Source organism: Choloepus didactylus, chromosome 5, assembly GCF_015220235.1.
Source record: "Choloepus didactylus isolate mChoDid1 chromosome 5, mChoDid1.pri, whole genome shotgun sequence".
Classification (NCBI taxonomy): domain Eukaryota; kingdom Metazoa; phylum Chordata; class Mammalia; order Pilosa; family Megalonychidae; genus Choloepus; species Choloepus didactylus.
In genome coordinates this window covers 37,842,140-37,986,318 of record NC_051311.1, presented here as the reverse complement: position 1 = coordinate 37,986,318, position 144,179 = coordinate 37,842,140, and the positions used below count along the sequence as shown (strand labels likewise).

General features: G+C 42.7%; 2 protein-coding genes across 8 annotated transcripts; one reads left to right on the top strand and one right to left on the bottom strand.

The window, feature by feature from the left end:
- The first annotated feature begins 61,283 nt into the window (after positions 1-61,283).
- NUB1 (negative regulator of ubiquitin like proteins 1) lies at positions 61,284-99,787 on the top strand. Its single transcript, XM_037835779.1, is given in 16 exon segments — positions 61,284-61,473; positions 63,827-63,944; positions 65,797-65,964; positions 68,206-68,264; positions 69,232-69,302; positions 77,139-77,230; positions 77,232-77,322; positions 77,499-77,590; positions 78,871-78,977; positions 87,275-87,461; positions 88,197-88,304; positions 89,043-89,195; positions 93,353-93,499; positions 95,710-95,805; positions 96,564-96,741; positions 97,011-99,787. Coding segments are annotated over 15 exon segments (1,845 nt in total). The 5' UTR covers positions 61,284-61,473; position 63,827; the 3' UTR covers positions 97,190-99,787.
- On the bottom strand, positions 68,197-133,106 carry WDR86 (WD repeat domain 86). Of its 7 annotated transcripts, none has more exons than XM_037835787.1 (7): positions 132,882-133,105; positions 132,235-132,528; positions 123,439-123,580; positions 118,753-119,176; positions 107,957-108,113; positions 102,810-102,913; positions 68,197-68,341 (listed from the first exon to the last, which is right to left on the bottom strand). In XM_037835787.1, the coding sequence occupies exons 2-7, from the start codon at positions 132,395-132,397 to the stop codon at positions 68,300-68,302; spliced, it is 1,032 nt and encodes a 343-aa protein (XP_037691715.1). In that variant the 5' UTR covers positions 132,398-132,528; positions 132,882-133,105; the 3' UTR covers positions 68,197-68,299. The 7 variants fall into 7 exon arrangements, with proteins under 7 accessions (XP_037691715.1, XP_037691710.1, XP_037691711.1 ...); XM_037835782.1 differs by lacking the exon at positions 68,197-68,341 and adding an exon at positions 101,551-102,449 and having other exon boundaries at positions 132,882-133,106; XM_037835783.1 differs by lacking the exon at positions 68,197-68,341 and adding an exon at positions 101,551-102,449 and having other exon boundaries at positions 132,916-133,106.
- Between the last annotated feature and the right edge of the window lie 11,073 nt (positions 133,107-144,179).

The following is a 144,179-nucleotide window of genomic DNA, read 5'->3' as shown; positions in this document are numbered from 1 at the left end:
TAATTAATATCACTGAATTTTATACTTTAAAGTCATTTAAATGGGAAATTTTATTTTGGATATATGTTACCACAATAAAAATTATTTTTAAAAATCCATAAAACTAAAAAAAAAAAAGAGAATGCAGGAATAGCAGATATAGGGAGAGGCTGTCACCCTTAGGGCTGAGATAGAGCAAGAAGGAAGAGAACCTCAGCCATAGGTGAGGTCCAGGCAGAGAAGTCACTGAGGGGCCAGGTCGGCAGAACTTGCTGAAATCTGCCCCCTGGGGTGCTGGAGGAAGCCATGGATGGAGGCGGTGGGGGAGTTATGCCTCCAAAGGTGCCCCAAAGCTGCATGAGAAAACTAGGGAAGCTGTTCACACAGCAGTGCCTTAGTTGCCACAGTCCACCACGAAGCTGCCGGAGGTCTCAAGGGAAGTGACTGGCTGCTGGGAATTGTTGGAGCTAAGTGCTGCAGAAGCCACACCTGCTACTGGAACTACCTGGTACCGCAGACCCTGAGTGCCTGGAGGAGCTGGTGCTGGGGAAGCCTCACGTGCTACAGGAGACTGCCCAAGGGAGCACTCCAGAACCAGAACCAGGCAGAGAAACCTCTTTCTCCTCTTGTGTTCCCCCTGCAGCACTCTGCTAGCAACACTTATCATCATGGCAGTTGGCAAAGTAGAAGTATTTACAGGGCTCATCTCCAGTACAGCAAAGCAGGCAAGGAAGGGTGTATTTGGAGCTGAGATGCAATAAATTGAGAACTGGCACAGAATCTGAAAGAAACTTTTCTAAAATATCCATAAATTTCTTTTTTTTCAATGCAATTTTACTGAGATATATTCACATGACATACAGTCCTCCAAAGCATACAATCAGTTGTTCATAGTATCGTCATATATATCCATAAATTTCTATTCACTGCGCTAGAGGAAAGACTATCTTTCTAATTTCTCTGATAAAATTGTTGTCTTTTGAAGAGTCAATCAAAGAGCCTGCAGCCATAAGAAGAAAGGATGACAGAGGTATATCAGACAATTAATAAAAATACTTTGTCTTTTTCCTGGATTTTATAATGTTTTGTGTTATTTTCAACTTTTAAAAATTTGTAAGTAGTATTTTTTTCCCATTCAAAGGAAATATTTACTTTCATTCCTATTATTGTATTTGTAATTACTGTTACTATCATAAAGAGGATGCCCAAATTATATCAGCTTCTGGCCCCCAAACCTGGACCTGCTCCTCCTCCTGGAAAATCTTCCTTCCCAACCTTTTTATGAAGGTTCCTGATCAGACCCACATCGACTCTCAGCTCCTGCATGAAACTATCTTTGATGACTTTAGGTTAAACTGAAATTTCCCCCCTTCTGGGACCCCCTATGGTGCTTTTAAATCTGTATGCTCTTTTGGCACTTAGCCCGTGCCACTGTCTATTTTTATTTACCTTAAACTTTTTTCTAGCTTCACATAAATGTCTCTCTCTCTTTCCTTGAATGTCCAGAGAACTCTCCATCCCTTTTATAGTAGCAGTCACTCCCTACTTCGTACTATCCTTCGCATTACAAACTCCTAAAGGGAAGAGGCCATGTGTTATACATCTATTTAATTTGAATGCCCAGCAGCACTCAATAATTGTTTGCTGAATGAATCAGAATATGTCTCTTGCCTCCTCTATTAGGCTAGAAGCTCCTTGAGGGCAGAGATAGTATTTCGTGTTTCTTTTTTAAACACAGAGACTTGCACATAGTTTGTTGTTGAAGAAGATGGAATGAAATTTGCTTATGTCCCAGGAAAAGCAAACTCGTTCCTAGTTACTCAGGGATCCCCTAGACACAGATGCAAGAGCTTCTAGTCTCCTCAGGCAATAAGAGGTTTGCCCCACGCTGTCTTAGTCATTGTAAGAAACGCAAAAGAAGTAGCAGCGAAAGACAAGGCCCTGACCATAAGAAGCTTATAGATATCATAGACACACACAAAGTAATCACAGAACTACGGAAACAGAATGTTATCCAATGCACAATTGTGTGGTGTGATCAGTCTCCCCTTCCCTGAACGCAGGGAAAGCGTCTTCTCCCAGGAATGCTGCTCTGCCAGCTTCTTTTTTTCTGAGAGGAAAATGTTTTATTGTGTTTTCTGATTGTGTAAGTAATATCCACTTACCTGTAAAGATCAGCAAATATAAATAAGCCATAGAAAGAAAGACCCACAATTATGCTACTCTGAGATAGTGTTTACATTTTGATAGAGATCCATACTTTTTACTAAGCATACACACATATTTTATATATATATATATATATATACCCATTTAAAAATTAATTTATATTGCATATACTTTTAAATAACTTCATTAGTTTTCTGTTTATTAAAATAATACATACCTGTAAAAATAAGGGGGAAGTTTCCAGTAATCTCAAACCTGAATGAAAACCAATGCCAGTACTTTAACATCACCTATCAGATATTTTTCTCTATCTATAAAATTATTTACACAGAAGCAAAGTCCAGGAGGCTATTCTTAAAAATGGGAGTGGTTGGGGAGATGAAACCAAAGTCTGAAGAACCTGCTACTTTTCACCAGATAAGAGAGAGAATCTAAAGCACAGACATCACGCCAAGAATGTCTTGGCCAGGGTCCTGACAAGAGATTCTTAAAAGGGGAATTAATAGGCCAAAAGAGATGAATTCTAAAAATGTTTAGTATTATTAATTTCTCTTCCAATCGTTGTACCAATTTATACCTTCACCAACAAAAGAGAAGGAAATTCGTTTCCCAGCTCCTCCATTCCTACCACCTTGTTATTCAACATGGGCATTATCAAATGTTCAAACCTATGCCAGTCTAATAGCAGGCAAATGATTTCTTGTTATTGCTAATTTGTGTTTCTTTTTAACTGGAGAGGTGAAATTACTTGAGAGGTTGAATATCTTTTCAAAAGTTTGCAGGCCATTTAAAATTTTTTCATGACTTTCTATAGTTACTTATCTTTGTGTTCCTCTTTTAAGAACTTTCTATAAAAGAGAGGGCTTCTACTAGTAGATAGCAGTCTACCAATAGATCATACCTGGTGCGGAGTAGGTACCTAGGAAACATTTGTCAAATTAATGAATGATCAAAAGGATGGCAGTGCTTGACCTGCATGACAAGGGACTTTTAGTTCTTGCTAGGAGATACTTCTCTTGGGCTGTGATCCCACACAAATTCTTAATCTCACCACCAGAGGGAGGCCTAAACTCAGGATGGTTCTAAAGTTTGGAGAGGCACAGTCTCAAGTTTTGAAAAACTCGAAATTTTCCATCTGAAATTTTTCCTCACAAGTTTAAATGGCTGCAAAGAATAATTTTCGAGTCATTGTAAATATTAATATTTCAAACAAAACTATTATGCCTCTCTTTGGATATGTATTCAATGATATCTAAATACTCTAGCAATTTGATACCCACTTAAAAATAACCATCAGGAATTTTGTATTGTTCCTTTTTCTTCATAAACTTGTCTTTCCATTCTACTTCCCTCATATATTTTTATTCTGATGTAATATATATTATGTTTTATGGACTGAAACCTTTTTCCCCCTCTATTAGAGAAGTTGTGGGTTTACACAACAAACATACATAAAATACAGGATTCCCATATACCACCTAACCAACAGCAACTTCCATTGGTGTGGAACATTTGTTACAATTTATGATAGCACATATTTATAATTGTATTATTAATTAAAGTCCATAGTTTAACTAAGGGTTCACTGTGTAGTGTAGTTCCATGAATTCTTTTTTTAAGGGTTTTTTAAAATGCAATTTTGTTGAGATATATTCATACACCATACAATCATCCAAAGTGTACAATCAGTTCTTCACAGTATCATCATATCATTGTGCATTCATCACCACAATCAATTTTTGAACATTTTCATTACTCCAAAAATAAAAATAAGAATAAAAATTAAAATAAAAGTAAAAAAGACCACCCAAAACATCCCCTACCCTCATCCCTCCTGTTCTAGTTTGCTGATGCTGCCGGAATGCAAAATATCAGAGATGGCTTGGCTTTTATAAAAGGGGTCTATTTGGTTACACAGTTACAGTCTTAAGGCCATAAAGTGTCCAAGTTAACACATCAGCAATCAGGTACCTTCACTGGAGGATGGCCAGTGGTGTCCGGAAAACCTCTGTTAGCTGGGAAGGCACGTGGCTGGCATCTGCTCTAAAGTTCTGGTTTCAAAATGGCTTTCGGTGACCGTCGTCAAACTCTCTCATCTGCAACTCCTGTACTTTCTTCAAAGTGTCCCTCTTGGCTGTAGCTCCTCTTCAAAATGTCACTCTCAGCTGCACTGAGTTCCCTCTGCCCATCAGCTCATTTATATGGTTCCACTGATCAAAGCCCACCCTGAATGGGTGGGGGCCACACCTCCATGGAAATATCTCATCAGAGTTATCACCTACAGTTGGGTGGGTCACATCTCCATGGAAATCTAATCAGCACCAAAACGTCTGCTCCACAAGACTGCATCAAAGAATATGGTTTTTTCTGGGGGACATAATACCTTCAAACCGGCACATTCCACCCCCTAGACCCCAGAAAAACATATTTTTTCCAAATACAAAATACATTCATCCCATCACAATATCACAAAAACTTAAATCATTTCAGTAACAATAGTTAAGTACAAGATCCCATCAAAATCAATTATAGGCATGGTCAGTCCTAAGGCAAAAATTTCCTTTAGCTGTGGTTCTGTGAGCTTAGAACAAGTTATGTGCTTCCAATATACAAAGGAGGGACAGTCATAGAATAAACATTCCCATTGCCATAATGAGAAACAGTAAGGAAAACAGGGTTAACAGGACCAAAACAGTTCCTAAAACCTGCAGGACAAACTCCATTAGATTTCAAAGTCTGAGAGTCATTTACAGAACGCCGTTGCATCCTCGAGGCTTGAGAGAGCGGGAGTCTAACCCTTCCTAAGGGCGTTTGTGGCAGCCCTTTCCTCTCCAAATGCTTGGGTGAGTGCTCCAACATATCCACACATTAGGGAGACCACCTTCTCGGCCCCACCCTCCTTAAACATTGGGGCAGCACCCGGATTCCCTTCCATCTCCGGGGCATACACTCAACCCCTTCAGAACAGTGGGGTGGCAGCCAGGCTCTCCCCAATTCCCTGGGAATATGCTCCACCCTCTTTGGGACCTGGGGTAGCAAAACTCTTCCAGAGCATTGAGGCGGAAGGCCCACCCTTGACCTCCAGGGCAAACTCACCCTTTCCATGCATGTGGGCCACTCCGTTCTCCCAGCCCAAGGCCTCTTAACTCCAGACCTCAACCTCCATGGCTCTGTCTTTGAAGAAATTTTCCCTTCAATTTGATCCTTGTCTGTCTTCTCCAGTCCAGACCAGCAGCGGCCATGTCTATAAAGATCTCACAAAAATTCTGTTGGCTTCCCATGAAGCACATGGGGGTCAAAGCCATCAGACAATAGGACTTTCCACAAATCCTTTCTGCTTAACTCCTTCTCCAATCTTGGCTTGTACTGAAATGGCAGCTGGGTTCCATGTTTGGTTACATCCTCACTTTGGGCTGCAGCTTCTGAGATTCCACCTCCTGGAAGCCTGTAATTTTCCAAGCCATCAGCTTCTGGTTTCTGTGAATCCAAGAGTTCAGTTCTAAGTTTATCTCTCTCCACTCACATTTTACTATAAGCTGCAAGAAGAAGCCAGGGTACGTCCTCCACATGTAGTCTGGAGATCTCCACAGCTAAGTATTCCAGGTTGTCATTTTCAAATTCTTCCTTCCATCTGACACCAGGACTCAATTTTGCCAGATTCTCTGCCACTTTAAAACAAGGATCACCTTTCTTCCAGTTTGCAACAACACATTCATCATTTCTGCTCAAGTTTTCATCAGAAGTATCTTTAGAGTCCATATTTCCATAAACAGTCTCTTTAAAGCAGTTTTGGCCTTTTCTATCAAGCTCCTCACAATTCTTCCAGAATCTTCCCCTTATCCATTTGAAAAGCCGTTCCAACATGTTTGGTATTTGCAGACTCAGCAGCAAAAGCACCCCACTCCTGGTACCAAAATCTGTTCTAATTTGCTAATGCTGCAGAATGCAAAACACCAGAGATGGATTGGCTTTTATAAAAAGGTGGTTTATTTGGCTACACAGTTACAGTCTAAAGACCATAAAGTGTCCAAGTTAACACATCAGCATTCAGGTACCTTCACTGGAGGATGGCCAATGGTGTCCGGAAAACCTCTGTCAGCTGGGAAGGCATGTGGCTGGCGTCTGCTCCAAGGTTCTGGTTTCAAAATGGCTTTCTCCCAGGACAGTCCCCTCTAGGCTGCAGTTCCTCAAAAATGTCACTCTTAGTTGCACTTGGGGTATTTGCCCTCTCTTAGCTTCTCTGGAGCAAGAGTCTGCTTTCAATGGCCATCTTCAAACTCTCTCATCTGCAACTCCTGTACTTTCTTCAAAGTGTCCCTCTTGGCTGTAGCTCCTCTTCAAAATGTCACTCTCAGCTGCACTGAGTTCCCTCTGCCCATCAGCTCATTTATATGGCTCCACTGATCAAGGCCCACCCTGAATGGGTGGGGCCATGCCTCCATGGAAATACCTCATCAGAGTTATCACTTACAGTTAGGTGGGTCACATCTCCATGGAAATCTAATCAGCACCAAAATGTGTGCTCCACAAAACTGCATCAAAGAATATGGTTTTTTCTGGGGGACATAATACCTTCAAACTGGCACACCCCCTATTTTTCATTTACCTCCTCCCTATTATTCATTTACCTTTTGTCCCCATTTTTCTACTCATCTGTCCATATGCTAGATAAAGGGAGTGTGAGTCACAAGGTTTTCACAATCACATGTTAACACCATATAAGCTATTAAGTTAAACAATCATCTTCAAGAATCCAGGCTACTGGATTATTGTTCAAGTGTTTCAGGTATTTCCTTCTAGCTATTCGACTACACTAAAAACTGAAAAGGGATATCTATATAATGCATAAGAATAACCTCCAGAATGACTTCTCGACCCCATTTGAAATCTCTCAGCCACTGAAACTTTATTTTGTCTCATTTCTCTTCCCTGTTTTGGTCAAGAAGGCTTTCTTAATCCCACGATGCCTGGTCCAGGCTCATCCCCAGGAGTCATGTCCCATGTTGCCAGGGAGATTTACACCCCTGAGAGTCATGTCCCATTTAGAGGGGAGGGCGGCGAGTCCACCTGCCATTCCATGGATTCTTAAAAATTTTTTATTCTGTTACCATATATACAACCTACCATTTCCCCTTTTAATCACATTCAGAGATATATTTCAGTGTGGTTAATTGCATTCACAATGTTCTGCTACCATCACCATCATCCATTACCAAACCATTTCCATCATTCCAAATAGGAACCCTGTAGACTTTAAGACTTAACTTCCCATTCCTATCCCACCCACACCCCCAACCCCATCCCCTGGTAGCCTATATTCTAGATTCTGTCTCTATGAGTTTGCTTATTCTGATTGTTTCAAATCAGTGAGATCATACAATATTTCTTTTGTATCTGGCTTATTTCACTCAACATGATGGCTTCCAGATTCATCCATGTTGTCGCATGTGTTAGGACTTCTTTCATTTTTTATGGCTGAATAATATTCCATTGTGTGTATATACCATGTTTTATTTATTCATTCATTGGTTGGTGGACACTTGGGTTGCGTCCATCTTTTGGCCATTGTCAATAATGCTGCTATGAACATCAATATGCAAATATCTGTTTGAGCCCCTGGTTTCAATTCTTTGGGGTTTAAACCCAGCAGTGGGATTGCTTGGTCATATGGTAGTTCTATACTTAGCTTTCTGAGGAGCCACCAAACTGTCTTCCATAGAGGCTGCACCATTTTACATTGCTGCCAGCAATGAACAAGTGTTACTATTTCTCCACATCTTCTCCACATCTTGTTAGTCACTGTTTTTTATATAGTAGCCATTCTAACAGGTGTGTAAATGGTATCTCATTATGATTTTTTAATTCAATTTTATTGAGATATATTCACACACCATACAATCATCCATGGTGTACAATCAAATGTTCACAGTACCATTATATAGTTGTGCATTCATCACCACAATGAATTTTTGAACATTTTCATTACACACACACAAAAGAATAAGAATAAAAGTTAAAGTAAAAAAGAACACCCAAAACATCCCATACCCCCCATCCCTCCCTATTATTCATTTACTTTTTGTCCTGATTTTTCTATTCATCTGCCCATACACTTGATAAAGGGAGTGGGAGCCACAAAGTTTTCACAATTGCACAGTCACACAGTGTAAGCTATATAGTTATACAATCATCTTCAAGAATAAAGGCTACTGGGTTTCAGTTCAACAGTTTCAGGTATTTCCTTCTAGCTATTCCAATACACTAAAAATGAAAGAGGAATATCTATATAATGCTTAAGAATAACCTCCAGAATGACCTCTCGACTCTATCTGAGATCTCTTAGCCACTGAAAATTTATTTTGTTTCATTTCTCTTACCCTTTTTGTTCCAGAAGGCTTTCTCAATCCCATGATGCTGGGTCCAGGCTCTTCCCTGGGAGTCATGTCCCTTGTTGCCAGGGAGATTTACATGTCCCACATAGGTGAGAGGGCAATGAGTTTACCTGCAGAGTTGGTTTATAGAGAGAGGCCACATCTGAGCAACAAAAGAGGTTCTCTGGGGGTGACTCTTAGGCACAATTTTAAATAGGCTTAGCCTCTCCTTTGCAGTAACAAACTCCATAAGGGCAAGCCCCAAGATCAAGGGCTCAGTCTTCTAAATTAGTAGCCCCCAACACTTGTGAGAATATCATTAATTCCCCAGGTGGGGAAATTCAATATTTCCACATTTTCCCCCCAAAAGAATGAAGTCCTGATGCAATTGTTTCTTAGACTGTAAGAGCTTACAATCTAGGGACCATTACAATAAATGTTCCCCTGATAAGCTGTGCTCTAAGATTCAATTCTCAGAGTTTACACATTATAGTTAGTCCATATTGGTGATGCATTATAATGCCTTGAAGACATCATGTGGAAAGAAATAAGCCAGGCACAAAAGGACAAATATTGTATGGTCTCAATAATATGAACTAAATATAATGAGCAAACTCATGGAGTTAATATCTGAATATAGGTTACCAGAAGATAGAATGCGGTTAGAGAATGAGGAGCTGGTGTTTTATTTGCACAGAATTTTTTATAAGGTTGATTGTTAATGTTTAGGAGTGGATACAAGTGATGATAGCACATTATGGTGGTTGTAATTATCAGCGCTGAATTGTGTGTGTGACTGTGGTTGAAAGGGTAAGTTTAGGGTCATGTATGCCAATAGACGGAAAGCTAGAGGATGAAACATGGTACTGTTTTGGATGATGAAGGTGGTTAATAGTACAAATACAAGAATGTTCTTCCATGAACTAGAGCAAATGAATGTCACTATTACAAGGTGTTAATAGCAGGATGGTATTTGGGAAAAAATACACATAATGCAAACTATGGACTATAGTTAACAGTAATATTTTAATTTTCTTTCATCAATTGTAACAAAGGTACCACACCAATGCTAAACAGGGTTTTTCTTTTTGGAGCAATGAAAATATCCTTTATCTCTTTAACCATATTTTCCTTCACCTCCTTGAATTGATTTAGGAGATTTGCTTGAACATCTTTGATTAGTTGTTCCAAATTCTGTTTCTCCTCTGAAGTTCTAATTTGTTCCTTTGACTGGGACATATATTCTTATTTCTTAGTTTGGCTTGTAATTTTTTGCTGATGTCTAGGCATCAGATTATCTTGATTAGTATTCTCTGGAGTTTCTCTCCCTTGTCTAGGGTTTTATTGTTGATTTGCTTTGTGCTAAGGCTCTTCTTTGACACTTGATCCAACTCATTCTAGACCTTTAAATAGCTCATGTTTAAGTATCAGATTTTTTCAGCTCTTACTTGTCCGGCGCCCTCTCGATCTGTCCCGCGCGTCCTGTCCTCGGCCGGCGAGGAGAACAGAGGGAGAGAGAGAGAGACACAGACAAACTAACACTCGAGGCACACAATGGCTGTGAGCGCAAGCCTTTTACTGGAGTCAGGAAGAAACTTTCTCTGTTACATTTCCCACACGAGGCCTCATACCCCGTGGGAGAACAACCTCTGTGCGGCCGTCAGGCACGGCTCCTTGTGGGCTGTCTCCCCGAGGCTAGCCCGGGTAATCTCTTATATACAATAGTCACAACCAATAAGCTGGCACTACGTAAGCGTGTACAATAGGCTAGCAGCAACCGCTGCCTCATGCGTCATATGCGGAAGCAGGATGTGAGCGCCATCTTGGCTCACTCGATGGGAGGGGTGTACTCTAGAGCAGGCTGCAGCGTGTCCACTAGGCCCTAACCCGGAAAGCGGCTCTCCACATCTCCCCCTTTTTATTTATTTCAACCCAGTGTCTCCATTGATGAGTGTACTCCCGTGGGCCTGAGTGACCCACTACATGTTTTGGTGCTTTGGGGAGTCTGGACTAGGCCCCTGCCATTTTACGGCGGAACCTCTGGCACCGACCAGAATGCTTACCTCATATAGAGACCGGAGAGCCCGTGAGCTGGAAACAACGTGACTCTCCGTGCAGTACTTTACCTCGCAACTGGGGAAAGACGGTTGGGGCAGGAGAGTGGCAATCAGCGTCAAGGACGTCACTAGGCGTCTCTGTGCAATGGCCAGAGTCCAGTCTGGCCACAACTGGAACTCCACCTAAGAGACTCGCCTGAGACAAAATTTAAGACTGCTGGAGTCATATGCTATATCCGGGATACGGCCATGGACTTTGCTGCGAACCTAGCCCCAGAGCGCCCCACCCCGAGTGGTTGGGATGGGGATTGATCAATATAGAAGCTACTGTCAGGAGTATTATGGGTTGAAGACATAGCCATCATAGCGGTAACGCGCAGTCGCTGCTGTGCTTGAAACAAACGTTCTAACAGGCATTTAACGATTACTAAACCCACCAACAATCCTATAGCGAGGAGAACCCAAGAAGTCAGATTGGGCCATGAAAACCAAGAGGTGACTTGGTCCCACAGATTTTTTACAGTCTCGCCCAGTGTGGAAAGGTCGAAACTAACAGGCTTCAATTTCCTAATGTTCTCAAGTCCCTGAAGGTCGGATTTCACTTGGTCGGAGAGATTGGTGAAGTTGGGGAGATAAGTGTCCTTGAGCCACTCGGCGACATCTTGCTGCTCCTCTGTCAAGTTCACCCTAACCGGGGTGACACAAAGCCTCCCGAATAACCATCGGGTATCACACGTCTGCTGGAGAACTCTCCAGAGTCCATCTATTTCTAGTCCAAGTTCATCTATCTCCGCTAGGAGTTTCTGAATGGCCTGGAAATTTAAGTTCAGCATCTGATTGTGGCGGCGTAGCACGTCTCGGGTAAGGTATGCCTCTTGGACGCCTAGACTTAGAGAAGGGGATATTGTTAAGTGAAACAACTTGAGAAACAGGGCCAACCCAGTCGGTTGCCTTGACGGGGAGCCAGACATAACTTGGGCGATACACTAGGATAGCGGGGTGGCGAGGCATCCGGGTCTTTGGAACGGTTGCAGACTGTAGGAGCAAACCCCGGAAGGAAAAGGCACCTTTGAGTCTCATTTTTACTCAAGATCCCTTCACAAGACTGGCGGCTCTTCCCTGTAACGTTAAGAAATTCAAGCAAGACTCCCTTACTTAACTCGCCATTACCAGTTTCACAAGTAGCATTCGCCGCAACTGTGGTGTTGACAACCTTGACAGAGAGGTTAGCAAAAGAGAGGATCAGTGTGTACTCGTTGAAGCTTGTGGAGGAAATATTTCTGTCAGAAGGCAGGTGGTGGAGACCTAGAGACAGGGTACGAGTGAAAAACACAGGAGAGGCGGGAGACCCAGCAGAGAATGGGGCCAGGGTCGGGGGATGATGCCACAGGCCCCAAAGACCACTCTCCTGCGCTACCACAGTTCCACTAAAAAAAAGAAAAAGGCAGATTAGAAGGATTGCTATAGGAGAGCAAAGAACAGAGTTACCGATCCTCTTTTTGGGCAACCGCGGGGTGGTCAGTCCTACTATTATCGTCTTGTCGGTCGTCGCCATCATCAGCAGGGTCGGAGGCTTGGTCTAATGGTTCAGGTTGTATATTCGTTGGCGTTTCTGACAGCTGTTCCTTGGCTTCTTCAGGTGATGTCACGGTTCTCACCAGTCTTTCCGGAACCCACACTGGTTGACGTCCTGGTTCCTGGGGAAAAACACAAACAGAGCCTCTGGCCCAGCTGAGCCCCGGGTCAGGGCCTTTGTGGCAACGGCCACACGGCCTGGTTACTGCACCTGGTTCGCCAAACCGTTGAGTGGCAGGGGGCTGACGTCTATTGGGACAATCTCTCTTAAAGTGCCCTGATTGGCCACAGCCATAGCACCCGTTAGACTTTGCCCCTAAGGTTCTCGGGCCTTTTGTAGCCACCTGTAGGGAGCTAGCTAGCATGGCAGCTAGACCTGCATTAGTTAAAGGGCTGCCAGTATCTCTACAGAGCCTGACCCACTCTGTCAAATTTTTTGCTCTGTTTTGTGCCAGGATAACTTTGCACTCCTTGTTGCACTGCTCAAAAATCATTTGCTTAACCACAGTCTCTGCTACTCCTGGATCTGAGAAGATTCTCTCAGCTGCGGTTTGCATCCTGGCTACAAAATCCGCAAATGGTTCTGTGGGGCCTTGGTGTATATTGCTGAGTGAGGCCTGAGCCTCTCCCTTACCTGTTAGCTTTTTCCAGGCACCCACAAAACAGCGGAAGATCTGGGCGTAGACCTCTTGTGGGAAACCCGTTTGGTTCTGGGCATGGGCGCCTCTCCCCAACAGCATGTCAGCATTCCACCCGCCACGTCTCCCCGCCGCATTCCTTGCGGCCTGCTCTTCAGCTAACTCCTCAAACCATGCTTTCCAATCTATGAATCGGCCTGACGGCAAGCAAGCACGGGCTAGCTGAAAAATATCTGCGGGTGTATGATTTAGAGCAGAGAGGTTCTCGATCATGTTCAAGGTATAAGGGGCATTGGGGCCATACTGATGGACGGCCTGCCTCAATTCCCTCAATAGTTTGTAATCATATGATTCGTGCTGATTGCCACCTTGGGGATTGATAATAACCGGGTACATTTCTGAGACTGGCTGCGGCTCAAGTGGCTGGTAGCCACCCAGCATGCCAAAAGGTGTGAAAGGGTTCCATCTCCAGAAATGTCTCCCACCACTACCTAATGGCAAAGGGTCCTGAGGGCCTGTGTACTCGGGCGGGGGGTACGGCAAAGGTTGCCCCTCCCCTGACCGGCCCATCGGGTTTTCCGGGTCTGGCAGCAAAGGATAATTACATTTACTGGGCATGGCCACTAGAGGGAGCTCTCGGCGAGGTCCTTTGGTGGGACCGCCCAAGGCGTCAGTTGGGAGCTGGGGTGTCCCTGGGGGTGCAGCGGTAGACATTGGCGGGGCGGAAGGCCGCACGGGTGTGGCGGGAGGCTCCTCCCACTCAATTAGCGGGGATGCTTCCGCCTCCTCGTCGGTATCGCTATCTGACTCTGAGTCAGAGTCACTGGACTCCGGCGGTTTGCCCTTATAGGAGCCGTCCGCTGACGAAACTGACTGGGTTTCTTGGAGCGCGCACCGTGCTTCTTGCAAGGCAGAGGACGGGCTTAGGCCGGCAGCCGATTCTAGTTCAAGGACCGCACGGACGGTCTCCCATATGGGTACTAGAATCGGGTCCATACACACGCCCGTCTGGCGCGCTCGGTCTATGTCGCGACCGAGCTTCATCCAAGAGGGTAGGCTAAGGCTGCCGGTGCAGGCAGACCAAGGGGCAAAAGTATCAACATCATCAAGAAAATGCTGAAGGGAGCTTTTCCTGACCGAGATACCCCGTTGTTTCAAAAGGTTCTTTAAGGGAGCTAAGAGAGGTGAACTTCCGGACTGCCCCATGATTGCAGTCGGCACTATACTTCAGTCACTCGGAGAGCTCTTCCGAGTCCCCCGGGGTCACCTGAAAACCCACGGGCCCTAACTATCATGTAATAAGACGCACTCACCTTCTCGCGTTGATCAGGCGCGGGAAGTCCGCCGTAAGCTCGATGCGCAGCGCTGCTCTCCTCACAGAGGGACCGTCGAGAGCGAGGCAGGAGGAGGAGCGTTCCCCGTACGGGCCACCACTTGTCCGGCGCCCTCTCGATCTGTCCCGCGCGTCCTGTCCTCGGCCGGCGAGGAGAACAGAGGGAGAGAGAGAGAGACACAGACAAACTAACACTCGAGGCACACAATGGCTGTGAGCGCAAGCCTTTTACTGGAGTCAGGAAGAAACTTTCTCTGTTACATTTCCCACACGAGGCCTCATACCCCGTGGGAGAACAACCTCTGTGCGGCCGTCAGGCACGGCTCCTTGTGGGCTGTCTCCCCGAGGCTAGCCCGGGTAATCTCTTATATACAATAGTCACAACCAATAAGCTGGCACTACGTAAGCGTGTACAATAGGCTAGCAGCAACCGCTGCCTCATGCGTCATATGCGGAAGCAGGATGTGAGCGCCATCTTGGCTCACTCGATGGGAGGGGTGTACTCTAGAGCAGGCTGCAGCGTGTCCACTAGGCCCTAACCCGGAAAGCGGCTCTCCACACTTACTCATCTGATTCTTGCCCTAGATATATGGTACAATTTTTGAGATTGCACTATTTGTGCAATTGTCTCATCCCCAGGGGAAAGGTTCCTTTCCCCTGTTCGTTCTCTGGGAATGATGATCTGTTCCATTTGTTTTATTTTCCTCCATAGTTTTGTTTTGTTTTCTAGCTGCTTTTGCCTGGAGAGCAAATTCTGGCAGGAGGGTCACCCCAGAGAGGAATTTCCCAAGTTAGTATTTCCCAGTCAAAAAAGGGCCAGAGACCCACAAAGGCAGCATAGATTGGTTTCAAATTGCTCTGTCGAGAAGACCTGGAGGGATGCCAAACTTCCCTTTGACAACTCCCCATATCTGTGCTTTCCTGGTCTTCCCAGCAGATGGTGCTATTCAGCAAACTGGTTCCCACAGTCCTAAGGTGGCACTGCACCTTTAAATCTCAACCAACTCCTCCCTGTTAGGGGCGTGTTTGAAACAGAGGCTGCCAGCCCTTTGTGTCCTGTTGGTTGAAACCATATCTCAGAGCTGGGACCAGCAATCTGAATTTGCTAATCAAAAGCTGCAATTGGTGCTCAGCTGTGTCCCCTCCACCCCCCCCTCCCCTCACCCCCATTTTTGGGGAAGAGCTCCCTTCAGCAAACTGTGTCTCACAGCCCCAGGAAGACACTGTGTCTCTAAATCACTCCCCACTTGCACCCCTGTTGGGGGCAGGATTGAAACAGAGGTTTCCAGCTACTTTTTGTCCTGAGTGGGTTGAAAGCTATAGCTGCCCTCAGAGCCAGGACTCAGCCATCTGAGTTCTCTAAACAACAACAACAAAAAATGATCAGTATTCGCCCCCCCCCCCCCCCCCACCATTCTTGGGGAAGAGGACTTTTATTTCCAGCTGGGGACTGGATCCTGAGGCAGGCTGCCATGGGAGCCAGGGATGGGCACCAGCCTCCACAGCAGGCGAGTCTCACTCACAGCTCTTCACCAGGTGATCAGTCTCTTCCTTCCTGGGTGGAGTACAGTGCTCTTCTGGTCTCTGGAGCCCCCAAACAGTTGCTTCAGACAATTCCTGGCTGTTTACTAACTGCCCTGGAGGACAAACTGAGTCCTGGAGAGCCCTACTCCATCATCTTACCCCACCCTGTATATTTAGTATTTAAAAATGTTAACTCTGGGATTTAGTCCCTGGGATGCCTGTTTCCTGGTTTTGTAACCAGCTGGTAATAAGACAGAGATTTTCTTGAGCTTCAGCCCTCCTGTCAGGAAGGTCTGCCCAAAACCAGTGCTCTGTGCAGGGTTTTCCCTGTCTTTTAGGGCTGGTGTCTTGCCCTGGGCTTCTGCTTGTTGGTTGTTTTAGAGTTCCCCTGCTCACAAGAGTTTGGTTATCTCCTCTGTTTCCCAGAAACAAATCTCCCTCTTCTGGGTATTTGAAGCCTGCAGACCTTTGTCCCAGACTGTCCACCTCTGTAGATTTTTGCACTTCTTTCATTCTTTCGGGGAGGACTTTCCCAATACAGTCTTTCCCAACCAAAACAGGGCCTGGGACCCACAAAGCGGGCACAGACTCTAAAGTTCTGTGGAGGGGGACAGGAAGCATACCAACAGCTTCTCCAACAGCTCCCCAGAACTGAGCTTTCCTGGCCTACCCACCAAATGCAGCTCTTCAGCTGACTGTCCCCTGCAGCCCCGAGGAAGTGCTGCATCTTTAAATCTCCCCTGCCTCCTTCCCTGTCTGGGGAGGGTTGAACTAAAGTCTTTTATGGATTACCCCTATCATACTTCTCAGCAACAAAAACAAGATTATAAATTGAAATTTAAGGTAAGTTTATATCCTGTGGTCATAAGCATTTAAGTACTAAAAAGTTGTCATTAGCGGCGTATATTTTAGTAAAACAACATAAATAACAAAAAAAAATTTTGATAAATAATTGTTATACATAATGTGCTGGTTTGGATGTATTATGTCCCCCAAAATGCCATCATATTTGATGCAGTCTTGTGATGGCAGGAAACGTATTGGTGTTCATTGGGTTGGAGACTTTTGATTGGATGTTTTGGTGGAGATGTGATCACTCAGCTGTGGGCGAGATCTTTCACTGGATAATTTCCATGGAGGTGTGGCCCCGCCCATTCAGCATGGGCCTTGATGAGTTTACTGGGGCACTATATAAGCTCAGACAGAAGGAGCAAACTTGCTACAGCCAAGAGGGACACTTTGAAGAATGCACAGAAGCTAAGAGACTAGCTGCAGATGAGAGACAGTTTGAACACGGCTGTTGAAACAGACTCTTGCTCCAGAGACGCTAAGAGAGCAGAAATACTCCAAGAACAACTGAGAGTGACATTTTTGAGAAACTGCATCCTAGAGAGGAACGTCCTGGGAGAAAGCCATTTTGAAACCAGAACTTTGGAGCAGACACCAGCCACGTGCCTTCCCAGCTAACAGAGGTTTTCCGGACACTATTTGCTGTCCTCCAGTGAAGGTAGCCAATTGTTGACGACTTACTGTGGACACTTTATGGCCTTAAGACTGTAAACTTCGTAACCAGATAAACCCTCTTTATAAAAGCTGATCCATTTCTGGTGTTTTGCATCCCAGCAGCATTAGCAAACTAGAACACATAAAAAATAAAATGTGGTTGGAAAATTCATCTCCTAATGAGATGAATGAGATTGTTTTTATTTTCTATTTGGTTTATGTATATATTGATGAGTATTATTAATTGCTAGAATGAGAGAGGTTTTTAGCACCAATTCTATTCCTTCTTTTTTGTTATAGATGTTGGTGCTAAGAACTTTCTTCACACAGATGAGTAGAAGGGAATGGAAAAGATTTGCTACGGCAATACCACAAAAATTTTTGAACTCTTTTGAATTAATTTTATGTCCCAAATTATAGTCATCTATCATTAACAATTATTTTTAATGATCTAGCCGCTGACAAGTCATTCTATTCCTTCTTTTTTGTCATAGATGTTGGTGCTGAGAACTTTCTTCACACAGATGAGTAGAAGGGAATGGAAAAGTTTTGCTACAGCAATAACACAAAAATTTTTGAACTCTTTTGAATTAATTATATATCCCAAATTATAGTGATCTATCATTAAAAATTATTTTTAAGGATCTACCAGCTGACAATTTGATTCTGTTCTCTAATTTTGTTGAAAGAAAAGAATTGTAAACTATCTGATTTGCAAACGAATTTTAACCCAATCAGTAGTTCAATTTAATTTCTCACAGCTGATACCAACTTTTTAAACCATCCCTTTATTTGTTGTAGTAGAGGTTTTCACACTCTGGAGCAATACATCATGGCAAAATTGAGAATGGGTGAGAGGTATGTCTTTTGTAAAGGTGAGAAGGACATTTGTGAAAGGGTGGCTGGGAAAGAAGCATCAGCATGATACCTTGACCACAGCTTTCTTGGGCAAATTAATTAAGGAAAGAGTACCCAGAGTAGACAGAAACTTTGAGAACCTTCCAAGATTCCCCCAGCTACCTCCTGGTTGCCCTCTCTTGGTCGATGCACCACCAAGTCAGGTTGCCTTTTTATTTTGGGACTTGGATGAAATCTCACACAACAGGATGTGGGAGTCAGCTTCCCGACTAGCCAAAGGGCTAATTATATGATCCAGAAGAGTGGGGAAGTTGACTCTCTGTGGGGTGAATTTTGATCTGTGGGAAACTGGAGATAAGAGAAAGTCAGATGGTTAGATTCCTCCTCCATTTCTGTCATGGACTACTTGGCTGTGCAGAGCCTCCCTGTGGCCCATCCAGAAGGGCCCCAGGCAGATGGAGGTGGAGGCGTAGCCACTGAGCACCCTGCAGTGCTTATTCTCCACTCATCTGGAGGTGTTGGCCAAGGCAGTAACACGACATATCTACATCTTTCCCTGCCGCACTTCTCATTTCCTCACCCTTGCCTCCTTTTCTCACGTTGCCCTTCCCAAGTAATTACCGCTTTAATCCTCACCTGAGCCTCTGTTTTCTAGAGGACATAGGCTAATTACATTCCTAAATCAAGGATCTGGAAATTGATGTGCTCACCACACCCCTTGGAAAGGTTTCCATGTGCCCCCGGGGTGTGAACACCACAGTCTGAAGACCATTGCTGGAGTCCCTAGAAATTTGCTGCTAGAGTTGTATTCCAGAGATTGTATTTTATTACTACTGTGTAGCCCAGAATATTTTGGAACACATCAGTCCAAGAAGAGTTGAACTGTGACCCAAACTTTTTTGTTTCATTAGAATTAGACTGCCAATATTCGAGTAAGAGATTCTTTATGTTTTAATGCTCTAGAGTTTGCAGAATGGTAAATATAGCACAGCTTGATAGTAAGACCTGATCCATCGCTACAAAGCAGAAGAGTCATTATGTCTTTATCCATCTTAGACCCAAATTCTGCCCTTACTTGGTTTTGCGTAGTCTCAGCAGCATTAATTCTGGTTTCTTGCACTTAAACTTGTCAGCCTGTGACTCTTCTCCATTTCATAGCAGCATGATCAGGGCATGCTGTAGTCTTATTAATTTCACATTATGAAAAGAAAAAAACTTCATAAAATGCTCGAATCCACTTTTTGGAGCAGTAGTTTAATTTAGTGGTCACCATAGTATCTTGCTATTGGTTCATAGAAATATTTGTGTAGGCATCTGGCTTTCACTCAAATCTCATTTCTGTTTTGGCATCATCTGCTTCCTATGCACATCCTCGCACTGTAAATTAGCCTCTTTCTCAGCTCTCACTAAAGTTTTATTTTTCGCACTTGATGAGCAAGTTCACTCAGGCTGGAACACTTGCTAGAACAGTCTCATAAAACTCATCGTCCTTATTTCCATAAAAGGTGGACCCATTTATGTCAAGTTTCTGAGCCATTGCCAAGTTCCCCACACCACTGTTTGTTTATTCATGGCTTCTGTCTTAGTCATCCACACCCCTGCCTTTAATTTTCTCTTATATATGCAGAGGAATATAATCTTTTTATATCTTTTGCAATATATTTTTTATAATCTTTTATCTATCTTTTCTTGTATTCATATTTTTCCTAGACATCCCTCTTGGATGTCTCAAAGACATCTCAAACTTAAATTTAATATCTCTAAAATTGAACTCATGAGTTCTTCCAAACCTCTCCCTCCAGAAAAAGAACAAGAACAAAAAATCCTGGTTCTCTTCCAGAGCCTCCTGTTCAGTCCACTCAGCCAGAAATGTGGGAGCAAACTTGTGCCCTCTCTTCTCATGCTCCCATTGCTCTCTCCCTTCTCTGGCCACATTGTCCTTCTATTCAATGTGCTCCCTCTTACCACATGCTAGTCCGTCTGTCTGGAATGTGCACCCAGCCCCTCTCTGCCCAGTTAACCTGCACTCATCCTTCAGACCTCCGCTTAAGCATCTCTTACTTCCCCTGAGTGCCCTCTTAGCAGGGCTGCTTATAATATAGAGGTTGGAAACTAGTGACTCTCTTGCAGCTAGGATGCTGCATGTGACCCAGGACCCACAAGCAACACGAGACTTGGAAGCAGCAGAGTGAGGTAGCAGCCGTGAAGCTTCCAGCAGACATTTTTTTAAAATTCATTTTTATTGAGATATATTCACATACCATGCAGTTATAGAAAGTGTACATTCAGTTGTTCACAGTACCATTATATAGTTGTGAGTTCATCACTAAAATTAATTTTTGAACATTTTCATTACCACACACACACAAATAATAAGAATAAGAATTAAAGTGAAAAAGAACAATTAAAGTAAAAAAGAACACTTGGGTGCCTTTGTTTTTGTTTTTGTTTTTGTTTTTGTTTTTGTTTTGCCCCCATTTTTCTACTCATTCATCCATACACTGGACAAAGGGAAGTGTGGTCCATATGGCTTTCCCAATCACATTGGTACCCCTCATAAGTTACATTTTTATACAATCATCTTCAAGATTCATGGGTTCTGGGTTGTAGTTTGATAGTTTCAGGTATTTACTGCTAACTATTTCAATTCATTAGAACCAAAAAAGGGCTGTCTATATTGTGCATAAGAGTGCCCACCAGAGTGACCTCTTGGTTCTTTTGGAATCTCTCTGCCACTGAAGCTTATTTCATTTCCTTTCACATCCCCTTTTGGTCACAAAGATGTTCTCCATCCCACAATGCCAGGTCTAGATTCCTCCCCAGGAGTCATATTCCACATTGCCAGGGAGATTTAATCCCCCGGGTGTCAGATCCCACTAAGGGTGGAGCAGTAATTTCACCTGCCAAGTTGCCTTAGCTAGAGAGAGAGGGCCACATCAGAGCAACAAAGAGGCATTTGGGAAGAGGCTCTTAGGCACAGTTATAAGCAGGCCTAGCCTCTCCTTTGCAGCAACAGTCTTCCCAAGGGCAAGTCCTGTGGTAGAGGTCTCAGTCTGGCAGACATTTTGGTTCTTCGTGGTATAGTTTCCATTGTCCAAATGCCAATGTCATAGATGCAAAGTGGCAGGTAGCAATGGCAGTGGTATTTCTAGTGGAAAAGTCCCATGGTGTGGTTGGACGTTTTCCTTGCTTGTGTCATCCCAGATGTTTTAATTCCTAAAGCTGTATAGCAACTAAGCTTTGTTCTTTGACTGTCTTCATGGTTCTTTTTTTTTTTTTTTTAACTTTTTTTTAAAAATCTTCATTTTATTGAGATATATTCACATACTACGCAGTCATACAAAACAAATCATGCATTCAATTGTTCACAATACCATTACATAGTTGTATATTCATCACCTAAATCAACCCCTGACACCTTCATTAGCACACACACAAAAATAGCAAGAATAATAATTAAAGTGAAAAAGAGCAATTGAAGCAAAAAAGAACACTGGGTACCTTTGTCTGTTTGTTTGTTTGTTTGTTTCCTTCCCCTATTTTTCTACTCATCCATCCATAAACTAGACAAAGGGGAGTGTGGTCCTTATGGCTTTCCCAATCCCACTGTCCCCCCTCATAAGCTACATTTTTATACAACTGTCTTCGAGATTCATGGGTTCTGGGTTATAGTTTGATAGTTTCAGGTATCTACCACCAGCTATCCCAATTCTTTAGAACCTAAAAGGGGTTGTCTAAATTGTGCGTAAGAGTGCCCACCAGAATGATCTCTCGGCTCCTTTTGGAATCTCTGTGCCACTGAAGCTTATTTCATTTCCTTTCACATCCCCCTTTTGGTCAAGAAGATGTTCTCCATCCCACGATGCCAGGTCTGCATTCCTCCCCAGGAGTCATATTCCACGTTGCCAGGGAGATTTACTCCCTTGGGTGTCTGATCCCATGTAGAGGGGAGGGCAGTGATTTCACCTTTCAAGTTGGCTTAGGAAGAGAGAGAGGGCCACATCTGAGCAACAAAGAGGCATTCAGGAAGAGGCTCTTAGGCACAATTATAGGGAGGCCTAGCCTCTCCTTTGCAGCAACAGTCTTCCCAAGGTAAATCCTGTGGTAGAGGGCCCAACCCATCAAACCACCAGTCCCCTATGTCTGTGGTCATGCTAGAAACCATCGAGGTGGGGTAGGCCAATACCCCTGCATTCTCCACAGGCTCCTCAAGGGGGCTCTACATATTTTTTTCCCTTTTTTTTTTTTTTTCCCTTTTTTTTAAAAATCAACTGTATGAAAAATAAAAAAAATAAGAAAAAAATAATTTAAAAAAAATACAATAAAAGAACATTTCAAAGAGACCATAATAAAGGAGTAAGAAAAAGACAACTAACCTAAGGTAACTATTTTACTTCCAACATGTTCCTACTCTACCCCAAGAAAGTTACCTAATTAGCAACATTTCTGTGAACTTGTTCCTACTATACCCATCAGAAATTAACAGACCATAGTCATTCCTGGGCATTTCCAGAACATTAAATTTACCCACGATAGCTTATCTGTTCTTCTTGGATTATTGTTCCCCCTTCCTTAATTGCTCTCTATTCCTAGTTTCCCTACATTCTACATTATAAACCATTTGTTTTACATTTTTCAAAGTTCACATTAGTGGTAGCATATCGTATTTCTCTTTTTGTGCCTGGCTTATTTCGCTCAGCATTATGTCTTCAAGGTTCATCCATGTTGTCATATGTTTCACGAGATCGTTCCTTCTTACTGCCGTGTAGTATTCCATCGTGTGTATGTACCACACTTTATTTATCCACTCATCTGTTGAAGGACATTTGGGTTGTTTCCATCTCTTGGCAATTGTGAATAATGCTGCTATGAACATTGGCATGCAGATATCTGTTCGTGTCACTGCTTTCTGACCTTCCAGGTATATACCAAGAAGTGCAATCGCTGGGTCGAATGGTAACTCTGTATCTAGTTTTCTAAGGAACTGCCAGACTGACTTCCAGAGTGGCTGAATCATTATACAGTCCCATCAGCAATGAATAAGAGTTCCAATTTCTGCACATCCCCTCCAGCATTTGTAGGTTCTTGTTTGTTTAATGGCAGCCATTCTAATCGGTGTGAGATGATATCTCATTGTGGTCTTAATTTGCATCTCTCTAATAGCTAGTGAAGCTGAACATTTTTTCATGTATTTCTTGGCCATTTGTATTTCCTCTTCAGAGAACTGTCTTTTCATATCTTTTGCCCATTTTATAATTGGGCTGTCTGTACTATTGTCATTGAGTTGTAGGATTTCTTTATATATGCAAGATATCAGTCTTTTGTCAGATACATGGTTTCCAAAATTTTTTTCCATTGAGTTGGCTGCCTCTACCTTTTTGAGAAATTCCTTTGAGGTGCAGAAACTTCTAAGCTTGAGGAGTTCCCATTTATCTATTTTTTCTTTTGTTGCTTGTGCTTTGGGTGCAAAGTCTAGGAAGTGGCCACCTAATACAAGGTCTTGAAGCTGTTTTCCTACATTATCTTCTAGAAGTTTTATGGTACTTTCTTTTTTATTGAGAACTTTGATCCAGTTTGAGTTAATTTTTGTGTAGGGTGTGAGGTAGGGGTCCTCTTTCATTCTTTTGGATATGGATATCCAACTCTGCCAGCCCCATTTGTTGAAAAGACAATTATGACCCAGTTCAGTGACTTTGGGGTCCTTATCAAAGACCAGTCGGCCATAGATCTGGGGGTCTATCTCTGAATTCTCAATTCAATTCCATTGATCCATATGTCTATCTTTGTGGCAGTATCATGCTGTTTTGACAACTGTGGCTTTATAATAAGCTTCAAAGTCAGGGAGTGTAAGTCCTCCCACTTCGTTTTTCTTTTTTAGAGTGTCTTTAGCAATTCGAGGCATCTTCCCTTTCCAAATAAATTTGATGACTAGCTTTTCCAAGTCTGCAAAGTAGATTGTTGGAATTTTGATTGGGATTGCATTGACTCTGTAGATGAGTTTGGGTAGAATTGACATCTTAATGACATTTAGCCTTCCTATCCATGAACATGGAATATTTCTCCATCTTTTAAGGTCCCCTTCTATTTCTTTTAGTAGAGTTATGTAGTTTTCTTTGTATAGGTCTTTTACGTCTTTGGTTAAGTTTATTCCTAGGTACTTGATTTTTTTAGTTGCCATTGAAAATGGTATCTTTTTCTTGAGTGTCTCTTCAGTTTGTGCATTTCTAGCATATAGAAACATTACTGACTTATGTGCATTAATCTTGTATCCCGCTACTTTGCTAAATTTGTTTATTAGCTCTAGTAGCTGTATCGTCGATTTCTCAGGGTTTTCCAGATATAAGATCATATCATCTGCAAACAATGACAGTTTTACTTCTTCCTTTCCAATTTGGATGCCTTTTATTTCTTTGTCTTGCCGGATTGCCCTGGCTAGCACTTCCAGCACAATGTTATATAACAGTGGTGATATTGGGCATCCTTATCTTGTTCCTGATCTTAGAGGGAAGGCTTTCAGTCTCTCACCATTGAGTACTATGCTGGCTGTGGGTTTTTCATATATGCTCTTTATCATATTGAGGAAGTTTCCTTCAATTCCTACCTTTTGAAGTGTTTTTATCAAAAAGGGATGTTGGATTTTGTCAAATGCTTTTTCAGCATCTATTGAGATGATCAATTGATTTTTCCCTTTTGACTTGTTAATGTGTTGTAATACATTGATTGATTTTCTTATGTTGAACCATCCTTGCATGCCTGGAATGAACCCCACTTGGTCATGGTGTATGATTTTTTTAATGTGTCTTTGGATTCGATTTGCAAGTATTTTGTTGAGGATTTTTGCATCTATATTCATTAGGGAGATTGGCTGGTAGTTTTCCCTTTTTGTAGCATCTTTGCCTGGTTTTGGTATTAGATTGATGTTAGCTTCATAAAATGAGTTAGGTAGTGTTCCATTTTCTTCAATGTTTTGAAAGAGTTTGAGTAAGATTGGTGTCAGTTCTTTTTGGAAAGTTTGGTAGAATTCCCCTGTGAAGCCATCTGGCCCTGGGCATTTATTTGTGGGAAGATTTTTGATGACTGATTGGATCTCTTTGCTTGTGATGGGTTGGTTGAGGTCTTCTATTTCTTCTCTGGTCAGTCTAGGTTGTTCATATGTTTCCAGGAAATTGTCCATTTCCTCTACGTTATCCAGTTTGTTGCCATACAGTTGTTCATAGTATCCTCTTATAATTTTTTTAATTTCTTCAGGATCTACAGTTATGTCACCTTTTTCAGTCATTATTTTGTTTATATGAATCTTCTCTTTTTGATTTTGTCAGTCTAGCCAGGGTCTTGTCAATCTTGTTGATCTTCTCAAAGAACCAACTTTTGGTGATATTTATCCTCTCTATTGTTTTTTTGTTCTCTATGTCATTTATTTCTGCTTTAATCCTTGTTATTTCTTTTCTTCTACTTGGTTTAGGATTGGTTTGCAGTTCATTTTCTAGCTTCTTCAGTTGATACATTAGTTCTTTGATTTTGGCTCTTTCTTCCTTTTTAATATAAGCGTTTAGTGCTATAAATTTCCCCCTCAGTACTGCTTTTGCTGCATCCCATAGGTTTTGGTATGTTGTGTTCTCATTTGCATTTGTCTCTATATATTTAGCAATTTCTCTTGCTATTTCTTCTTTAACCCACTGATTGTTTAGGAGTTTGTTGTTTAACCTCCAGGTATTTGTGAATTTTCTAAGTCTCTGATGGTTATTGACTTCTAATTGTATTCCATTGTGGTCAGAGCATGTGCTTTGAATAATTTCAATCTTTTTAAATTTATTGTGCCTTGTTTTATGTCCCAGCATATGATCTATTCTGGAGAAAGTTTCATGAGCACTAGAGAAGTATGTGTATCCTGGTGATTTGGGATGTAATGTTCTATACATGTCTGTTTAAATCTAATTCATTTATCAGATTGTTTAGGTTTTCAATTTCCTTATTGGTCTTCTGTCTGGTTGATCTGTCTACAGGAGAGAGTGATGTGTTGAAGTCTCCCACAATTATTGTGGAAACATCAATTGCTTCCTTTAGTTTTGCTAGTGTTTCTCTCATGTGTTTTGTGGCACCTTGATTCGGTGCATAAACATTTATGATTGTTATTTCTTCTTGTTGAATTGCCCCTTTTATTAGTATGTAGTGGCCTTCTTTGTCTCTGAAAACATCCCTGCATTTAAAGTCTATTTTATCTGAGATTAATATTGCTACACCTGCTTTCTTTTGGCTGTAGCTTGCATGAAGTATTTTTTTCCATCCTTTCACTTTCAATTTCTTTGTGTCCCTGTGTCTAAGATGAGTCTCTTGTATGCAACATAGTGATGGTTCACTTTTTTTAATCCATTCTGCAAATCTATGTCTTTTAATTGGGGAGTTTAATCCATTTACATTCAACATTATAACCATGAAGGCATTTCTTGAATCAGCCATTTTATCCTTTGGTTTATGTTTGTCATATATATTTTTCCCCTCTCTCTATTAATATCTTTTAATGTACCCATACCCAATCTCTTTAGTACTGAACCTTTCTCCAAGTCTCTCTCTCCTTTCTTTGTTTCTCTGTCTGTAGTGCTCCCTTTAGTATCTCCAGTAGGGCAGGTCTCTTGTGAGCAAATTTTCTCAGCATTTGTTTGTCTGTGAAAAATTTAAGCTCCCCCTCAAATTTGAAGGAGAGCTTTGTTGGATAAAGTATTCTTGGTTGGAAATTTTTCTCACTCAGAATTTTAAATATATCATGCCACTGCCTTCTCGCGTCCATGGTGGCTTCTGAGTAGTCACTACTTAGTCTTATGCTGTTTCCTTTGTATGTGGTGAATTGCTTTTCTCTTGCTGCTTTCAAAACTTGCTCCTTCTCTTCTGTGTTTGACAGTGTGATCAGAATACGTCTTGGAGTGAGTTTATTTGGATTTATTCTATTTGGAGTTCGCTGGGCATTTATGATTTGTGTATTTATGGTGTTTAGAAGATTTGGGAAGTTTTCCCCAACAATTTCTTCGAATACCCTTCCTTGACCATTACCCTTTTCTTCCCCTTCTGGAACACCAATGAGTCTTATATTTGGACGTTTTATATTATCTATCATATCCCTGAGGTCCATTTAGATTTTTTCAATTTTTTTCCCCATTCTTTCTTTTGTTCTTTCATTTTCCATTCTGTCATCTTCCAGGTCACTGATTCATTGTTCAACTTCCTGTAGTCTTGTACTATGAGTATCCAGAATCTTTTTAATTTGGTCAACAGTTTCTTTAATTTCTGTAAGACCATCTATTTTTTCATTTAGTCTTGCAATGTCTTCTTTATGCTCTTCTAGGGTCTTCTTGATATCCTTTGTATCCTGTACGATGGTCTCATTGTTCATCTTTAGTTCTTTGATTAGTTGCTCTAGGTACTGTGTGTCTTCTGATCTTTTGATTTGGGTGCTTGGGCTTGGTTTATCCATATCGTCTGGCTTTTTTCATATGTTTCATAATTTTCTGTTGTTTTTGGCCTCTTGGCATTTGCTTAACTTGACAGGGTTCTTTTAGGATTTGTAGACCAATTGAAGTCCTTATCTCTACTTTATTAGATCTACAGCTTCGTGGAGTACACTTTCTCTAACTAACCAGCAGGTGGCGTTCACGAGCCACCTGATCTCCACAAGCCAGTTCTCCCCACTTTGCCTTTGTGGTGAGTGGGGGAGTGAGTCTTGTGGGGACCAATTGGTGTACCAAGCTTGTGTGTGTAGTTGGTGTTGCCTGCCCTGTATATGGGGTGAGTGTCTGGGTGGTCAGGGAGGGGGGGTGGCTCTAACAATCAAATCTCCCTGGTGTTCCTGGAGTTTTAAAGGTGCTGCAATTGTCTAATCCTTCAGTTCAGTCCTACCACAGTTTGTCTCTGCCACTGACCCACAAGTCCTTGCTATTAGCATATGGTGTCTGAGACTTGCGATTGGGTCCCTCTTCTGGGCCGTGCGCCCCCTGGTCCTCTGTTGAGGGATGACTGTGCTATGTCACAGGTGAGTGCTGTCCCCCCAGGGTGGTTCTGGGCTGCTGGGCTGTGTAGGGAGGCTCCCAGTCTGCTGAGATGATGGCTGAATGGGGCTTTGTTAATTCACACTGCTCCACCTTCCCAACTCTGGGACAACCAGCTGAGGGTACAGGGAAGGCTAATGTCCAGGCCTGATTTTGTGGAGTGTGCATGTTATTGGAAGCAGTTCTGTCACACTGGATTGTCTGGGGCAGCTCTGGGCTATGGGGCTGGTGACGGGCAGGAGTGTTTCCTGTCCACCAGGATGATGGCTGTGAGAGGACACCCCCCTTTTCTTTAGTGAATTTTCTCAGTCACTGGATTATTGCCTTTGTCTCAGAGCTCTCTTATTTCTGCTCTTGTCTTGACCTGCCCAAATTGCAAGTCTTTGAGGCTTTCTGTATTGGGCTTCTAAGAGTAATTGTTTTAGAAACAGAAAAAAAAAGGTTAAAAAAAAAAAAAAGCAGCCCTCCTCACAGATCTAATGGGCTATTGAAATGCTAAGAGGCAAAGCAATTAGGGCCATTAAGGAAAGATCCAGGAGGCAGAGAGAACAGTTTTTCTTTGGGATTTGCATATGAGCCTCAAGGCCTGAGCTATGCCCTTCCCCTTTCTATGTTCACCAGAACTCCAAAAATCCTCCGCTTTTATTTTGGAGTTTTTCTTTGCTGTTTTTTGCTATGCCTGTCTCCTCTCTGCTGGGCTGGCTGCTCTCAGATTCTCTGGTGTCTGGTCTCAGTCTATCTATGGTTGGAGTTTGGATCAGTAGAATGAGTTTCTGATAAGAGCTGCCAGTGCAGTTCTCCCTTCTCCTTCCCAGCACTGATGGCCCCTCCTCCCATGGGACTGAGGCTGGCAGGGAGGGGCATGGGTCCCCTGGCTGCAAAAACTTACAGATTTTGCTGATCTCAGCAGTTCGACGTGTTGTATGAAGTATGCCCAAAGTCAAATTGCTCTGTGGTGTCCAGTCCATGCAGTTCCTGGCTTTCTACCTACTTTCCTGGAGGAGTAACTAAAACATACAGCTCACCAATTTGCTATCTTGCCCCGCCTCCTGTCTTGATGGTTCTAAGAGTTGCCCAACATAGTTTTATAAACGCCTTTCTGTTTACATTGGCTAGAGTGGATTCTGTGCTCTGTAACTAAAAACACTGATAAAGGAGTCAGCAATATTTAGATGGTATTTTCAGCCAATGGTTTAGATGAAATCCCCTGAGCCTCAGAGAAGGTGGAGCATATTCCTCAGGGATTGGGGAAAGCTTGGCCACTACCCCACTGTTCGGAGAGTGGAGACCCTTTGCCCCCGAGAGGCAGAATCTGGGTGGCACCCCAACATTTGAGGAGGGTGGGACCAAGAAAGTGGTTTCCCTAATGCTTGGATATGTTAGAGCACTCATCCCATCATTTGGAGAGGAAAGGGCTTCCACAAAAGCCTTTGGAAAGGGTTGGACTCTTGCTCTCTCAAGCCCCAAGGATACAATGTCATTCTACAAATGACTCTCAGACTTTGAAATCTAATGGAGTTTGCACTGCAGGTTTTAGGAACTGCTTTAGTCCCATAAACCCTGTTTCCCTTTCAGTTTCTCCTTATGGCAATGGGTATGTTTATCCTATGACTGTTCCTCCTTTGTATATTGGAAACAGATAACTTGTTTTTAGTTTCACATGTCCACAGCCAGAGGGGAATTTTGCTGTAGAACAAGTCCACACACGTAACTGATTTTGATGGGATCTTCTACTTACCTATTGTCATGGAAATGTAAGTTTCTGTGATGTTCTGATGGAATGAATGTATTTTGTATATGGAAAGATCATGTTTTTTGGGGGTCCAGGGGGTGGAATGTGCTGGTTTGGCTATATTATATCCCCCAGAAAAAGCCGTGTTTTTTGATGCAATCTTGTGGGGCCAGAGGCATTAGTGTTGATTAGGTTGGAATCCTTTGATTGAGTGTTTCTATGGAGATGTGACTCAATCAACTGTGAGTGAAACGTTTGATTGTATAATTTCCATGGAGATATGGACCAAGCCCATTCAGGGTGGCTCTTAATTAAATCACTGGAGTTCTATATAAGCAACTCAGACAGAAGGAGCTTGTTGCTGAAGCCTGGGAGAAAGCCCTTTTGCAATCAGAACTCTGGAGCAGATGCCAGCCACGTTCCTTCCCAGCTAACAGAGGTTTTCCGGACACCAATGGCCATCCTCCAGTGAAGGTACCTGATTGTTGATGCGTTACCTTGGACACTTTAAGGCCTTAAGACTGTAACTGTGAAATGAAATAAACCTCCTTTTATAAAAGCCAATCCATTTCTGGTATTTTGCATAGCGGCAGCATTAGCAAACTGGAACAGTAGGTAAAACTTGACCTGCTCCTTCATCCTTCATCCAGACAGGCATAAAATACTGTAGATTATTTTCCCACTCAAAGCCTTTGCATTCATTTATCTCTCTCCATTAACTCTTCTAGGCCAGCTCAATATCACTTTCTACCTGAGCCATGGCAATAATGTCCAGCCCCACCTCTTTCGGGTCCTCCCTGCACATTGTTATCAGATTAGTCTTATCTATTCCCCTTCTATCCTGCCACTCTTTTGCAAGCAAAGCAAAGAAAACAAAATAAGCAAACTTTCCTACTCATAGTATACAAAGTTTAGACGTCTATGCCTGTCATTCAGGAGTCCTTAGGATAGTCTCTCTCTGTCCTCATGAACTCATAGGACTTGTTCTCTTCCAACATCCTCTCCCAGTCTGGTGGGCCTCTCCTGCCCCACTTACCTCCCATACTGTCAATCTTTCGACTCATGTAAAGTTGCTCTTGATCAGGTCCCCCCCAGAAGAGGCAGTCCCTTTCTGTCTCCATTACGTGATAAGAGCACAGGTTTTGTTCATCACAAAAGCTACAGGTACTTCTGTGCTCATGTACCATGCCTGAAATAGATTCATCTTAAAACTTAATGAGCTCCTGGGGATGAGCCTGGACCCAGTATTGTGGGATTGAGAAAATCTTCTTGACCAAAAGGGGGACACAAAATGAAACAAAATAAAGTTTCACTGGCTGAGAGATTAAAAATGGAGTTAAGAGGTCACTCTGGAGGGCACTCTTATGCACTATATAGATAACCCTTTTTAGGTTTTAATGTATTGGAATAGCTAGAGGTAAAAACCTGAAACTATCAAACTCCAACCCTTGACTCTTGAAGATGACTGTATAACAATGTAGCTTACAAGGGGTGACAGTGTGATTTTGAAAACCTTGTGGATCACACTCCCTTTATCCAGTGTATGGATGAATGAGTAGAAAAATAGGGACAAAAACTAAATGAAAAATAGGGTGGGATGGGGGGATGATTTGGGTGTTCTTTTTTTACCTTTTTTTGTTCTTATTTTTTTTCTTTCTGGTGTAAGGAAAATGTCCAAGAATTGATTGGGGTGATGAGTATACAACTATATGATGGTGCTGTGAACAGTTAATTGTACACCATGGATGATTGTATGGTATGTGAATATATCTCAATAAAACTGAATTTTTTTTTAAAAAGAAGGAAAATAACCAATTCCTCTGGTGTTAGATAGTGAAATATAACCAAATTATGCTGACCTAATTTTTTTTCAAGACCTTGCATTATATGTTCATGTTAATTGAAAAGTCTCCAGTAAATTTTGAAAAACAAAACAAAACAAAACAAAAAAAATTTAACAAGCAATCAGAAGACAGAAACTTTTCATAAATGTTCCCGGGGAATTATTATAAATCAATCAATATTTATTAAACATCTTCTATGTCTACCACTGTACTAGGCACTATGGGAGGGAGAGAAATTTAAGATATAGTCTATCTTCCCTCAAAGAACTGGTAATTTACTTGAGGAGACAGGAATTAGACACAAAAAGTAGCAAATAAAATAGCATAGAATAAGTGCAAAATTAACCCATTATCATTTGCTGCAAATTATTTGCCTCTTTTAATTTTTAAAACTAGAAGTAATAAAATGTTTGTTGTCAAAACTGGAACAGTTTAGAAGTACCCATAGTAACAGTGAAAGTCCCTATTCCATTTCCTTCCCAACCCTTCTTGGTGAGTATCCTTCCAGACTGTTCTTTATGTTTTTACAGAAAAATACGTGTTTGTAGATGCACATACACACATACACAGGGTCTTTTAATGAGACTATATTAGACATATTTTTCTGTTTTGTAAGCTAATAAATTCTCAAAATTGTAAATTGCTTCTTACAAATTTATACCTTCCCATGTCCTATACACAAAAAAATCTACCTCTACCTCACTTTTTTTTTTTATCATTTACATTTTATACATTTGCCTTTTAGATCCTGAAGGAAGTAAAAAGTGGAGTTACAAACCCAACACACAATAGTACTGGCATTTATATATACCCCAGTTATCACCCTTACCATAGATCTTTATTTCTTCATGCAGCTTTGAAGATATTTATTTCTCCATGCAGCTTTATCTTTTGTCTATTGTCCTTTCCTTTCGACCTGCAGAACTCTCTTCAGCATCTCATGTAGAGCTGGTCTAGTGGTGATGATGTCCCTCAGCTTTTGTTTATCTGGGAATGCCTTAATCTCTCCCTCATTTTTGAAAGACAGTTTTCCCAGATATAGAATTCTTGGTTGGCAGTTTTTTCCTTTCATCACTTTAAATATGTCTTCCCACTGCCTTCTTTCCTCCATGGCTTCTGATTAGAAATCAGCACTTAATCTTGTTGAGGATCCCCTGTATATGACATATTGCTTCTCCCTTGCAGCTTTCAGAATTCTCCATCTTGGGCATTCAACAGTTTGGTTATAATATCCCGACAGCATGGATCTATCTGGGTTTATCTTGTTTGGAGTTCCTTGAGCATCTTGGATGTGAATATTCATATCTTTTGTCAAATTTGGGAAGTTATCAGCCATTATTTCTTTTTTTTAATATTCATTTTATTGAGATATATGCACATACCATGCAGTCAGACAAAACTAATCGTACATTCTATTGTTCACAGTACCATTACATAGTTGTACATTCATCACCAAAATCAATCCCTGACACCTTCATTACCACACACACAAAAATAACAGGAATAATAATTGAAGTGAAAAAGAGCAATTAAAGTAAAAAAGAACACTGGGTGCCTTTGTCTGCTTGTTTGTTTGTTTGTTTCCTTCCCCTACTTTTCTACTCATCCATCCATAGACTAGACAAAGTGGAGTGTGGCTGCCTAGTTAGGACATATTATCATTTATTTAACTTTGCTTCTGTTGAAGGATATTTAGTTTATTTTCAAATTTTTTCCTATTAAATTAGAGTCACATTGTATTCAAAGTTAACTTATGCAAATTCAACCATATGTTATCAGCAAAAAATAAAAACAAACACATGAACAATGATGTGATAAAAACAATGAGTAAGCACGAATGGTTAAGAATGTAAGCTCTGGAGCCCGACTGCTTGAGTTCAGTTCCTATCTCTACCACAGTAGCCGTGTGATCTTGTGCAAAGTATTTAATGCCTCTGTGCTTCACTTTTCTCAACTGGAGGTAATAATGGTATTTACTTCATTGTGTTCTTATGAGGATTAAATGAGTTAATCCTCAAAGTTTCTGACATATAGTGAGTTCTGAGTAAATGTTAACTGTTATTCTATTATTGTTATTATTGAGTTGAAAAGTACAATAAATGAAATTATTAATTCTGCAGATTAGGTACAGCAGAAGACAGGGTTAGCAAACTGGGAACAACTCAGTAGAAAATATCCAAACTGAATTACAGAAGGAAAGAAAGGAAAATACAGAAACAAGCATTAGCAACAGGTGGAAAAGGAAAGGTCTGACATACATGTACTTAGTTACCCAGAACAAGAGAGAAAGTGGGGCAGAAATAGTATTTTAAGAGATAATAGCCAAGGGTTTTCCAAAACTGCTGAAAGACGTCAAATCACAGATTCAGGAAGCTCTGACTCCTAAACAGAATAAATACAAAGTCAACTATACCCAGCACATTGTAGCAGTACTGCTGGGAAAAAAAAAAAAAAAAAGATAAAATCTTTAAAAAGCCAGAATAAAAGGAACATTACTGTGGTGGTTTGGAACTTACGCACCCCAGAAAATCATGTTCTTTAATCCATTCCTGTGGATGTAAACCCATTGTAAACAGGACCTTTTGATGAGATTACTTCAGCTTTAAGATATGGCCCAGTGTGGGTCTTAATTCTTCTTCTGGAATCCTTTATAAGAATGAAATTCAGACAAAGAGAGAAAGCCACAGAATCAAGAAGTTGAAAGCTGGGACATCCAGCAGAGAAGGCAGAGACAAGCAGATGCTGCCATGTGCCTTACTATTTGACAGAGGAGTCCAGGATCACTGGCAATTGGTCTTTGGGAAGAAAGCATAACCTGATGATGCCTTGATTTGGACCTTTTTCCCAGCCTCAAAACTTAAGCTAATAGATTCTCATTGTTAGGCTAACCCATTCCATGGTATTTGCTTTCAGCAGCCCAGGAAACTAAAACAATTACCTACCTTGTAAGATGGTCAGCTGACTTCAGAAAAAATGAAACCACAAGAAAATGGAAAGACTTCTGAAAGAAAATACACATATTGAATTAAACATTAACCGAAGTTTGAGGCAATAAGCTTTATGTAGAAAAGAATGATAGTGAAATCTATTAATTTTCATATTAATGTGTTGTTCTAGTTTGCTAATGCTGCCAGAATGCCAAACACCAGAAATGGATCAGCTTTTATAAAAGGGGTTTACTTGGTTACACAGTTACAGTCTTAAGGCCATAAAGTGTCCAAGGTAACACATCAGCAGTTGGGTACCTTCACTGGAGGATGGCCAGTGGTGTCCGGAAAACCTCTGTTAGCTGGGAAGGCACATGGCTGGCATCTGCTCCAAAGTTCTAGTTTCAAAATGGCTTTCTGGGGGGCATTCCTCTCTAGGCTGCAGTTCCTCAAAAATGCCACTCTCAGTTGCACTTGGGATATTTGTCCTCTTTCAGCTTCTCCGGAGCAAGAATCTGCTTTCAACGGCCGTCTTCAAACTGTCTCTCATCTGCAGCTCCTGTGCTTTCTTTGAAGTGTCTCTCTTGGCTGTAGCTCCTCTTCAAAATGTCACTCACAGCTACACTGAGTTCTTTCTGTTATGTCAGCTCATTTATATGGCTCCACTGATCAACTTAGACCCACCCCGAATGGACGGAGCAACACCTTCATGGAAATTATCCAATCAGAGTCATCACCCGCCACTGGGTGGGGCGCATTCCAAAGAGACACTCAAAGAATTACAATCTAATCAACACTGATAACATCTGCCCACCCAAGATTACATCAAAGATAATGGCGTTTGGGGGACACAATATATTCAAACTGGCATGTGTGATTTACAATTTTTTCTGAACTTAAACATTTAAATTATTCTAACATTCCATAGAGGTTTCTCAAAACTGTCAACATGTAGCAATGATTAGCTACATCCTTGCCTACATGTTCACTTCAGTTTTCATTCACCTTAATCTTAAAATCACAAGCTTTATACCATACATTAAATTCCTTTTAACACTAAAAATGGATTGAACAATAAAACAGACAGATCATCTTAATGATTCAATAGTACTAATACCATGGTTTGATTACTTCATCATCTCTGTCTTTATTTATCTTTTCAGATAACAGAACATCACCTACCCTATTACTGAGAGACAGAAAACTGAGGTACCTGGGTAAAATATTTAGGACCAGACTATATCAGAGATTCAAAATGCGGACACAGAACTTGAGGACTGTGTGCTTCCAGAATTGTTCTACCTGAGTCACAGAAGAGCACCTGAGCTCTTTCTGACAGTCACTGTGGCAGCAGGAGTTCATGCCTTTCACCTCAGATTCAGTTTTCTAGGCCATTGTTTCCCGGGAATCAGATTAACCCTCTTATCAAACCTTTTTATAAATTCTTTCAGCTTCTATCATCTGGTAGGGTGGTTGAAATTATGTATACCCACTCAGGTGGGAATAAATTTGCTCACTACATGTTTGATTTCTCTGTTCCTTCCATATTCTTCTTGTCCAGATAAGGTACTGACTAAAATGGCTTTGTCTCCAATAGGGTTATTAGTGAAACTGAAAATTGGTCAGACTGGGAGTATGAGTCATCATTCAAATTCCCCCAAAATTCCAGTTTATAACCACTTTCCCAGAAATTCCCATTTCTAAATAGGAAAGTCCAGAATGAACTTATTTTCTTTTTAAATCCATTGTCCCATCAATAAAAAATTAGTTTACCATATGACATAACCCAATTCATTTGTATTGCTCTGATCATAGTAACTATAGATAAAGCTGAACTGCCAAAACTACCAGTTACTTCTCACATTTCTACAAGAACTAATAACATGCAGCATTAAATTTCACTGTCATGCAAAGGGTATTTAAGAATCTTCTGGTTTTTCTCCAGCCATTGTTATGGGGAAGTTCCCTGATTCTTTATCACCACAAAACCCATAGCAGCAAAAACACAAATACAAATTAGGGAGAATTCTTCTTCTCAAGAAATTGGCAGATGGAAGCCACTAAATGTCAGTGTTAGGAATAACAGATGGGGGCAGTTTAATAAAATATGGTAATAATAAAATATAGCAAGAATAATAGAAGTCAGATTATTGGATCTAAGAGAAAATACATTGTGATTTTGATAGATACGGCCATGTTACTCACCTATGAATTGTACCAATGTAACCTTCCAAAAGTAATGTATGAAGAGTACCTATTTCCCCACAGTCTTGTCGCTGTCACCAGATTTTCTTTTCTGATCTGACATGTAAAAAGCGGTATGTTGGTGTAGTTTTTTTTTTTTTTTTAATTTTTAATATATATATTTTATTAAAGAAGTTGTAAGTTTATGGAAAAACCATGCAGAAAATATAGAGTTACCATATACCCCCCATTATCAACACCTTGCATTAGTGTTGTACTATCAACTATAATCCATAGTTTACACGAATGTCACTGTTTGTGTTATAAAGTTCTATGGGTTTTTTTAGTTTTTATTCTGGTAACATACATACAACCTAAAATTTCCCCCTTTAATTTTGATTTCTCTGTTCCTTCCATGTTCTTCTTGTCCAGAAAAGGTGCTAACTAAAATGGCTTTGTCTCTGATAGGGTTATTAGTGAAACTGAAAACTGGTCAGACTGGAAGTATGGGTTATCATTCAAATTCCCCCAAAATTCCAGTTTGCATGCAAATATATAATTCAGTGCTGCTAATTACATTCGTAATGTTGTGTTTCCATCATTACCATCCACTACCAAAACTTTTCCATCAACCCAAATATTAACTCTGTACAATTTAAATATTAACTCCCCATTCTCTACCCCTATCCCAGTCCCTGGTAAACTATATTTTAGTTCTGACTAGAATTATTCAAGCTTATTCTAATTATTTCATGTCAGTTAGATCACAGAATATTTGTCCTCTTGTGTCTGGCTTATTTCACTCAACATGACGTCTTCAAAGTTCATTCATGTTGTCATGTGTCAGAATTTCATTCCTTTTTTATGGCTGAATAATATTCCATTGTACGTACACACCACATTTTGTTTTCTTTGATGAACACTTGCGTTGCTTGCATCTTTTGGCAACTGTGGATAATGCTGTTAGGAACACTGGTGTAAAAATATCTGCTTGAGTCCCTGCTTTCAATTCTTTTGGGTATATACCTAGAAGTGAGATTGCAAGGCCATATGGTAATTCTATACTAAACTTTCTGAGGAACCACCAAACTGTTTTCTATAGCAGCTGCACCATTTTACATTCCTATCAATAATGTACAAGTGTCCCTATTTCTCCACATCCTCTCCAACACTTTTATTTTCCATTTTTTAAACAGTAGCCATTCTAGTGGGCGTGAAATTGTATCCCATTGTGGTTTTGATTTGCATTTTGCTAATGGCTAATGATGTTGAGCATCTTATTTTCGTGTGCTTTTTGACCATTTGTATATCTTGTTTGGAGAAATGTTTATTCAAGTCTTTTGCCTATTTTTTGTTGGGTTGTTTGTCTTTTTGTAGTTGAGTTGTAGGATTTCTTTATTCTGGATTTTAAAACTTTATTGTATATGTGGTTTCCTAATACTTTCCCCCAATCTGTAGGTTGTCTTTTTATTTTCATGATAAAGTCCTTTGATACACAAAGCTTTTTTAATTTGGATGAAGTCCCATTTATTTATTTATTTATTGCATTTATTTATTGTTGCTCATGCTTTTGGTGTAAAGTGTAAAAACCCATTGCTTAACACAGATCTTGAAGATATTTCCCATGTTTTCTTCTAGGAGTTTTATAGTTTTGATTCTTATATGTGGGTCTTTGATCTGTTTTGAGTTTATTTTTGTATATGGTATGAGGTATGGTTCCACCGTCATTTTTTTGCATGTGGATATCCAATTTTCCCAGCACCATTTGTTGAAGAAACTATTCTTTCCTCCTTGAGTTGACTTGGCACCCTTGTTAAAACCATGTTGGCTATAGACATGAGGGTTCACTTCTGAATGCTCAATTCCATTGGTTTATGTGTCTGTCTTTGTGCCAATTCCATGCTGCTTTGGTTACTATAGCTTTGTAAGAAATTTTTAAATTGGGAAATATGAGTCCTCTCACTTTGTTCTTCTTTTTCAAGATGACTTGGTATAGTTTTAATTTATATGTACCTCATTATAAATGAGTTTAAGTGATTTTTCACATGTTTCTGAACCATTTATATTTCTTTTACAGTGAACCATATTTTCATAGCCTTTGTCCATTTTTCTATTTGGGCCTTTTTTTATTATTGATTTGTAGGTACTCTTTATATATTAAAGAGATTTGTCTTTGATGTAAATTTTTTTTTTTTTTTTGTATTTTCAAAACATATATCTGTTGAAGGGTTTGAATAAAAAGTATATAAACCAAACTCCAATATGTTTAATAACAAAATGCAACCTAATACAAAAGACAATATATTTACACAGCCAGTTCAGCAGTAATGATATACAGATGGCAAATAAGCACATGAAAAGAAGCTCAACATCAGTAGTCATTAGGGAAATGGCATTTAAAGACACAATAGTATATCACTACACACCAATCAGAATGGATCAAATCAAAGGAACAACTGACTATAGCAAACATCAGAAAGGATATGTAGCAGCTACAACTTTTACACATTGTTAATTGGAATGCAAAGGATATAGATACTTTAGAAAACAGTTTGGCCATTTCTTCTTTTTTTTTTTTTTTTTTTTTTTTTTAATCATCATTTTATTGAGATATATTCACATACCACGCAGTCATACAAAACAAATTGTACTTTCGATTGTTTACAGTACCATTACATAGTTGTACATTCATCACCTAAATCAATCCCTGACACCTTCATCTTCATTAGCACACACACAAAAATAACAAGAATAATAATTAGAGTGAAAAAGAGCAATTGAAGTAAAAAAGAACACTGGGTACCTTTGTCTGTTTGTTTGCTTCCCCTACTTTTCTACACATCCATCCATAAACTAGACAAAGTGGAGTTTGGTCCTTATGGCATTCCCAATCCCACTGTCACCCCTCATAAGCTACATTTTTATACAACTGTCTTCGAGATTCATGGGTTCTGGGTTGTAGTTTAATAGTTTCAGGTATCCACCACCAGCTACCCCAATTCTTTAGAACCTAAAAAAGGTTGTCTAAAGTGTGCGTAAGAGTGCCCACCAGAGTGATCTCTCGGCTCGTTTTGGAATCTCTCTGCCACTGAAGCTTATTTCATTTCCTTTCACATCCCCCTTTTGGTCAAGAAGATGTTCTCCATCCCACGATGCCGGTTCTACATTCCTCCCCGGGAGTCATATTCCACGTTGCCAGGGAGATTCACTTCCCTGGGTGTCTGATCCCACGTAGGGGGGAGGGCAGTGATTTCACCTTTCAAGTTGGCTTAGCCAGAGAGAGAGGGCCACATCTGAGCAACAAAGAGGCATTCAGGAGGAGACTCTTAGGCACAAATACAGGGAGGCCTAGCCTCTCCTTTGCAGCAGCCGTCTTCCCAAGGGTAAAACTTATGGTAGAGGGCTCAACCCATCAAACCACCAGTCCCCTATGTCTGTGGTCATGTTAGCATCCATGGAGGTGGGGTAGGCGAATACCCCTGCATTCTCCACAGGCTCCTCAAGGGGGCACTACATCTTTATTTTTTTTTTTTTCCTTGTTTGTCTTTTTTCTTTTCTTTTTTTTTTTTTTTTTTAACTTTCCCTTCTTTTTTCAAATCAACTGTATGAAAAAAAAAGTTAAAAAGAAAACAAACATACAATAAAAAAACATTTCAAAGAGACCATAGCAAGGGAGTAAGAAAAAGACAACTAACCTAAGATAACTGCTTAACTTCCAACATGTTCCTACTTTACCCCAAGAAAGTTACATAATATAGCAACATTTCAGTGAACTTGTTCCTACTACATCCATCAGAATTTAACAGACCATAGTCATTTCTGGGCATCCCCAGAACGTTAAATAGCTTATCTGTTCTTCTTGGATTATTGTTCCCCCTTCCTTAATTGCTCTCTACTGCTAGTTCCCCTACATTCTATATTATAAACCATTTGTTTTACATTTTTCAAAGTTCACATTAGTGGTAGCATATAATATTTCTCTTTTTGTGCCTGGCTTATTTCGCTCAGCATTATGTCTTCAAGGTTCATCCATGTTGTCATATGTTTCACCAGATCGTTCCTTCTTACTGCCGCGTAGTATTCCATCGTGTGTATATACCACATTTTATTTATCCACTCATCTGTTGAAGGACATTTGGGTTGTTTCCATCTCTTGGCAATTGTGAATAATGCTGCTATGAACATTGGCGTGCAGATATCTGTTCGTGTCACTGCTTTCCGATCTTCCGGGTATATGCCGAGAAGTGCAATCGCTGGATCGAATGGTAGCTCTATATCTAGTTTTCTAAGGAACTGCCAGACTGACTTCCAGAGTGGCTGAACCATTATACAGTCCCACCAACAATGAATAAGAGTTCCAATTTCTCCACATCCCCTCCAGCATTTGTAGTTTCCTGTTTGTTTAATGGCAGCCATTCTAACCGGTGTTAGATGGTATCTCATTGTGGTCTTAATTTGCATCTCTCTAATAGCTAGTGAAGCTGAACATTTTTTCATGTGTTTCTTGGCCATTTGTATTTCCTCTTCAGAGAACTGTCTTTTCATATCTTTTGCCCATTTTATAATTGGGCTGTCTGTACTATTGTCATTGAGTTGTAGGATTTCTTTGTATATGCAAGATATCAGTCTTTTGTCAGATACATGGTTTCCAAAAATTTTTTCCCATTGAGTTGGCTGCCTCTTTACCTTTTTGAGAAATTCCTTTGAGGTGCAGAAACTTCTAAGCTTGAGGAGTTCCCATTTATCTATTTTCTCTTTTGTTGCTTGTGCTTTGGGTGTAAAGTCTAGGAAGTGGCCTCCTAATACAAGGTCTTGAAGATGTTTTCCTACATTATCTTCTAGGAGTTTTATGGTACTTTCTTTATATTGAGATCTTTGGTCCATTTTGAGTTAATTTTTGTGTAGGGGGTGAGGTAGGGGTCCTCTTTCATTCTTTTGGATATGGATATCCAACTCTCCCAGCCCCATTTGTTGAAAAGACCATTATGGCTGAGTTCGGTGACTTTGGGGGCCTTATCAAAGATCAGTCGGCCATAGATCTGAGGGTCTATCTCTGAATTCTCAATTCGATTCCATTGATCTATATGTCTATCTTTGTGCCAGTACCATGCTGTTTTGGCAACTGTGGCTTTATAATAAGCTTCAAAGTCAGGGAGTGTAAGTCCTCCCACTTCGTTTTTCTTTTTTAGAGTGTCTTTAGCAATTCGAGGCATCTTCCCTTTCCAAATAAATTTGATAACTAGCTTTTCCAAGTCTGCAAAGTAGGTTGTTGGAATTCTGATTGGGATTGCATTGAATCTGTAGATGAGTTTGGGTAGAATTGACATCTTAATGACATTTAGCCTTCCTATCCATGAACATGGAATATTTTTCCATCTTTTAAGGTCCCCTTGTATTTCTTTTAGTAGAGTTATGTAGTTTTCTTTGTATAGGTCTTTTACATCTTTGGTTAAGTTTATTCCTAGGTACTTGATTTTTTTAGTTGCTATTGAAAATGGTATCTTTTTCTTGAGTGTCTCTTCAGTTTGTTCATTTCTAGCATATAGAAAGATTACTGACTTATGTGCATTAATCTTGTATCCCGCTACTTTGCTAAATTTGTTTATTAGCTCTAGTAGGTGTATCGTTGATTTCTCAGGGTTTTCTAGATATAAGATCATATCATCTGCAAACAATGACAGTTTTACTTCTTCTTTTCCAATTTGGATGCCTTTTATTTCTTTGTCTTGCCGGATTGCCCTGGCTAGCACTTCCAGCACAATGTTGAATAACAGTGGTGACAACGGGCATCCTTGTCTTGTTCCTGATCTTAGAGGGAAGGCTTTCAGTCTCTCACCATTGAGTACTATGCTGGCTGTGGGTTTTTCATATATGCTCTTTATCATGTTGAGGAAGTTTCCTTCAATTCCTACCTTTTGAAGTGTTTTTATCAAAAAGGGATGTTGGATTTTGTCAAATGCTTTTTCAGCATCTATTGAGATGATCAATTGATTTTTCCCTTTCGAGTTTTTAATGTGTTGTAATACATTGATTGTTTTTCTTATGTTGAACCATCCTTGCATGCCTGGAATGAACCCCACTTGGTCATGGTGTATGATTTTTTTAATGTGTCTTTGGATTCGATTTGCAAGTATTTTGTTGAGGATTTTTGCATCTATATTCATTAGGGAGATTGGCCGGTAGTTTTCCTTTTTTGTAGCATCTTTGCCTGGTTTTGGTATTAGATTGATGTTAGCTTCATAAAATGAGTTAGGTAGTGTTCCATTTTTTTCAATGTTTTGAAAGAGTTTGAGTAAGATTGGTGTCAGTTCTTTCTGGAAAGTTTGGTAGAATTCCCCTGTGAAGCCATCTGGCCCTGGGCATTTATTTGTGGGAAGATTTTTGATGACTGATTGGATCTCTTTGCTTGTGATGGGTTGGTTGAGGTCTTCTGTTTCTTCTCTGGTCAGTCTAGGTTGTTCATATGTTTCCAGGAAATTGTCCATTTCTTCTACATTATCCAGTTTGTTGCCATACAGTTGTTCATAATATCCTCTTATAATTTTTTTAATTTCTTCAGGATCTGCAGTTATGTCACCTTTTTCATTCATTATTTTGTTTATATGGGTCTTCTCTCTTTTTGATTTTGTCAGTCTAGCTAGGGGCTTGTCAATCTTGTTGATCTTCTCAAAGAACCAACTTTTGGTGATATTTATCCTTTCTATTGTTTTTTTGTTCTCTATGTCATTTATTTCTGCTTTAATCCTTGTTATTTCTTTTCTTGTACTTGGTTTAGGATTGGTTTGCTGTTCATTTTCTAGCTTCTTCAGTTGATCCATTAGTTCTTTGATTTTGGCTCTTTCTTCCTTTTTAATATATGCGTTTAGTGCTATAAATTTCCCCCTTAGCACTGCTTTTGCTGCATCCCATAGGTTTTGGTATGTTGTGTTCTCATTTTCATTCGTCTCTATATATTTAGCAATTTCTCTTGCTATTTCTTCTTTAACCCACTGATTGTTTAGGAGTGTGTTGTTTAACCTCCAGGTATTTGTGAATTTTCTAAGTCTCTGATGGTTATTGACTTCTAATTGTATTCCATTGTGGTCAGAGAATGTGCTTTGAATAATTTCAATCTTTTTAAATTTATTGAGGCTTGTTTTATGTCCCAGCATATGATCTATTCTGGAGAAAGTTCCGTGAGCACTAGAAAAGTATGTGTATCCTGGTGATTTGGGATGTAATGTCCTGTAGATGTCTGTTAAATCTAATTCATTTATCAGATTGTTTAGGTTTTCAATTTCCTTATTGGTCTTCTGTCTGGTTGATCTATCTATAGGAGAGAGTGATGTGTTGAAGTCTCCCACAATTATTGTGGAAACATCAATTGCTTCCTTTAGTTTTGCCAATGTTTCTCTCATGTATTTTGTGGCACCTTGATTGGGTGCATAGACATTTACGATTGTTATTTCTTCTTGCTGAATTGCCCCTTTTATTAGTATGTAGTGGCCTTCTTTGTCTCTCAAAACATCCCTGCATTTGAAGTCTATTTTATCTGAGATTAATATTGCTACACCTGCTTTCTTTTGGCTGTAGCTTGCATGAAATATTTTTTTCCATCCTTTCACTTTCAGTTTCTTTGTGTCCCTGTGTCTAAGATGAGTCTCTTGTATGCAACATATTGATGGTTCATTTTTTTTGATCCATTCTGCGAATCTATATCTTTTAATTGGGGAGTTTAATCCATTTACATTCAACGTTAAAACCGTGAAGGCATTTCTTGAATCGGCCATCTTATCCTTTGGATTATGTTTGCCATATTTTTCCCTCTCTCTATTAATATCCTTTATTGTACCCATACCGAATCTCTTTAGTACTGAACCTTTCTCCAAGTCTCTCTGTCCTGTCTTTGTTTCTCTGTCTGTAGGGCTCCCTTTAGTATCTCCAGTAGGGCAGGTCTCTTGTTAGCAAATTCTCTCAGCATTTCTTTGTCTGTGAAAAATTTAAGCTCTCCCTCAAATTTGAAGGAGAGCTTTGCTGGATAAAGTATTCTTGGCTGGAAATTCCTCTCACTCAGAATTTTAAATATATCGTGCCACTGCCTTCTTGCCTCCATGGTGGCTGCTGAGTAGTCACTACTTAGTCTTATGCTGTTTCCTTTGTATGTGGTGAATTGCTTTTCTCTTGCTGCTTTCAGAACTTGCTCCTTCTCTTCTATGTTTGACAATGTGATCAGTATATGTCTCGGAGTGGGTTTTTTTGGATTTATTCTATTTGGAGTTCGCTGAGCATTTATGATTTGTGTATTTATGTTGTTTAGAAGATTTGGGAAGTTTTCCCCAACAATTTCTTTGAATACTCTTCCTAGACCTTTACCCTTTTCTTCCCCTTCTGGGACACCAATGAGTCTTATATTCGGACGTTTCATATTATCTATCATATCCCTGAGGTCCATTTCGAGTTTTTCAATTTTTTTCCCCATTCTTTCTTTTATGCTTTCATTTTCCATTCTGTCATCTTCCAGGTCACTGATTCGTTGTTCAACTTCCTCTAGTCTTGTACTATGAGTGTCCAGAATCTTTTTAATTTGGTCAACAGTTTCTTTAATTTCCATAAGATCATCCATTTTTTTATTTAGTCTTGCAATGTCTTCTTTATGCTCTTCTAGGGTCTTCTTGATTTCCTTCATATCCCGTACTATGGTCTCATTGTTCATCTTTAGTTCTTTGAGTAGCTGCTCTAGGTGTGTCTCTTCTGGTCTTTTGATTTGGGTGCTTGGGCTTGGGTTATCCATATCGTCTGGTTTTTTCATATGCTTTATAATTTTCTGTTGTTTTTGGCCTCGTGGCATTTGCTGAACTTGATAGGGTTCTTTTAGGGTTTGTAGACCAGTTGAAGTCCTTATCTCTAATTTATCAGATCTACAGCTTCGTGGAGTACACTTTCTCTAACTAACCAGCAGGTGGCGTCCACGAGCCACCTGTTCTCCACAAGCCAGATCTCCCCTGCTTAGCCTTTTTGGTGAGTGGGGGAGTGAGTCTTGTGGGGCCCAATTGGTGTACCAAGCTTGCGTGTGTAGTTGGTGTTGCCTGCCCTGTATGTGGGGCGTGTTTCTGGGCAGTCGGGGAGGGGGGGTGGCCCTAACAGTCAAATCTCCCTGATGATCCTAGAGTTTTAAAGCTACTGCAATAGTCTAATCCTTCAGTTCAGTCCTGCCACAGTTTGTCTCTGCCACTGACCCACAAGTCTTTGGTATTGGCGTATGGCTCCTGAGACTTGCAAGTGGGCCCCTCTTCCAGGCTGTGCACCCCGGGTCCTCTGTTGAGGGATGACTGTGCTATGTCACAGGTGAGTGCCGTCCCCCCAGGGCAGTTCTGGGCTGCTGGGCTGTGTTGGGAGGCTCCCAGTCTGCTCAAATGATGGCTGAATGGGGCTCTGTTAATTCACACTGCTCCCCCTTCCCAGCTCTGGGACATTCAGCTGAGGTTGCAGGGAAGGCTAATGTCCACGCCCAGTTTTGTGGTGTGTGCCTGGTATTTGAAGCACTTCCGTCACACTGGGTTGTCTGGGGCAGCTCTGGGCTATGGGGCTGGCGATGGGCAGGAGTGTTTCCTGTCCACCAGGATGGTGGCTGTGAGCGGACACCCCCCTTTTCTTGGGAAGTTGTGTTGTTTAGTGAATTTTCTCAGCCACTGGATTATTGCCTTTTGTCTCAGAGCTCTCTTAGTTCTGCTCTTGACTTGACGTGCCCAAATTTCAATTCTTTGAAGCTTTCTGTATTGAGCTTCTTAGAGTAATTGTTTTAGAAAAAGCAAAAAGGATTTAAAAAAAAAAAAAAAAAAAAAAAAAAAAACGGCCCTCCTCAGAGATCTAATGGGTTATTGAAATGCTAATAGACAAAGCAACCAGGGCCATTAAGGAAAGGTGCACAGGGCAGAGAGATCAGCCTTGCTTCGGGATTTGCATATGCGCCTCAAGGCCTGATCTCCGCCCTTCCCCTTTCTGTGTTCACCAGAACTCCAAAAATCCTCTGCTTTTATTTTGGAGTTTTTCGTGTTGTTTTTTTCTATGCCTGTCTCCTCTCTGCTGGGCTGGCTGCTCTCAGAGTCTCTGGTGTCTGGTCTCAGTCTATCTATGGTTGGAGTTTGAATCAGTAGAATGAGTTTCCCATAAGGGCAGCCACTGCAATTCTCCCTTCTCCTTCCTGGAGCTGACAGCCCCTCCTCCCCCGGGACTGAGCCTGGCAGGGAGGGGCACGGGTCCCCTGGCCGCAAAAACTTACAGATTTCGCTGATCTCAGCAGTTCCACGTTTTCATGAGTGTTGTATGAAGTATGCCCAAAGACAGATTGCTCTGTGGTGTCCAGTCCACGCAGTTCCTGGCTTTTTACCTACTTTCCTGGAGGAGTAACTAAAACATACAGCTCACCAGTCTGCCATCTTGCCTGGCCATCTGATGTAAATTGATAATATTTTCTCCCATTTTGCCATTCGTCTTTTGCCTTTGCTTATGAATTTCAAATACAGATTATTTAATGTAGTAAAATTTAGTTTTTTGTTTTGTTTCATTTTATGGCTTCTAGATATTGTGTCTTCATAAAAAAAGACTTTCTTCCCTTCCCTCTAGAACTTTTATAGCTTTCCCTGACTAAGGACTTCAGCATCACTTTCATTGGCATTTTCAGCTTGCATCCTACCCTATGGAGTTTGGACTGGCCAGCCCCCACATTCAAGTGAACCAACTGCTTACATAAATCTCTTTGTGTGTGTGTGCGTATATATATACACACAGTTGAGTGGTTTTTAGTATACTCATAGAATTGTGCAACCATCACCATTATTTAATTTCAGAACAATTTCATTACCCCAAAAGGAAACTCTAGCACTCCCCTTTCTCCCTTTCCCCAGACACTATAAATCACTAACCTTCTTTCTTTATCTGTGGATTTGCCTGTTCTGGACATCTCATATGAGTGGAATCATATAATAGATGGCATTTTGTGACTGGTTCCTTTCACTTAGCTTAATGCTTTTGAGGTTCATCCATGTTGTAGCATATATTGGTACTTCATTCCTTTTTATTGCTGAATATGATGCCATTGTGTGGATATCCCAGTTTTGCAAATCCATTCATCATCCTTTTGTTTTTATAGATGTAAATGTTCATTCATAAAAAGCATATCATATAATTCTGCATGTGATTTTAACTTATATAAATGGTATCATAACTGTGTCAATTTCCAATAAGCTCTTTTCACTCAATATTATGTTTTTTAACTCTAATTGATAGAAATAGATCAAGTTCATTCTTTTTAACTGACATACATCATAAAATATTTCATTCTATGAATATACCATATTTTAGTTATCCATTCTCTTATCAAGACAATTATATATTAAGAAATCTTTTAAAGTCCAAGAAACCATACTCCTCCTTCTTACATATAATGTACCCTGATTATTTTTTTATTCTATTTCATAAAAAAATGCCACTTGGTAACCATTAACCTGATGACAAAACTGTGGGTAAATGATGAACAAAACTCTTTCTCCTGCATGAGAATTTGACCTTCAGTTAATTTTCTAGCTCTTTCTAGAAACTTGATAAAAGTATTATTAAGGAATATTGCTTATGTTAAAAATGACCTCTCATTGGTAAGTCACATTTGGACTGGGAGAAACAATAAATGCATTATAAATACCTGATGGAGACGGCATACTTTGGGTTTCCCTGCATGCCTTCACTCTTATAATTAGTTATGTCCCCTCTTGGGACCTATAAAATATGGAGTTCTTACAAGAGATACTGTCTGCTGTAGGACTCGAGACTTCTAAGAACAGCTGTTGAACCTGTCTGATGTGCCATTTCCTTGTCCCTGAGTCATCACTGAGGAACGAGGAAAAGAGAATAACTCCTGGATGGCTGTGTGGACTGCTTCATAGACTGCTGTCAGGACCACTGCTAAGGAAGAGGGACACCTACTGCTGCTCTATGGGCAGATTGGATTTCCTGTCCTATACACTTCCAGATATATTTAATGCCAAGTGTGGCCTAGGATAGTCCTGTAAGTCTTACTATTTGGTTGACCCACAAGTCAACATCAGAAGGCATCTTGGTGGGTATTGCAAAGACTCACTAATGGTCATGACCCATAGTTAGAAAAACACTCTTGGGGGCATACATGTATATGCCTAGAAGGTATATTGCTGGATTATATAGGGAATGCAGTTGTAAAGTTTTCTACATGTTACCATATCATTCTTCAAAGCATGTAAATTATACTCCAACAGCAGTATATCAGAATTTCCATTTCCCCAAATCTTCACCAATACTTGGAATTATCGATTTTTAGTTTTTTCCTCCCAATCTGCTGACTCCGAAATAGATTTAATTGTTTTAAAGTTCTTTGGCCACCTCTTCCTCTGGGAATCTGATAGTCTCTTTTTATCTCTTTGCCTTTCTTCCTTTCTCTAATTTGCAATTCAAAATGACTTTCCCCGATTTGCATGGTAGGTATTGAATTAGAATATAAAACTTTATTTGGTAGAATATGAGCAAGCCAGTTTATTTAGACTGTAAAATTTTTTTGTAGAAGAGGAATGGGAGATAAAATGAATTCAGTAACAGACTTCAGGTTAAATATAGCTTTGGCTGAGGTAATAACAATGAAAATATATGCAGATTCAACACAATCTCTATCAAATTTCCAGCTACCTTTTTTTTTTCCAGAAAGTGACAAGCTGATCATGAAATTCACATGAAAATGCAAGACACCCAAAATAGCTTTAAAAAAATCTTGAGAAAGATCAAAGTTGGAGGACTCACATGTTTTGATATAAAAACTACAAAACAATAGTAATCAAGGCAGTATTTTACTGGCATAAGGATAGATATAAAGATTAATGAAGTAGAACAAAGATTCTAGAAATATAGCCTCATATTTATTAACTGAATTTTTAAAATCATATTTTTATTGCAGAATACAACATACCTACATAGAAGTGATAACTTTTCATGTGCAATTTAACAAGTAGTTAGAGAGCAAATTTCAAAGAAGTTTATGGGTTATAGTTCCACAGTTTCAGTTATTTCCTTATTGTGAAACGTAACATATATGCCAAAAGGTACTATCTTTCTAAGTATGATTTAACAAATAGTTATATAGGAAATTTCCAAAAATGTTATGAATTACAACACCATAGTTTCTGTTATTTCCTTATTGTAAAATACAACATATATACAAAAAAGGTGATAACTTTGAAATTACAATTTAACAGGTAGTTACAGAACAAATGTTAAAGGATGTTATGTGTTACAGTTCCACCATTTCATTTCTTTCCTTCTAGCTATTCTAATACCATAGCAACTAAGAAAAGGAAAATTATGTAGAGACTCAGTATTCATAATCCTTTGTTAAATTCCACCTTGTCTGTTGCTACCCCTTCCTCTAGTTTAATCACTTCCCCGAACTTCAGGGATGTCTAGGCAGCGACCACCCTAATCTGTTCATGTTGAAAGAGGTGTCAACTTTATGAGAAAAGGGGACACATCTGGTTGATTTCCTTGAAGAGACTATTGCCTCTGGGTTTTGGGACTTAGTTGGCATAGGAGTTCTCGGGAGGATTTAAGTTTCTGAAGAATAAACTTAGCAAGTGAAACTTTAATAGAGTCTCAGATAGGGATCAGGGAATTCTTTGTTTTCAGGACTACTGTTGACTTGGGCTTATCATATTATGGTCATTTGGCATATCTAGGTGAAACTTGCATAGGAGTAACCTCCAGGAAAGCCTCTTGACTCTATTTGAATTCTCTTAGCCACTGAAACCTTATTTTGTTGCCTTTCTTTTCCCCATTTTGGTCAAAAAGGTATTCTCAATTCCTCAATGCCAGGGTCAGGCTCATTTCCAGAATCTGTATCCCAAGTCGCCAGGGAGACTCACTAACCTGGGGGTCCTGTCCCATGTAAGGGGGAGGGTGATGGATTTATTTGCAGAGTTAGGCTTAGAGAAAGTCCATATTTGAGCAGCAAAAGAGGTTCTCTGGAAGTGACTCCTAGGCATAATTACAGGTGGGCTCAGCCTCCCCTTTACAACCGTAAGCTTCACCAGGGCCAGCCTCAATATCGAGGGCTTGACTTACAAAGTAGGGGGTTCTTAAGTTCACATAGCATATGTTATTTCCACGATAATCTATCCATATCTCACATTATCATCACTTGGTTGTACAATCCTCATCACTCTCCATTTTTAACAATTCTCATGACCCAAAACACCTCATAGCTCTTTTCAGCCCTTAATTATTTGTCCCTATTATTTGTGTGGTACTAGTATGGTATTCCTATTAATTATGGTCTCTAGTATGCAACAGGTAGATTTTTTTCCCATATACCGTTCTGTTGTCAACTCTCTGTACCAGTGTCATACCTTAGAAGTATATCATGGAAGCACCTATCTATATTTGTAGTGCTGATCTGTGGGATATATGTCCTTAAAAAACCCTTCCAATCCTATTGCCTTCAATACAACCCTGATACTTATAATCCCATCAAGAATCAGTCATCACCCCTATCCATTCCTACACTTTTGAACTCACCATCATTAACATATCTGAACATACTAGATTATCATTCCCCCTCACTAGCTTCTATCACTAGGTCCCCAATATTCTACATTAAAAGACATTGCTTTTACATTGTTCAGGGAGTTCATAGAAATGATAACATACAATATCTCTCCTTTTGTGTCTGACTTATTTCACTCAGCATTATATCTTCAAGGTTCATCCATGTTGCCGTATGTTTCAGGACATTGTTCCTTCTTACTTTTCACAGCCCGAAGGGGCTTTGCCCATCAAAAGACCAAAGAAGACACCAAGCATTTTCTGAAACATTTATTTGGGGCTTACTCACAGGGAGGCAGAAGTCAGCAGAAATCAAACAGTTTTTTTCTTGCTGGGCAGGGACTACTTTCACAGGGAAGTTGGCCACGTGATTGAAAGAGGACAGCAAGCCAGTTGTAAGGGTTTAAGACAAAGACATTGCTAAGGGTGGGAGAGCATCCTGTGACATGGGGGCTGGTGCAGAAAGGAAAGAATATAGGGTGGGGCTTTGTAAATAACCTCAAGAGTGCTGACACTTGGGGGCCAGGAAGCAGGCAGACTAGATTAACATTCTTGCTTGTTTGTGAGACCAGTAGTTTCTTACCTCCTGCTTACTTCCTGGTTAAAGTTACAATTTACCCTTTTTCTCTTTACTGGCTTACAAAGATGATAGGTTAAACATTAGCTGCCTAGGTTACGCAGACTGCTGTGCACCAAGGTCCGCAGGCCTGTTTTGTTTGGGTCCGGGCTGCCACATTACTGCTGCATAGTGTTCCATTGTGTGTATACCACATTTTATTTATCCACTCATCTGTTGAAGGACACTTGGATTGTTTCCATCTCTTCGCATCAATTGATTTTTTTTTCCTAAATAAAACAAAACATTTATCTTGAAACTTTTAAACATACAGGGCATTTACAAAAATAATACAGAGAACTCCAACACACCCCTACCTGCCCCCAGATATCTGGAGCCACCAATTTTAACATTTTTTCAAATTTGCTGTATCATTCCATCTGTCTATCCGTCTATCTATCTATCTGTCTGTCAATCTTTCAATTGCATGTAGGTTGTATACATCATGCTCCTTGAACAATTAATACCACCATGTACATTTCCAAGAATAATGATCTTCAATTATGTAAGTCCCCACACACATTTTTTGATTCAACCATTTTAAAGATACAGATAGAATTCTCCTTACCCCTAAATACATCAGCACACATCTAAGATGAAGACATTTCTTCTTAGGGTCACAGTACCACTGTTGTATCTAAGGAGATTAATAATTCCTTAACTAATAGCCACTTCATATTCAAATTTCCTTAGTTATCTTGAAAATATCTGTTATAACCAGGTTTTAAATTTTTTTTTAAAGCTGACATCAAACGAGTTTTGTACATTGTATTTGCTTATTATGTCTCTTCAATCTTAAACTGTTCCCTGCCTTTTACTTTTTGTCCTGTTTGTTTCTTTTAATGATGATGACTTTTTTTTGAAGAGACCTGGCCTTATAGAATGCCACACATTTTGTTTTTTTCTGATCATTTCCTCATGATAACTTTCCCTTGTTTCTCTACCCCCCACATTTCTTATAACTACATTTCTTATAAACTAGAATTAGGTCAAAGTTTGATTAGATTTGAGTTAAATATGTCTGGCAGAAATGTTTCATAGGTGATGCAGAATTCTTACAGAATTTTTACAGGAGGAACACAGGGTTTTCAAACCATAAATAAGATTATGCTTCAGCAACTTTAAATTTGGTCATTTGAATAAGGTGATGATCATTGGATCTTACCATTTTAAGGTACCTTTGAATACTCTGTTCCTCAAAATAACTTTTCACCTAAGGTTTTAACATCTGTGTTAGTTTCCTGGCTGCTAAAATAAATACCTCACAATGGATTGGATCTTACCATTTTAAGGTACTTGTGAATCCTCTGTTCCTCAAAAATAACTTCACCTAATGGTTTTAACATCTGTATTAATTTCCTGGCTGCTAAAACAAATATCTTGCAATTAATTCCTTCCTTAAGGAATTAATTGGCTCACGGTTTCAGAGGCTAGAAGACTTGCTTCCTCCTGGGGTCAAAATCCTCTGACTGGCCAGCAGTCTTTGGATTTCCTGGCACATGGTGGTGTCTTCTTTCTCTTCCAGTTTCCGTTGACTTCTAGTTTCTGCCTGCTTCCTGTAGCTTCTCCTTCTGTGTCCATTTTTTTAAACAGTTTTATTCAGACACCATACAATCCATCTTAAGTCTACAATCAATGGCTCCTTGTATAATCATATAGTTATGCATTCAACACCACAATCTAAATGAGAATATTTCCATTTCCTCCAAAAAGAAAGACAAAAAAATTCCATACCTCTTCCTAATATCCCTCTCTTATTGACATTTAGCTTTGGTATAGTGCCTTTGTTATAGTTAATGAAAGAATATTACAATGTTACTGTTAACTATGGACCTTAGTTTGCATTAATTGTGTTTTTCCCATATACCATCCCACTGTGCCCAATTTTCTTTGCTTATAAGACTTCAGCATATTGGATTAAGGCCCACCGTCATTTAATTTTGGCATGCCTTAACTAATAACATTAGTTATTTCAAAGGCCTTATTTACAAATATGTTCACACCCATGAGACCAGGGCTTGGGACCCAAACTTGCCTTTTGTGGGACATAATTCAATCCCCAACAGCATCCATTGATGATCCTTGGCTGAATCAGTTATTTCACTGGGATTGCAGAATGGTGATTTTCAAATTCCATAATTCCTTCAAGAAGAAGCCCTTTGCCCCCCATCCCCCCCTTTTAAAAAATTCTTTTGTTTCTTTCAAGTAAAGCTCCCCTGAGTACCTTCCCCTTCTACCAGCCTAATGCTGGGACATTTCACTTTTTGGGTCCTGAGCTACTTCTTGAAAGGTTGTAGAGAAGGAGAATATAATTGAGTGAAATTTGCTAAATTTTTTGAGAGCACTTCCAGAGGGATGGGGACTATTTCTTTTGATAAATAATATGACCTCTTCCAGCCTTAAGCCTCATCTACAAAACAGGCAGAAAGAGATCCTGTGATTTGTGCAAGGTCACATACTGTATCCCTTTAGACCCCCTCTCTAAATAGAATTAAATTTCTTTACCTTTGGACAGATTTTCATGACCATCCCAGTCTAGGTAAGGTGGTCCTCATTCATGCTCCTACAGCAACACCTTGCTCTTCTCTCTCATATCAATCAACTCCCAGAATCGTAATGACCTCTTTTTTTAATGCAATTTTATTGAGATATATTCACATAACATACAGTCCTTCAAAGTGTACAATCAGTTGTTTATAGTATCGTCATATAGTCGTGTTTTCATCACCAAAATCAATCTTTGAACATTTTCATTAGTCCAAAAAATAAAATAAAAATTAGAATAAAAAAATCAATTGATTTTTGATAATGGTTCCAAGACAATTCAACAGGGACTAGTCTTTTCAACAAATGATTCTGGAACAACTGGGTATCCCCACATAAGAGAATGAAATTGGACCCCTATCTCACACCATATACAAAAATTAACTTGAAATGGATTATAGATCTAAATACAAGAGCTAAAACCATAAAATTCTAAGAAACAAACAGAGGAGTAAATCTTTGTGACCATGAGTTAGGAAATGGCTTCTTAGATATGACTGCAAAAGCAACAAGCAACAAAAGAAAACTTGAATAAATTGGACTTCACTGAAATTTAAAATTTTTATGTTTCAAAGGACACTATTAAAGAAGTGAAAACCCCACATAATGGGAGAAAATATTTTCAAATCATATATCTGATAAGGGACGGTTATCCAAAATATACAAAGAACTTTTACAGTTCAACAAAAAAATGACAAATATCCCCATTTAAACATTGGGGAAAAGACTTGAATTGACATTTCTCCAAAGAAGAAACACAACTGGGCAAGCACATGAAAAGATGCCCAACATCACCAGTCATTAAGTAAATGCAAATCAAAACCACAGGTTACTACTTTATACCTAATGTGATGGCTATAATGAAAGAGACAAGTGCTGCTGAGGATGTGAAGGTACTGAAACCTTCATACATTGCTGCTGAGAATGTAAAAATGGAGCAGCTGCTTTGGAAAAATTTTGGCAGTTCTCCAAAATGTTAAACATAGAATTACCAAATGACTCAGCAAGTCCACTCCCAGGAATATACCCAAGAGAAATGAAAACATATGTCCACAAAAATATTTGTACATGAATGTTCACAGCAGAATTACTGAAATAGCTAAAATATGGAAACAACCCAAATGTCCACCAACTGATGGTAAAAAAAATGTGGTATACCCATAAAATGGAATATTATTCAGCAATAAAAAGGAAATGAAGTACTGATACATGCTACAACACGTACCAACCTCAAAAACATTATGCTAAATGAAAGAAGGTAGACACAAAAGACCACATATTGTGTGACTCCATTTATATGAAATGTCCAGAATAGACAACTCCATAGAGACAGATAGTAGACTAATGGTTGCCTAGGGATGAGGTGATTGAGGGCATATGGAAAGTGATTGCTAATGGGTATATGGTTTCTTTTGGAGATGATTAAAATGTTCTAAAACTGACTGTGGTGATGGGTGCACAATTCTGTGTATAGACTAAAAAGCACTGAACTGTACAATTTAAATTGGTGAATTGAGTGGTATGTGAATTATATTTCAATAAAGCTGTTTTTAAAAGTAAGAATGCATGCCAATATGAACTACAAAGGAAAAAATGTAAATCATATATTATTAAGATTGGTATACTGAAAAACGCAGACTTTGTGGTATGTTCAGGAAAAAGATCAACTTTTACTACACTCGGTCACAAAGAAGCGAATGGCTTTTGCCCTTGGTATTTGTATTAGTCAGGGTTCTCTAGGGAAACAGAACCAACAGGAGATATCTGTAAATAGTATGAGATTTTATAAAGGTGTCTCATGCGACTGTGGGGATGCATGAATCCAAATTCCATAGGGCAGGCTGCAAGCTGGCAACTCCAATGAAGGTCTTCAATGAATTCCCCAGGAGAAGCTGACCGGCCAAAGTAGAGATGCAAGTTCTCTCTTCTGTCCACTGAAGCTATCACCTCCCCCTTAAAAGCCTTCCTTGATTAGATTAAACGTCTCTCACTGCAGAAGACACTCCCCTTGGACAACTGCAGATGTAATTAGCCACAGATGCAATCAACATACTGATGATTTAAGTCCACAAAATGTCCTCGCAGCAACCAATAGGCCAGTGCTTGCTTGACCAGACAGCAGGGCACCATCACCTGGCCAAGTTGACATATGAACCTAACCACCACAGTCCACCACCCCTTGTCAACTTGACAGCTATATACATCACCTTAAGCCATGCTTAATCTCTAAATAAAAAACAATAACAAACATCTTTTTCGCCTAACAATACTCAACTGTCCTGTGTACAACTGGAAACGCACTAAGTCTCTCCAGAATAAGATGCAAGTCCTTGGGTAATGTTCGCTCTTAAACTTGATATCCCTTAACTTAAATATAACATGAACAATACAGCTTATGTCCTATGATAAGGGGATAAGATAGAGCAGAAAACAAAGATATTTGCCTTACAGACAAATACAAACATACTCATTAAAAAAAAAAAAAGGAGGAAATATTCATGCGATTATGGTCCTTGTTTCTGTAACTGGTCACATGGTCATAGTTCATATTTATCACTACCTTTTTCCACTACCCAGGCCATGTTCCCTTTATCCTCAGCAAGGACTTCAGCTGACCATGGTTCTTTGCCTGGTAAGGTGACTGTGCCAGTTTGAATGTATTATGTCCCCCAAAACGCCATTATCTTTGATGTAATCTTGTGTGGGCAGATGTACTGGTGTTGATTAAATTGTAATCCTTTGAGTGTTTCCGTGGAGATGTGCCCCACCCAACCGTGGGTGATGACTCTGATTGGATAGTTTCCATGGAGTTGTTACCCCACCCATTCAGGGTGCGTCTAAATTAAATCACTGAGCCATTGAAATGAGCTGACAAACAGAAGGAATTCAATGCAGCTGAGAGTGACATTTTGAAGAGGAGTTACAGCCAAAAGGGAGACTTTGAAGAATGCACTGGAACTGAGAGAGGAGCCTTCAGCTTACAGAGACATTTTGGAGACAGCCTTTGAAAGCAGACTTTTGCTCCGGAGAAGCTAAGAGAGGACAACGCCCCAAGAGAAACTAAGAGTGACATTTTTGAAGAGCTGAAGCCTGGAGAGGAACATTCTGGGAGAAAGCCATTTTGAAACCAGAACTTGGAGCAGACGCCAGCCACGTGCCTTCCCAGCTAACAGAGTTTTTCTGGACGCCATTGGCCATCTTCCAGTGAAGCTACCCAATTGTTGATGTGTTACCTTGGACACCTTATGGCCTTAATACTATTACTGTGTAACCTAATAAACCCCCTTTTATAAAAGCCAATCCATTTCTGGTGTTTTGCATTCTGGCAGCATTAGCAAACTAGAATAGTGACCCAAACTTTCATTCCTGAAGCTTCTGGGCCATTGGTAGTCCTGCCTGGATTAGATTGCTGCAGTTTTCCATTGACTTTAATCACAGGGCATGGTAGTACTAAGAGACGCCCTAGGGGATTTCCTGTATTCCAGGAAACTATTCTTTACCTCCATTGTGTAGTTGCAGTACTATTTCCCCTTGTTAGTCAGGATCAATCACCCCAGCCAGTACAGTAATTCCCTTCCTTCCTGTTGATTCAGAGGCATGAGAAGCCAAAAGTGGCCAAGTGGCAGTCTTAACTTCCAGTTCAATGGGATCATTGTTGTGTCTCTTGGTGGGAGCACTCCTTCTTTGGAACCAAGACCTGTAGATCAGCAGAACCTAAGGTTGCAGGAACAGGAAGCAAACATTTTTCTAGTGGATCACTAGGGGTGATAGTGAGTGGTGTCACTCCCATTTCCACTCCTTGATTCCTGGAGACCTGTGAATCCTGGCTTTGGGGTAACAGCACCATAGAGTGGACACTGATTCAGAGAATACGCTGCCTCCTGGAGAACACTGGCCCAGCCCTGCAAGGTGTTGCCACTTAGCTGGTGCTGTAATTAAGTCTTCAAAAAGCCATCCCAGCATTGGAGTTTCTGCTTTCTTAGGATAAATGTTTTTGTCCAATGAATAAGGCCTGTCTGGAATGTTACTTGATAATGAATGCTGTATCAGTTAGCTTTTGCTGCAGAGCAAACTATCCCCAAAGTAACACTGTTTCATTAAGCTCATGGTTCATAGAATCAGGATGGATCTTCTGGTCTGGGTTGGCTCAGGGGATCTCTGGGGGGTTTTGCCATGTGTCTGGTTAGCTGGATCTAGGATGGCTTCACTCACATGTCTGGCAGTTGGCACGTGTTAGCTGAGGGCTCCTTGGTTCTCCTCCATGTGGCCTCTCATGGTAAGCTCAGGCCTATTCACATGATGGTCACCAGCAAGAGAGAGTCAGCCCCAAAGCCCAAGCACTTCTCAAGCCTCTGCTTCCATCACAGTTGCTAATGTCCCACTGGCGAAAGCAAATCACAAGGCCAAACCAGATTCAGGGGGTGGACCTCTTGATGACATCTTCCACACATATATACATCTTTAACACTGCAACATTTCTGATTAACAATATTTTGCACACCTATTGTGTTTGTACAACCCATTTTGGAAGTAGTATTGGGTCTGCTTGAAGGATCATCTTGAGTTATTCCCTCTGGAAAGCCTCTCCCTGTCCAGTACATGAGACAGCAATTTTCAAAGAAATAAACATGTTACCCTTAATAACCCAAACTACACTGAACATACATTAATTAATATTTCTCAGAGAGCAGAAGGCAGTTCAAACCTCTATTAACATTACTTGTTGCATTGCATTGAACTAACTCTCCTCTTCATCCTCTCTTTGCAATCAGTCCTTAAATCCTATTTTCCACTGCGGAGTTTTCTTTGTTTTGCATGCCTCCCCCCCCCCCCCCGCTTTTTTTTAATTTTCTGTCTACAGTCAGATCCATGTCATCATTTCATGCCTGGATTATCTCAATAACCTTTCTACTGAACTCCCAGCATCCAGTTTCTCCTTGCTCCAGAACATTTCTTGGGATAGAGGGGTGGAAAGTGGATAATAACAGCAGCAACCATAGGCAGCAATTACTGGATGCTTTACATGAACTATTTCATGGAATCCCCACCACAATCAAAGGTAGTGCTGTTATTATCCCCATTTTACAGGTGGGGAAACTGCGGCACAGAGAGAGTTAAGTAACATGCTCCATATTACCTCTGCACACTCGCTGGAGCCAGGGTGCCTTACTGAAGGACCCATGCTTTCAAGTAGCACACCATGACAGGATTCTGGAGCAGGTCCAAGGATGGCGACAAATATAATAAAAAACATCTCCTGGATTTTTTCAGAACCAACACAAAAGTTCAATTCTCTGAATTGGCACAGAATTATATGATAAACATCCTCTACCAAAACACTGGACCCCAAAAGCCTATTAAGCCTCTAGTTAAGCATATCTGGCCCAATTAAAAATAAAGCCCTACTTTCACTTAAACCACCCCTATAAGACTAACAGGTCCCTGCTCCAATCAACAGAACCTAGTCAGCTTCCTTCTTTCTGTTTATAAAACTGCCTGCAAACTCCCCGGCCTCCAAGCTGCTTTCACTTTTGTAAGTGATTGATTTCCTTGTTGCAGCAATCCTGGAGTCCTGAATAAAATGCTGTAAACTGCAACTGGACTCCGATTTGCCTTTTGACAATGGGCTTCGGGATTTGGAAAGGATGGGGCAAACAGCCTTATCGGGGAATCTTTCGGGGACCCTCTATCTTCCATTCCTCTTGCGCCTACCAAAAGCCTAACCATCTTTAAAAGCTCTGCTCAGAACCTGTGCTCAACCATCTGGGCTCTGCTTTCTTCTCATAGCGTTTCACATATTGCCGTTTTGTGTGTGCATATATTTGTCTTATTTCCTCACCTAGATATAAGGACACGGACCATGTCCTAGGTTTATTTGTTTTCAGGACAGCGCTAAGCAGACCGCTTTGGAAGTAGTCTTGTCGGTTGATCACGGGAATGGTTATCATCACTAGTGGAGCTAACATTGGGGGCGAGATGCGCAAGGGCAAGAGGGCACGTTCGCGTGAAGCAATTTAATTTCACTGTAAGGGGAGGCTCCGGGTGGGATTATCCAGTGTAGGGTGAGAACGAGGAGTGCAGAGGGGTTAAACATCTCATTTGGTACGGCTAGACCAAGGCCGTCGGGTGGGAGTCCCGACCTGGCAATAAGAGGTCCAGACCCTCACTCCGGAGGAAACAGGTCTTCCTGTAACTTACTCTGTCCTCTTTCAAGACCTTGAGAAAGAAAGTAAGGATAATTTTCCTCTCACGGCGGGAAACCCCGGCCCAGGCGAGAGGCTCCAGACAGGAGGTCCCAGACACCAGGGCGTGGAGCATCGCCCAGGCCCCGCCCAGGCCCCGCCTCCACCCCCGCCTTCGCGGTCGGCTAGGCCCCGGCCCCGCCCCTTCCTGTCTTTCCGACAGGCCCCAGACCCACCGCCCCCCTCCCACACCACCTTCCCGTCCAGGCCCCGCTCCCACCCCGCCTTCTCCGCCGGCCAGGCCCTGGCCCGACTCCTTCCCGCCTTTCTGGTATGCCCGAGACGCACCGCCCCGCTCCCACCCCGCATTCCCGGCCCCGCCCCGCCCCCCGCATTCCCGCCTCCTTCCCCGCCCCCATGCCGCTTTCCCGGCCGGCCCCAGAGCCGACGGCCCGCCCCTACCCCTCCTCGGTGGCGCGAGGGCGGCGCGGCGGCGGTGGAGGCGGGGGCCGGTTTCACCCGGAATGAAAACAAACGGCGGCCGCCGCCGCATCCGGGCACTTGGCAGGTCGCGGCGGCGAGCGGCGCTGGCGCAGGTGAGGAGGCGTCGGACCGGCTCCGAGCTTCAGTCTAGCGGCGGCCCCCGCGGCGTTTTCCCAACGCCCGGTGGCGCCCCCCCGTGGCTCTGGCGCGACTCGGACGCCCCTCTGCGACCCAGTCGGGCTCGGCCTGGAGCTGCGGCGAGTGAGCGGCTCCTGCGAGGAGGCCCGGCCGGGCGGGGGCTTCGGGACGCGCTGGCTGTCGGGTGCGCTTTGGTCTGCTTGGGTTGCCTTGGGCTGGGCGGTGGTGGGGTGTTTTTATGAAAAGGACTTTTAGAGTCTTGTCTTTTGGGGGAACATAAATAAATATATATTTAAAATTAACCCAAGTATCCAGACCAAACGCTTGAATCGTAACACGGTTGTTACAAATATGCCTTTTTAGATTTACTTGCAGTGAAAGCCAGATTTTTTTTTCTTTGCTGTTTAATGAGTACGGTTGATTCTCTCCATCTTGACCATCTGATTCTGTATTTTTCACCTCTTTCCCTTACTCTTAAATTTTAATAGAAGAATCTGTTACTCTTCCTAAGAGAAAACTTAAGGAGTTTTGCATGGATATAATTTAAAAGCTTTCTTTGGGTAAAGGCAGCGTCGATCGATTCACCTACAGAAGTGAAAATGAAACTTTAAAGGAGTGGTTTCTAATATTTCGCTTTCAGTTTGGAGCAGTTTTGAGTTTCAGCTTTTTTGGTTGTACTGCATGGCAGGCAGGACACTAGCTTTCTCAAATATCCATTGAAATCGAAAACTGATTAAACTTTTCAGTTTACTTAAAATCTGTTAATGTTGTTTATTCTGTTATCTATCACTGAAGTTTTGTGTTTCAAGACAGTAGGAAAAAATTATATCTTATGCTGTTGATTTGCTGCATGTGTGTTGGACAGACTAGGATTGTGAAACACTTTTGGCTGTTAGTGGCTTAGGCGGGTACTCCGAGGGCGGTGCAGCATTCAGCCTTCCAAATACCTTGGCTCCAGTAGCCCGTGAAATTATTCCCCCAGTGGGTCGCTTATGAGTAAGGAGCATCGCTGTGTGAATGCGCGTGCAGGTTATTTGCGTTTAAAAAGGTAATACTTAAAAGCACCATTACGCGTTTCAGCGTGAGAAGCAGTTTTTAGTGCTTGAAAATCTCGGATTCTTTGATGGGCAGCACCCCGATGTAGGCAACACTCTCCCTGACTGTATTTGTTCCTTCCTCCCTTTTATCCCCCTCTCTTGTTTCCAAACTAAAATAAATGGATTTGGCTTTTAAATATATTTGTCTATTGAAAACACTTAAGTTACCAAAATTGATTTATAGGTCAGGTGAATTGGATTTGGAGGGTGCATGTGTGGGTGGAATAGTGGCCTTCACTAGAAAGAAGTTTTTATCTGGGTTATACCTGAAATATATATTGAGATATATTCACACACCATACAGTTCATCCAAAGTCTACAATCAGTGGTTCACAGTATCATCACATAATTGTGCATTCATCACCAGAATCAATTATAGAACATGTTCATTACTCCAAAAAAAAAAAAAAAAATTTAAAAAAGAAAACCCAAAACATCTCATGCCCCTTATTTCCCTGTATATGTATTTCTTTGCTTTGTAGATCTTGTCTCCATCATTCAGGAGCTAATAACTTTTTACTTTTCATACTAGTTGTGTGACTTTGGCAGGCCTTAAAACATTGCACTACACTTTTCAGCTGTTTCATTTCCCCTTGGAAACCTCACCCACAACACTGAATTGCTCTGTTAGTGAGTTTGTGCTATGAGTAGACAGTTTCACTGCTGGCATGTGGTTCTTTGGGAAAGAGTAGTTACATACAGAGAACAGAAAAGCAGTAAGGGATTGCATTACAGAATGCAGAGCCCAGTGTTGTAGGCAGAAGTTCCAGCCTAATTTTTGTGAGTCATTTTAGAAACCTGGGGTCTCGGTTTTCTCAGCTGAAAAATGATGCTCCAACTAATTTTAGAATTGAGTATAGTGTTTGTAGATATACTGTTGTACTGTTACCATAAAATATCATGTAAAACTTTTCTAGAATTGTAAAACTTTTTAATTTATAAATTCTGATATAGCCAATATTTATTACTGATAGTTCACAGTTAAAGCTGGATTTTCTTTGTATTTCTCTACCAGGGTGGTTGGTCTTTTGTTTTAATTAAATTAGCCAAAATACAAACGAATTTACAAGCTCTATGTTGATTTACTTATAAAAGTCACTCTCAAATTATTGCACAACACAATATTTAGAACTTAAGTTTGAGATATTTTGTTACTTTAGGGATTCATCTTTTAGTTCATCTTTTCTTAGATCAGGGAATAATAGGTTAAGAAATAGGAAAGTATAATAAATCTTGTTACATATTAGCAATTTTGAGTTTTCTGTACACACGTAATTTTTTTTTTAAGTCTGGAGTGAGTTAAAACCTTAGTAATTTAAATTAAACACACGAGAGAGGGGGTGGAGGGAGCTTACTTTACAGAATACCTCAGTGTAATAGGTAAGTTATAAAGCATTTAAAATTTACTTTTATACTGTGTAATACTGTTTTGCTTTCCAGGATGGCACAAAAGAAATATCTTCAAGCAAAATTGACCCAGTTTTTAAGGGAAGACAGAATTCAACTTTGGAAACCTCCATATACAAATGAAAATAAAGAAGTTGGTTTGGCATTGAAGGTATTTTTCTTTTAAGACAAATAATTAGCAGTGTTATAAATCTTTCTAGTAAACAAAATTCTGATGTCACCAGAAATTGCGGAGCACAACCAAATAAACTTTTGGTATAACAAAAGCATCAGTGATAAGCAGGTGCCCACTTTTTGCTAGGATTTGACAGGCTTATTTTTGTGTAATAAGATTTTATTCATGTAAGAATGTTACCAAATTTCTCAGGTATATGCTATTTTTAGTTCTTTCATATAATTACCTAAAATGACTAATCTGGCAACTAGTTTTGACCTGACAGCTCAACAGTACTAGAGCTGGTAAGTTACTGTTTTATGTTTTTTAGGGTGACAGTGGTTTGGTTGTTTATCAGTCTTCCTTGCTTATCATGGTCTTATATAAAACAATTGCCTCCCTTTCCCAGTTTTTTACACTGATGATGGCCATCAGTGTTCATTTTTCCAAAATAATTTTTTCTAATAGTTATGCTTCAATTTTTTATGGCATCATCAGAAATGAAATTTCTAGAAACTGAAGTTTACCTGCTTTTTTAAACCGAAAAATAATCAGTTTTGCTAGAAATCTATTAAGCTGGAAAATCCTATCCTGATTTCTCTGTTTTTTTAGTCTGAGTATGCTGAATATGATGTAGCATTTATTGAGGACAAAGGATTATCATGAGGGCATGAAATTGTTTTATGTTGTGACACAATGATGCACTTGAGAAGTGACCAAAACTGGATTGGGGTGTTAGTTTCCTGTCTATCTTATCCTCTGTCCCTGGCAGGTCTCACTTTTATTTTTTGTAACCCACCTTATGACTTTGTTTTTGAATTTGCTTATTATAATCTCATAGCTTGGAAACTAAGTAATTAGTTTTTTTTAAAAGTGTTATTTTAAAAAAACTGAGGTGTTTTCTGATGTTAAAAATAATACATACTCCTGGATTTAAAAATGTATGCCTATAATTAAATAAAAAAATAAAGAATACATTTTAAAAAATACATTAAATGTTATTAATAGTGCTGTATTCTTTCAATCTTTTCTTATATAAATGTTAAAATATCTATGTATTATAAGTAGGTGTATATTATTTTAAAAATAACATACTGTGCTTTCTGCTTTATAACATATTATAAATATGTACTTACACCATCATGCATAGTACTGTATTATAAATGTAATGAAACCTTGGGCTTTAGGGTTTTTCAGAGTGTTTAAGGTTTTATGAGGAGTGATGCCTCCCAGTCCTTAATGAGCTTTTAAGCCTCAAAAGCAAATATTCTTTGGTGAGGGAACATAGTGACTTCACTTTATATAACTGGTTCAGATCTCTTTCTGGGGCCCCTTAAGTCTTCTAAGTTCTCCTTACCAATTCTAAAGCTCTCCCTGGAAAATAATTTTACTAATGGTAACAATAATCCAGAATTTTCTGTTAAGAAAGTTATTTAAGTCTTACCTGACTTGTTACTTGTTCTCGCTACAATTAGAATGCTTTCTCCGTTTTTTTCCTTTTGTTTTCCTCCAGTAGAGATGAACAGTTCATTATTCCTTAGAATAACTTTTTTACATATTGTAGTTGTGCAAGTCACAGCTTACCCTTATTCACCTATAATAATGCCAATTATTTCACTTTTTCTATTGGGCCTGTTTTTCTAGCTTTTGTTTTTTATCTTTCCCTGGATCCTCTAAATTCTCTGTACCTTGTAAGATGTCAAGCTGCAAACTGGGTTTTACTGTAATAGGCATGACTGCCACTCAGCAGTTTATTGCCTTGGGGTCCTGCATGTGCTGTTCTGTCTTTTGTATTTTTTTTTCAAGTTGGTACAATATTGATTTATATTTTCTGATTTTTTCTTGATAGGACCTTGCTAAGAAGTACTCTGACAAGCTAGAATGTTGTGAAAATGAGATTGAAAAAATAATAGAAGAAATACGTTGCAAAGCAATTGAACGTGGAACAGGAAATGAAAATTATAAAACAACAGGAATTGCTACAATTGAAGTATTTTTACCTCCAAGAGTAAGAAAAGTGAGTAATTTCTCCAAATTTACATAGGTTCTAATGTTTAATTAACTTACCAATGTGATCAAATAATTGTGATATTTTTAAAACTATAATCCAAATTTCTTCTTCTTTTAAGTTACTTTGCATGTTGAACATTTATTGATTTAAACATTAATTTTAATTTTCTGACTGGTAGTTTGATTTCCGAGATCCCATTTTTGTAAGTTAAAATCCCATGCAAAAAATGATATGATTTCCTATTTATGAATGAACATTTCTGTATATAAAAACAAAAGGATGGTGAATGGATAAACAAAATGTCTTGTATCTATAAATGGAATGTTATTTGGCAGTAAAAAGGATTGAAGTTCTGATGTATGCTACAACACAGATGAACCTCAAAAACATTATGCTAAGTGAAAGAAGCCAGACACAAAAGACTACATATATTGTGATTCCTTTTATATGGAATGTCCAGAATAGGCAAATTCATAGAGACAGAAAGTAGATTCATGGTTGCCTAAGGCTAGGGGGCTGGGAAGGGTAAGGAGGGAATGGGAGGTGGGAAGAGTGGGAAGTGTGTGGGATATGATTTTTGCCAGGGGAGAGGATGATGAAAATGTTCTGAAATTGGATTATAATTATGATCGCACAACTCTGTAAATAGGCTAGAAACCATACATTTTAAACTGGTGAATTTTATGATATGTGAATTATATCTCAATTGCAAGGGTATCAGAAACTTAAGTCAGCTTGCACAACAGCTTCTGACACCAATTGCAAATACTGCAGTAACTCAATCTAGTTCAATTCTGACTCTACCCAGAATTAGGCCATTTCCACAGATTAAGGGCAATCCCCTTATAAGATCATCCTTTAGGCACCAGTTACAAGTTCAGGGGCCACCCATACTTTTGACCAAATGGCCACAGATTGGAGGGTTCTCATCACCCCCTTGGGTTTGATAATTCACTAGAATGACTCACTGAACTCACTGAAAGTGTTATACTTAGGATTATAGTTTTATTATAGTAAAAGGATATAAAAAGAAGCCAAAAGAAGAGACACAAAGGGTGAGGTCTAGGCGGTTCTCAAATGTAAGCTTCTGTGTCTTCTCACTGAGGAGTCAGAACATGTCACCCTCCCAGCACAGAGATGTATTTTCTCAATCATGGAAGCTCATCAGGGTTTCAAGTGGTCCCGAGTTTATATGGGATCTCATTATGTAGGTGTGATTGATAAAATCAATGTCCACCTGGTTGAATGCAACCAGATTGGTTGAACTCAATCTCCCAGAGGTCAGGAAGGTGGGCTGATATGATGTGGCTGAAAGCCCCACCCCTCTAGTACCTGGTTGATCTTTCTGGTGGGGCCAGCCCCTACTCTAGGGCTGCTGGCCCCACCCTGCAACCATCAGGTGTGGTCCTAGGGCCTCCATGAAGAACAAAAGACAGTACTTCAGAGTACTCAGAGGTTGCTTCCCCAGGAACTGGGGAAAAGACCAGCCAAGTTTTTCATTATAGTACATCAATAAAGCTGTTAAAAAATTCTAGGAAAAATAAAGAGCTTTATGAGAAAAATAAAAGTATACATGTATCTCTCAGAATGTCAGTTTACTAATTTAAAGGGCGATATACTTATATAGGACATCTCTTTGCTATCATGGGAACAAACGACTAGTTAGAAAGCTGATTGATGAGGGTGGAATCTGAGCAGAAGATTTGGATGGCTTCATAGGTGTTCCTAGTGGTTCTCTGTTTTCATTTTAAGCTCACCCAGTGGAGAGTGAAGACTTCCAAAAAACATGTTTATCATCACCGCCTGTCATGGCCACAGTATAAAGTGAGGAGGAAACATCTCTTGCTCATAGAGGTGGCCCCTAATGTTTTAGGTGGTGGATTAGATCCTTGTGGCGCCTAGACCACCTCCCTTGGTTGAACTTGAATAAAGATGGCCATGTGACAAACCCCTTAAGCAGCTACTTTTTCATCAGACTGAAGCCCTGCCTGGCATTGAGTGGTTTTCTTGATGCTACCACACTACTGCCCCCTTGAGGACTTTTAGGTCTCCAGTCCCATAGTCAGGTTCAGAACACGTAGGTTCAAGAGGCCGCCTCCTCTAGGCATGCATTGTTTTAGTCCTTAATCAGTGACCTAAGTATTTACATCCTCTGATATTAACCTTCTGATTTTGTAGACAGACACAGGGTAATAAAAAGTGCCCAATTCAAGTACATTTTATTTTATTTTTTAATGTTTTAAACAGGATAGGAAAAACTTGTTGGAGACCCGACTGCACATCACTGGCAGGGAACTGAGGTCCAAGTAAGTATCTGAGTGTTCTGGTGTCCATGGTGGTCTCAGCCATTTTTACATGCACTCCTTGCTCCTCTGTGACTATCCTGTGAGATAGATAGGGCTGGTATTACTATCCCCATTTAATAGAAGAAAAAAATTGAGAATTAGAGGTTGAATAACTTATTTAGGCTCACAATGGTAGTTAAGTGGTATAGAGAGAACTCAAGACTCAGAACACTCTTTTTTATTCCCTAGTATCTTTAGATCAGGTCTGAACTCAGTGTTCAAGACATAATAGGTCTTTGATACATGTTTGAATGAATGAATAAGTCATATAAAGGAGACAGCCTGGTATTTGCCAGCTCATTAGTTTTGAGTTTTATTTCTTAATAGCTTGCTGTGACCTTCAGTGAAGTGTTTTAGCCTGCACTAACTAGTGAAATCCTAATTTTGAGATCTGGTCGGTTATTTCTCATACTTGTGTATCTTTAAATGGTAAGAGTTTTGAGTACCTCCAGGGGTAGCCAGTCAGTGTTTCTTAAGCTTATTTTTTTCATTTTCTTCTTTGGTCTACATCAGGACTGTTAGGGATGGATTCAGGAAACATCATTATTCAACACTTGTGAAGAGATGATCACATAGAATAACTCCCCTGTTGTTGGCTCCTCCGAGGGACTTCAGATGGTCTGGGGAATGGATTTTCTCTTGACAGACTGATGAGGCCCTTCTGTTCAGAAGGATATAAAGTATCAGTGGTCTCCACTTCATAACGAAAAAAGTAGTAAAACAGATAGTTTAAAAAATGACATTGTCTCTTTTGCAGTTTTGAATTAACTGGTTTGCTGGCTTTATCATGAAATGATGTTTGTGGGTCATTAAGTTCAAATACTAGATGTTTTTGTGTAAAATGTTTAAAATAGTTATTAAAATCTGTTTACTGGATAATAGTTGCTACATTTGTTTTCCTACAGTTTTCAATGGTTTTATTTTACAGAATAGCTGAAACCTTTGGATTTCAAGAAAATTATATCAAAATTGTTATAAATAAGAAACAGCTTCAACTAGGTATGTTATTGGTGAAGCATGCAGAATTTTAAAATCAAACTAATATAGAAATTATAACTTTCCATCCTTTTTTCTCACTGTTCCTCTATTCAAAAATTTATAATGGTTTTATTACATGTATAACCCCAAACCAATTATTTTAGAAGTTTACTAAAATGAAAATGTAAAGTAGAAAACAACTTTCCAATAAATATTTATTGTCTCCTCTGAGCCAGAACTACCCCCAATATCTCCCTCTCTTCAATCCTCTTTACTCCCTACTCCAAACTCGTAATATCCCAGGACCCAGCTCAGCTGTCACCTCCTTTTGAGGGTAGCTTTCCTGGTGTCCTTATGAGCCCTCTTTGCCCCAGTAGCATTAATTGGATGTTTGCATTTATTGCATTGTTTTTTTTACATTTAGTCTTGTTTTACATGTCTCTTTTTCACCCTAGATGATAAACAGCTCAAAAGTATGATTATATCCTAACAGGATGAACACATTGTGAAGAAAGTTCTCAGTAAAGGCTTTAACAGTTGTTTGTGTGAATGGCTGAAATGGGAAATTGTAAAAATCCCCTTAAATCGTCACTAGATGGTTTTTGTTTTGTTTTGGTACCTTGGGAATAAAGAGTTAAGTTAATCATGCTCTTCATTTCCTAGCATACCATCATCATTTTGTTCAGTGACAGCTCCTGGTTTTTTTCTCCCTCATTCCTGATCCCTACCCACGGTCCCCTTCTTCAAATAACCAGCCACTTCGGCCTGTTTATACTTGCTTGAATATCTGTGTCTCCTTGTAAGATACATCATGTTTTGTGTGTTTTAATTTACCAAAATTGCATTGTGCTACATATCTCAATTTCATTCTTTTTTTTCCTTCAACCCTGTTTATGATCTGACCGTGTCCGCTTCTAGTTCTTGCCTCTTAACTGCTGCGTGCTTTCACCACATTTTGCATATCCCCAAGAAGAGAGGCTGCCAGTTCCCCACAGCCACAAACAGAGCCACACCAGTTGGGATCCAGCAGCATGGTCACTAGTTCATAGTTTCCATGCATCCTTCTAAATTCACCAAGGTCTGCCAGTCTGTTTTCCAGAATGGCTGTTCATGTTTATGGCCCAGAGCATGTGAGAATTCCCATTTCCCTGAAGCTGGCAAAAACTTGCTTTTATCCAGCTTTCTAAGTTTTGTCAGTTTGATGGATGTGAAGTAGTACCTTGTTGTTTTGACCACATTTTCTTGATTTTAGTGAGTTTGAGCATCTCTTCACACACTTTTCCTTGCAGTGAGTTCCCTACTCATATCCTTTTGCCTGTTTTTTCTGTAGGATTTTACACATGTGTGCACATTGGTGATTGAATGTAGGAGCTACTTTTATTTTTTCTAAATCTTGTCAGTTTTAAATGTCAGATATATTTTCACTGTCTTCTCTATGTTAATTGTGTGTGGAATCCTTCATTGTACAGAAATCCTTGATTTTGATGATATTAAATATATCAATGTTTGTATTTCAGTTCTTTCCCCAACCCCAGGGTCACAAGGAGAATCTTCAGCGTTTTCTTTTATTTGCATGATCTATAATAGGTCTTTAATCTGTCCAGAGGCTACTTTTACATATGGTCTAGGATAAGGATCCAGCTTTATTTTTCTTCTAATACCACCTACTAAATAGTCTGCCCTTTTCCCACTGATTTGTGGTACCACCTTTGTTAGGATTCTGTTTCTGCCCTTCCCATTCTTTTCTATTTATCTGTTGGTTTATTTCTTTGTCAGTATCTGTTTTTATTCTTGTGGCTTTGTTGTAGTCTTAAAATCTAGTACTGTGAGTCCTTCTCTTGCCTCTTCTTTATCAAAGTGATTTAGCCATAGGTGGATCTTTATTTTTCTATATAAATTTTATAATGGTGTTAGGTTTCTAAAAAAAAAAAATCCAGCTAGAGTTTTCATTAAGATGGCATTCACTTTATAGATTGATTTAGGGAGAATTAACATATATTAAGTCATCCCATTTGTATACAATGGCATAGCTTTCCATTTATTTGGATCCTTTTTTTTTTTTAATTAGAGCAGTTGTAGGTATCATGCAGAGCTTGGATCATCTTTAATATTCTTTAATAGAATTAAATTTTTTTTCCTGTGAAGTTCTTATACGTTCCTTGTTAGATTTTTCTTGCTACTGTGAGTGGTATTTTATTTTCCACTTGATTATTACTGATATAAAGGAATGTTATTAATTTTTTATGTTTTTCTTCTATTTAGCAGCCTTAGTGAATTCTCTTTATTAATTCTGTTGGCTGGTCTTTTGACTCTCTTGGATTATATATGTCTGTGATAACACCATCTGCAAATAATGACCGTTTTATCTCTTTCCCTTCCCATTGTTGCTCTCCTCTTTTTCTTTCATCAGTCACAACTTCCATTTTCATATAAAATAGTAGTAATAGCAGGCATCCTTGCCTTGTTCTCACGCTTTAAGGGAATGGGCTAAAGTTTATCTACTTTAAGGGAATGGGCTAAAGTTTGTCTACTGTGGTATTTGCTCTAAGTTTTTGGTATCTAGACTTTATCTAGTGAAGGACATTGACTTCTATTGTTTGTTTTCCAAGAAGGTTGTGTATGTATGTAGTTTGTTTGTTGTTGTTGTCATTTAAAATAAGAGGTGAATTTTACCAAATATTCTTTCTATATCTGTTGAGATAGTCATGTAATTTTTCTCCTTTAGTTCAGTGTTGTGGGGATTTACATTGATAGTTTTTTTATGTTAAATCATTCTTGCATTTTTAGAATAAATGCTATCTGGTCAGGTTATATCTTTTTTTAAGCATTTTGTTGGATGTAGTTAGCTTATGCTTTACATAAGATTTTCACCTCTTTATTCATAATTAAAATTGACCCATAATTTTCTCGTTCTATGCTTGTTTGGTTTTGCAGTCAAGGTTATATTAGCTTCATAAAATGAGTTAGGCAACTTTTTTGTTTTTTTATTCTTTTTTGGAAGCAATTATCAAAGTTCCTTAAAAGTTTGTTAGAACTTGTCTGTAAAAGTGTATGAGCACAGGGTCTTACTTGTTTGTTTGTTTAGCTGTGTGTGTATGTGTGAAGAAGAATTCCTTGACTACAATTTTAATTTTTGAGGGGAAGACAAATATATTTATTCCAGACCAGGTCACTGGAAGACTTTTTAAATAAATGCTGTACTGTTATCAGCAACAACAGAGGGGAAAATGTGCCTTAACAGCAGCTCTGCCCAAAGCTTTCCGAAAGGCTGCTGTAAGATTTCCCCATCAGTCTATGAAGTCTTCTTCCTTGTTGGTGCAGTTACTGAGGCTTCCTGACATCTTAGCCAAGGGCCTCTGAACTCTAAATTCATTTTGTGCAGAGAAAAGAATTTTAATTTTTATAATGTTTTTTGGCCTATTCAAATTTTCTATTTCTTCTTATGCCAATTTTGGCATTTACTATTCTTTCTAGACATGTTTTCAAATTTATGTGCTTATAGTTCATCATATTATTTTGTTTAAAAATCTGTTTGTATCTGTATTTATATTGCCTTTTTTTACTTTGTATTATTAATTTGCATCTTGTATTTAATTTTTGTTGAATTGAAAATTTGATGAATCTTTTCACAGAACCAGCTTTTGGCTTTGTTGAGACTCTCTCTTTCATTCTCCTTTGTTGATTTCTGTTTTTATTTCCATTTTATATATGGGGAAACTGAGGCCTAAAGATAAGTAATTTACTGAGGGCCACATAGTTAAAAAGGGATGGAGTTCCAGTCTTTGCTTTTAATCACTACTGTAAATTCCCTCTCACAATGCTCTGTGGCATTGTAGCTTCTCATCCGTTGCTGTGAGTTGGGTTTATTTTTTTTTCTCCAACTAAATGGTAGGAAAATTGTCATTTTTCTTTATATTGCTTAGCACAATGCTCTCCCTGTAGTAGAGTCTCAAATATTTGTGTTTAGTTTGGTCTCATGTTAAGAATAAAGAAAATTGGAAAGGGTGAATTTAGTTAGCTCTGTTTTCACTGGCTGACTTTTTTATTTTATTCTATTTTGAAATAAATTCAAACCAACAGGAACAGTTGCACAAACAATACAAAACCCATACACAGAACTCCAGCATACCCCGACCCCCCCCCGATACCCCGATCTACCAACTTAAACATCCTGTTACACCACCATTTCTTTCTTTCCCTCACTCTCTATTATCCATAGTCTGTTGCTGTGTCTTCTGAACATATGAGAGCAAGCTGCACACATCCTTGAACAAACAACATAATTCACATATACATTTCCCATGAACAAGAACATTCTTTCATGCAATCTCACTAAGCGCAGCTAAGAAGTTCAAGAAATTCAACATTGATACAAAGCTTACATTCTGTATTTCCTTTTTTTTTTTTTTTTCCTCTTATGTCCCAACTGTGTCCCTTTGAGCCTCCTCTCCTCCATCCTCAGATCCCATCCAGGATCATCCTTGGCATTTAATTGTCATTATCTATTTAGACTGTCTTTTTTTTTTTTTCCCTTCAATTGTGGAAACATATATACAGCCTAAATCTCCCCATTCCACCCCCTCCCTAGCATTCCATTAATGGGATTAATCACGTTTAGAATGTTGTAATACTGTCACCTTCCCACCATCCATTACTAGAAATTTCCCTTTACCCCAAACAGAAACCCTACACTCATTTCTTAACTCCCCATTGCCCCTTCCCCCACTTCTTGTAACCCATACTCTGCTTTTCATCTCAATGGTCATATGCTCTGATAATTTCTTTGTGTTTACCATGGGGCTTAAATTTAACCTCTTAAATCTATAACAATCTTGTTTTTCTTTGATACCAACTTAACTTCAATAGGACATGTAAACTATGTTCCTGTACTCCTCCATTCCCCCACCTTTATGTAGTTCTTGTCAAAAATTACATATTTTACATTGAGTCCAAAACCACTGATTTGTCATTAGAGTTTATGTATTTTAGATCCTGTAGGAAGTAAATAGTGGAGTTGCAAATCAAGAAATACAGTAATATTGGTATTTATATTTACCATGTGATCTTTACTGAAAATCTTTATTTCTTCATGTGGTTTCAGTCAACTGTTTAGTGTTTCTTCCTTTCAGCCTGCTCAGTTCCCTTTAGCATTTCTCATAGGACTGATCTACTGGTGATGAAGTCCCTCAGCTTTTGATTGTCCGGGAATGTTTTCATCTCCCCCTCATTTTTACCCTCCAGTTGTTTGTGAATTTTCTAACTCTCTGATGGTTATTTACTTCTATTTGTATTCCATTGTGGTCAGAGAATGTGCTTTGAATAAATTCAATTTTTTTTTTTTAATTTATTGAGGCTTGTTTTATGTCCCAGCCTATGGTCTATTCTGGAGAAAGACCCATGATCACTAGAGAAGAATGTGTGTCCTAGTGATTTGGGAAGTAATGTTCTATATTTGTTGTTAAATTTCTCTCTATCTCTCTCTCCTTTCTTTGTTTCTCTGTCAGTAGGGCTCCCTTTAGTATCTGAAGTAGGGCAGGTCTTTTATTGGCAAAATCTCTCAGCATTTGTTTATCTGTGAAAAATTTAAGCTCTCCCTCAAACTTGAAGGAGAGTTTTGCTGGATAAAGTATTCTTGGTTGGAAATTTTTCTCTCAGAATTTTAAATATGTCATGCCACTGCCTTCTTCGCCTCCATGGTGGCCGCTGAGTAGTCACTACTTAGTCTTCTGTTGTTTCCTTTGTATGTGGTAAATTGCTTTTCTCTTGCTGCTTTCAGAACTTGCTCCTTCTCTTCAGTATCTGACAGTCTGATCAGAGTGGGTTTATTTGGATTTATTCTATTAGGAGTTCGCGGGGCATTTATGCTTTGTGTATTTATATTGTGTAGAAGGTTTGGGAAGTTTTCCCCAACAATTTCTTTGAATACTCTTTCTAGACCTTTACCCTTCTCTTCCCCTTCTGTGACACTTACGAGTCTTAAATTTGGATGTTTTATTTTATCTATTGTATCCCTGAGATCCATTTCAATTTTTTTTATTTTTTCCCCATTCTTTTGTTCTTTCATTTTCTGTTCTGTGGTCCTCGAGGGCGCTGAGTCATTGTTCAACTTCCTCTAATCTTGTATTATGAGTATCCAGAGTCTTTTTAATTTGGCCAACAGTTTCTTTTATTTCCATAAGATCTTCTATTTTTTTATTTACTGTTGCAATGTCTTCTTTATGCTCTTCTAGGGTCTTTATGTCCTTTCTATCCTGTGCCATGCTCTTCTTCATGTCCTTTATATCCTGTGACATGCTCTTGTTGTTTGTCTGTAGTTCTTTGATTAATTGCGCCAAGTACTGTGTGTCTTCTGATCTTTTGATTTGGGTGTTTGGGTTTGGGTTAAGATTTTCTGTTGTTTTTGGCCTTTTGGCATTTGCTTTACTTTATAGGGTTCTTTCAGAATATAAAAAATAACTGACCTCTAATTTGTCAGATCGACAGCTTGGTGGTGTACACTTTAACTAACCAGCAGATGGCATCTGCGAGTCACCTGTTCTCCTCAAGTCAGTTCCTCCCAACTTTGTCTTTGTGGTGTGTGGGGATCTGATTCTTGTGGGGTTCAATTGGTGCACTAAGTTTGGGTGTGTTGTTGGTGCTGTCTGCCCTGAATGTGGAGCGTGTGTCTGGGTGGTTAGGGAGGCAGGGCAGCTTTAATAGTCAAACCTTCCAGGTGTTCCCGGAGATTTAAGGCTGTTGCAAAAGTCTAAGCTTTCATTTCAGTCTTGCCACAGATTGTCTCTGCCACTGACCCACAAGTCCTTGGTATTGGTGTAGGGTTCTTGGGATTTCTGAGCAGGCCCCGCTTCTCAGCCATGCTCTTCCAGGACCTCTGCTGAGGGAAGGTTGTGCCACGTCACAAGTGTGCGCTGGACCTCTAGGGAAGTCCTGGGCCGCCTGCCCTGTAGGGGCATTCCCAGCCTTCTTTAAAGATGGTTGAATGGGGCATGTTAATTTCCCCCTTTTTGCACAGCTCCACCTTCCCAGCTCCAGGACAATTAGCTGTGGGTACACTAAAGGCCACTGTCGATGGCCAATATTGTGGTGTGTGCACGGTGCTGCAGGAAGTACTCCTTGTCACACTGGGACCCTTGGCCAGGCTCTGGGCTATAGCTCTGGCCTGGGCAGGAGCATCTCCAGCTCGCCGGGGAGATGGCTGCAAGGGGCGTGGTTTCTTTCTCCTTTTGGCTTCCTTATGCCCCACCCCCCCGGCCCCTGGACAGTCAGCAGCGGGCTATCCTCTACGCCAGACACCGAGACGTTGGCCCAGCCTGCTTCTGCCATGCTTCACTGCGCGGTTCTCATCATCATAACCACAGCTTCTCCCTTTTTTTTGTTTTTTTTTTTTTTTTTTGAAAAAGAACTAGTTGGTTCCCAAATGCCAACCCATGGTTTCCCCACACTGCAGCGCGGCCGCGGGACTTTCAGCTGGCTCACTCACTCGTTTCAGAATGTATACTCCCTGTTTCACCGAATGCACAGTCCCTGTAAATTTAGCAGACCTTGTCCGGTTGGTACATAGCTGGAACTGGTGTTCTGGATCACTTTCTAGCTTTTATCTAGTATTTTTCACGGAGGTGTTTTCTTGCCCTGTCTCACCTAGCCGCTATCTTAGGTTCTCTCCTCACTGGCTGATTTTAACAGCTGCTTAACAGTAACATAGTTTACACAACCAAATTTAAACCTATGCTAACCAATTATGTGGCATAGTGGCTGCAAGTGTTAATGAAGGTTTCAGAATTCCATTTAAACATAAGGAATGGATTATTACTTAGTAAATGTAATGGCTCTTTTTATAATATGCAAATTTTTTTACAGCAAAAACCCTTGAAGAACAAGGAGTGACACACAATGTGAAAGCAATGGTACTTGAACTGAAACAGTCTGAAGAGGATGTGAAAAAAAAAAGCCTTTCAGGAAGAAGAAGAGCAAAACAAAGCTGAATTAAAAGACCAAAGAATCCAAAGGACTAAGAGAGGACTGGAAATATTGGCAGAGAGAGGTACACAGAGTTTATGCTTTTCATTTCTCTACTAGCTCAAGTATTTAAAGGTGGCAGCAAATCACATAAATGTGGGGAGTTTGCATAATTCTTACTGATTTTTCCCCAGTAGTCTGACATTTTTAATGTTATTCTGTCACCACTTTTTAACATAGAGTTCCTTTGCTTTATTGCAGCTGAGATGGTAGTGGATCCAGAAACTACACCGTACTTAGACATAACTAACCAAACAGGCAGATCAATCAGAATTCCCCCATCAGAAAGAAAAGTAAGTGCTATAAGATATTTATGACTAGTGCTTAAATTTATTGTCAGTACAGTGGTTACTTTCTAATTATTTTATCTTAAAATGTTCTAAAGGATTAAGAAACAGTTTTCTGTCTTGAGACTTATAAACAGAGAATGTAACCTTATGATGAGCAGTTGTGTACAGTGACTCTCACCCTCTGATTTTCAGTGCAGTAGTACAAAATGTCATGATCTCACTGCCCTGCACTGATTTTCAATGTGCCTGAGTGATATGACCCACTGCCTTTATTATAACCAGCCCCCTCTGGCAGTGGTTGTTTTGATTTGGTTTGGTTTGGTTTATTTTATTAGGGGCATATTCCCTGAGGGATATATCAAAATGGGGGGGTAAGGGAAACTGTGTTGTTTGGGAAAAGTCTGACAAGTGATTTTGAAATCTCTCCTATACCCCCTTTCCCTGTTTTATAATTTGTAATAGGTAGGAGGTGGTTTTACATTTGAACGTATCCAAGGGAGTCTAAGCAGAATTCTTCAACTTGGGCCCTAAGACCAGTTTCTGAGCTAGGGTCCAATAACTTCTTATATGAAGCTCTAATGACTATGGATCAGGTTAATTTTAATTTTTCTGTTCTCAGAGCACAATTTTGGGTAGACCTCCCTGTATGAATTTACTCTGTTTAAAGCTGAGATTTAGGGTTAAGTTTTAATAAGAGAACTTTGTAGCGATATGTGTGGATTGATGTTTGTTTTTTGAAAAATGTTGGTGATTATTTGCCTGTTGCTATTCTATGTTAAATGATGACTCCTAGATCTTTTTGACAAACATTTATAAGATTGAATTATATACAAATTCAAATCTAAAAAAAATTAATGAACTTAAAAACATTTTTGGATCAGCTTTAAAAAATTGTGCTGGAAATACTATAGCCGACAGTTTAAAAAAAAATTGATTAAGAATAGAAAGTGAAGTGAATGGCATCACAGCTCCTTTTTTTTTATGTTTGATTATAGGAAACTAGAAATAGGTGTAGATCTGAAGATACTAAAAAAATTGGTAAAAATGACTGGATAGGTGCTGGTTATGACCATCAACCACATTAAGTGGATTGCTTTGTTTCATTGTTTAAATGAAATAAAGCTTTAATTATATTTTTTCTTAATTTGATTTTTAGATTTAGTTGTGATCTTTATTTTTGGTCTCTACTTTATTAGATTTTTTTAGAATTAATATGCTTTTAGTATAATTTGTTTTTGTTATAATTTAAAATGATGTTTTTTTAAATCCATATTTTTTCCTAGGCCCTTATGTTAGCTATGGGATATCATGAGAAGGGCAGAGCTTTCCTGAAAAGAAAAGAATATGGAATAGCATTGCCATGTCTGTTGGACGCTGACAGATATTTCTGGTAGGAACTTTTGTACTTGGTGAATACCGGTTTTAAAGAAATGGCCCAAATTATACACAGTACCCTCCCTTCCTCTGTACACTTCAGACTTCAGATTTTCACCTAAGGCAATGGTTAATGTAAAATAGAAGGTAAGGTATACACGGATTTGTGAAGTTTTCCCCTTCCTGTTTTTAATTGATCTCTTTCCATATAAAGAAAATACTTTTATGAACATATGTACTTAGTTTTTTACAACAAGCATGTAGGATGTCATCTTTTTTTGTGATGTGTTGTCAGCCTGAACTATCTGTTACAAAGTTTCCCATTAGCTTTTATACCTAATGGTTTTGGTGTAGACAGTAATCATTCTTTCTGAAATACATTGTTTCTTTAGAGGGTGCAAAATGAGAAGAACTATTTGTCTTTATTTTGTGGGGTTAAAAGCTGCCATTCAAAACATGACTAATCTGAAATAGTAGGGTATTTTATCCTTATCTTTTTCATAATTTATACAAACTTAAGAGTTTTTCTGTGTTTGCTTGAACAATAGTGTAAATTACATAGGATTTCTTTGTCGGTTACAAATTGAAAATAACTTCCCAAAGCTTACATTATTATTGTATTCAACTTTTCTTTTACATTTTCATATAAAATAAAAGATCATTATTTTAAAAAAAATAGGACATCTACTTTTGGCTAAGAGGGAGTAATGGGGACTGGATTTACCCTTTTGCCTGAAACAACTGAGAAACTGGACAAAATATTTAAAACATTGTTTTTCAGGCAGTGCAGGACAGTGATCCTTGAGATAGGGAAAATAATTGAAGTGAACCTGTAATTGCTTCAGCTCACTGCCTGTAAAGAATTTCCAGGCCACAGTATAGAGAGGAGACTGGTAGTCTTCCCTGAGTTTAGGAGAGGAGCTAGGAATCCAGGGAGGCCCAGGTGCTGGAGAGTGCAGGGGAGAGAACCTGAGAGGAGAGACCTGCTCAGAGAGAGTACTTTCAGGATTTTCAGTGGGTCCTCTTTGGGTCTTCAGCTGAGCAGTGATCAGCACATGCAAGGGAAGAAACCTCCCAAGGCTGGGGAAAGCACTGTCTGAAAGAAGCAGAGAGAACAATCCTCACATCTTACAAAGGGCCAAGAATAGTTTGTTCCCAGTAGCTAGAGTGGAGAACTTTGTAATCATGAGGCAGAAAGGGACTGTAGTGGGGCAGAATTAGCCCTAGACTAAAGGTTCCTCTTGTTCCACCTAACAAAGCTTAAAAGCAAGTCTTGAGCCTCCTCCCTGATCAGGATGGTAGATTGAGAAGCTTTAAGGCTCCATCAATCCATTGAAGCCTTGAACAACAGCAAGAACTAGCAGAAACATCTTTCTCAAAGCTCCAGAAAACAGCTAAAGGACTGCAGTAACAGGGCAAATGCCCAATCAAGAAAAGGACTACTTAAAAGCAATAGGATCTCTTGGCACCCTGGCTTACCCCTCTCCCATCCCTCACCAGTTGGGCTTGGAGCTGGCCCACACTCCCAGTGTGGATCCCTGATCCTGGTTCCAGAGGGAGCAGAGTAATCCCTGTGCATGGGAGCATATATTTCTGACCCAGTCTGTCTGGTGGTGGCCTGAAAGATTTACTGCCCTAGAACTTGCCCTTTGTGTAGAAGGTGGCTCATCAACCTCTCTTACAGAATGCTGTGATAGAATGGTCAAGTGGATGCCTGGGGCAAGGGATTACTGGCAGAAGAGAATATTAGTAGAGAGATGGATTATTATGAAAAGGAACCAAACAAAGCTGAAGACCGCAGTAACAGAAATTAAAAATTCCTTAGAAGGGATCAGTAGCCATTGGAGCTGACAGAAGAAAGAATCAGTCTATGTGAAAATAAGACAATTGAAATCATCCAGTTTGAGGAGCTGGAAGAAGAAAGAATGAAGAAAAGTGGACAGAGCCACAGAATCTGTGGGACACCAGCAAGCATACTTAGATGTTCATTGTGGGAGTCCCAGAAGAAGAGAGAAAGGAGCAGAGAAAATATTCCAAGGAATAATGGCTGAGAATTTCCCAAGTTTAACAAAAGACATGAATATACATGTTCAGGATGCTCAACGAACTCCAAACAGGATAAACCCAAATAGACCCACACTGTGCCATGTTATAATCAAGGGAGTCTTAATAAATAAAGTGCTGATTTCTCATTGGAAGCCATGGAGGCAAGAAGGCAGTGGGAAGACATATTTAAAATGCTGAAAGCAAAAATTGCCAACCAAGAATTCTATATCCAGCAAAACTGTCTTTCAAAAATGAGGGCAGCCTACTAAGGGTACATAGACTGAGGAATAGAATGGTAAACTGTGGTGTGTGCATACAGTGGAATATTGAGCAACTATGAGAAGGAGCGAAGCTGTGAGACATGCAACAAGGTGAATGGATCCTGTACACAGCATTTTGAGTGAAGTACTATGCCAAAAATAAAGGCAAACACTATGCCTCACCAATATGGACTAACTACAATGTGTAAACTCAGAATTGAATCTTAGAACACAGTCTAAGAGGGGAGCGATTATTGTAGTGGTCCCTAGATTGTAAGCTCTTAACAGTAGTCAAATCTATTCCTGAATTGTAATGGCTATCTCCAAACTTTGAGATGCTGATCCCTTAATGTATAACCTGATTAGTCTCTGGAATAATGGGTGTGTCTGTGACACCTGAAACTCAGAGCTAGAGCTCGGCAGATATAAATGTCAGTATTAGTGCATGCAGCAACTGTTAAAAAAAAAAAAAAAAAAAGCTGAAAAAGCAGCCAGACTTCAATTAGTGATATGAATGAAGCAGATCTGGTTAACACTAGGGCAAACTAGGCTAAAAGATAAAGGTTGAAACTGACTGTTTTAAAACTTAAACTTCCATGTGAGACCAAGGGAAGAGATGTCTATTTGGTGCAGGATCTGTATTTTCTAAACAGTATAACTCGGCAGTTTGTTCAAACATCACAATTATGTGGAACTTTGAATAGGAAGTGAGATATGGTAGGTTAGTATATGTTAGAGTGAAATAGTGACACATCCCAAAGTAATTTGGGCAGAGAATAAGAATATATTTACAGGGCCTCCCTGAGGAGCTGGGGGAAAGTGCGGAAGTGTTGGACTTCCTTACCTGGACTGATGCTGATGTCACAAACCTTAGGACTGGTGGTTCAGTGTGCTGAGCCCTCTATCATGGGACTTACCCCCATGAAGCTTGTTACTGCAAAGGAGAGGCTAAATTTGCGTATAATTGTGCCTAAGAGTCTCCCCCTTAGTACCTCTTTGTTGCTTAGATGTGGCCCTCTCTCTGTCTAACTGAGCCACCTCGGCAAGTGAATTCACTGACCTCCCCCCTATGTGGGACCCGACTCCCAGGGGTATAAATCTCCCTGGCAATGCAGGATATGACTCCCGGGGATTAATCTGGATCCAGCATCGTGGGATTGAGAATATCTTCTTGACCAAAAGGGGGATGCAAAATGAAACAAAATAAAGTTGCAGTGGCTGAGAGATTTCAAATGGAGTCGAGAGGTCACTCTGGTGGACATTCTTATGCACTATATAGATAATGCCTCTTAGGTTTTAATGTATTGTAATAGCTAGAAGTAAATACCTGAAACTATCAAACTCCAATCCAGTAGTCTGGACACCTGTAGATGACTGTATAACAATGTAGATTATAAGGGGTGACTGTGTGATTGTGAAAACCTTGTTGACCACACTCCCTTTATCTAGTGTATGGATGGATGATAGAAAAATGGGGACAAAAACTAAATGAAAAATAGGGTGGGATGGGGGGGTGATTTGGGTGTTCTTTTTTATTTATTTTTATTCTTATTCTGATTCTTTCTGATGTAAGGAAAATGTTCAGAAATAGATTGTGGTGATGAATACGTTACTATATGATGGTACTGTGAACAGTTGATTGTACACCATGGATGAGTGTATGGTATGTGAATATATTTCAATAAAACTGAATTTAATTAAAAAAAAAAATGAGGGCAGCCTAAAACCCAGAGGCAATAGCCTTTTTAAGAACAACAGTGGGGGGCAGTGTGGGGGGGGGGTGCGGGGGGGGGCAGAAGAAAGGTAATAAGCTCAGGTCACAGTGGCTGAGAGATCCCAAATATAGTCGAGAGGCTATCTATCCTGGAGGATTCTCTTATGCAGCTAGACATCCCAAATGGCCACAGTATGCCATGCCCTTACCAAAAGTAGTCCCCAAATACCTAGGTCCGACCTATCTGAGATTCTATAAAATATTCACTCACTAAGTTTTATCTCCTAGAAACTTAAATCCACCAGAGTGTTCCTATGCCAGACAAGTCCTAAAACAAGAGGCAATTGCCTCTTTAAGAACAACAATCAGATGCAGCCCCCTTCCCCATACTATAAAAACACCCCCTTTCAGTATGAGCAAGTTAGGGTGCTCACTGCCTAAAAGATGGAGAAGGAGATTAGGTGAGAGGAAGGGGTAGTAACAAACAAGATAAGCTTTCACAAAAGTCTATGAATACTGAAACTTTATATAAATATATAAATATATTTTTTAGATGCTGGGGTGTTGGAATAGCTGGAAGGAGGTAAATGACATGGTGGAACTGTAACCTATAACATCCTTTGAAATTTGCTCTATAGGTATTTGTTAGAATTGTGCTTTGAAAGTCTTCACTTTTCTGTATATACCCTATATTGCATAATAAGGAAAGAACTGAAACTGTGGAACTATAACCCATAACAATTTTTGAAATTACCTATATAACTGCTTGTTGAGCTGTACATAGAAAGTTAACACCTTTCTGTATGTGTGTTATATTTTACAATAATGGAAATAGCTGAAGTTATGGAGCTCTGACCCCATGATATTCTTTGAAATGAGCTCTGTAACTGCTTGTTAAATCGTACTCTGAAAGTTATCACTGTTATGTAATATGTTAAAGTTCACAATAGAAAAGTGCATTAAAAGAAAAAAAAAGAACAACAGTCAGATGCAGCTGCCTTCTGCATAGTATCAACACTCCATTTCAATAAGAACAAGTTAGGGTGTTCACTGCTTGACACCCCTGAAGATTGAGAAAGTGATTAAATGAGAGGAACGGGTAGCAACAGACAAGATAGGATTTAATAAAGGATTACAAACACTGAAACTTTATATAAACAAATATAAATACATATATTTTTAGATGCTAGGTTTTAAGAATAGCTAGAAGGAAATAACTGAAATGGTAGAACAGTAACCTATAACATTGTTTGAAATTTGCTCTTTAGCTCTTCGTTGAATTGTGCTTTGAAAGTTAGCACCTTGCTGTATATATCCTATATTTCACAATAAAGAACTGAAACTGGAACTGTAACACACAGCATTTTTTGAAATTACCTATATAACTGTTTCTTGAGCTGTGCTTTGAAAGTTAACACCTTTCTGTATATATGTTATATTTTAAAATAATGAAAATAACTGAAATTGTGGAACTGTAACCCATAACATGCTTTGAAATTTGCTCTCTAACTACTTGTTAAATTGTACTTGGAGAGTTATTGCTGTTATATATATATGTTAAAGTTCACAATCCAAAAAATGCGTTAAAAATAAAAAATGAGGGCAGGATGAAGAGGTTGCCAGATAAACAAAAGCTGAGGAAGTTCGTCACTAGACTGGCCCTACAGGACATGCTAAAGGGAATTCTGCAGGGTGAAAGGAAAGGACACTGGGCAATTGACTGAATCTATATGAAGAAATACAGATCTATGGTAGAGATAATGGCATGGGTAAATATAACTACCAGTACTATTGTGTTTTTTATTTGTAACTCCACTTTTTACTTCCTACAGGAAATAAAAGGCAAACACATAAAATGTAATGATTAATCTATGGTTTTGAACTCATAGTATATAAATATGTAATTTATGCCAAGAATTACGTAAAGGTGGGGGGATGGAAGGGCATAGGGACATAGTTAATGTATACTATTATAGGCACCCTATAATCCAATTCCTTAAAACCAGTAATAGAATTGAAAATGACTGTTCAGCCAGCCTGTCTTGCGGGGGTGGGGGTGGGGGGCAGTGAAGATAGTTATGCTTAGCCTACCTTTCTTAAAATCAATACCCTTCTTTATTTTATGTAAAATTTTAAAACTCTAAATGCAAACTTAATAAATTTCTCTTAAATGACTGGCTTGAGCCCAAATGGGATTTAAATTTTCTACCGCTTGGTTTGGTAGAATTTATTTAAATAGAGGCTGTAAATTTATTTTTGTGGTTGTTTACAACATGAAAATTTATTGGCAGTGTTGAATATTAAAGCTACTAAAATCATAAGCCAAAAATATTAATGAAAATAGAGTCTAAGGCTCAATTTTTTACAAGGCTTTACAAAAACACTTTTTTTTTCTGAGTGACTAATCAGATTCAAATATAGACTTTCAAAATTATATGCAGTTTTCATTATTTTACATGTAAATTATATGAGCAGAGATAGTATTGTCTGTTTCCATTCATACTAGTTGATAAAACTAAATTTAAATTTTTATCTAAAATCTGGCACACTAATTCATTTTGGGTATTTACACCTGTCGATTTCTTGATCTCTTTTATAGGCCTGTATGTGCATAAGAAGTGTTATTTTTGAAACTAAAGAGTGAAATATACCTCTCTAATGTGAGACTTTACAAATAACCAGTTCTAGGTTGAAGTTCTGAAATAAGTATTCATTGATTTTATTTTCAACTGAAATGAGACATTATCTGTCCTTGCTCTTGATACTTGATAGACAGGAAAGAGCCTCCTCACACATGTAAGAAATTGAAAACTGGCAAAATGTTCATTGCTTTCCTGTTGAATGGCAGGATAGTCCTCTGTCACAGAAATCAGAACGTTTGTAGAGGCAGAGCAGTAAATCTCATCTTGAATTGTAAGATCAGACCACAGTCCGTAAAATTCTTCCTCTTCTCAAAGTCAAGTTCTCAGACTGAGCAGAAGAATCAAAGTTCCCTTCACTTGTTACACACATCTGTGTGGATGGTGTATTTATTCTAAATATATAAATATTGAAAGAAAGAGACAACAAACATAAAAGTACTGCTTAATATAATTTTCTTATACCCAATGGATTGTCTATGCATACCCTGGATTGCAGGCACTCTACTTAGGAGACCACTCCTCTAAAGGGAAAATGATAAAATCAGGTTCTTTTTGGTTTTTCTTTTCTTTTTTATTTTTCAGAGCAGATTTCAATAGTCTAGATGGGAAGCTTGAGGGCATGTAGACTACATTTTATACAAAAGCAGTCTTATTTTTAGTAGAATACCAGTAAAAAATAAACATAAAATATTTTAAGTTTGTTAATGCATGATGTGTGGTTCCAAATGTTTTCCTTTCTAATTAAGGGATGGTTCAGACTTGAGATTTAGATTTGCATTGTGAATTTTAATATAATCATAATTTGAAATCAAATTCATCTTGATGTCCATCTTTAACACTTCTTCCTGGACCAAACTGACTTCTGTTTGTTGCCTTATCTTTCTGCTCCCTTTCTCTGTACCTGGGTTTAGCCTGCTGCCCCTGCCAGAAAGTGGCATTTAGCCTACACATGGCACCTCAGAAATAAGCTAAATACTTAGAACCAGGTGGTTTCTGGATTTTTTCCCTCCTGGCTTGAATGTGATTGAACATGATAGGATTGTCAGAATCTTCGTCGGTTGAGGTATTCTTAGTGAGTAGTGATTTTGTGTATGTATGTTTTTAAAGCAGTGATTTTCAACCTTGGCTGTACATTAGAATCGCCCAGGGAGATTTTAGAAATACCGTGTTCAGGCCCCACCCCCAGAGATTTCTGTTACAAATCGATTTCTGTTATAAATCGATTTCTGTTATAAATCCTAGGTGGAGGCCCGGGATTGGTGTTTCTCAAAAACAGAATTGTTTCTCCCTCACATCCAGGTGATTCTAATTCCAAGCAGTCAGGCTTGGAAACCACTTCTTTAAGGCAAAGTTTTCTCCATGTTTACTGAGAGGTTCTGACACAGTGGCCCAAATTCCAGCTTCCTGCCAAGGCCTCTGCCAGCATAGCAAAAGGGTATTTGTATGTGTTTGTGTGCTGGGTCTTAAGCTGCTATTCCTGAGCCCTCACTTCTTTGTTTTCCCATTGGAAGGATTCATATTATAAATCTAGTTTTCTTCATAAATATTGGGATCTTTGAAAATATACAAAAACTGGAAAGGAATTCCAGTAATTCACAAAAATATTTTAAATGCTAATTTCCAATGATGTCATTTCGTTTTTCTTTCATAGTGAGTGTTGCAGAGAACTATTAGATACAGTAGATAACTATGCAGTGCTCCAGCTGGATATAGTATGGTGTTACTTCCGCTTAGAACAACTGGAATGCCTTGACGATGCAGAAAAAAAATTAAACTTGGCTCAGAAATGCTTTAAAAATTGTTATGGAGAAAATCATCAGAGACTGGTCCACATAAAAGTAAGTTATAATAATTTGTTTTGTGAATTGTTGAACCCATTTCTAGAATTTGTGTTTATTCCTCTTCAAGTATTTTAGACTACTGTCAAAAGTTGCTTTTATTTTGATAGTAGTATGCGGTGTGCTCTTTTTAAGCTATATTTTAAAGGCAATTATTAAATGTTTCACAAATTAGCTTTTTTTTTTTTTTTTGGTCTGTGCAAGCTTTAAGCCCAGCTCAACACAATTTTCTAGTCATAGAACACCACTGATAAGCTCACATTTGACCAAGAGAGCTGGTGACTTATTTATTCCTAGGAAAGTATTGGAAGATTTAAATGCTTAAAATAGACGTTTTGAACAGTAGCAGTTCACATGAGTGAATAGTGCAAGAGTTGTGATTTGAATAAGGATTTTTCTAAGGTAATAGCAACAGATCATCAGAACTCTGCTTAGAAACTGCAGGGCACCATCAGCTGTCTGTGATTTTGGTTTTTGTATACTTCCCCACTGACCAGAAGGGCCACTGTCCTGGGTGTCTGCAGACAGGAGTTCTGATGCCATTTCTTCTGTGTGGGTATGGGGAATATCACTGTACTCTGGAGATCCTCACTTTTGCCTTCAGTAATAGTGAATCTATAAAGTTTTTAGTAACACTATTTTGTCCCTGCAGATGCAAAGGTTATAATAAATGTGAGTGGCAGATACATGTAATTAGAAATGAATTTTATTCTTTTTTTTTTCCAATAATTTTAGGGAAATTGTGGGAAAGAGAAGGTATTGTTTTTAAGACTTTACTTGCTTCAAGGTATCCGCAACTATCACAGTGGAAATGGTGAAGAGGCTTGTGAGTATCTCAACAAGGTAAGAAAAGGAACACTCCAAAGTTATTACATTTTCATCTGCCCCCCCGCCCCTGATTTTCAGAACTTACATATTTTATAAACTTACAGTTTGTGACTCATGAGAAACATGGATCTCTCTCTCTCCCTCACATATGCCATAAACATATTTGTTTTGGGTAGAGGCAAGATGCTGTAATAAAGAAACTTCAAAACCCAATGAATTTAATTGGATAGAAGTTTCTCAGCTAGCAGTTTAGAGCTGAGCAGGTCAGGGCAGGTGGAGCAGCTCTGCCTGCCTCAGTATATGGTATCCAAGGTTGCTCCTGTCAGTGCCACTTCTAGCCAGTAGAGAGGAGATGAGAGTGTCCAGGGCAAGCCTTTTTAAAGAGCTGACCCAAAAATTGTGCCCATTACTTTTCACATTCCTTTGGCCAAGACTTTTGTCCACCTGGCTAAGCCTACCTGCAGAGGAGGTTAAGAAATGTACTCTAGCTGTGCCATGTGCACAACTCAAATTCAAGGGATAATGGATACCCCTCCTGTTTTCTCATATTATCTATAAGTTTATGTAAGCAGAGATAGTGTTGTCTGTTTCCATTCATACTTGTAGGCAATAGTCAGGTTTAGAGTTTTTATCTAAAATTTGACACACTGCTTCACTTTGGGTACAGTCTTAGTTTTTCTGGCTTTAGATTTGTGTTAAGCTTATTTAACTTCCCTTTAGTTATATGATTCTTAATGTTTTTCCTGTTTTTAGGCACGGCAGCTCTTTAAAGAACTATATATTGATCCATCAAAAGTTCACAATTTGTTGCAGTTGGGCTTTACTGCCCAGGAAGCCCGGCTTGGCCTAAGAGCATGTGATGGGAACGTGGATCACGCGGCCACTCATATTACCAACCGCAGAGAGGTACCTTAGCGTGATCTTGGCCTCTTAATGGAGGCCTGTGCCTTATTCTTTGAGTGGGTTGTGAAACTTGAGTTAGAAGCAGGATTTTATTTTCCAAGATGTTTTGGCTCTCTTGGATATGAAAGAACAAAAAAAGATAATTGCATAGTAGGTATTAATAACAAGAAATAACCTCTGTCACTTCAGATTGGGAAGTAAGGAGAAACTTGTCTTTTTTAATTCCATCAATTTCCTTCTGTGGTGGCAGGTAGCTCATAAATATAGTTGTGTGAGCCATCTTCACTCTCTTTTTTGTTTTTTTAACCATAGTGTAAAGGGGACTCTGTTTTTCCATAGGTCCAAATTATAATTTGGGATACCATTCTTGCCTAGAAACATGAGTCAAATCATAGGCACAATTCTACTATGAAAGCATAGGTATGAAAATATGATCATTTAAAACAATTAGCCTGGTGGGAATGTAAAATGATGTAGCCACCATTGAAGACAGTTTTGTGGTTCCTCAAAGAGTGAAGCAAAGAATTGCCATTTGACCTGGCGGTACCACTTCTAGGTGTATACCCAGAGGAACTGCATACAGATACCTGTACACTAATGTTCATAGCAGCATTATTCACAGGAGCCAAAAGGTGGAAACAACCCAAGGGTCGGTCAGATAAGTGGATAAACAAAATGTGGCATATGCGTACAATGGAGTATTATTCAGTCATAAAAAGGAATGAGGCTCTGCTATATGCTACAACATGATGAACTTTGAAAACATTATGCCAAGTGAAATAAGCCAAACACAAAGGTCAGCTGTTGTATGATTGACTTATATGAAATATCTACAATAGGCAAATTCATAGAGACAGAAAGTAGATTAGAGATTACCAGGGGTGGGGATGGGAGGGGGAAGGGGACATTGCTAAATGGGTGCGGAGTTTCTTTTTGGGGTGATAAAAAAGTTTTGGTAATGGATGGACCACCATCACCATGGTTTGCTTAGATATCTCCTTTTAAAACATGAGCTGTGTTATCTTTTTCTGGCTTTCCCCCCGTCTGCCCCTGACTGCTCTCGTAAATCATAGTCCATAGCATCTTGTGCTAGAAGTCAATGAGTAGGTAAAGGCAAAGACTTTGAAAAACTAAGTTCTGTGTGTTTGCATTTTATGGGATCTAATTCAGTACTAAAAGAAGAGTAAACATTGTCGATAGTACATTTGTTACTTAGTATTATCTTTTTATCAATAAGATTTTGTTAGCAAATGAAAAGCCAGGGCCATAAGCCCTTGGAAAAAATAGACATAAAAAACAATGTACATGGTGCAGCAACAATGTACATTCTCCTCATGATGCCACTCAGTGGATGTGTATTCATTAGGATGCTTCTGGCTGAAAACAATAAAAAAAGCCAATTCATATGCACGTAAACAAAAAAGGAAATTTATTGGCCTCTTAGGGATAGGTCTAGGGAAACATCTCATGGTTAGTTGCTTTAGTGGCTTAGTAATGTCATTGAGGACTTGGTTTATGTATTACTGCCTTCCCTGCAGTGTTATCAGCGTCCTCCAGTCACACCAGGAGGGACAGTCTATGTCCTAAAATCATCAGTGAAAGTTCTAAGCTTTTTACTGAGTGGGCCACACTTGAACCAATAACTGTGGCTGGATAGTGCCAAGATATGATTAGTTTAGAGCTGTGGCAAGAGATATTAGCTTAGCCCATTTAGGGTCACCCACTTCTGGAGCTGGATCAGCCTCTGAAACCTTGGAAGAGGGTAGAATGGATGTTGGTAGTAAAAGCACAGTGTCCCATAGATAGTAAGCTCAGATGGGAGCTTAAGGTACAAGATCTGAACATCCTGCCCTCTTAGTTCCCGAGGCTCTAGGTTTGAGCTTCTCACTAATATCAGTGAAATAAGTAATTCTTAAAAGTTTGTATCATTTGTACATGGCCCTGAGTATAGGCCAATTTCTTATCTGGTGAAAGAAACTGAGACTAAAGAAACTGAGATCTGTTATAGTATTGAAATATTAAGAGGCTGTGAAAATTAGCATGACAGAATTCCTGAAGTTTTCATAGTAATTTTGACCATACATAGTTAACATTGTAAGTCCTCACTTTAGAAACTAATTCTCACATAAGATTTGACTATATTGTATCCATAAAATATTTCAATATTAACTCATATTCATTTACTTGGTCTATTTTATTTTTCTAGTAAAAAGAGAAATATCAGAATATATCTTAATTTCCTCAGATGTTTACATGATTAAAAGAACTTAATCATTAGACAGCATTACCTTTGTAATTAAAAAAAAAAAGAGTATTCTTTGAGGCTTCAATTTTGTGTCAGGTTTATGTTAATGTCCATATCCTCTGACCACCCAGCAATGTCTTTTTCTGTGCTTGAATGTTATGCATCTTTCTTAACCTTTTAAAATATAAATGGAAGAAGCTGTAATTGAGAGCAGAGGATGGGGCAGAGTAAAGGCATTTTACATGTGTGAATAAAAGCATGAAAGTTGAAATGTGTCATAGTTAGGGTTGGGGTACAGCAAGGAGAATAATTTTGATGGCCTGCATGCCTACTGTAGTGTAGCAGGACAGCTTGGAGACCTTGGTAGGTCCCAGGGAGTTGGAGCCTTGAAGGTCAGAATAAGGAACTGGAGCTTGATTGATTATGTGGGAAGGAGCCACTGGGGGGGTTTGAGAGGCTGGGTGAGATGATGAATCCAATTGCACGGGGAAGAAGGAGAGTCAGTAGAGAGAGCCTGGCCACTGAGAAATGGAGGACCATAACGGGAGTGTGGAGACAGGGAGGGAGGGCTGGTTACAGACAGAGCAGAGGGGAAAGGAGGTGGCCAGCAGAGCTGTGAAGCCACAGTGAGTCCAGGGAGCTCATCATTAAGGTTCTCCAATGTTTTAAATCATTAATTACAATCCAAGTGTCTTAATCCCTGGAAATGTTTTCAGCAGTCACTCTGTTCCTTCTGCTGACCCTGTGGGGATTTTTGGTTCACGATGATGTTTCCTTTTTTTTCTTAAGGGATGAGGCCACATTCTTGCCATGAGGCAGAAGGTAGAGGGGGCACTTGTTACCTGGGCTCAGCCTTGGAGGCAGGAGACACATCAAAGGAGAAAAAGTTGTTTTCTCCAGTGGGCTCACTACAGTTTATAGTGGGGCTGTTCTCCCTATGAGAACTTGTCAGGGAAAAGAACTGAACGGTTTCCAATTTGTGCAGAAGCCTTTGTCCTGTCTCTCCTGTCAGCTTTGTGACCTTGGTCGGGTCATCTAACTTTCTTAAAAGATTTCTATTTCCTCATAAGTGAAATGATAAAGTTGGATTAAATTTGTGGTTTTCAAACTTTTTTTTTAAGCAGAAAAATCCCTTATAGAAAAATGACATTTTAATGTAGTGCTCCAATTTACAAAACAAACTCAGAACTCTTCTGATTGGGGTTGGGGGGTTGGAGATGGGAAGAGACGAGCATCCTCCATGTCCGTTCTCAGGCTCTTGCAGCCACACTAGGTACCTCTGAGGAACAGGGTTGAGAACCATGGGATTAGATGAATTTTGATGTCACCTAATGTTTAGACTTCTCTAGGTTTTAAACGGAATGACAGACCCTAAAAGGCACCTTAGACCCTAGAGGGCACCTGAGTCCTTGCCACTCAAAGCATAGTGGATGGATCAGCAGCACTGGCATCACCCAGAAGCCCCCTCCCCCTGCCCAATTCTCAGAATTCACATTTTAACAAGACCCTCCAGGTGATTCATCATGGGGTGAGAAATCCTCCCACCTGGTGCAGGAATCTTTTCTGCTCCATTCCTGGGGGCTGATCAGTCTACTTTTCTCTGGCTGCCTTCACTGAGGATTGCTCACTAGGCTCTGTGTGGCGTTTTCTGATGCTGAGTAGTGGTAACAGTGAGGAGCTTCCTTCCTGCCATGGACTGAAATCTCTAATTTCTGTTCTGCCCTCAGGAGAAGCACTCAGTAGGTCTCTTTCCTTCTAGCTCTCATGCTGTCCGACTGGGCAAGAACAGGTAAAGGAGGTTCGCTCTTTTCTGTTTTTGCTTTGCTTGGCAACCCTGAGAGTCCTAGAGAGCTTAGTTTTAGAAAACTTTCTATGAAATTTCAGACCCTAACTCGAGACTGCTGTTTTCCAAAAGGAATTGGCTCAGATAAGGAAAGAGGAAAAAGAGAAGAGAAGACGCCGCCTGGAGAACATAAACTCTTTGAAAGGAATGGGCTACTCCACTCATGCAGCCAAACAGGCCCTCCATCAGGCAAGCGGAAACCTGGATGAAGCCCTGAAGGTAGTGCATTCCCAGCCAGGCACCTCCCTGCCTTGTCGCTGATAGTGTCCTGTTCAGTTCTACTTCAGTGTCAGGCCCCATTTCTTTGGCTTCTTTAGAGAAGCTTCTCACCAGTATGCTTCCTTGACTTAAGGAGCTTCACTCTTGTGAGGCCATCCTTTACATTGCTCTCTGGATCTAAGGGTCAGCTCTTTTTTGTTTTCTAATCTAAATACAGAGCCAGCATGGTGGGACCCAACATGGTGTCTGGCCCAGCCCTCCCTGGATCAGGGACTTGTGTGCCGATTCACAACGTGGCAGAGCCCACAGGGCAGGACTTTTGTGAGATTTCATCTTGCAGCAGAAGGAGTTTAACAGTAAACGTAAACAGGCATAATTTTCACAGTGGAAGAAGAGGGTTATTACATTATACTTAAGTCTCCATTTCTGGGAGAGTGATCATTAAAATTTCAGTATTTTTTTAGTATAGTTTTTTTATTAAATTTTTTAATTTTAATATCTAACTTTATTTTTTTCCTTTTTAAAAAGTCTCTAGTATATGTTGGCAAAGGGGCTCCTTAAGATATCCTCAGAAGTGACAGAACAGGTTGGGAACCAGATTAGTAGTAAATACCTTGTTGAACAAAAAAATAACTTTTGTTCAACAAGCCTACTGAATATTTAAAAGGGGCAGGTGTTCAGCAACTTGAAGTGGAAGACGGTTTCTGCCCTTGGAACCCACAGATTGGTGGGGAGACAGACAGAGCACAGTGGGCTGACGGCTCCTAGAGGATGAGCATGGGGTGTGGGAGGGGTTCAGGGAAGGCTGTCTGGAGGAGGGACATGGGAGCTGAGTTGTGGAGGAGAAGGATCTCTGGGTAGATGCAGCAACCAGTGTGGAGGGTTAGAGGCATGAGGGAGCAGGAGCTGGAAGAGTTGCACAGAGTTGCTGAGGCTTAGGTTTAGGGGCTTGCCTGGGGCAGTGGGGTGGGATAGATGGGGTCAGACATGTAGGCAGGGGCCAAGTTGTCAAGTATGCCCTGCTAGGGAGGTCATACTCGATCCTGCAGGGAATGGGGAGCCATTCCCCACCTTTTATACTCGAGACCTCCTTCTGTTCCATTCCTCAGAAGTTCCCACAAGTTAGTATTTTGTTTTGTTAATTAATAGACTTTGTTTTTTGTAATAGTTTTAGGTTTACAGATAAATCAAGTAGGTAGTTCAGTTCCCATATACCCCCTACCCCCACCCCCTAGTTTCCCCTATTACTAACATCTTGTGTTAGTGTGGTACATTTTTAGTTGATGAGCCAATTTTTTTATTATCTATACTCCATAGTTTACATTAGGTTCACTCTTTGTGTTGTGCAGTTCTATGGGTTCTGACAAATGCGTATGTTTCCACCATTATGCTATCATATAGAATAATTTCACCACCCTAAAAATCCTGTGTGCTTCTGTTTTTTAATACATATTTTTTAATTTAAAAAGCATATTTGAACGTCTAGTTTTATTTCTTGTGTTGGAGAACTATAAAAGGGTAAAAAATCCTGAGGGGGCTCAAAAATAGATTTTAGTTCCACAAGTAATACCTAAATTCATTCTTATCATAAAACATTCAACCAATACAGAAGTATGTATAGAAGGGAAATTCCTCCTAAGAGTTTTTTAAGGTTAAGAGGAAGTATGTAGCAAAGAGATCAAGGGTCAAAAGAAGTTTATTTTTTGTTGGACATTTTAAATCTAAAGGGCATGACACCTTCAAAGGATACATTACATTGGGTAGCCCTGAATTACTTAAGAAATCTTTCTGTTTGTAGATTTTTATGACTTTTTAGCCCCAAAGTCTAAACTAGCAAAACTTGTTTTCTTGGGGGTACTTCTTCCCCGTGCTCTCTGTATCTCAACTCTCCTTGCTTCCTCAGGAGAAGTGATCCTTTTGCCTGGCTAAATTTTACTTGTCCTTCAGACCTCATCTCTGATGTTATCTTTTGCAGGAAGCATTTGAACAGCAGCCTCTCCGGCCCCCAGCCTGGGTTAGGTACCCCTCTTCTCTGCTTCCAGAGCACCCTTTGCATAGTTCCATCATGATGTCCTATAGTTGTTTTCTTGTCCTCATGCTGGCCTGAGGACAGGAACTATGTCTGCCTGGCACATAAAGGTGTTCAGTCAGTGTTTGCGTAAATAAATAATTCTTAGTGATCAGTAAAGTGTATTCCTGTATGTCTTTAGATTCTTCTCAGTAATCCTCACATGTGGTGGTTAAATGATTCAGATCCTGAAACCAACAACCATCAAGAAAGTCCTTCCCAGGAAAACATTGACCAAGTAAGTGAAAATGCATGTGCCCCTCTGGTGAGTTTGATTGGATTTCAAGGTTGGTGACAGGACTAGGGGCTGAGTCTCTGCTGGTGGTGTTGCTTTTCAGGCTCTAGATGTGCCTTTTACCTACCCTAGAATGCCAGCCAAGCATGTGGAAATGAGGGTGGGGTGCAAGAGGAGGAGCAGGGGATAATTCCAGAGAGAGTAAGTAGGAAAAGTGAGAAAGCAACTGATAGTTCTTCTTTCTTAAGGGATTTCTCCCCTTGTATATGTGTATCACTTTTTACACCAACCTACACAGCCCAAATTCTCTGCCTGTGACCTAAAAGGATGACACTGTTTCTTATGAAACACTGTTCAACTTTGTGACTCAAGTGATAACTCTGTCCACTTTTGTCAGCCACACACACAAATTAGGTATGCCAAGTACACTGTAGCTACTTAACTAGTGGTAACAGTAACTAGTTTGTTACACTTTTTTCTAAGCCCATGAGACTGTTACCTATTCCTAGGATGACTGGACATTGATATATTTGGCCCAAGTCTTTCTAGTCCTTTCCAGGTTGCTTCAGGCTTTTATTGGCACTAAGACTGATCTGTGCTGAAAGGGCAATGGTATGCATGGCAGTTTTAAAAAAGTTATCACCTCTAAGATGAGGCTGTCCTAGCTGTGCCTGTGTGGATGATAGAAATGTTGGACATGGAACTGAGGTCAGTCTTAGCACTGTGTAGCTGAGGTTCATTTTCCCTGTCTTCTTCCCTAGCTGGTATACATGGGTTTTGACACTGTAGTTGCTGAAGCTGCGCTGAGAGTGTTCCGGGGGAACGTCCAGCTGGCAGCTCAGACCCTGGCTCACAATGGAGGGAATCTTCCTCCTGACCTGCAGCTCTCAGTGGAAGATTCTTCGTCAACTCCATCCACCTCCCCTTCAGGTTCTGCAGGTAGGTGTAGGTCTCTGAATACTGAATTGAGTGCAAAGCATTCTTATCAAATTGGATGCTGACAGATCAGGAAAGGAACTTCAATATAGGCTGAAACAGAGACCGAGAAAGGCGTTCCCTGCCTTCTGCGCTGCAGGCTGGTTTGAGAGTGTGGCCAGCAGAAGGCATAGTCTGAGATTAACTTTGATCGGTGCAGTCATTCCATGGATTTTTCTTCTCATACTATTCTTCTCATTTAACTCACTTATTACCACAATATTTTATTGTAGGTACCTCTAGTGCCTCAACAGATGAAGATATGGAGACAGAGGCAGTCAATGAAATACTGGAAGATATTCCAGAACATGAAGAAGATTATCTTGACTCAACTCTGGAAGATGAAGAAATTATTATTGCAGAGTACTTATCCTATGTAGAAAATATAAAATCAGCAACAAAGAAAAACTAAATAGTGAACAGAAATAAGTACTAAGTTTCTGCTTATAAATCTATCATTATGAAAAGTCTAATGCAGGTCTTTCTTTTCTTCTTACCTTTTATCTGATTCTGCTAAAAGAGTGATTCCTACTTGGATGTAGGGAGGGGACAGGCAGGGAGTAGGGGCATATCAGTTAAAGAGAAGGTTTGGCGGGAAGAGGTCCTGGTCAGTAATGGATGGCCTTGGGGAAAGAGCTTCCTTTGGCCTGACTCTTGCAAGTCCTCTTCTGCTTCAGATTCTGCATTCCTAACTCTGTCCTCCCTGCTTGATTTCTTTTCACCAGAAATGAGAAAGGAGTGAGGGTTGGGTTCCTGTGGAGAAGAGGGTAGTCACTGGGGAAGGTCTCCAGGAGACGGATAATCAAGAGAGAGATTTTCCCCTGATTTGTCTCCTCCTCTTTATCTTGCCCTGCTTTCCTGCCCTCCTGAGCCCAGTTGATTTTTTCCCTTCTTTCCATGTTTCAGTCTGTGACTTGTAAGCTCCATGTTTTCCTGCATCACCCTTACCACCTGTCCCTAAAATTGTCTTTTAAATCTTCAACCATTCCAGTTGCTTTGGGGGCATAAAAATGAGGCTCCAGTAGCCATATCAAATTGTGGCAGATGTCTTCAGTGTGAAATTTTGATGTTTTTTATGCTTTTATAGTAAAATATACAGTTGAAATTGTTGAAATTCAGGATTGATATATATTCAAAATTCCCTTTAACAACAGAAAGTCTTTATTAAATGGGAAAGTCTTATGTGAACCAAAGCAGGTATTTTTAATTAACATTTTTAGACTCAACCACGTGCTGTCATATTAAACTCATTCCTAGCTAAAATACCTATCAGAGATTTAGATATATTTTCTCCAGGTTTTTGCAGAGCTTTTTGGTGTATCTGTATTACAGAGAGACTATTCTAAAGTACTTAATGCCTTTTAACGGCACAAATAACCATTCTCAATGCACCCTGCATTCTTCTGTAGATTTGTATTAAATGAAAATCAGTTTCAGCACTTAGGACACAGCTGGCAGCAACCAGCTGCTGAATGAATCAAGTGCCAGATGTATTCCGGAGCCTTTTTCTGCCCTTCCAAGTCACTGGAAGCTACTATGACTGAGGGCCAAATGTGCCATATCATTGCTGACAAGAGACTGAAATAATTTGACTCTTTGAGTAGTCACTTTGATAAAGCTTGGACAGCAGTCCAGTTTGGATATTTGGGAATCTTGTTATTCTTTTAAGATGGATGATGCAGACAGAAATAAAAGGTGTAAAACGTGTTCAAAAATTGTCAGCTTAACTTTTGCAATAAGTTACTAAACATTCTAAATTGCTTTAAGTGTTGACAGTGGGTGAGCTAGAGCTTCATTTTGACTCCTAGATGTTTGTTTCCATTGGGTTTTGTGAGGAAATCAAATGAGTGCCCTCAAAAGCAACACTGGATATCTGTTATAAAAAGAGCAAGTGTAAAAAGCAGAGCTTGTTGTTGATTGGGATAAATAAGACTTAAGAAAGGAGGGGCAACTGAAGCAGGATCTCTTGGGGTTTGCTCTCTCGGCTTTGGAAGCTACAGCTGAGCCAATGTCAAGAGATGTCTCTGGGCTTTGTTTGACTTGGGAGAATGTTAAACTTGGATTTCATGCCTGAATTGAAGCCTTTGGCTGACAAGTTACTGTCTTAGGCGTGGGCCAGGCATAGCTTCTAGACTCCCAAATGTTTTGTTAATGCAAAAGGCTAGAGATGTATAGCCCCACTGGCAGGTCCCTGTCTTTGCTCCATTTTCTCTTGGAGACATGCAAGGAGAAGCCAGTTCTCGAGTTAGGAAGTCGCAAGGCAGTTGTCGTCCATTTGAGGCAGTTCTGGTAATACACCATCTCCAAGCACAGGCCGGGGTACAGACTGCTACCTGTCTGCATGAGTTGGGGACTTGGGTTCTGGTCCTGACTCTGCCTCTAATCATGTGAAATTGAGCAGTCAGTTACTGGTGCTCCCTGCTTTATAGGGCAATAGAAGCAGCAGAGAACATACATGATGAAAATGCTATTAAACAGGAGGGAGTATGCTGAGGCTGGAGGAGTCAGAGAAGTCATCATGGAGGTGGGCCTAGAAGGGGATCTCTGGAAAGAGGAGGGAAGGTACATTCCAGACTCAGGACAAATTAGGAAATAATGGGGGTAGGACAGAGTGAGTTTGACGTATTCATGGGGTCATGGGAATAATGTCCTTGACTCATCTGAGGGTGAATGTGCTGGGGAGAAAAGAAGAATGAGGTTGGATGAGTTGCTGAGTCCAGTTACAGAGCACCCTGAAACTGGGGGCAGGGGAGTTTAGATTTGATGTGGCAGAATGTCAGGGCCATGAGAAAAATTTGAGCAGGAGAGGGATGCTGACGTACTTAAGGCAGATGTCACTTGTGACGCTGTTGAAAAACTCTACTTGTTCAGATGGACTTTACACTGATAAACTTTTCTTGTAAAATTCTGCCTTTGTGACTGCCATATCCTTTCATCTTGTTTTCAAACCCACATCTTAAATGGTTCCTTGTCCTTCTATTGTCCAACAATATATTTCTCAAAGGCAAAAGCCTTGGCCTTCTGATTTATTTCTTTATAGCAAGGCAGCTGTGGTATAGCTAGAAGGGTACCAGATCTCAGTTTAGAGAACCTGACCAGGGGGTACATTTTTCTCTTGTGGGCTTGTGGGAACCAAAGAGATAACAAATATCTGTTCTTTTTTATATACCCCCTGACACTAGCAAAGGCCTCTGTGTTGCTTTAAATGAAAATTATACAAATGTATTATGCTGTATAAATGCAAAATAGTGGTTCCCTGTCTCCTATTTTTTCTCCAGGAGAGACAGGCTAGAGAAAACTAAGGCTGCAGCACATTTTTTAGTATCGACATCCAGCTGGGTATTTCTCTTAAGGGGTATTGTAGCCTAAGTGTTTTGTTCTCTGCTGTGGTAGAATAACATGGAGGATCTCAGATGACATAACCAAGAGTAGTTGAGACAGCATTGCCTGTGAGCCTCAGTGTCTGGTTACTCAAACTACTTAAGTCAGGAGTCTGTGAGAATGTGAATGTAAATATAGGCCCAGGATTTGTTCCCCCCAAGAATACTGATGAGCAGGTACTCTTCTCTGCTTGGCCTTCCTGTAATGTCTCCAGCTTTTTCTTACGACAGCCCCTCTCTGTTGGGCATATTGCTGGCAGCAGGACCTGGCAATCCCACTCATCTGTATTGTGTGCTTAAATCACACTCAAATACAGCAAAGGTTACAGTTCCAGCAGGTTCCCTGTAACAATGTTCTGCTTAATTAACCAGCAACCTGCTCTCCTGGGGAGGCTGCTTGGGTTGCCAGTGTTTAGAGGCTTGGCCTAGAGCCCTGGCCCATGTGTGCCCATCCCTCCCTACTGCCCACAGTACCAATGCTGTGCCTGTTCTCTAGACCAGAAGGGTTATGATGTTCACCCACAGGCTGGGGCCTGGGCCCTTCTGGGCATTCCAGAAAGCAGGTAATATCTGTCCTGCAGCACATCTTTTACATTTTTAGGACAACGAAGGGCATGCTTCTCTACATCGAGGGCTGCTTCTGCACTGGAGGCTTGTCTCCCTGGAGGGATTCTGAGGCAAGACACTGAGCACTCAAGACAGACAGTCTTTTGTACTTCCTCTCTTCCTGCACCAGGGACCAGCCAAGGTTTGGCCCAGGGTTCTGTGGATGCAGAAGATTGGCACTAGCAAGGGGCCTAAAGCATGGTCTCCAAGTGATAAGAGGGGCTGCTGATGGATGTCTGTGGGGACAGAGTTGGAACCTGGGCCTGCCCAGCCAAAGCCTGTACCCCACTTCCCCCATTAAGTAAGTCTCTCAGTACTTCAACTTGAATCACTCCCATTGCTGCTTCTGTGTGTTTACTGTTACCTTGTTTGGCACAGAGCTAGATATGACTATGTGTAGAAAGAAGTCCCTGGAACAGACAGAGGCTAGGTGGCTACTACCCCAGCCTTTCTATACCAGACCCCAAGAGAAGAGACCCTTCTGATTCAAGCCAGAAAATAACGGGAGCTCCAGAGCAGGGAGTGACAGGATCCCCACTGCTACTTAAACAGGCAGAAGACCCTGTTTTTGTTCCCCCTGCCTTTTCCACAGCTACTCCCAGCCACCAGTGGCATTGCAGGGATCGTCCTTCATCCACAAAGGTAGGAGGAGGCAGGGTGTATGACTTTCCTAAGGTCCCAAGGTGAGGCAGAGCCGGGACAGGCCAGGCCTCCCCTGTGGGCCTGGAACCCCTCCTAAAGGAAGCTGCGACTCCATTTTGCAAAACAAAACAGGCATATTAAAGAACACTTTTAAAGACATCTATTTTAGTTCTCTACAAATGTCCATGACATTTTGCCAAAGTGAAAAACAACGATCTGTGGCTCAGTGGCTTTTGTAGAAAATGTCCTCTATCTCCTCTCAGCAGGAAAGTGTTGGCTTCATTAGGGGATTCGGGAGCCTGGGGAAGGTGTGCATTCTCGCAACCACAAAAGCTCTCAGGCTGGTGACCCTGAAAGTTAGGAGAGTCTAACAGGTAACAAGGCCTGAGAGCAGGGGCTGCTCTCCTAAGGCCTTTAGCTGGTTGGGATGGAAGGCGAGAGAGGAGCAATGTAAGAGGACAAGCAAAGAGGGCTCGGAGGACATCGGTTTCCCGCGGGGGAGTACAATCTGTTGAGTCGATTCAGTTACTTTCCAAGATGCCTTCCCATTAAGTGGGTGGCTGCAGCAGCTGAACAAGAGAAGGCTTTGGAATAGTCCATAAATACAAAACTAAAACCAAAAAAATCCCCACCAACGTCTCCAGTCTCAGAGTGCCTCGTCGCCTCCTGCCGCCATCCAGAGCAGCAGGCGACCTCTTCAGGCGTGCAGATATGCGGCGGGCAGCGCTGCGTGCGCGGCGCTCCGGGACCGGGCAGCTCAGTCCCCGCCCGCGGGCGCCGCCGCGGCGCAGCCCACCTTGTTGTTGAAGAGCTGCGACAAGCTCCGTTTGGGGGCGCCCCGGCGCTGCGGCGGCGGCTCCGGGGGCGCGCGGCCCGGCCCGTGCTTGCAGAGCCCGCGCACGTCCCAGAGCCGCAGCGTGCCGTCGTGGGAGGCGGTGTAGAGCACCTGGTCGTGCACCTGCGCGGGAAGGCAAGGCAGCGGGTCCCAGCGCCGCGGGCCACCGCGCTGACTCCGCGCGGGCAGGGGAGACCGGGAATCGCAGCCTTTCGGATGAGGAGCGCCGGGTCAGAACGGCTGGCCTCCCCAGCCAATATAGCCTATTCCACACGTAATTATAGGATTAAAATATAGAGGACTAGGCAGGATTGGTTAACAGCATCTTGCAAGTAGTAAAATACCAGTCAACGGGGATCTAAGGACTTGGTGGGAAAAGGAAATTCCTAGCTTGCCTGATGGGCTGCGGCTCCGGAGCGACAGTGATGGGAAGGACATGGAGACCTCGTTTCCAGGATCAAGGCTCAGACGCCTTCGCCTCTGAGGCAGTTGGCGCTTAGGCCGCCTCTCGGCCCCTGTTCAGTCAACAAGCCAAGGAGGGTCCCAGGAAACATGGAGTTGTGTCTTACCTGGATGCAGTTGATGACGAAGGCGTGGCCCCTGAACACCCTCTGCAGCCCTCCAGACTGGGCGTCGAAGGCCCGGGCGCAGGCGTCCCCACTGCCCGTGAACACTGGGAACACAGAGCACACACAATGGGCGCCTCGCTCCGCGGAGACCCCTCCACTTCCTCCCTCTAGGGAGCCCAGGGGAAGGGAACTGGAACACCAGAAGGAAGAGCAGGCACCAGGGTCAGAGCAGAAATGCAGTGTCTCCTGGAACTATGTTTCCTCCTTTGTCAGATGGTGACAGCTACCCTGCCTGCCTCACAAGCAAATTCTCAGGTTCGAAAGGGAAATATGCAGAAGTCTCTACAAGAATGAGGCTCTGTGTAAATGGACGGCTTGGTCTTGACCTCATTCCACTCCTGTGAGCTCCCTGTGGCCTGAGACTTCCCCGCAGGGCCTGCAGCTGCCATGCTCTCCTGGGGCTTCAGGTCAGCATGTCCCTCCCAAATGTCTCATGGGCCCAGGTTCCTAGAGGTCCTCCCTGAGCCCCTGACCTGCTCTCACTGGCCTGCTGCTGGAAGCCTTTGGTGAAGCTTGGTCCCCTGCCTGCTGTCAGGCAGGCTCTGAAGCCCCTGGAGGGGATAACCCATCCATGCCCTGGAAGCTCTCCCCTCTCCCACGTCCACCCAAGCAGCGCATTTCAGAGCAGAGAGCAGGGGCTGACTAACCAGAAACTCCTGCAGAGGCTGCCCTCCTCAGTAATAGACTGGGTCCTTGAAACAAGACAAATCCTCTGGGGGTTCACTGGAGTTCTGTGGAACCACTTTAGCAGGAGGGAACCTCTACAGTTTCTTCTTCCTAGCCCGGGATTTTGCCTCCCCTTGGGGTCTTCCCTACATTATGACTTAGTCCAACAGTTCTCAGACTTCAGCGTGTATTAAAATCACCTGGAGGGCTTGTTCAAACATATTGCTGGGCCCCGCCCCCAGAATTGTTGTTTCAGTAGGTCCCGGGTGGGGACTGAGAATCTGCATTTCTAACAAGTTCCCAGGTGATGCTGCGGGTCCAGCGAGCACCCTTCCAGAACCTCCAGAACCTCCGTCTCTATTGTCTTATCTGGGTTCTTGCAGAATCCAACCCTGAGCTAAGATTTGAGAGCAAACAGTTCAGCTGGCAGGGGATTCCAGGCAGCACGTGCAGGGGAGGTGGGACATGTTTAAGAGCAGGTACCTGCTGTGGGCAAGTGGCTCAAACCTGTGGGGAGGGAGCTTTGGGGGAAGATCATACCTCGGAGTGTTCCGACTTTGGGGGCACTGGTTATTTATCCATCAACTTCATTAGTCACTGATCAGGGGCCACTCGTGGGAGTGTCAACTCCCCAGGACCCCTGGGTGGTACCTCTGACCTGCCCCTCACAGGAAAATGCCCTCTGGCAGAGAACCACAGGTGCTTGCTGCAAGAAACTGCCCTTGGACACAGGACTGGTGAGAGGACCTCTCCTGGTGGGCATCTTCCTTACTCCATTAACCGGCCTTCACCTCCCAGCCTTTTTGTTAAAGCTACAGGGTAAATGCGGCCCTGTTGCCCTAGAGAGGAAGTTTCATTTCTGAGTCTCTTCAGATTTCTTTCCCCCCACCAACTCTGAAACTGGCATGGCCCCCAATCCCAGTGTGGCTGGGCACCCCTGGGCAGGGAGGGGGTCAGGAATAAAGCCTGATCATCCTGGGCCCTTACTGGCAAAGACCAAGTACCAAATTCCTTAACAGGTGGGAAGTAGGTGGGGCCCAGGGAGATTTGCTTCAGCTGCAGATTTAATTCTAGCTGCCACCAAATGAAGGTGTCCGAGATGAAGCCACCCTTCCGCCTACTGGCTGGAGCCACTGAGTGGAACATTCTTCTCTTTCAGTTAAAAGTTCTGGGACTTGCAGTACACCCCAGAGTACTTTGGGCAGAAAATAAAAAGTATTTGCAAAGTCCCCTTAAGGGACTGGGGAAAAATGTGGAAATATTAAACTTTCTCACCTGGGGAATTCCTGACATTCCCACAAGCATTAGGGAATCCCAATTTAAGTCAAGTCCTCAATCTTGGGGCTTACCCTTAGGAAACATTCCTGCAAAGGAGAATCTAAGCCTACTAATAATTATGCATTAAGAGCCACACTCAGAGAACCCTTGTTGCTCAGATGTGGCCTCTCTTTCTCTCAGGCAACTCCACAAGTAAACTCACTATCCTCCCCCCTACATGGGACATGACTCCCAGGGGTGTAAATCTCCCTGGTAACGCAGGACATGACTCCTAGGGATGAGCCTGGGCCTGGCACCGTGGGATTCTTGACCAAAAGGGGGAAAAGAAATGAAACATAAGAAAGCTTCAGTGGCTGAGAGATCTCAGTAGACTCAAGAGGTCAATCTGGAGGTTATTCTTACACGTTATATAAATATTTTAGTTTCTAGTGTATTAGAATAGCTAGAAGGAGATACCTGAATCTGTTGAACGGTAATCCAGTAGACTTGATTCTTGGTGATAACTGTATAACTATATAGCTTTTATTGTGTGACTGTGAAAACCTGGAGACTGACACTCCATTTAACCAGTGAAGGGGCAGATGAGTAATAAAATAATGACAAAAATATGTAAATAATAGGGGGGATACGGGGTATGGGATGGTTTGGGCATTCTTTTTATTTTATGTATATATATATATATATATATATATATTATTTTGGAGTAATGAAAATGTTTGAAAATTGTGATGATGAATGCACAACTACATGATGATACTGTGAGCCAGTGATTGTAGACTTTGGAAGGATTATATGGTGTGTGAGTATATCTCAATAAAATTGCATTAAAAAAAAAAAGTGCTGAGGGATACACAAAAAAATTTCTGGGACTTGGAAGCAGAGCCATCATCACACTTATAGAATTTGACACAGGAAGGAGGAAAAAATAATTTTGCAGTGTCAGACACCTAAATCTCGAGGGCATCTCAGGCTCTATTTTCAGAAATTCTCATTCTATCTTCATCTAACACCTGTGCTGTGAATCCAGCTTTTAATTTTCCACTGTGACTCTTCCCACACCCAAGGCCCTTCCCTCGCTGCCCACCCTAGGGAGATGACCGTCAGGCTCAGCTGTGTGGGGCTGGCTTCCTGCTGCTCTCCGGAGAGCTGTGGCAATAGAGGGGGAAGGGTAGGGCTGATGGCAGAACGAGAAGTTGGGGAAAGCAGGTGTAGGAGCCCCTGGCCCCCCAGTGTCTTGAAAACTGCACAAACAGTATGTTTGACCTAGGACAACTGAGATTTGACCTATTCTCCTTGTAATATCAGATGCTAAGTGTAAGCTACACCCAAAACGACCTCTTCCCTGAGACTCCCTGAGATACTGTTATCTCTATAATCCTTCCCTCCTCCCTGTTGATTACAATCAACCCCTCCCTATGGTGCTACCCCACTCCCTGCCTTATGCTCTCATACCCACTGGAATGTCAAGCCCTTATAACCAGCTTATTCAGCCCCTCAAAATGCGGACTATTTCCACGTTGTGCTCTGAACTGGCCGCCATTCAGAGAAGCTCCTGAATCCATTCAGTGAAGCTCCTGATTTCAGGGTAACGTGGCTCAACTTCCCCACCCTGTAGGTAAGCCCCATAATAAAAGCTCATGTCTCAGAACTTGTCCAGTGCTTTCTTTAGTACTTTGGCTACAAAGGCCCACTTGGACCGAGACAGCAGGGTAGTTTTGGAAAACAGATTTTCAGGAAGCTGGGAGCCCCACTCCCCAGTAGGTGTCATGAGGTTGGAGCTTCCCCTGTAGGGAATGTTTCCTGGCTGAGTCTGGGGTATAAACTTGTGGCGAACCAGCTGGACAGAGACAACAAGGCCCAAATGTGTGGCAACTTGAGACCTGTGGGACAGACAAGCCATTCTGGCCTTCTTTCTTTCCAAATAATAACCCTGATTTTTAATCCTGGCTGCAATGTCATCAGATAAAAAAGACTTCATTATCCAGTCTTTGAGTAGAAAAATGGGGGGGGGGGGGGACACAAAAGGCACCCAGTGTTCTTTCATACTTTAATTGTTCTTTTTCACTTTAATTTTTATTCTTATTATTTTTGTGTGTGTGGTAATGAAAATGTCAAAAATTAATTTTGGTGATGAATGCACAACTATATAATGGTACTGTAAACAATTGAATATATGCTTTGTTTTGTATGACTGCATGGTATGTGAATATATCTCAATAAAATGAATAAAAAAAATTATCCAGTCTTTCTTGAAGGTACAGTGGTCAAAGAGATGTAGGTGAAGTATTTGGGTGGAGCTTCCAGAAAAAAAACCTTTAACGGGGCCTACTCAGCTAGAAGTGGCATCCTTTTGCCCTTCCCTCCTCTTCTTCCTGCCTGCCTGAAACATCACCTGATGGCTGGCGTTTCAGCAGCTATCTGAAACCTGAGGCCACCTTGACATAGAAGATATATGCTAAGGATGCTGAAGCAAAATAATAGAAAGGAATGTGGAACCACCTATTTCAGCCCAGACTGCCAGCTTCTGAAATTCCTTTGCCTGAGAGAAAAATAAACCACCATTTTACTTAAACCACTGTTATTTGAGTTTTTTCTTATCTAGAGCCAAACCTAATCCCAAGTGGAGCAAACCCTATGTGGCCCTCAAGTCTGACTGAATTAACTAGATGTCCCTGCCTCACTGTGATAATTACAATTTGTCCTTGAGAGGTGCTTTTGACCCTAGGAGCTCTGAACAGTCAGGTCTTCCCCACATTCTTATGGGGTAAAGATGAGGAGAAGCCCCCAAACCCTTACTTGGACCTTCTTGCAAAATAACCCTGGAGGATCAAGAGACATGGAGAAAGCATGGCTGCTATGCTTGGGTATGACAGTCCTGAAGGGCAGTCAAGGCCCAGTGGGGGAACGATAGAGCAGGCAAGCAAAAAAGCCTAGAGCCATGTGGGGTGGCCTCCAAGTCTGGGGAAAGACTGGGAAGTTTCCGAAGCAGTCAGGGAAAGGAAGGTGCACGGGTCCTCCTTGAGCAACGGGAGGCTCTGGTGGGCAGTGAGCCGCGGCCTGGAGTGAAGGGATGGGCACAAACGAGGCCTGGGAGCGGTTGGCTGGGGTGGCCTGGGCGGTGCGGGTGGATCTGGGTCACTTACAGATGCCCGCGTGGTACTTGAGGGCACAGACGCTGTGTCCGTGGGTCTTGAAAGTGCGCACGCGCTCCCCCGTATCTGCCAACCAGCACTTGACGGTCCTGTCGGCGCTGCCTGAGTACACGTGCCCGTTCACGAGCTGAGAAGGAGAAAGGAGGGTCTGCGCCCAGACAGGAGGCTGCTGGTCGACCACACAGCCACCTGCCCCACAGAGCCCCCCCACACCTGTCATGTGCCCACTCCACTCCCCCACTGCAGCACCTGAGAGCACACAGCTCCTCCTTCCCCAGGGGACAGTGCAGGGAGGTGTCAGGAGAGTGGGGGTGGTGCCTCCAGGTGCACATCTTAACACTGTCACCTGGTCCTGGGCCAAGTCACTGACTGCAAGGCTACTGCTTCATCGGTCAGTAAGGACAATGACAGCACCTTCCTCGTTGGGGTGCTTGGAGGCTTACAGAAACTGCATGCACAGTACAGAGCAAGTACCTTCAAATGTTAACCAATACTATTATTATTAATTAAATATTTCTTGTTAATCACATGTCAACTTGGCTGGCTTATGGTGTCCAGTTGTTTGATAGAGCAAGCACTGGACTGAATGTTACTGTGAGGGTAGTTTATGGATTTAAATCAGTCAGTTTACTGAATCTACAGCTGATTGCATCTACAATCAACAAAGGAGACTGCCTACAGCAACGAGAGGGGTCTCATCCCATCAGATGAAGGCCTTAAAGGGAGAAACAGATGATTTTAGCAGTCAGAAAGAATTTCTGTCTCTACTTCAGCCAGGCAGATCTCCTGGGGAATTCACTGAAACCTTTACCAGAGGTTCCCAACTTGCGGCCTGCCCTATGGAATTCGGCATTGTCCATCCCCACGGTCAACATGAGCCAACTCCTAAAATAAATCTCATAATATTTACATACATATATATCCTGTCAGTTGTTTCTCTGCTAAACCCTGATTAATATACTCCCTGTTAAAATAAGGCTTTGCACTGGGAAGGTCAACAGGTGAAAACACCTGCAGCTACCATCACAACTCTATCAATCAGTTTACTCCTGTTGTCACAGCTAGGCAAGGGGTTTCCCGGGCTTTCACAAGGGATTTCTGTGTGCAGAGGTAAACTCTCCTAGGGGTGGAGCTGGCCATCCAGGGTCATCATGGGGTCACTGGGACCCTTGTCCATGGGGCTGTCCAAAGACAGGGGCCACCATCCCACAGGAAGAGAAGGGGGTCCCAAAGACTTATTCAGCTCTACTCTTTCTAGCCTATGTTTCAATTGCATTCACACCCTTCTCTATCTAGCATGAGGTAGGGAAAGGACCTGGGAGAGGTGAGGATGGAGGATGAGAAGGAGATGGCAGGAAGGGGTGGTGGACCCCGGCGTTCAAACCTGTAAAACCTGTAGCTCCCCCAGGCTCCCCAGGCAGCTCGTCCTTCACAGGGGCTCCACTTGCCAAGACGGACGGGCGTTAACAGCCCGCGGGGAAGTGCAAAGACTATTAAAATAATTCTGAAATTCTCTCTAGACTAAACACCACCAAGACAAGAGAGCCCCAACTGGCAGCTCTGGTGTGCAGAAACACTGACAGGAAGCCAAAGGCAGGGCCGGAGGCTCCTCGGCCGCAGTTACGTGGCAGGATGACAGGAAGCCGCCGCCAACTATGTGGGGCACAAGAAGACATGAAGAGGCTACAGGCACTCGGGGCCACCAGCAAATACCTGCTGGGGACTCAGGACTCTTAGAGGCTGAGAAAAGATGAGGCACCGAGTGAAGGCCGTTCTCAGGAAAAAGGCAGATGACTTCCTGCCTGGAGGCATCGGGAACCCAGGCCTACGTCAGCCCACACTGACCACGGCGTCCTCAGAGCCCCCGCCATGCTCAGAACTCGACCACGGGCTTGCCCATCGTGGCATCTCTCTGAGCCGCCTCTCACTTCGGTTCCTGCAACCAACTCAGTTTCCCCATATTTCCCAATTCAAATTCCAAAGAACAAGAACCCGACGAGCCCAGCTCATCCTTCTGAGCAGGCCACAGGTCAAAGGGATTCACTGGCCTGGGGCCACTCAGCCGTGACCCGGGAAGGGGTGGCAGCCCAAGGAGGAAAACGCGGCCTCCCGGGACGCAGAGGCTGTGGCCACGGGTTCCCTCCGAGCAGGCGAGCAGCTGCTGCCGTCCCTCAGACCCCTGCTCTAACGTTCTGCTGTCTACAGGCAGCCCTGGTCAACCAGCCTGTCCTAGTTCACAGGGATGAACCAGCCCTGACCCTAGTGGGACAGCCTAGTCCAGAGACGAGGTGGCGTCTATCTATGTCTGCAGGGCTTCAAGCACATGAGCGCTCAGTTCTCCCACCGTCTCTGCCACCCCCTGGGATTTTGGTCTCTAGCCATCAATAAGGGAGGGCACTGGCAGGGAAGCCAGATCAGTCTCCCTGAGGCGGCTCGGCACACTGCCCGCTTGACGGCTGCCTCCACTTCCCGAGAAAGGGTCACCACCTCAGACCAGTGCTCAGAGTTCTCAGGGGGCCGTGAATCCCAGTTTCCATTTCACACACCTGCTCCAAGGCTGCCGTGTCACCACTGTCTCCCAGACACGTGTCCTCCTCCCCATATTTGCTCCCAAGTCCTCTCTGCCCAGAAAGCCCCTCAACTCTTGTCCTGCTGGGCTAGAACGAAGATCCCCTCCTCACGATGTCCACAGAACTGCTTGCCTCTGTCTCATTCAACAAACTGACCACTGCTGCTAGGCCCCGTGTTTTCTGGCCATCTCCCCAACCACACTGGAAGCTTCCGGAGAGTCTCTTCCAAGACCTCCAGTGACTGTGTTTTCCACACTACCCACTGAGACTCATGGACTCATAATAAGGGGTGTGGATATGGGCAGAATGTTTGAAATTGAGACCCACTGTAGGACATCCAGGCTACGTGGCTCCGCATCTCAGTGCCACCCAGCTCCTCAAACGAGCAGGCACTCCGAGTGCTCATGGCTGGTGATGACAAAGTTTGGAAAGAGCCCTCCTGCTCCCCTTACTGCACGACCTAACGACTCAGGGCCTGTTGACACTTTTGTTTTTAAATGATCAAGCAACACACTTTCAAAGTACAAACCCTGAACCACCAGAGGCCAAAGAACAAGCTTCGTGCGTTATTGTCCTTGGCTGGCTGAGGCCTCCCTGTTCACTTTGGCTGATTTCTTGATAGGACACCCATGGGGAGCAGCAGGGCAGCACAGAGAGGCCAGGGGAAGTCCAAGGCAGATGGGGAAGGCAGGACAGACTGTGACAGGGATATGCCAAAGCGCTTCATGACCAAAGGTCAGGTCCCACAGCAGTTCCCACAGCCAACGGGGCTCTGAGGAGACAGGGCTCGGTGCCTCTCTCCTGAGTCTCCCTGTGAAGGTAATCCATCAATGGAGGCAGCAGAATGAGGCCTGCAAGCCTGGGGCTCGGCTGCCATGGTCCCTGGGGCTGTGAACCCTCCACCTCTGCTCTGCTCCATGAGGCCGTACATCAGGAAAGGAGAATGAGAAGCAGCTGGGCCAGGATGTGAGCAGCACTGGGCTGCAGAGAGGACAGATGGGCTCTGGATGAGCATCCAGACTTGAAATTCTGCATCCGAAGCGAAGGCCTCAGGAGAGGCTCCCCCACTCCAGCATGGCACAGGGGGACTGATCTCACCAACAGAAGCCTACTTCTGATCCTAGACTTGTCAGCCAGCCTCTTCACTTAAGGCGGTGGTGAAAAGCATGGGTTTCCCAGATGCAGGGTTCTGGGTGCAAAGCCTGGCTCTCCTCTTGCCAGCTGTGAGGCCTTGGGCAAGTTACTTACACTCTCTGAGCATCAGTTTTCACATGAAATAAAGACAACACTCTCTCCTTCCTCAGGGGCCTGTGAGCCCTAAAAAAACGGTATAACTCTTTACGGAGTTATACAGTCTCATCATCCTGCATCAAACCAAGGGGCCTGTGTGGATGGGGCAGCCTCGCAGCATCTCTCACCTGCCCTGCAGTCCTACGGATAACTCAGAACCTTCCAAAAGCCAAGGCAAGGCCCGAGAAATTGGCCAAGCCCCAGAGACCTCTGCCTACCCTGTTGATTATGGAAGGCGTCTCCAGGATAGAGCATGTCACCCCCTTTCCCCGACTCAGGGGACAGAGCTGGCAGCCACATTGGTCTTCTTCAGATAGGGTTAGGCAATCTCTGGCCCACCAGCTTCTCAGGGTTTGAGACTCACATGAGGTTGCTATAACAGTGCTCCTGCAAACAAAAAATGCAGCACAGATATCAGTGCTGCAGATGAGATGGGGACAGCGTACAGCCCCGTCACCCTCAGAGGGTCCCCCCACACCCAGCAATTCCTTCCCTTTCTCTTTCTGGTTGTAACTGAACTGTTCTATTTCTTTAGAAAAAAAAAAAAAAAAAACAATGTTAAGATCTAATTTTGAAAGTGGGTATGGGTTCACATAGGCATCCATTTTGCTATTTTCTATACTTAAGTTTGAAATGCCTTATAATTAAAAAAATTTTTAAAAACACAAAACTCTGAAGGGACAGGGAAGGAACTCTATGTTCCCTTTCTTCACAAGGACAGCCAGGAGCCCGGACCACCGGGAGCTCCCAAGTGGTCAGCAGCCAGTTACAGACTGGACGTCCAACTTCCGTTTTGACTTTGGGTTTGTCATTTAGAAGTGAGCCCTCGCCTCTCCGCTGGCCCAACCCTATCTAGAGAAGACCAATGTGGCTGCCAGCTCTGTCCCCTGAGTTTGGGAAAGGGGGTGACGTGCTCTACCCTGGAGGCACCTTCCGTATCAACAGGGTAGGCAGAGGCCTCTGGGGCTTGGCCAATTTCTCAGGCCTTGCCTCGGCTTTTGGAAGGTTCTGAGTTATCCGTAGGACTGCAGGAGGGCAGGTGAGACATGCTGCGAGGCTGCCCCATCCACACAGGGCCCTTGGTTTGATGCAGGATGATGAGACTGTCTAACTCTGTAAAGAGTTTCCTGTTTTCTTCCCTGACTTCCGAAAAGGCAGCCCACAACTTTATCTCAACAAGCAAAAGGAACTTGGCCTGTTTACCGTTCATAGTGGAAATCCAACATGCCATCATCGAAAGGCTCAGTCAGGATCCCAGTAGGTATCCTGCACTTGCCCTAACAGGAAACTGTAGAGCAACAACCCCTCAGCTCTCAATTTGCAAGCACAGGCACTCCCTCCAAAACAATTCCAGAGGTGAGGCCACCAGGGTGTGGGGCTCACAAAATAGTCCACAAAACCATTTAAGACGGAGGATTATCACATCTCCAACAACCTCGAGGAACCCCGCCTGTCTCTGAAGGGGCCTCCTGGGAAGGCTGTCTGCCCCTCACCTTGCTGTGAGAGGGTTGTGTTTTAAAAGCACTCACAGATGGAATTCAGGGAAGAGGTCCGTAAGAAATCATTTCCCAGAATCTCACATGTGTTGACCTAGATTTGTACATACAGGGGTCACAGAAAGAGGAAGAAAACTGAATGTTAACAAGAGGTTTCTCCCTTACTTGGGGGAAGGTGTGGGGAATGAGACAAGCGTTTCACAGACAGATCAATGCGTCCGTGTCCCTGACCCCATGGCTGGGTGACTAGGGAGGGAAAACAAAACTACCTGTACATCCCACTTTCCACTCTGAAAATGGAGACAACAGCAGCGCCATGCGTCCCACCCCGTGTGCTTCCCAGAGCTGTGTGGAGGCAGCTATGCTAAGGTGCACTGCCCTCTCAGAAGCAAGGCCTTCGTGAACCAGGGGCAACTAGATGGGCTCATGCACTTCCTACAGTCAGTCACCGCAAACCGAAGGCCACGTGAGGGCTACAGTCAGCAAGCGTCTCACACACCGGGGGCCCAGCGGACCTGGAGAAAGAGAACTTACAGAGTGGCCCCGAAGGGCTCCCAATAACGAGAGTGCTGTCAGGGAAGCAGCGACTTGGAAAGTTCAACCAACTCTGATGCACCAAGATGTGACGGAAGGTCAGAGACTGGAGAAAGAAAGAATGTCCGAGGGGCCAGATGGGAGTGGCAACAGGAACGGGAGCCGTGGGAAGGCTCTTAACTGGGACGTTCTCCTAATTAAAATAAAACAGATGGTATCCAGGGCTCCATCCACACCCCACCCCCACCACATCAGAAACCAACCCCTCCGTCTCAGTGGGTACCAGCTGTGTGGGCTCCCTTCTCTGCAAGATGGGAAGGATGAGGCCGGCACGATCGGGATCCTGCCTGAAGCCACAGCCATCAGCCCTGGCCTTGCAATAAGCAGACTGGATTCTCGGGGCCCTGGGCTCCCAGCAGGGCTGTGGGGTTAGGGGCACCAAGGGGCCTGGCCTGGGGCCTGTCGTCCTCCCCGTTTCCACTACTCGTGCTTTAAGAGTCATTTCTTAATCACAGGGAAGTTGGACCCTGTCTTTCTGGGTAAGTCGATCAAATGGCTTCACCTTCTCTGCCTCAATCATCCTCTCTGAAAAAGGACAGTCTCCACACACCTCCTTCTAGTGGAGTGAGAACAGAAGCTAGAGGAGCCCCGTTGCGTTCCCTGGGCAGCCCCATGACGACCATGGAGATCAACCAAGGATGCAGTGGTTTATACACAGGGCTGTCACAGGCCCCACAGAGTCACGCAGCCACTCACGGACACTGGAATCAGACAAGTGGCACCTCCAGAGACTCTCAGCTGGAGGCCTGAACCGAGGTGCCATGGGTGGTCCATGGCGAGAGAAGCCAGGAAAACAGGAGAGAGAAAAGAACGCAGCCAACCTGCAGCAGGGAGAGACACCCTGAGGCCCCAGAAAAGGGTCAGAGCACCTTGAACCAGACTTCCTGCTTCCGGAAACCCCTTCATGAGGCTAACTTCCTGCCCTTTGCTCCAGGAGCTACATGCTCCTCAATCTTTATCGTAAACCACCTTTCTGTATCCAGGTGACGTATTTTCCATTACCTTAATAAAATGTGACTTGTAAGACAGCAGCCTTCCAGCCTCCAAAAATTCTAATTTTCTGAGAGGTATTAAATGAAAGAAATCCCAAGAAAGTGAAGAGAAAAATAAAATCCTCATTTCTATGAGTTATACGGTCTCAACTACTCAGCTGTTCTATCAGAAAAATTCCAGCTAGTGAGGCTAATTCTGCTCCTCAATCCATGGGAATCTGCCCTGGGCAGTGAGTTTGGGTGTCTTGGAAAGTTCTGGGTTCTGAGCACGACAGTTCTTTAAACATAAGCAGATCAGAAAATGTAGAAAAAGGTGCTTTCCCCACCTGTTATGGGGGAAAGAGGGACTCTTGGAAGTGGGTAAAGCCAATATACACAATGCAAAACACCTAAATTTTACACTCAAGTGCATTTCCCAAGGGATTAAAATGAAGGTTATACAATTAGATTTGATTTCTTATCCAGGGGGCAAAATGATAGGAAACAGAATAGAGAAACTCCTCTCCATCTAGAATCCAAAGAGGAAACCCGCCACCACCACCACCAACCACCACCAGGAAAGACGCCATGAACACAAGCTGGTCATCCCCAACTGGGTCCAATGTTAACAACAAGAAAACTCCTGCCATCCTTTCTAAATCAGTAAGGAAAGATCTGATAGAGTGTTAGTGCTGGGTTCTCTACTGAATTGTTTCTCTGAAAAGTGGGAAACATTATACTGCAGAAATAGTAACCCCAGTTCCCTGCTGAGGGCACCTTAGCCCCAACCACGGTGGGTAACGCGGGCTTTTCTATGGCAAACCCACTGTGGAGCGAGGCAGGGTGCAACATAATAGCTTATTATGTAACTAACCAACCAACCAAATAATTGGATGTTTACTGAATTAAGAGCCAGCTGCTCTTTATACAAAGCATGTGCTTCCTCCCACTTACCCATCAATCCCTTCAGAAACCCATTTGGTGCTGGCGGTAGCACATCCCCTTCGGGGTCCCCTTCTCCACCTCCCTACTCCAGAGGCCTGAGTGCTCCACTGGGGTTCCTCCGCCCCCGCCTCCCACACCCCGCTGGGCGAGGTCCTCCCTGACCTGTCTCCCCAACCCCACCTCTCCACCCCCGCTTTACTCCTCACTCCCGTGGACCTACCCTGGAAACTACGGTTTGTGCTTGTGGGGGCAAAGTAACCCCACACAGGGAGTTTAGTTGTGCGCCTGAAGGTTATTATACAATTAGATTTGATTTCCGCACCCTCCTTAGCACCCTGCATGGTGTGGCGCTCCCACAAGGCGCTGTACTCATCAGTTCGCTCACTCACTCACTTAACTGACACCCGGCTAGGCCCCAAGTCCTTGAGGCCACAGGCTAATGGAGAGATACACACGCCCATTCGCAGTTACGGAAGTCGAGGGCTCGATGGCGGCGGCTGCCCCGAGGCCTCCCCCCACCCCGCTCCTCCTCCGGACCCGAGCTTGTTGCAAACCCTGGGAAAGAGGCGGCTCCCCCGCCACCTGCCGGGCGGGCTGGAGGCTGCCTCCCACCAGCACTCAGTGCCCACTGCCCACCCCGCCCCCTCCCGGCACCATGCTGCCTCCCCGCGCCTGCTTGGCCCTCCTGTTTGCTCCTCCTGCCTAGGCTCACCCCACCTCCACGGAGCCTTCCTTGGGGGTCTCGGCTCCTCCGAGCCCCTGCGGCCCCACTATTTGCCCTCTCTGGGGTCTCATGCTCACTCCCTTAGCTCCCATCGCAGAGCCCACCGGCCTGTCCTCTGACATCATCTTCCCTCTCGCCTTCCCTCTCCTCTGCCCACTCAATTTGCTTTGAAGGCTGTTTGGTTGTTTGTTTCGAAGGGAAAGAAAACAAAGGCACAGCACACAACCGGGGCCCCAGCCCTTCCTGGGCTCACTCTCTAACCCGTGCGCTCTCTCCCTGCCGGGACTTGAGTGGAGCACCCCTGGTTCGGGCAGGACACCGGCTTCTCCCGCTCCGCCGAGAAACGCACGCGGACGCCACAGAGCAACCCTGTGGAGGGGCAGCGGGGAGTCCCACCAGGCACCTGGGGCAGGGCCCCCGAGAGGGAAGGGCTGTGCTTTCCCCTCTCCCTGCTCAGCATCCGCCTGCACGGTGGTCTGGCCCGCTCCCTTTTCTACTCCCAAGTCGGGCTCCAGGCTGGGGTTCCTCTCACCTTGGTGACCAGGAAGGGAAAATCGCCGGCTCCGCCCACGACCACCACCAACACGCGCCCCTGCCCCGCTCCTGCTTTGTCCAGCTCAGAGCAAACGCATACCTGAGGGCGACCCTCCACTTGACAAATTATTCTTCACAGCAAACGGTCCCACCGCAACATACTGTTAGAAGAAACGAGCTGGGGCTTCCACAGCTATGTGTAGTGTCCTCAGACCACTTTCATGTCTGTTATCTCTCAGTCTCCACCCACGAGACTAGAAGGGCTGTTATTACATCTGACATATGAGGAAACTGAGGCCCAGGAGCCCAAGACCACACAGCCAGTGACAAAGATGGGATTAGAAACCAGATGGATGACTCACAGCTCAGTGTTTACCCTCCAACTGATCACAACATCCTAAAGCAGGATTTGAGTTACAAAAAAAATGCAATTTCCATAAAACAGCTTAAGAAGCAAAACAAACCAGCATCAAGGGACCTGAACCACTCTGGGGTTCAGGGTGGCCTGCAATGAGGGGCCAGAGGGTCATTCCATTGTTCAAGCCAAAGTGAACCCCTTTTCCACTCTACTGGCCATGGAGCTCCCATAACCAAAAACAGGACTTTCTGATCCAGCTCCCTGGTGGAATGAATGCAGTGAAAGCCACCGCCAGGGACACCCTTCTCTGGGCCATGTGACTTGGACCCATCTCCATTTGCTTCATTTGTGGCTTCACAGAGAATCAGGTGCTGCTAAGGGCCATGCCCCAACCCACTCACCTTCAGGTGTAGGAAGTGAGAGACGGGAAGTGGTTGGCCAAGATCAGGGCCAGAAACATCTAGACTCTTAATATAAATAGCAGAGGGGGGGGATCACATCTAGCAGGTGGGCCACTGCCAAGCCCAGGGTAGCACATTATTAGATGCTTAACTATAACACAACAAGGACAGTGATGCACTACGTACTAAGCACAGTTCAGGTGCTTTACGTGTCTTCTATTAATTCACTACAATCCCTTGAGGTGAATACGATTACACATCCGCAATCCCTTATCTAAAACCTTGGCGTCAGATGTGTTTCAGAATTCTGTGGATTTTGGAAGCATACTGTTTCAATGGCAGAGGTATGGATACTCACATTAAGTGGGATATATAAAGCTACATACATAGCCTTGTATCCCTTCAGGTCAGGTGGGTTTTGGTGTCAAGCTTTAGAAAAAAACATTTCATTTTTCTGAATTTTCTAATTTAGGAATTATGGACATTTATCATTTTACAAATAAGGAAGCAAAGGTGCAGAGGTTAAGTGGCTTGTCCACAGTCAAGTGGATAGTGACAGGGCTGGGATTCAACCACGGCCTGCCTCTACATTGCATATTGCCACTCTGCTAAATTCCTACATGGCTAATAAATCCTTTTTATTGGATTTACTGGTCAGTTGACAAACACGGTGGGGGTCCATTTTCATGACTCCAGGTTGTGAGGAACAGTTCCCAGGAGGCTGCCAATCCTTACGCTGGCAGTACAAAGACACATGAGAATACAGCCGACCCCCACTCTGGGCTCTGGTGGACCTGGGCCCAGCCCCGTGGGGTGGCTCTGGAAACAAGCACAGGGGCAGCGGCAGTGAGGACGGCCCTGGAATCACCATGGCAGAGAGGCTGTGGCCCAGGGCGGGTCTCACCTCCAGACAGATGACGGAGCCCTGGTGCTCCCGGAACACCTGCAGCTGCTCCCCGCTCAGAATGTCCCAGGCCCGGATGGTGGCATCCGTGCTGCCGGTGAAGACCTTGCGGCCGGCTGTGTCCAGCACAAGACACAGCACGGCGCCCGTGTGGCCCCGCAGTGTCTGGTGGCAGCAGCCACCGGCCACCTGCCACACCTTGGCTGTGCCATCAGTGCTGCCTGTCACCAGGAGCCCCCCGGCCATGTCCTCCTCCAGCTCACAGGGAGGGCCGTGGAGGTCCCAGGAGGCAGAGTAGGCCAGGGTCAGGACGCAGTTGCGGTGGCCCCGGAACTCCTGGAACGCCTGCTCCTCGTCCAAGCTCCAGCAGCGAGCTGTCCGGTCATAGGAGCTGCTGAAGAGCTGGCTGTTGGCCACCAGGATCCTGGGGGCAGGAGGGAAGGATGAGGGGTCAGACCGCACGGAGTCCCCAGCCAGGCACAGGGTTATATACACCCCATCCCCCGAGGGGCGAGGCCACGGCAGACAGCAGCAGTCCTTTGGCTGATGGCTTACGTGTGCAAAGAGTCCAGCTAATGGAGAAGGACAAAATGCTTCCAGCAAACAGGAGATCCACATCTGAGAAAATTAAGGGGAAAGGGGATCCCAGGCCCCCTGCTTCAGAGACAACCCATGTCTCAAAATGTCAGGGGCCCCAAGCAGGAGGCCCAGTGTCTGGCCCCCCAGCACCCAGAATGAAGCCAGCCTCAAGGTCTCTTCGGTGTGGCCTCAAATCCTCTCCCAGCCACACTGCTGTCTCCTGCTGGGATCCACGCCACCTCCTAATCAGCCAGACTCTGCGCTGCAGCTGGATCAGCCTCTCCCTTTCTCTCTACCTGGCACATTCACCTTCCAAGGTCCAGCCCAAAGCCCTCCTTCTCCAGGAAGCCTCCCTGAATTCACCCTTGCAGTTATCTGAATTCCCTTCACGTTCACCTCGACTTTACCCTCATCCCTCAATAAATGGTTATGGAAAGGAAAAAGGGGAGGAGGAAGGAGGGAGGAGGGAGGGAGGGAGACAGGCAAGATGGCCATCCACCCCATGTGCCCACAACTGAATGGTTTCTGGGGATACAAAGACTTTCCATGTTAAAACTGGGAAAGTCCTGGGCAAACTGGGATAAGCTGGTCACTCTAGAAACAGGCCAGACTCAAGTAGCTGGGCAGGGGCACTTCAGACTGAGAGTCCTTAGAGACATGGGTGACTTGTGAAGAAAGGCCTCTGTGCTCACTGCCCAAGAGCAGCCCTTCCCATCACTCTCAGAACACTGGTCCCTGAGAGTGTGCCCATCGGTGGCTTTCCATAAAGGTCAGGTCCCACGAGGAGCTGAGGTGAGTGTCAGCCAAAGGCACAGTCATGACAGAAAGCTGCCAGGGGATGGCGGGTAGGGGCCAATGCCAAGGAATCGAACCTCATCTGGGCTGGGGTCTGCTGGCCAGACACCCAAGCTCTAGGGTCACAGCCCTACTGGGACTCAAGACACACACAAGTGGGCCAAGGCTCCGGGGATGGAACTTTGGGTGGGAGGAGCCAAGAGGCTGTGGTTCTGCTCCTGCAGGGAACTGGCCAGCAGGTAGGGGAGGGAGAGGCTCCCCAAGCAGAAAATATGCACGACTCTTATTTTCATTCTGGTGAATGCCGGGAACTTCTCCCCCAAAAAAACACACCTTTGTCTTTACATACAGAATGTTACATGTAACTTCAAAGGGTTTATACATCCTTGTTAAGAACCTCCACTCTCACCAGGGGAGGAGACCACAGAGGGCTTTGGGGCTGTGCTGGTTTGAATCTATTATGTACCCCAGAAAAGCCATGTTCTTTTATATCCAATCTTGTGGGTCAAGACCTATTGTGGGCAGGACCTTCTGATTACGTTGTTTCCATGGAGATGTGACCCACCCAATTCGGGGGTCTTAACCCTTTACTGGAGTCCTTTAAGAGAGCTCATGGACAGAGAGAGCTCAGAGAAGCTAAGAGAGACAGAAACAGACACATTCTGGAGACAGCCATTGAAACCAGAACCAGGAAAGAAGCTAAGACAGAAGCCCAGAGACATTCTGGAGAAAGCTACAGAAACCAGAAGCTAAACCTGGGAGAGAAGGACCAGCAGACTCTAGCCACATGCCTTCCCATGTGACAGAGGAATGCCAGATGCCATCAACCTTTCTTCAGAAAAGGTACCGTCCTGTTGATGCCTTAATTGGGACATTTTCATGGCCGCAGAACTGTGTATTTGTGAACTGATAAACCCCCACTGTAAAAGCCAATCCGTTTCTGGTATACTGCATTCCGGAAGCTTTAGCAAACCGAATCAGGGGCCAAAGCCACAGCTGGAGTGGGGGTGCTGGGATGGGGGTGCTGGAACAGGGGATTACACACCTGCCAGGAGTGTCCTCTGTGTGGGGACAGAGGATCCCCACCAAGGGTTCAGGATTCCAGCTGAATCTCAGCATCAGAAGTATGACCAACACTGACCTTTGGGCTGCCTCTTCTAAAACGTCTTGCTGGCAAGTTTGACAAGGACTATAGAAGGAGAGACTGACCAACTCAAGGAAGACACCTTCCGACTTTTTCTACACCACCCATGCCTTTCATCTCTAGGGTCCTTTGGACAGGTCTAGTTCTCAGCAAGTCATTTAGTGAAACAGAACTGCAAGAAAATAAGAATTCTCTATTTTTGACTGGCTGTTTCCCTACTCTCCAAATAGGCATGATGTTCACGAGATGTATATTCTACAGTAAAGTGATAACTTGATGCTACATGCACCAAAGGGTGACGTTCTGGGAGGAAGAGAGGGGAGAGCCCTAGGGCCTGAAGTGGGGGGTAGGGGACACATGAGAAGAGCAGGTGTGGCAGGGTGTGCAAAGAAGGGACACCTGGCCTGGTGCCACTGAAGCTGCTCCCAGGGCCTCACATGCCTGGGCCAGCTCTAAAAAACGAGAGCATGTGAATTCCACATCTCCATCTTAGGAATTTTGTACATTTGTGACCTTGAATTATGCACTCTCTACAGAGCTATGGGTCTCTAACAGCTGATCATTCAAAGACAGCACGTGTGCCGATGTATGTGGTGGTGATGGGACAGGAGAGTCTAAATACGGAAGAGCATAATTTCTAACCTTAATTGTCCAGATTTACTTCTGAGAAGCAGCTACTAGTTTTCGGGCTAGCAAATGGTAACCTACAGGCACGGTGATCAACAGTGGGCATGGCCTTCTCCCTGCAGCCCCTATCTGCTGGTCAGCCTTTCCAGCTGCCTCACAAAAGGAGACTCACGCCACCCTGACATTTTTTTTCAGTGGCAAACTTCTTTCTCCTGAAAGACAGGTGGTGGGAAGAGGCTAGCAGGAGCTGTAGGCAACCAGAGTTCTAATTCTAGTCCCTTCTCCACCACCTTCTGTCTGCTTGTCCCCAGGCACGTCTCCAAAGCTCTCCAAGTCTCAACCGCTGGAAGCAGGGGGCTAGCTCGGATGCTCCCCTGGGGTCCCTTCCCAACTTCTCTACTCAGTACCATCCCCTGAGTCAACGGGATGAAATCTTCTAGTTTATTTGTATTCTTTTGCTTAGGGATGCTCTATGTCCCCTGCCCTGCTGGTTGACTGTTCTGACTGCAGGCGTCGAGTACTCCAGTTACCTGAAACGATCAGTCTGGCCCATTCCTTCCCCTGCTGTGCTGAACCGCTAAGCTCATCAGTTCCCCCATGCCCAACCCAGGCATAGGCTGGACACACGGTCCTTCTGGCTGAGAACATCCTTTCTTCTCTGCTCACCCCAAGCCTCAGCTTCATACCACCCAACAGCAACGCCCTCCAGATTCCTGCCTGCACTGAACCCTTTTCCTTCACTCAGATTAGTCTCTGGGACAGAAGTCAGGTCTGGAAGGTTGGAGCAGCTTGTACCCCCTGGTTATGGGGCCTGTGTGGGCATTCCCTCTGGAGTCCGACGCGGCCTGGGCGACCACCACAAGTTAAATAAAGAGCGGCAAATTGATCTGATCAGCAAAGGAATTTCCATTGCTCAGCTCAGACCCAAATTCAATAAGGAGAGGAAAAATTCAAACCTCCTTGAGAAGGGGAAGGGAGTGGGTTATATTTAACAACATGGGAAGGAGAGGTTTAAAAATATCCTTGATTCCGTCTTCAGAACAATTCCCATTTTTCTCCCCCTCCAAGCCCCTGGTCTACCATCGGTTATCAATTAAGCAATTTCCTCTGGAATCTGTTCCCATCAGTGGGAGCAACAGGCTCCAGTGCCTTTCCCAACACCTAGCAGGGGGTAGCTGTGCTGCCAGGGCCCCCAAGTGGGGGAAGGGGGTGTCCAGGCACAGTTCATTGCACTGGAGACCGGAAAAGCAAATGGGCCGCCCCTTCCCCAACCGCCTCCTCACAAATTCCTAACAGCACTCCCGGGTATTTAGAATTTGTGCCTCTGGAAATTTCTGTTCTGGGCCTTCCATGACTATGCGCTACTGACCACCTCCCCAGGGGTCCACATCTGGAATTCCCCAGAGATCTAGGCTGCTCCAGGGCAGGAACCCTAGGTCCCACATCTCTGCCCCCTCGGGCCCTACCGGGGGAGGGAGGTTCCTACGACCAGAGGCCAAGTCCTCGTTAACTGCCTGCCCAGGGGCACGGGTCACGCTGACCTGTTCACGATGGATGTGTGTCCTCGGTAAACTGCCAGACACTGCCCAGTCAGCACGTCCCACTTCCTGATGGTGTGGTCAGCGCTGCACGTAAACGCGGCATCATTCTCCAGCTGGCAGAAGGTAACGTAGCTGTCGTGTCCTGCAGACGAGGGGAAACGTGAGCATACCAGTGGGTGCCAGCTGTTGTTTTTCTTCTGGGAAGAATGTTTGAAAAGAGGAGAAAGGGGGGAAGGCAGGGGCAGAGAATGTTTCAGACAAGTCCAGACTTGACTTGGCCTTTTAAGAGACAATTTAAGTCTGGGAGAGTCTCAAGAAACCCTGGGGTACCAGGAGCAATTCAAGTGAGAACTCACCCTGGACCCCTGAATTATTTTGCTCCCTTTTCTTCCACTCTCTTCTTTCTCCCTCCTCTCCTTCCGTCCCTCTCCTTTTCATCTGTTTGTAGTCACTCAGTCGTTCAAAAACCTGACTTAATGGAGGCAGGAGTGTAGACGCTGAGGGTGTGACCTTAGTAGCCCCTAAAATTGGGCTAGAATGCTGGTGCTGCTGCCTACTGCCTGTAGGCAAGTTACTTAACCTCTCTGTGCCTCCACATCCTCATCTGAAATGGGGTTATTAACAACATGTACCTCACATCTTGTTGTGCAGACTGAGTTACAGCATGTGCTGTTTGTTAGCTGTTCTTTTTATGTGTGGGGTTGGATATTATGATAGGCAAAATTATGGCCACTACTTATGGTCCTAATCCCTGTACCCTATAAATATTACCTTATTTGGAAAAAGGGTCTTTGCAAATATGATTGACTTAAGGATCTCAAGACAGGGAGATTCTCCTGAATTATCTGAGAAGGCCCTAAATGCCATCACGTATCCTTTTAAGAGGGATGCAGAGGGAAATTTGGTGACACACAGAGAAGGTGATGTGCAGACAGAGAAGGGATTTGAAGATGCTGGCCTTAAAGACTGGAGGGATGTGGCTGCAAGCCAAGGAGGGCTGGCGCCCTCCAACAGCCCAAAGAGTCAAGGGACAGATCCTCCCCAGGAGCCTCCTAAGGGAGCAAGCCCCTGCCAACACCTTGATTTTGGCCCAGTGATATCAATTTCGAACTTCTGGCCTCCAGAACTGTGAGAGAATATATTTATGTTGTTTCAAGCCTCCAAGTCTTTGGTAATTTTTACAGCAGCCAGAGGAAACTAATGCAGATGCAAAGATAAATAAGACACATTCCCTGCCTTCCATGAGAGCACCCAGCCCAGAAGGAGAGAGAAATAATCGAGTCTAGATGAGGTCTATGCTGGGGCAGAGCAGGGTCCGGGGGTGAGTCAGCAGGGTGTCTACACCTCTGTGTGGGCAGTGGCTGGACACAGAGGAGCCTGTGCGGGTCTCGTGAAGAGGGAGGAAGCATCTCCCTGTACACGTGGAGGGAGAAGAGCACGCTGGGGAGAGAACACAATGAATGCAAAGCAGGAGCAGGGACCTTCGGGGCAGGCTGGGGGACTGTGAGTAGCTCACAAAGGCTAGACTGCAGGTCAATGAGGCTGGAGACCACAAGGTCTAGAGACAGCTGGGAGGACCAGGCAGAGAGCCTGGGGTAGGGGCTGTCTGCACATGACTGACCCACTGGCTGCTACCCCATCTTATTGGGTGGTGTCCCCCGTGGTTAAGATATTTTGACTATCACCCTGGCCACGGGGATCAACCCTTATGCCTCCAACCTGACTAAGCAGCCCCAGCAGTTGGTTATAGGGCCTGACCTTCCAGGGGAAGCAGTTTCCACCGCAAATGATAACTTTTTGACAGGAACTTGAAGTTGGGTATGTTGGAAGGAATTCACAGACCAGAAAACCAATAGAATCCAAGAATGTCAGAACTTAGTGCCATTTTTCAGATGAGGAAACTGATGAATTCAAATATCCACACATTCAATGCCACGTTATTTATTATGTTAAGGATTTTTATCAAATTTTAAAATTTCACCTAGATGTCTGGTATCAGGCAGACAGAGATTTACAGTCTCCTGGGTAGTTTCAAGCTGATTCACACTTTTTTTTTTTTCGGTCTTGGGTTTCAGCTTGGTTACTCTTGGAAGAACTCAACTTCCTGGGTTCTAGGAAACAGAATTAAAAAAATAAGAAAGAAAAGTTTCTCAGTCTTCTTGGATAGCAGATACCACCAGGACTCTTTAAGAAAACAATGTTTGTGCGAATTTAAGTAAACACTTGAAGAAACTACAGATCATGTTTCCCTTAAAATACACGCGGGTTTAAAAGTTAAGGGCAGAATGCATTTGGCCAAACAGTTCAGACTTTTGCCAACCCCCAAAAGTTCATAAAATATTTTAAGATTGTCAACAAACTTTCCCTGAGACTAGATCTGTTCCACCCTGCTCCTCTCCTCCCCAGCTGTCAGGAGGGCTCAGAGCACAGACAGAAAGGAGCCCCCAGTCCTCCTCACTTGAGTATGGGATTTTGCCTTAACTGCTTCACAGGAGGCTCCCAGGAGGAAAAGAAGCGGTGGGCAAAAGGGAAGCCCCATGCACTGAGTTCAGTGAGGTGCTGGGCACGTGGGGGCCCTTCGAGGCCTTGTCTCATGTAGTTCTGAGGACCCTGGGGTCCGGCGCTAACTCAGAGAGCTCAGAGAGGTTCCCTGAGATCCACAGACCTGAAAGCCCGGCTGCGTCCATCCCGCCATGTGGCATCTCAGATGCGGGAAGGTAAAGAGGTAAAGAGCAAAGTGTAAATTAAGCCAAGAAAAGTACTTAAAATCAAGTGTGGTTAGTAAATTATGGCACCTCAATTCAATGAAAATCCAGCTGTTAAAACAGGGATAATAAAGACCATGAAATGTGGGACCATTTTTATGATGAGCAAGTTAAAAAAAAAGGGAGGGAGGATATATACACTGATTGTGAATCAATAAAGATATAACCAGATATAAATAGAGACTTGAAAAAAAGATGCAATAATGAAAGTAAGTTTTCAAAGTTAAAAAAGACAAAAAAAACCTCATCTCTGCACCTGGGTCCGAGCTGACCCCATGCCCTCTCAGCGCGGCCCTGTGGCGTCCAAGGCTCTCCTGTGGGAGCCCCTTCCGCTAAGCCCTGGGGTTTGTTTTGTTGACAGAGCCACCCACCCCACTTCTGAAAACACAAGCAGCAGTGAGTCACAGTTCAGAATGCCAGGCCAGCAGAGGGGTCCTGGGAGACAGAGCGCCATCCCACAGGACATCTCTGACCCATATTCCGCAGAACACCAGAGATGATGTGGGCCTGTGGGGGCCCACCATGGCTGGGAGAAACCATGCCCGCCACCCATGGAGCACTGTGGATGCCCCTGCCCTCCCTGCTCCTGGGAGAGAGGGAGGGAGGGATGGATGGAAGAAAGGAAGGAATCATGGGGCCCCAATTGCATCTCCAGAGACTCCCAATGCCTCATCTGTTCAGCTATCAGAATTGTGCAGAGAAGCAAAAAAGACAAACTAAAAGCAAATATTTTTGAAGGATGAAGAATGCAGATAAGATGCAGTTATTATGTTAAAAAGAACATGCTGAGACTAAGGGGTTTCTTGCCAACGTAGTCAGCCCTCCCCCCTTCCCTGCCCACACACAGTCCCCGTTCTACCACACCCCATGAACTTGCTCTCTTGCTGAAGTTTAAAGTCACACTGCTCCCTCTATATACACGAAAAGCTCAAAGCCGCCTCCTGACCCAGGCCTTCTGGGAACTTGCTGAAATAATACTGCGAATGTGGGGGCAGAAGACAGCCTGCAGTGGGCACTCCTGCCCCAGGGTGGACTGGCCAAGCTGGACTATGCTTTTTGGCTCAGCATAAAAACAGGGCTTCCCTGGCTGCTGCAAGGAGAAGCTAACCCTGCTTATAATTGTGCCTAGGAGTCTCCCCCTGAGTGCCTCTTTGCTGCTCAGATGTGGCCCTCTCTCTCTAGCTGAGCCAACTGGGCAGGTGAAATCACTGCCCTCCCCCCTCTACGTGGGATCTGACACCCAGGGGTGTAAAGCTCCCTGGCAATGCAGGATATGACTCCCAGGGATGAATCTGGACCCAGTATCGTGGGATTGAGAACATCTTCTTGACTAAAAGGGGGATGTGAAATGAAATGAAATAAAGCTTCAGTGGCTGAGAGAGTTCAAATGGAGTCGAGAGGTCACTCTGGTGGGCACTCTTATGCACTATACAGATAACACTTTTTAGGTTTTATTGTATTGGAATAGCTAGAAGTAAATACCTGAAACTACCCAACTCCAACCCAGTAGCCTTGACTCTTGAAGACGATTGTAAAACAATGTAGCTTACAAGGGGTGACAGTGTGATTGTAAAAACCTTGTGGATTGCACTCCCTTTATCCAGTGTATGGATGGATGAGTAGAAAAATGGGGACAAAACCTAAATGAAAAATAGGGTGGGATGGGGGGGGTGATTTGGGTGTTCTTTTTTATTTTTATCTTTTATTCTTATTCTGATTCTTTCTGGTGTAAGGAAAATATTCAAGAATGGATTGGGGTGATAAATACGCAACTATACGATGATATTGTGAACAGTTTATTGTACACCATGGATGACTGTATGGTATGTGAATATATCTCAATAGAACGGAATTAAAAAACAAAACAAAACGGGGCTTCCTTTCTCAGTGTCCCAGTGTTGGACAACAAAGTATATAGCAAACTAAAACAGCCATATGATGACAGGGGTGTTTGAGCTCTGAGCCTGGCACCCATTTTCTCCTTAGGTTGGCATTATCCCAGGATGGATTCCTCCAGGGGCATTTTTGTCCATGGAGGGAGCTGGAGGAGGCCATCTGCCCCGGTCCAAGCCAGCCGTCTTCCGTTTCTGCCTCCAGCTTGCCCTCCTCTCTTGTCCACTCTGCTCTTGGCTACTCCCCCTACCTGATTAGATTACAATGGTAGGCTCCCTTGTTCTCCCATTTCCACTGGGCCCAGACAACTGGGAGCCCCAGCAAGAGACTTTAGGTCAATATATGGTTTCTTCCAACTCCTCCCTGCAGAGTCAGCCTGGGCTGGATATGTCCCTCACACCAAGGTCACACCGCCTTCCAAGGAAGCCCTCTGGGTTGCAGAGGAGGCTCACACCCCCGGCTCCTTCAGGCCAAAGAACAGTATTAGCTCTACCCAGCTGGTCCGAGCCCCAGGGACCGTGGTTCCCCTAATACTCTGCCCACGTTGTGTCCCTTCCTGAAACTCCCTGAGAATGATCCTGTTTTGAGGGTGCATATTGTTTCCTGCCAGCACCCTGACTGACGGGCTTTGGGATGGGTTCTCTAAGAAAGCCAGAGCAGCAGACGCATGGAGCTCCAGGAACATGGAGGGCATAGCTCCAATTGTCCTGACAAAGCCAACGGGGACTCACGTTGTATCTGTGAATCCCCCACTTTGAACCAAGGAGAGCAGCCTTTGCCTCCCACATGGTCTGGTGGGATCTGGCCCCACTAGGGAGGTTCCGTGCTCAGCTGCCATTGTCCACCGTGTAGGCCAACCTCCCTGGAGCTCCCAGCCAAGTGGGATGATGCACTTGTTAGTGGGGCTGCAAAGGCACCCACTACTTCAAGCCCAGTCTTCTTCCTCCCCATGATGTTGACCCAACTATTCCCCTTCCATCTCCCTGGATGCACCCGACAGCAAGAGAAGTCACCAGAGACAGTGGACTCCAAAGAGCTAAGAGTAAATTACTTACACAGGCTGCCTTCAGACTCACAATGAGAACAAATTGGGCATTTTGATGGAATCCTTCCTAGACCAAGACAAAGTTCATAGTGATTTGCTTATGTTTGAAAGCCTTCCCTCTGCTCCCCCCATGCTCTTTTAAAAACATGTATGCAGTTGTGAGCTCACAAGAGAAAATAATGCACCTCTTCTCATCAGGCCAGGCTTCTGCCTATTCTGCTTCTTCTTTATTCCCCGACCCACTTGAAGTGCAACCCCCATGCCTTCGTTTACACCATGCCTGGAGCTCAGGGTGTCCTCCCTCTTTCCCTATGCCTCTCCAAATCCAATCCTGGCTTCAAGTCCCACCTGGACCAAGATGCAAGCCCCGAGGACCCGGTTCACAGTAAGTTCCTTTTTCTCAGAAGTTTTACTGCACATAGCTCTTCAGTTTAGCAATCATTCTCTCAATCTAATCTGTAAATTCACTGCGGCAGGATCCAAGAGTCTTGCATTTTCAAATCCAGCACAGCCATGAAGCACAGTCAACCCAAGAGGACAAACAAGTAGGGGAGGAGAGAACTCTGGGACAGGAGGGAGTGGTCCAGGCCTTAGTTCCCATTCTGGCAGGGTAAACCTGGGTGGTTCGGTTAGCCCCGCTGAGCCTGTTTCCTCATCCGCAGAACGCAGATATGAAAGGCTTGTTGGGAGAAGCGGAAGAGATAGAGCTTTGAACCTGGCAAGGTGCAGTGCCAGCAAGATGCTATTAGGTTACCAGTTTGTGCCTGTCGATTTAGGAATTTATGATAAGACAGCCAATACCATGTGCCAGGAACTATTTATTAACTGGTTTAGTCCCTACAATAACCTTATGCAGCTATGTTACTATTGTTGTCATCCCCAATTTACAGATAAAAAACTGAGGCACAAGAAGTTAAGTTACTTGGGATTTGAGCCAAGGCAGTCTGGCTCCAGACCCTAGGCTCTTGACCATTATGGCCCATCCTGCTCACTGGTGGTGAGGAGGGGGTTAACGCAGACTGGCAGCCATCCTCGAGGCTACACACTGGCTGCACACTGGCACCTCACATTAAATAGGAATGCGCAGTTTGTAGCCATGGAATTAAAAACAAATGCCCTTCCAACCCCCAACCATGTTAGAAGCTGCTTTTAGGAGACAAGGAAGCTTATGGAATAGCCAGAGTGAGAATAGCAAAAATCTTCAGGTTGAGTCCAATTCTCAATGGGAACAGAACAGCACAGGAACTGCCATTTTGGGAAATATTGCTTATCTTTTACCCACTGATCCAATAAAATGCTCCCAAATAAACAGATACCCAATGGATAAAAGAGGAGGGGGGGGATAATTGCATTAAAAGCACTTCTTTTTATAGAATAATTGGCAATTAAGCCTTCTTTTTCACTGTGAGCTCACCTACTGCATTTGATAACCAATTCCATTTATTAAAAAGTTAATGTGCTCATAGCTTACCAAGAAGAGTTACAGGAAGAGCTTCTGCACTCTGGTAAACCCATTCTCTCTGGGACCTCAAAAGGCAACAACTAGCCCATGGAGCCCCCAACCTGCAAGGAGCATCAGACTCACCCAAAGACTTGTTGGAAATGCCAATTCTAGATCCCCCGGGGATCGCTGGAGCAGGGGCCTAAGAACCTACATTTCTGAAAGCCCTCCAGATAAATTCACATTTGGGAAGCAAAGCAAGTTGGATATTAAATTTCTTCCAGAGCCCAGATCCTCTTGTTCCAGTTGACTGCGACACTGTGTGTGTGAGTGTTTGTGGGTGGGGTGGGAGTTGGGTTCGTTTGTGGCCAACTCTTCATCACCTACCCCAACTCCCAAGTAACAGGTAATCCAAAATCCATCCCTGTTGGGCTTTGAAATATCTATCACAATCGTTTTCGTTTAAAACAAAGAGTCAGAATCAGCCATCATCGAAGCTAATTTGTACTCCCTGTGCCCACATAAAATGGAAGGGCTGGGGCAGGCCACCCAGAATTTGCTGATTATTGTGGAAAAATCAGCCCATGATAAATAATTGTACATAACACCGGAAGCCTTGTGCCTCATCAAGGGAACTGTACATGCTGCTCTGGCAACAGCAGAGGGTCAGAGCTGGGAAGAAGTTCACAGTCCATCCAGGGTGGACTTTCTTACAAGGGCTCATAGGAAAAAAGGCATCAAGCTCCCAAATAAGTACACAAATATAAGTAAATCTATAGCACATATCAAACTGTTCCATGAAGCAATATTTACATTTACTATATGTAATGCATCTGAAATTTCATGTTTTCAAGTATGCAAAACTGATTAAACAATTTCGTAAAACTTTGGAAACTTTGCTCTGTGATTCTTCCCCTATCCCCTACACTGGACAGCTGATGCAGTAGAGAGGGCAGGGCAGGGAGATATGGATGGGGAGATTTCAAATTGTAACTCCACCAGCTGCTTAATGCTGCACATGTTACTAAACTCTGTGCCTCAGTTTCCATGTCTGAAAGAGTAGAATAATAGTAGGGATGATGGAAAGAAATCACCCTGTAATGCACAGTTCAGTGTCGGCACATAACAAGCCAATGACAAATATTACATATATATATATATAAATATATATATATATTTAACCATAATGGCCCAGAGAGAGGAAATGTCTGGCCAAAGGTTATGGGCAAATGAGAAAAAAGTGACGTCTTTGTTTAGTTAATGGGTTAGAGGTATGATTTCTTTTTGTTTGTTCAAATTGTTTTAACGGTAATGACTTAAGGCAGCTGGTTGACAAGTGATCTTAGTCCCCGCAGGCCGGCGGCCCTCGGCACGCACCCCCATTCTGCACCCCAGCCCAGACCACCGTGCCCTCAGCTGATTGGACGCTGGGCCCCAGGCGAGCGCTCTTCCGTGCGTGGTCTTGGGATGGGCAGAGGGCTGGAGTTTTAGAAAGTGTCAGTTGGTGAAAAGGCTGAGAGGCCCCATTGTTTGAGACACGGCTCCGAAAAGAATCCAGGTGAGAGGACGGAAGACGAGAAAGATAGTCGGAGAAAGTCGGAGTGGGGGTGCTGCGACGCGGGGGAGGGGCGGCCGCGCGATGAGGGCTCTACCTTGAAAGAGGGCGCAGCACTGGCCGTCCGCCGTGCTCCAGAGCCGGGCGGTGCCGTCCTCGCTGCCGGTCAGCAGGCGCTGCCCGTCGGGGCTCAAGCTGATCCAGTTGATGCCTCCGCGGTGGTCTGCGCAGACCCTCAAGGCCGACCCACCGCCCCCCATCCTGCCGGCCGGGTCGGGGGACGAGGAGAAGGCCGGACCCTGCTAGGGAGGGGCGCCCCGGCGTTCGCGCTGCGGTTCCCTGCGGAGGCGGCCCGCGACCATCGTGGGGGGCCCGAGTCGCGCCCTGGTTCCTGCCAAAGGCACAGGGTGCAGCTGTGGGCCAGGGCAGCGGCGCCAGGGAAGCGACACCAGCCACCTTGCCCTCCCTCGGGCGCCGCCGACCCAGCATACCGCGGCGAGCCGGCGAAGCGCCGACCGAGCCCCAGCGCGGCTGGGGGCGGCTCAGCTGCGCCACCCGCGCCGCACACTCGCAACCACGAGGCTTCGCTGCGCGCCCTCCCTCTCGGACCAAGCGGGGAATGGCCCGCCCGCCACAACCACCACCCCGGAGTCAGCCTCCTTCTCCCGTGTTCCCCCAGAAAGACCTGCCTTAGCCCGACTGCACCCCCTTTCCGGCGCCCATTCGAAAGACCCGCAACCCCACCTGACCAGGCCCCTCCCTCCAAGCCGAGTCGGACCTCGGCGCTCAGGGGAGCACGTAGAGAAGCTCCCGCCTCTTCGTGGGGAGCTCACGCTGGCGCCCACCGGCCAAGGGGAGGAGAGACACTTCCGAGGCAAAACCCTCCACGCGCGCCCTCCTGGCCGGGCGCAGCTCGCCCCGGGCGGTTGAGTGCCGAACAATGAAGTCCAGCCAGGCTCCTCCTCAGAGACCACCCCTCAACCTGTCCCCTCCCACTTCTCGGGTCTGTGCCTCCACCCCCCACCCCGCGTTCCAGCAGCCTCCCCTCTCTCCCGGGACCATTCTCCGCCCGGTGCCCAGTGCCGCCTTCGCCTGTCTCGCCCACTACCTACCACCCGCCCGCCCCGTGGACGGTGGGGAAGGCTCCATGTGCAGCCCTTCCCAGCTGCCGGGCTGCACCTTTGGGCACCTCCCCTCTCCCACCCCTGCCTCCACCTTCCCCCGAAAGCTAGAGTTCAGGGAGAGGGAGGCGAAGGCTAAGGTGGGTGGAAAGGTCTGTCTTCAGCCTGAGCTCCCCACAGTCCGGGTGGGAGGAGAGACGCAAGCCCGGTAACTCGACTCGGGCCGGCCACTACTTGCAGCTACCCGGGAAAATTGATCCTTTTAGCCTCTCAAACCTATGACGCTGCTAGAGGGGCTCTCGAGGGGAACTTAGGGACGGTTGGAGAGCGCGACCCAGGAAGCCCACAGTCTGCTTTCAGTGGGAAATCACGCGCGCACTCCGAATTTTAAAGAAGTCGCGCAAGGGAAGGGGGAGGTGCCGCCCCCGCCCCCAGTGCCGCTGGGGGTGGCGTGCGAGCGCGGCGGAGGGGGTGGTTGCACGCTTCCGAAGATGTCGGTTTCACTCCCAGGTGCCGGGACGCTCGCCTTCGGGCCGGACACTGCGCGAGTGAATCCCCCAGCGCGTCGAGGCCCCGCCGCTCTCGGTGCTGGGGCCATGGAGGCCCCGCCCACCGCATCAGCCACTTTTGCCCGCCGCCTCCCATCCCCTGCGCCTCCGCCTCCCCCTCGGGTCTGTGCGCTACGTCTGCTCGACCGAAAGGGGTGTTTGCTGGAATCCCACATCGCGGGCTCCTGAGGCCTCCCGGAGTGCTCGTCTGCTGTTTCGCGTTAGAGCAGTTCCGGCTCCCAGGTCTGCCGACTGAGCCGGGGAGGGGGGGGGCGGGGAGGGGTGACCCCCAACTCTGATCCCTCTAGGTCCTAGAGGTAGCAGGATTTCCTGAACCCTTTAGGGCTTTTCCAAAAATTTAGTCCGGCTAACTTCCAAGTGGATTTGGGTTGAGGGTGGAGGTGGCTTTAGGGACCCAGCCTTCATCACGATGACCGTACCTTCCCACTGGTTGACCACGCACAGACTCCAAAACAAAACCCCATAATGGGGCTCCACAGAGTATTAGCCCTTTTATTCCCCACGTGGCCTAACTAGAAAAATCCATTCTTTCATTCCGCAAACCTGTAAACCAGCATGCACCTCAGTTTAAGGAGCTTGGACTTTATTTTGTAGGCAGTGGGAAGCCAGTGGGGCATTAGGAAAAGATTTGGAATCACTGAAAGGCGGCTGTTGGCAACGCAGCAGGGAGTTAAAGGAGGCGGGAGGCTGGCTGCCTGGTGATCCAGTGGGGATGGAGAAGGCGGAAATGTGAGGAGTGCTCAAAAGGTGGACTCTTCAGAAATTGGTGACATGCTGTGAGGGAGAGGGGGGTGTTTAAAGAAGTCAGGGAGGGCCAGCTGAGTCAAAAGCAGGGTGGAGGCGAACCTGGCTGCACCCCCAAGGAGCTTGCCTCCTAGTCTGGGAGACAAGAGACATGCTAGGAGAAAAGTTTAACTTTCAAGGGAGTCACACAACATTAGTGACCAAGATGGGATCTGTTCCTTTCTGCTTCTACATCCAGCCATCCACAGAAACCGTCTTCCTTCATTCTTAGCCCCCAGCACACAGTGAGTGTTCAAAAACACTGCCATCAATTTGTCACTCACTGTTGACTTCTACCAATTTCCTTTTTCCAATTTCATATTTTTTGTTCTTGCCCTTCCTTCTTCTCAACCTCTGTCTGTCTCTGTCTCATTGATTTGGCAGGAAATGTAATCCCCTGGTGGGAGGTGAGCCAATCCATTTGTGTGTGTGTGTGTGTGTGTGTGTGTGTGTGTGTGTGTGTGTAGTGAATTCTTCAAGATGTCCTAAGCAAGCCTCTCTTCCCTTTTTTCTTACAGGTTGCAGATTACAGAACCCACTCTGGAGAATTTCCTCCAAATCCGAAAGGAGTGCAAGGGAAGTGGAAAAGTTGTAAAACAATGCCTAATTCCCCTGAAATGAGGACTCACTTTGAGATTTAAGCCGTAGAGATCCAGAAGCTAAGCTAGGTGCCAGCAAAACTCTGAAATCAGCAAAAACTTGTCTCCCTCTTCCATTTCATGCCCTTAGCTCTCTTTCAGAGCTCCCTCCAAGGGCCTGGAATCCTTATGGTGCCGAGGTCTCTCCAACATCTAATCATTTCATAAACTTAAGTCATCATAAGATGAGGTCCTGGAGGAGTGGCGGAGGGAGTGGTTACGTTTTTATAAGATGCAGGAAAGGGGCGATGTTTAGCAAATGAAAATGGAGCTATTTTAGTTTCCTAGGCTGCTCAAAGCCTAGGAAATGGTTCAGCTTAAAAGATGGGAATCTTTAGCCTCCAGGCTTACAGTTTTGAGGCTGTGAAAATGCCCAAATCAAGGCATTTCTTCCTGAAGACCAGCTGCCAGCGATCCCTGGCTCCTCTGCCATGTGGCAAGGCACATGGCAGTGTCTGCTGGTTTCCCTTCTTTTCTGGGGTTCATTGCTTTCAGCTTCTTGCTCCATGGCTTTCTCTGTATTCATTCCATTTATAAAGGACTTCAGTAATAGTATTAAATCCCATCCTGAATAGGTCACACCTTAACTGAGGTGGCCTCATCAAAACATCCTACTTAAAATGGGTCCACACCCACAGGAATGGATTCAATTTAAGAACATGTTTTTTCTGGGTATATATAGCTTCAAACCACCACAAATGCTCATACCCCATGCCTCACAAACAGCCATATTTCACCTACTCAACAGAACGACCCTGCTGGGACCTGTCTGAGGGCCGTCAAGAAAGGCAGATGTTCTCAAGGCTGGGGACTGATAGAGGGAGGCACCTTTTGGGGCACCCACAGGGACCCTCATAGTCATGCTTTGTCAGAATTGTTCTGGTGCAGCCCTGCTCTGGTGGTGATGAGGGAAATTATGATCATCAATACTGTCATCGTTTACAGAGCATTTACTATGCGCCAGGTACCATGCTAACTGCCAGGTATTTTTCAAGAGAATGTAAGCTTTCCCTGTCTTTAAGCAATTTGCAGACTTGTAAACATTGCATTCCCAACTGAGTACTGTACTCTGTAGAGGCAAGAACAGGGTGTCAGGAGAGCACAGAGCTAGATGTGAGTGAGAGTCGGGAAAGGGGTCCCTGAGGAGGGGGGGTTGATAGGGGCATTCCAGGTAGGAAGAGAAGGCCACGCAAAGGCACTGCCATGGAACTTCCTGGCCAGTGGGGCGGGACAGAGCCCGGCACTTCCGAGGAGCACAGAGTGTGTGCGGGGTGGCTTTGGAGGCGTGTGGGGGTGCCGAGTGCACAAGTCTATTTAATACAGCACCAGTTGGGCAGGAAGAGCCTTCTGTGTCAGGCTCAGGAAATCAGCTTTATTCAGAAGGAAATGAGAAAGCCCTGAAGGTTCTCAACTAGGGGTGGGGACACATGATCAAATATGTATTTTAGGAAGATTGTACTGATGTTGATAGTATAGATTGATAGTGATTCATAGCATAGAAGCTGCTTGGAAAAAGGCAAGCAGAAGCTACAGGAAGATACAGAATTGAAGAAAAGATATACATATTTAAGATTGAGAGCTTTGCTTATGTTTAATCATTGCTAGGAAAGAACTTTTAGAAAGGGAAAATTTGAGGACAGGAGACAAGCGACAAGTGATGGAGTGAGACTCTTGGGGAACGAGAAGAGGATGGTGGGTCCAGAGAGCAGGAGAGATTAGCCTTAAATAAAAAGAGAGAACACCTCCGGTGATGAGTAGAAAGGAGGCAAAGATGGGCCCTACAGAGAACCTGTGAAATGCAATCTCAAAAACACCAACCCACACCTAAAACTTCAGTTACTAAAAATCTGAAGTCAAAAGAGTATGTGTGGGGAACAAAAAGATTATGTGGAATTTTGGGGGTGGATATATGAATTTTCAGTATGTCATTCTTTGTACTTTATGTATGAAATATTTTATAATAAAAACAAATTTATATATTTTAAAACTATACAAACAAGGCCTAATGAAACTTCTATATTATTACTACTGTTATTACTGTTTGGAGAACAAGTATCTGAGAGAATTAAAATTAATGTTTGGAGAATAATTCAGAGCTCAGAACTCTGGTTATTCAAGTGTCCCAGACTATCAAAGTTTCTGGGGTTCAGAGAAGGAGGGGTTCAGCACCAGGATTCTAAGAAAGTCAGCTAGTCTGAACAAGAGTTCCAAGCCAGGCTATGAGTTGGCCCACCAGGCCTCCCCCTATACCACATGCCCCCTCATTCCCAGGAAGGCATGCTCTAAATCCAAGGGATCACTGTCCATTCCAATCAGGATCAATATTAAAGAGGAGGCAGACTTAGAAAACCAAATCTCCCTCTCCTGCCAAGAAAATCCCCTTGGTACTAGCCATTCCTGGCAGCTGCCTCTAGCTCCTGGCTGCCTCATGTCCCAAAATCAGGACTCAGGCCTTTTCTAAGTGATAAAATTGCCCCTCAGAGACTAGCCCTGGGGCACTCATGGAGTTCCAGTCCTCCTGCATCTGGGACTGGAATGTTTGGGCCTTTCCTGGGTCTTTGACTAGGGCTGACTTAATAAGGTCATGGCTATTTTGTAGAATGAAAGCCAGCTGGAAAACATCCCATCCCCCCCAAATTTTCACTTTATCTCCCACACAGACTCTTCCTTGCAGCTTCAGAGAAATGTCAGAGACCAACTATACAAGGAGAATGCAGTTCTAAGCAGCTTTCAAAATTCAAAAGTTTTGACTTCCACTTCTGGCCAAGATAGGGTAATAAGGACTGGATTTACCTTTCTCCCTGAAACAACAATAAAACAAACAAAATACATGAAATAATGGTTTTCAAGACACTAGACAGCAAGCAATGAGGGACAGTAATCCCTAAGAGACAGGAAAAAAAAAAAGAGATGAGCCCTATAAATGCCCCCATCTACTGCCTCGAGAGAGTTTCCTGACCACAGTGCAGGGAGGAGAAACTTAGATGGAGCCCACTGTTCTCCCTGCTGAGCATCTAGGGAGAACAGAGTGGCTAGAGTTTGTAGGACAGAGTTCCAGAGAAAAGAGACCCCTGAATATCTACAGACGGTCCCCCTCCAGAATTCAGCTGAGTACTGATCCCAGATGCATGTAAAGAAAGTACTCAAAGTGGGAAAACAACTACCTGAAAGAATTAGAGGTAACTGCCTGATGCTCTCGCAGGGCTGAAAATAGTGCCTGTTCCCCACCAGCCAAATTGGGAACCTAATGATTCTCAGGGAATTGAGTAGAATAATCAGAAAAGTCTTGCCCCTATAATTAGCCCTCAACTGAGCACTGACTAGTCCCATCTAACATCTTAAAAGATCTAACTCTTTCCAAGTAAATTAACTATGTCCAGAACAAAGCTAAAGAATATTTATAGGTAGTCTTGGTGGATATGGAGTTTTTGTAAATAAAAATTAATTTTAAAATGTTACTGAGGGGATAAAGCAATATTTATAGGAATTTAAAAATATCCAACATCCAAAAAGGTAAAATTGCAATGTCTGGCATACAGACAAAAATTACCTGGCATGCAAAGAAGCTGGAAAACATGATACATGATGAGGAGAAAAATCAATCAATTGAAACCAATCCAGAACTGACGAAATGCTAGAATTAGCAGTCAAGGACACTAAAACAGTTATTATAACTGCATTCCATGTATTCAAAGGTTATGGAAAAATATGAAGGACATAAAAGAATCCCAAATTGAACTTCTAGAGATAAAAACATCTGATTTTTCTTTAAATGGGTGGGATTAACAGCAAATGAGACACTACAGAAGAACAGATTAGTGAACTTGAAGATACAGCAATACAAACTATCCAAAATGAAGCACACAGAGAAAAAAAGAATTTTTTAAAAGGAAAAGAACATCAGAGGGCTGTGGGACAACCTCAAATAGCCTAACATGCATGTAATTGGAGACCTTTAAGACCAGGAGAGAAAGGAGGGTGAAGAAAAAAATACCTGAAGGAATAATGACTGAAAAGTTTCCAAATTTGATGAAAAATATAAGCCAACAGATCCAAGAAACTCAACTAGCCCCAAAAATAAGAAACATGAAGAAAACTATAACAAGACTCAAGACCCAAAACCAGTAATAAAAAGAAAATTTTAAAAGCAAGAGATTATTCATTTCCTCTAAATTGTCTAGTTTGTTGGTGTACAGTTGTTCATAATATCCTCTTATGATTTTTAAATATCTTTGTGAGCCACAGTAATGTCCCCTCTGTCATTTATTATTGTGTTTATTTGGGTCTTCTCTCTTTTTGACTTTGTCTGTTTAGCCAAGGGCTTGTCAATCTTGTTGATCTTCTCAGAGAATCAGATTTTGGTTTTATTTATTCTATTGTTTTTTTGTTCTCCATATCATTTTTTTTTCTGCTTTAATCCTTATTATTTCTTTTCTTCTACTTGTGTTAAGATTAGCTTGATATTCATTTTCTAGCTTCTTCAGTTGTTTCCTTAGTTCTTTGATTTTAGCTCTTTTTTCTTTTTAATGTATGCATTTAGAGCTATAAATTTCCCACACAATACCACCTTCACTGCATCCCATAAGTTTTGACATACTGTGTTCTCATTTTCATTCATCTCTACATATTTAGCAATTTCTCTGGCAATTTCTTCTTTAACTAACTGATTGTTTAGGAGTATGTTGTTTAACCTCCAGATATTGGTGAATGTTCTAGATCTTTGATGATTATTGACTTCTAATTGTATTCCATTGTGATCAGAGAATGTGCTTGAATAATTTCAATCTTGTTAACTTTATTGAGGCTTTTTTTATGCCCCAGCATATGATCTATCCTGGATAAAGTTCCATGAACACTAGAGAAGAATGTGTAACCTGGTGATTTGGGATGTAATGCTCTATATATGTCTGTTAAATCTAATTCATTTATCACATTGTTTAGGTTCTCAGTTTCCTTATTGGTCTTCTGTCTGGTTGATCTATTGTTCTGGTTTGCTAATGATGCCATTACGCAAAACACCAGAAATGGCTTTTATAAAGGGGGTTTATTTGGTTACGCGGTTACAGTCTGAAGGCCATAAGGTGTCCAAGGAAAGGCATCAGCAATAAGGTACCGTCACTGAAGGATGGCCGATGGCATCCAGAAAACCTCTGTTAGCTGGGAAAGAATATGGCCAGCATCTACTTGCTCCCAGGTTGCGTTTCAAAATGGTGTTCTCTAAAATGTCAGAGTCAGCTTTCAATGGCCGTCTTCAAAATGTCTCTCTAAGCTGCAGCAAGTGTCGGGGCTCCTTCTCTCTGAGCTTTTATAGGGCTCCTGTAAACAAATCCAGACCCATGATGAATGAGCAGGGCCACACCTCCATGGAAATAACCTAATCAAAGGTATTACCCACAGTTGGGTGGGTCACATCTCCGTGGGAACAACCTAACCCAAAGATTCCAACCTAATCAACACTAATATGTCTGCCCCCACAAGACTGCATTAAAGAACATGGCATATGGGGGGACATAATACATCCAAACCAGCATATCTATCTATAGGAACGAGTGATGTATTGAAATCTCCCACAGCTATTGTGGAAACATCTATTGCTTCCTTTAGTTTTGCCAATGTTTGTCCCATATACTTTGGAGCACCTTAATTGGGTACGTAAACATTTATGATGGCCATTTCTTCTTGTTGAATTGTCCCTTTTATTAGTATATAGTGTCCTTCTTTGTCCCTAACGAAATCCTTGCATTTAAAGTCTATTTTATCTGAGATTAATATTGCTACCCCTGCTTTCTTTTGGCTATAGTTTTCTTTTTTCTCAGCTGGTAGTGCCCCTTTTAGTATTTCTTGTAGAGCAGGTCTCTTCTTAGCAAATTCTCTCAGTATTTGTCTGTGAAAATTTTAAGCTCTCCTTCAAATCTGAAGGAGAACTTTGCTGGATAAAGAATTCTTGGCTGGCAATTTTTCTCTTTCAGAATTTTAAATATGTCATGCCTCTGCCTTCTTGCCTCCATGGTGCCCACTGAGTAGTCACTAGTTGGTCTTATGTTGTTTCCTTTGTATGTGGTGAATCGCTTCTCTCTTGCTGCTTTCAGAACTTTCTCTTTCTCTTCTGCATTTAACAATCTGATCAGACTATGTCTGGGAGTAGGTTTATTTGGATTTATTCTATTTGGAGTTCATTGGTCATCTTTGATTTGCATATCTATGTCATTTAGCAGGTGTGCCGGTTTGAATGTATTGTTTCCCCCAAATGCCATTATCTTTGTGGTCTTGTGTGGGGCAGACCCTTGGGTGCTGGTTGGATTTGCTTGGAGTGTGCCCCACCCAGCTGTCGGTGATAATTTTGATGAGATGTTCCCATGGAGGCGTGGCCCCACCCATTCGGGGTGGGCCTTGATCGGTGGAGCTATATAAATGAGCTGACTCAAAGAGGAAAGAGAGTGCAGCTGGGAGTGATGTTTTGAAGAGGAGCAAGCTTGCTAGAGAGGAACGTCCTGGGAGAAAGCCGTTTTGAGGCCGGAGCTTTGGAGCAGATGCCAGCTGCCTTCCTAGCTAACAGAGGTTTTCCGGAGGCCATTGGCCATCCTCCGGTGAGGGTACCCGATTGCTGATGTGTTGCCTTGGACGCTTTGTGGCCTTAAGACTGTAACTGTGTAGCGAAATAAATCCCCGTTTTATAAAAGCCAATCCATCTCTGGTGTTTTGCATTCTGCAGCATTAGCAAACTAGGACAGCAGGGTTGGGAAGTTTTCCCCCAAAATTTCTTTGCATACTCTTCCTAGTCCTTTACTCTTCTCTTCCCCTTCTGGAACACCAATGATTCTTATATTTGTGCACTTCATGTTGTCCATCATTTCCCTGAGATCCATTTCAAGTTTTCTGATTTTTTTCACCATTTGTTCTTTTGTGCTTTCACTTTCCAACCATGCTATCTTCAAGTTCACTTATTTATTCCTCTACTTCTTTAAATTTGGTGTTATGTGTCTCAAGAATCTTTTTAATTTGATCAATAGTATCTTTTATTTCCATAAGATCTGCTATTTTTTTTTTTTACTCTTGCAAATTCTTCTTTATGCTCTTCTAAAGTCTCCATGATATCCTTTATATCCTGAGACATGATATTGGTGTTTGTGATTACTTCTTTGATTAATTCCTCCAAATTCTGGGTCTCCTCTGGTTTTTTAATTTGGGCATTTGTGTTATCCATATCTTCTGGTTTCTTCATATGCTTTATAATTTTCTGTTTTTGTTTTCATTTTTGTTTTTTCCTCTTGGCATTTGCTTGTCTTGATAGGGTTCTTTTAGGATATGCAGGCTTATTTAAACAATTATCTATAATTTGACAGAGCTACAGCTTGGTGGAGTGCACTTTCCCTGTCCTACCAGTATATGGCATTCTTTAGTCACCTCTTATCCTCAAGCCAGTTCTCCCCAACTTCATCTATGTACTGAGTGGGGGTCCAAACCATGTGGAGGTCAATCAGTGCTCCAATTTTCTGTGTGCAGTTGGGGACTGCCAGCCCTGTGGGTGGTGGGCATGCCCTGTTCAATTTGACAGGGAGACCGCTCAAGACCCAGAACTCCCAGCTGTTTAATAACACAATTTTTAATTAAATGAAGCAAAAATCAACTGAGAAATAGACAAGCTCAAAATTATGGTCTGAAATTTTAATACCACTCTCTCAGTTGATAGAATGAAAAGAATATCAGTAAGACTTTAGAAGATTTGAACAACTCTATCAACCAACTTGATCTAATTTACATTTTATAAAACATTCCACTAAAAACAGCAGAATACTCATTCTTTTCAATTTCATATAAGACATTTACCAAAATAGACCATATTGTCGTCCATAAAACAAGTTGCCAAAAAGACAATACGTTTAATAGGATGCAAGGCATACACAATTTAACCACAATGAAATTAAAAGATAAATCATTAACAGAAAGATTTCTGGAAAATCCACATATGTTTGGAAACTAAATAACATACTTCTAAATAAAGCATGGGTCAAAGAGAAAATCATAATGGAAATTGCAAAGTATTTTAAACTAAATGAAAATTAAAAACACAGCATATAGAAATTTGTGGGATGCCACTAAAGCAGTAAGCAGAAGAAATTTATAGTATTACATGCCTGTATTAGAAAAGAAGAAAGATCCATCAATGACCTTAGCTTACAAATTAGAAAACTAGAAGAAGAGCAAATTATACACAAAATGAGCAGAAGTAAGGAAATAATAAAGAATAAAGAGAAACTCAATGAAGTAGAAAATAGAAACTAATGAATCAATGAAATAAAAAGCTGTATTTTGAGATAAATAAAATTTATAAAATTTTAGCCAGTCTAACCAGGAAAAAAAATAGAAAAGTAAAAAAATTATCAACATAGGGACCAAAAGGGGTAGCATCACTACAGATTAACACAGATACAATAGGATAATATGAAAATATTATGAACAACTTTATGCCAATAAATCCAACAACCTATATGAAATGAATCAATACTGTCAAAGACACAAACTACCAAAGCTCAATAAGAAGAATAGATAACTTATATAGGCCTAAATCTATTAAAGAAATTGATTGTGTAGTTAAAAGCTTTCTACAAGGCAAACTAAAAGCCCAGACGGCTTCACTGGAGAATTATACCAAACATTTAAGAAATTCTTCCAGAAAATTGAAGAGGGAGGACTACTTCTCCATTTATTCTATAAGGCTAGCATTACCCTTGATATCAAACACACACAAAGACATCAAAGGAAAAGGTATATAAATCTGTTCTAGTTTGCTAATGCTCCCAGAATGCAAAACACCAGAAACGGATTGGCTTTTATAAAAGGAGGTTTATTTGGTTACACAGTTACAGTCTTAAGGCCATAAAGTGTCCAAGGTAACGCATCAGCAATCGGGTACCTTCACTGGAGGATGGC

What these genes read in the sequence shown, in the direction of transcription:
- WDR86 (XM_037835782.1), bottom strand. Translation starts at nt 132,397, where the DNA reads ATGGGGGGCGGTGGGTCGGCCTTGAGGGTCTGCGCAGACCACCGCGGA. An exon ending in CACACATCCATCGTGAACAG is followed by an intron (nt 119,177 to 123,438) that starts GTCAGCGTGACC and finishes TCCTGCCCCCAG; the next exon opens with GATCCTGGTGGCCAACAGCC. An exon ending in TCGTCATCAACTGCATCCAG is followed by an intron (nt 102,450 to 102,809) that starts GTAAGACACAAC and finishes CTCATCCGAAAG; the next exon opens with GCTGCGATTCCCGGTCTCCC.